The 144,179-nt window shown below is 45.8% G+C and overlaps 2 protein-coding genes across 19 annotated transcripts in view; both read right to left on the reverse strand.

Annotated features, from left to right (window-relative positions):
- Positions 1-15,989: 15,989 nt before the first annotated feature.
- On the reverse strand, positions 15,990-84,453 carry LOC139235161 (cGMP-dependent protein kinase 2-like). The gene is given in 19 exon segments (XM_070866380.1): positions 15,990-16,169; positions 17,340-17,406; positions 19,766-19,828; positions 23,675-23,797; positions 25,643-25,806; positions 28,104-28,245; positions 31,221-31,310; positions 43,860-43,996; positions 45,543-45,693; positions 52,245-52,343; positions 54,706-54,774; positions 56,760-56,854; positions 57,000-57,077; positions 58,270-58,333; positions 58,877-58,982; positions 59,720-59,833; positions 61,808-61,974; positions 69,551-70,175; positions 84,318-84,453. Coding segments are annotated over 19 exon segments (2,586 nt in total). The 3' UTR covers positions 15,990-16,073.
- A 20,541-nt stretch (positions 84,454-104,994) lies between these two features.
- Positions 104,995-144,179, reverse strand: part of col13a1 (collagen, type XIII, alpha 1) — a 116,859-nt gene continuing 77,674 nt past the window's right edge. For 12 of the 18 annotated variants that reach the window (XM_070865531.1, XM_070865535.1, XM_070865538.1 and 9 more), the window contains 15 exons: positions 143,735-143,779; positions 142,683-142,727; positions 142,413-142,547; positions 138,475-138,573; positions 135,459-135,485; positions 134,164-134,214; positions 132,827-132,853; positions 132,066-132,128; positions 129,811-129,846; positions 126,640-126,675; positions 120,278-120,331; positions 118,823-118,858; positions 116,854-116,940; positions 110,924-110,962; positions 104,995-107,352 (listed from right to left, as the gene is read on the reverse strand). In XM_070865531.1, coding sequence (XP_070721632.1) covers positions 107,320-107,352; positions 110,924-110,962; positions 116,854-116,940; positions 118,823-118,858; positions 120,278-120,331; positions 126,640-126,675; positions 129,811-129,846; positions 132,066-132,128; positions 132,827-132,853; positions 134,164-134,214; positions 135,459-135,485; positions 138,475-138,573; positions 142,413-142,547; positions 142,683-142,727; positions 143,735-143,779 — 813 coding nt within the window. In that variant the 3' untranslated portion in view covers positions 104,995-107,319. Of the gene's footprint in view, positions 107,353-108,871; positions 109,514-110,923; positions 110,963-116,853; positions 116,941-118,822; positions 118,859-120,277; positions 120,332-126,639; positions 126,676-129,810; positions 129,847-132,065; positions 132,129-132,826; positions 132,854-134,163; positions 134,215-135,458; positions 135,486-138,474; positions 138,574-142,412; positions 142,548-142,682; positions 142,728-143,734; positions 143,780-144,179 lie in introns of those variants that run through there. The other 6 variants (XM_070865532.1, XM_070865542.1, XM_070865541.1 and 3 more) reach the window with 6 other exon arrangements.

Raw genomic sequence — 144,179 nt, forward strand, 5'->3', positions numbered from 1 at the left:
GATTCCATCATTTTACCCACTACCGATGTCAGGCTGACCGGTCTATAATTCCCTGTTTTCTCTCTCCCTCCTTTTTTAAAAAGTGGGGTTACATTGGCTACCCTCCACTCGATAGGAACTGATCCAGAGTCTATGGAATGTTGGAAAATGACTGTCAATGCATCCGCTATTTCCAAGGCCACCTCCTTAAGTACTCTGGGATGCAGACCATCAGGCCCTGGGGATTTATCGGCCTTCAATCCCATCAATTTCCCCAACACAATTTCCCGACTAATAAGAATTTCCCTCAGTTCCTCCTTCTTACTAGATCCTCTGACCCCTTTTATATCCGGAAGGTTGCTTGTGTCCTCCTTAGTGAATACCGAACCAAAGTACTTGTTCAATTGGTCTGCCATTTCTTTGTTCCCAGTTATGACTTCCCCTGATTCTGACTGCAGGGGACCTATGTTTGTCTTTACTAACCTTTTTCTCTTTACATATCTATAGAAGCTCTGGCAGTCCATTTTAATGTTCCTTGCAAGCTTCCTCTCGTACTCTATTTTCCCTGCCCTAATCAAACCCTTTGTCCTCCTTTGCTGAGTTCTAAATTTCTCCCAGTCTCCGGGTTCACTGCTATTTCTGGCCAATTTGTAAGCCACTTCCTTGGCTTTAATACTATCCCTGATTTCGCTTGATAGCCACGGTTGAGCCACCTTCCCTTTTTTATTTTTACGCCAGACAGGGATGTACAATTGTTGTAGTTCATGCATGCGGTCTCTAAATGTCTGCCATTGCCCATCCACAGTCAACCCCTTAAGTATCATTCGCCAATCTATCCTACCCAATTCACGCCTCATACCTTCAAAGTTACCCTTCTTTAAGTTCTGGACCATGGTCTCTGACTTAACTGTTTCATTCTCCATCCTAATGTAGAATTCCATCATATTATGGTCACTCTTCCCCAAGGGGCCTCGCACAACGAGATTGCTAATTAATCCTCTCTCATTACACAACACCCAGTCTAAGATGGCCTCCCCCCTAGTTGGTTCCTCGACATATTGGTCTAGAAAACCATCTCTTATGCACTCCAGGAAATCCTCCTCCACCGTATTGTTTCCAGTTTGGTTAGCCCAATCTATATGCATATTAAAGTCACCCATGATAACTGCTGCACCTTTATTGCATGCACCCCTAATTTCCTGTTTGATGCCCTCCCCAAGATCACTACTACTGTTTGGATGTCTGTACACAACTCCCACTAGCGTTTTCTGCCCTTTGGTATTCTGTAGCTCCACCCATACCGATTCCACATCATCCAAGCTAATGTCTTTCCTTCCAATTGCATTAATTTCCTCTTTAACCAGCAACGCCAACCCACCTCCTTTTCCTTTCTGTCTATCCTTCCTAAATGTTGAATACCCTTGGATGTTGGGTAGTAATAGTAGGGGATTTTAACTATCTAAATATTGATTGGGACAAATTTAGTGTGAATTGTATAGAGGGTGCGGAATTCTTGAAATGCATACAAGAGAACTTTTTTAGTCAGTCTGTAGCAAGCCCAACACGAGAGGGGGCGGTCTTGGATTTAGGGGAATGAAGCTGGGCAGGTTGAAGGGGTATTAGTGGGAGAGCACTTGGATGCCAGTAACCATAATTCAGTCAGATTCAAGTTGGTTATGGATAAGGACAAGAATAGGCCTGGAATAAAAGTTCCGAATTGGGGAAAAGCTAATTTTGCTAAGTTAAGGAGTGATTTGACCATGGTGGACTGGAAACAGTTCCTTGTGGATAAATCAGTGTCAGAACAGTGGGAGGCATTCAAGGAGGAGATCCGGAAGACTCAGGCCAAACATGTGCCCTTAAAGAAAAAGGCTGGGAAAAATAATTCTAGAGCCCCCTGGATGTCTAGGGACTTACAGGGGAGGATTAAGAAAAAAAGGGATGCTTATGTCATATACCAACGGCTAAATACTCTAGAATCTTCAGAGGAATATAGAAAGTTAAGAGGCAAAATTAAAAAGGATATTAGGAATGCTAAGAGAGAGTACGAGAAATTCTTGGCCAGTAAAATTAAGGAATAACATAAGATGTTCTATAAATATATTAAGAGTAAGAGGGTAACTAAAGAAAGGGTAGGGCCTATTAGAGAGACCATGAGGGTAATCTTTGTGAGGAAGTGGAAGATGTTGATAAGGTTCTTAACGAATACTTTGCATCTGTTTTCACAAAGGAAAGGGGCAATGCAGATACTGCTATAGAGGAGGGGTGTTATATTCTGGATGAAATAAATATAGTGAGAGAGGAAGTATTCAAGGGTTTAGCAGCTTTGAAAGTAGATAAGTCCCCAGGCCCGGATGAAATGCATCCCAGGCTGTTGAGCGAAGTAAAAGAGGAAATAGCAGAGGCCTTAACCATTATTTTCCAGTCCTCTTTGGATCTGGGCATGGTGCCAGAGGATTGGAAGACTGCTAATGTTGTATCCTTGTTTAAGAATGGAGAAAGGGATAGGCCGAGTAATTACAGGCCTGTCAGCCTAACCTCAGTGATGGGAAAAGTTTGGAAAAAATCCTGAAAGACAGGATAAATCTACATTTAGAAAGGCAAGGATTAATTAGGGACAGTCAGCATGGATTTGTTAAGGGAAGATCATGTTTGACTAACCTGATTTAATTTTTTGAGGAGGTACATAGAGGGTCGATGAGGGTACTGCGTACGATGTAGTATATATGGACTTTAGTAGCAAGGCTTTTGATAAGTCCCACATGGTAGACTGGTCATGAAGGTTAAAGCCCATGGGATCCAGGGCAAAGTGGCAAGTTGGATCCAAAATTGGCTCTCAGAGGCAGGAAGCAAAGGGTAATGGTTGAGGGATGTTTTTGTGACTGGAAGGATGTTTTCAATGGGGTTCCGCAGGGCTCAGTACTGGGTCCCTTGCTTTTTGTGGTATATATCAACGATTTAGATTTGAATATAGGAAGTATGATTAAGAAGTTTGCAGACGACACTAAAATTGGCAGTGTGGTTGATAATGAAGAGGGAAGTCATGGGCTGCAGGAGGATATCAATATACTGGTCAGGTGGGCAGAGCAGTGGCAAATGGAATTTAATTCAGAGAAGTGTGAGGTGATGCACTTTTGGAGGGCTAATAAGGAAAGGGTATACACATTAAGCGGTAGGCCACTTAATAGTGTAGATGAACACAGAGTCCTTGGAGTGCTTGTCCATAGATCCCTGAAAGTAGCAGGCCAGGTTAACTACGGAATGCTTGCCTTTATTGGCCGAGGTATAGAATATAAGAGTAGGGAGGTTATGCTTAAATTGTATAATACTTTGGTTAGGCCACAGCTGGAGTACTGCGTGCAGTTCTGGTCACCGTATTATAGGAAGGACGTGATTGCACTCGAGAGGGTGCAGAGGAGATTTACTAGGATGCTGCCTGGAATGAAAAATCTTAGTTATGAGGACAGATTGGATAGGTTGGGTTTGTTCTCATTGGAACGGAGGAGGTTGAGAGGAGACCTCATTGAGGTGTACAAAATATTGAGGGCCTGGACATAGTGGATAGTAAGGGTCTATTTCCATTGGTGGAGGGGTCTATTATGAGGGGACATAGTTTTAAGGTGGTTGGTGGAAGGTTTAGAGGGGATTTGAGGGGGTTCTTTATGCAGAGGATTGTGGGGATCTGGAACTCGCTGCCTGGAAGAATGGAGGATGCAGAAACCCTCACCACTTTTAAGAGATGGTTGGATGGGCACTTAAAGTGCAGTAACCTGCAGGGTTACAGACCTAGAGCTGGTAATTGGAATTAGACTGGGTGACCTTTTGTTAGACGGCGCAGATATAATGGTAAGTACTGCAGGGAATAGAATACGGCCAGGGTGATCTCCTGGGCTAGTGTCGATCGCCTGGATGGATCGGAGAGGAATTTTCCCAGATTTTTTCTCCCTAAATTAGCCCGGGTTTTTGCCTCTCCCAGGAGATCACATGGCTCCGGTTGGGGTGGAGTGTAGAATGTTTCAGTATAAGGGGTGTCGCAGTTGTGTGAGGCGGACTGGTTGGGCTGGGTGCTCTTTGCCTTTCCGTCATTGTTCATAGGTTTATATGTAACCTTCAGGGCTGCTGACCGAGGGCCGTGCGGCTCTTTGTCGGCCGGCGTGGACACGATGGGCCGGAATGGCCTCCTTCTGCGCTGTAAATTTCTATGTTTCTATATTTCTATGTTCCCTTCTGCTGACTCTGAAATCAATCGTTTCAATGCCTCATTTCATTCCGCCCCGATCATTTTAAATCGCTAGGACCCGCTTCGCAGATTTCCAGTTAACACCCCGACTGAAATGTAACTTAAGTTACATTGTTCCGCCTAATTCTACTCAATTCCTGATCTTGACAATCCAAGGGGAGCGAAAGGAAGTATCAGAGACGGCCGAGGGTTTCAAAACTGCTGCAAAAATGATTACAATTTTCAACATGAAGAAATGACAGGAGGTAAGATGAAAGGGAGCTGAGAACTATTGTGTTTTTAGTTTTTAGAGCTCCCTCTGCCCCTCTCCTTCACACCAGAATGTCCTGTGACTGGAAGGGTGACCCATTCACAGATCGCTGTCCAACCGACTCTTTCCTCACCTGCTCTGACTGAAGTAAGGACAGCTCTGGGGTGTCTCTCCCTCTGACCTCCGGGAACAGTCTGGCCTTCACTCTGAATGTTCTCTACACCAACACGAATGGCTAAAATTGACATTTCAATTAACTCCATAATCTTCAGCTCATCCAAAACTCTGCTGCTCCGTGTCCTAACTTGCACGAAGTCCCATTCACCCATCACCCTCTGTGCTCGCTGCCCCGTGTCCTAACTCACACTGAGTCCCGCTCGCCCATCACCTCCTGTGCTCACTGCCCGGTGTCCTAATTCGCACCGAGTCCCGCTCGCCCATCACTCCCTGTGCTCACTGCCCCGTGTCCTAACTCACACCAAGAACTGCTCACCCATCTCACTGACCTACATCGGCTCCCGATCCGGCAATGCCTTGATTTCAAAATTCTCATCCAATTCTTTTCCAATCCCTCCCTGATCCCACTCCCTCCTTACTCTGGAATCTCCTCCAACCCTGCAAACCCTCCTGGGTCTCTGCCATTTGGAATTTTGTTGAGTTTTTAAGGTTTCAGAGAGTTCAGGAATGGCTGAGGATGATGCTCCGATTGTGTGAGCCCCACAGAGCTGAGCTGAAGACTGGGGAAAGAGATTTAACATGGACCACAATATAATCTTGCAGATGATGAGAATCATGGCTTTTGTGGCTGAGTGTTTGACTTGTTATGTCGTTATGTTGATTAATTGTCCATTTTTTAATTTAAAAAGCAGTTAGTTAAAGGAGGATTGAATTCTGGGGATTGTACGTTTTATAATAAAAAAATACAGCTGTAAAGATCTTGACTAACATTGTAAATAAATACCAAGTATTTACTGGCTATGACCTCTAGAGAGGAATCACACAGAATTACATAGAATGCACAGCACAGAATTGGGGAAATCTTGGTGTGGTCTGCACACTTCCTGCCAACGTCACACTTACTTCCTGCAACACCTTCCCTGTCACACTTTGTGAACAACACCCGATTGTTACAACTCCGTGTATCCTGTGACTCACCGCATGTAGCGCCCGGGGTAAGAGGGAAATATTTGTGTCTATAGCTTCCCGCAGGCTCTGTGCACCACATGAACATAGATGGCCCAGACTGTTCGACTGTCTGTGTGTGCTGTGGGATCACTTACTGCGCTCTATATAAAATCTTGTGTGTTTTATGATATAACGCTCCCGTATAAAACAATGTATCCTCCAGCGCTCTGTGAACAACAGAATGAATTAGTTATATTAATGGTGACTCAACTCAGCACTCTCGCCTCTGAGTCAGAAGGTTGTGGGTTCGAGTCCCTCTCCAAGAACTTGAGCACATAATCTAGGCTGACACTCCAGTGCAGTGCTGAGGGAGTACTGCACTGCTGGAGGTACCATCTTTCCGGTGAGACATTAAACCGAGGCCCCGTCTGCTCTTCAGGTGGGTGTAAAAGATATCACGGCACTAATCTGGAAGAAGAGCAGGGGAGTTATCCCCGGTGTCCTGGCCAATATTTATCCCTCAATCAATATCACTAAAACAGATGATCTTGTCATTATCTCATTATTGTGTGTGGGAGCTTGCTGTGCACATATTGGTGGCCGCCTTTCCCACATTACAATAGTGACTGCACTTTAATTGGCTGTGAGGTGCCCTGGGACCTCCTGAGGCTGTGACAGCTGCTATAGAAATGTAAGTCTTTCTTTAAAAGGGAAGGCTGTCATCACTATTTATTTCACGTTTGTTAATTTACAGTAACATGAAAACCAATCACACCAGAAATGCACTTTAAATTCACCTGTTATGAATTATGCATTTTATGCAAACACTGGTTGTTAATCTTTACTTTGGATTAAAACAAGCTAACTGATTATAATGTGAAAATCTAACAATGGGGAAAGGTTGAAGTCTCCCCCCTGTGGCTGAATGGAGCAGTGCTGCTAGTTCTTGCAGGTTGGCATTTGTTGGTGATGTGTCTGTGTGACATTCTGCTGCCTGCTGTTTTAACACAGGCACTAACTCATTTGAGATAAATGCCTGCGTATATTCACACTTGGAGTACTGTGTACAGTTCTACTCTCCATAATATAAAAAGGATATAGAGGCACTGGAGAAAGTGCAAAAAATATTTACTAGGATAATACTAGAACTGCGAGGTTAGACCCATTAGGAAAAGATGAACAGGCCGGGGCTCATTTCTCTTGACCTAACAAAAATCTGTAACATTATGGAAGGGTTCGATAGGGTAGATGTAGAGAAGATGTTTCAACTTGTAGGGGACTTGAGAACTAAGGGGCCATCAATATAAGACAGTCACTAATAAATCCAATGGGGAATTCAGGAGAAACTTCTTTACCCAGAGAGTGGTGAGAATGTGGAACTTGCTGCCACAGGGAGTGGTTGAGGTGAATAGTATCGATGTATTTAAGGGGACAAACATGAGCGAGAAAGGAATAGAGGGTTCTGGTGATAGGGTGAGATGGAGAGGGGTGGGAGGGGGCTGGTATGGAGCATAAACATGGAGCTGTTGGGCCGAATGGCCTGTTTCCGTGCTGTGGGCTGGACCAGGGCCATTGCAGCCTGGTCCTTTCCCAGTGTTGCCGAATTCAGTGATTGCAAAATGAGCGAGAATCCAGTGCCGGGATGGCAAGGTGTGGTGTGAAGAGCAGTGGTGTCCTCCTGCTGCTGTACATTCCAATTCTGTTACAGCATATTTCTCATTTTCACATAAAAATGAGTCCGTAGTTATCACGAGGATTGTAAAGGTCATGGAGTCTGGCATCGTTCCCAAATCATCCCACTCCGGCATTCTTCGAGCAGGTGGAATTCCAAACCATCCCACCTCGGGAGGAGGTCACAGCCCAAACTAGGAAATACACAACATTTAGATCACGCTGTCCATGAATAGAATTACATGGAAGTTACAGCACAGAAAGAGGCCATTCGGCCCAATCGCTCCGTGCCGGTGTTTATGCTCCACACCAGCCCCCTCCCACCCCTCGTTATCTCACCCCATCACCAGATCCTTCCAGGGCAGCCCATGTTCCATCCCATGTCACGAATCGCGGTGCTGATATAATTTACTTTTGCTAATACAATTATGAATAAGGCAGTGATTTATTTTAACTCTTTCACTGCTGGCAGTTCCAAGGTAATTTCTCAAACCCTGGACTAGTCATTTTTCACAGCTCACACACTGCGACACTGAAATAAACACTAAACTCACACCAAGACTCACTCTCCCATTACCTACTGTGCTTGCTGATCTACATTGGTTCCTGGTCCAATAACACCTCCAAATTAAAGTGTTCCGATCCTCCATGGCCTTGCCCCGCCTTTTGTTACTGTAACACAATAACAACTTACGTTTATATAGCGCCTTTAATGTAGTAAATCACCCAAGGCGCTTTCACAGGAGTGTTATCAAATAAATTTGACACTGAGCCACATAAGGAGATGTTAGCACAGAGGTAGGTTTTAAGGAGAGTCTCTAAGGAGGAGAGAGAGGTGGAGAGGTTTATGGAGGGAATTCCAAAGCTTAGGGCTCAGGCAACAGAAGGCACGGCCACGGATGATGGGGCGAAGGGAGTGGAGAATGCTCAAGAGGCTACAATTTGAGGAGCACAGAGATCTCGGAGGGTTGTGGGGCTGGAGGAGGTGACAGAGATAGGGAGGGGCGAGGCCATGGAGGGATTTGATCAGCTATATACTTGGAATAAATAGCCATGGCCTGGCGTTTATGTTACAGCAAAAATAGTTGAAAAACATGCTTCTAACTGTCGCTGTCAGTGATCTTTATACACAGTGACACTCCCACTGTACTTTGTTGAGTAATTTATCCTTGCGCTCAAAACGGCGGGATGAAAAAAATGTGCTTTTATTAAAGAGGCTCCATCACAAGGCGTTGTGGTGGAGGGTCCGATGTGAAAGGTTAACCTACCTGTTGCTTTCTGATGCTGACTGACTGATGGATCAACATTTTCTGCTGTTGATGCCAGCGTGCAGAGCCGCGGGTCAACAGCAGGTGGCGCTCACAACTCAGGGACAAGCAGCAACTTCCTATTTTTAGATCAAAAGGGAAGTTTTGTAAACCTGTTTGGCTCCTCTTGATTTAAAAAAAAAACATCTTGTGAAAGCAATCACTGAGTAAAAGTATTGCAGCACTTGAAACAGCTTTTCCTTTAATCTTCAACAAACAAAAACTTCCGATTGAACTGCTGAGCATTGGTGGGAGTATTAAGGCAAGAGCCAGTCACTGTGCACATGAAATGAAGGGATTATAACATCAAATTCAACCATTTTACTTTGTGGACCTGGGCAGATACCCGAAAGAAGATCGTTGGAAGTTGTACGAGGCTGAATTAAAATTCCCTTCGCTCCCCTCTCTTTCGGTCAGTCCTGTTAACCAGCGACTAGTGACTGCTGTGGTTAACCACTTCATTTTTGAGTATTTGAGATTAAGGGAGCTTGCAGTGCGCCAGTGCAGCCTTCGGTTGCCTGAGGAAAAGTGTGTTTGAAGACCAGGCCCTTAAATCTACCACCAAGCTCATGGTCTACAGGGCTGTAGTAATACCTGCCCTCCTGTATGGCTCAGAGACATGGACCATGTACAGTAGACACCTCAAGTCGCTGGAGAAATACCACCAATGATGTCTCCACAAGATCCTACAAATCCCCTGGGAGGACAGACGCACCAACATTAGTGTCCTCGATCAGGCCAACATCCCCAGCATTGAAGCACTGACCACTCTTGATCAGCGCCGCATAGTCTGCATGCCAGACACGAGACTCCCAAAGCAAGTGCTCTACTTGGATCTCCTTCACGGCAAGCGAGCCCCAGGTGGGCAGAGGAAACGTTAAAAGGACACCCTCAAAGCCTCCCTGATAAAGTGCAACATCCCCACCGACACCTGGGAGTCCCTGGCCAAAGACCAGTCCGCCCTCAGTGGAGGAGGTGCATCCGGGAGGGCGCTGAGCACCTCGAGTCTCATCGCCGAGAGAATGCAGAAACCAAGCGCAGACAGCGGAAAGAGCGTGCGGCAAACCAATCCCACCCACCCCTTCCCTCAACAACTATCTGCCCCACCTGTGACAGGGACTGTGGTTCTCGTATTGGACTGTACAGCCATCCAAGGACACATTTTAAGAGTGGAAGCAAGTCTTCCTCGATTCCGAGGGACTGCCTATGATGATGACAACAGTGACTACTCTTCAAAAAGTGCTTCATTGGCTGTAAAACACTTTGGGACATCCTGAGGCCGTGAAAGGTGCTATATAAATGCAAGTCTTTCTCTTCTTTGATGGGAGACACCTGAGATATGACCTTATGGATGGGCGCACAATAGTAAATGGTTTGGAAAGAGGAAGTATAAAAAAATATTTTAAATGAAGTTGAGAGCAGGACAAACTGGAGCGGGACTTGGTTTGGTGACTAAAGTAGTTGCTAGGGTGGATCGAGAAAACAATTTCCTCCAGTAGGAGAGGGCAGAGCAAGGGGGCATAACCTTAAAATTACAGCTAGGTTGTTCAACAACAACAACTTGCATTTATATAGCACCTTTAACATAGAAAAACGTCCCAAGGTGCTTCACAGGAGCGATTAACAAAACAACAATTGACACCAAGCCACATAAGGAGATATTCGGGCAGACGACCAAAAACTTGTTCATAGAGGTAGAGTTAAAGGAAGGTTTTCACGGAGGAGAGGTGGAGAGGTTTAGGGAGGGAATTCCAGAGCTTGGGGCCCAGGCAGCAGAAGGCATGGCCACCAATGGTGGAGTGATTAAAATCGAGGATGCACAAGAGGGCAGGATTGGAGGTTCAGGGACGAGGGGCAACAGGTTTAAACCAAGATTGGCATCAGGAAATTGATCTCGACACAGAGTCACTGGTGGAATGGTTGCCCAGACAGAGTGCTGGAGGACAAATCCCTGGAATCATTTCAAAACCAACAAGGAGACTTCAGGGATATTCAGGATCGGCGAGTTAAGATGGGTCAAATGGCCTTCGTCAACAATAATGACCTTGAGTATTTGTGGGACATTAGCAAAAGCTATTGCTTCCGGCTTGTGCTGTGGTTTGCTATATTTGCCCTCATTTTATTTCCCCAATGTCCCCTCCCAATGCTGAACACATCGCTGCATCAGCACCAAGTCACTCATGTATTCTGAGCGAGCCAATCCATGGTTGCTGCTTCCCGGAGGATCGGTGCCCCTGACCCAGAACAGCAGCATTGTGGAGTCACTTCTCGCTTGCCTTTCCAGCTCCAAAATTAGAAATGGGATGACAAGACTAACGTTTTAAAAAATTCATTCTGGGGATGTGGGCATCGCTGGCAAGGCCGGAATTTATTGCCCGTCCCCGATTGCCCTGGAGAAGCTCTCCCAATTTTGGTACAAGTCCCCAGATGTTGGTGAGGAGCACTTTGCCAGGACTGGGCTGGATGTGCCGTTGTCATGTCTGAAGCCAGTGCCGAGTTCGATGCCGGGTGGTGCGTCCAGTTTTATTCTTATTATTGTTTCTCGTAGCGGTTTGTTACAACAGAGTGTCTCACTGGGCCATTTCAGAGGACAGTGAAGAGTCAACCACAGTGCTGTGGGTCTGGAGTCACATATAGGCCAGACCAAGTAAGGGCAGCAGATTTCCTTCCCTAAAGGACATCAGTGAACCAGTTGGGTTTTTATGAAAATCCAACAGCTTCATGGTCACTTTCACTAGTGCCAACTTTTTATTTCCAGATTAAAAAAAAAAACAGAATTCAAATTCTTAACCTGGGATTTGAACTGGGATTATTGGTCCAGCAACATAATGACTACCCCACCGTCACTCTGAAACCTCGAACTGCTAACTGGACACAAGCTCACTGCGACGCCCCAGCACCTGGGGGCTTCCAGAGCGAGGCAAAGGTTCCACACCTCCCACACATGTGCCGGAGCAGACCCTGTTGGTTAGACTTTATCCCTCACCCTTCAGCTCGAATATAATTTGTGCCATAACCTGCGGGGAGAGCGAGCTGATATGGAGCGGCGAGGGACTCAGTGAGCGACGGGACTAACAGTCTATCTCCTTCATCAGCGAGAAAGAAACAGAGGAATGATGGGGCTGGAATTAGAGTCAAATCAGGTAGAGAAAGAGAGAGCGAGAGAGAGAGAGAGAGAGCCCGGGGATCAGACAGAGAAAGAGAGAGAGAGAGAGAGAGCCCGGGGATCAGAGAGAGAGAGAGAGAGAAAGAGAGAAATAAGAGACAGAAAGGGAAAAAAAAACAAATAATTAAAAAAAAAAAAATCTCTAAGAACAATTTACTACCTGCAGGAGTGAGACTCCATGATTTAAATAGTTTGTTTTCTGGGCCGGAGAGGTTGAGTGGCATTGCAGGAACAATTATCAGGTCATTAAAGGGGTACTTACGCTCTTAATTACCAGCTCTGTCTTTCTGCGATGAGTTTAATTCGGGTTTAATGTGCAAATCCAGCGAGTTCTCAAATGCAACAGGGGGTTTGAGGGGGAGCTGGTGTTTCTGGGAGACTGGCAGCGATTCACGGGGATCTGCTCCCTCACCACTGGCCGCTGCACGATTCACTCGGTGATAACGGAGAACGCCACTTTTGCAGCGAATTCTGCGCCAATGCTGTTCCTGGGAACTGATTACAGCAAATTAATTCCAAAACCCTCGCGCTGATATGACATTTTCCTTTGAGCTCAATGGAAAGTCTTCAATTATGATGCTGTTGCCATAGCACCAGCACACATTGCCTCTTGTCGATTTCTCTGTCAATAACATGTTGCTATGGAAACAGTCATCTAGTTTCTGAGTACACCCCATTTTACCACTGAATATGGAAAATTCATCGTTTATATTGTTCAAATGACACAATCAGCTCAGCCAATTCTGCACAAAATAATGAAACAAATGATAATTTAATTCAGCTATTTTTATCTTTAGTCCTCTTGCTCGCACTCTCTCCCTCTCCCTTTCTCCCTTTCTTTCTCACTCTCTCTCCTTTTCTCTCTCAATCTCTTTCTCTATTGCTCTCTCTTTCTGTCGCTCTCTCTCAATCTCTTTCTCTATTGCTCCCTCTTTCTCACTCTCTCTCTCTCTCTCAATCTCTCACTGTCTCTTGCTCTGTCTCTCTCTCTCTATTTATCCTTGCTGAGCAGGCTGGTTTTTGCTGGGATTTTGCTCTGGATGATGTCCAGGCTGTCTGTCATTATCCCCCAATGGGTCAGTGTAAGGTGGGCCTGTTCGTAACAGTAGCATAGACCTGCTACTAGTCATAGGTTGGGCCTGGCAATGTTGGTCCTCTGAGGAGAGATTGAGTAGATTGGCCTTATACTCTGGAGTTTAGAAGAATGAGAGATAATCTCATTGAGACATACAATATTCTGAGGGAGATTGACAGGGTAGACGCAGGGAGGATGTTTCCCCGGGCTGGGGAGTCTAGAACCAGGGGTCACAGTCTCAGGCTAAGGGTCGGCCATTTAGGACTGAGATGAGGAGAAATTTCTTCACTCAGAGGTGGTGAATCTTTGGAATTCTCTGCCCCAGAGGGCTGTGGATGCTCAGTCATTGAGTGTATTCATGTTATGTATGTAAACTTTACTAGTGTGTAAGACTTGCCATCAGGGAGCGCACCTGTTGGAGACCCAAGGGTCACTTGCACACCCTGGGTAAACAGGTATAAAAGGCAGTCTACCATGCTGCTTCCTCGCTCTGGAGTTACATTAAAGAGACCAAGGTCACAACAGTTTGAGCTTACAGCATACAGTCTTGTGGAGTTATTCTGAACATAACAATTCATTGCTGAGATCGATAGATTTTTGGATTCTGGGGGAATCAAGGGATATGGGGATCGGGCGGGAAAGTGGAGTTGAGGTAGAAATCAGCCATTAAATGGTGGAGCAGGCTCAAGGGGCCGTTTGGCCGACTCCTGCTCCCAATTATGATGTTTTTACGTGTAGTGTGATTTTGGTTCTGTGGGTGGCCTGGGCCTGACTCCATCAGTTGTGTATTTGGCAAACTACAATGTTTTTTCTAACTATTTGTTTTATAAACTTGGTGCTAATGTGCAGGACATCAATGCCAGATTGCCCAGAGGCAGAGTGATAGTGCCAATGTTAGTGAAGGAACATTTTCTGCTTATTAAATAAGTGAGGTAGATTCCATGATAGTGTCAGCTGTGGCTCAGTGGGCAGCACTCTCTCTCGTCTCTGAGTCAAGCCCCACTCCAGGGACTTGAGCACAAAAATCTAGGCTGACACTCCCAGTGCAGTGTTGAGGGAGTGCTGTCTGTTCTCTCAGGTAGACGTAGAAGAATCCCATGGAACTATTTCAAAAAAGAGCAGGAGAATTATCCCAATCTCTGGCCAATATTCATCTCACAACCAACAATTCAAAACAGATTATCTGATCATTATCATAGTGCTGCTTGTGGAGCTTGCTGTGTGCAAATTGGCTGCTGCGTTTCCTACATTACAACAGTGACTACACTCCAAAAGTACTTCATTGGCTGTAAAGCGCTTTGGGACATCCCAAGGTGGTGAAAGGCGTTATATAAATCCAAGTCTTTTTCTTTTTCGATGGACTGTGGAAGATGCAGGTTTGATGGTCCAGGTGTTGCTAAACCAATAAATGAACCTGCGTTGCAATGTCACGAGTTGATCATTGTGTTGTAGAGCAATAGGCCTCACAGTTTGTCTCTGTGGAGAGAATCCGCTTTACTCTTCTTTTACCCAGGTCAATGTGTTTATCGTCGGTGACCATGGCAATAAATAAAAACTGCGTCAGAAAGAGCAGAGTAATCGGAGAATCAAATTCTGGAATCAAACCCAAGCTCATATTTCTCAGCAAAACACCATCATCCAACGGCTCAACTATTTCATAGCCTCACATGACACCAGAACCAGCCCTCAGCAGCACGTGAAACCACAAAACTACAGCTCCAGGCTGTGGCCCCAGGGTGTAGGGCCCAGGGTGTAGTGCCCAGGGTGTCGGGCCCAGGGTGTAGTGCCCAGGGTGTCGGGCCCAGGGTGTCGGGCCCAGGGTGTAGGGCCCAGGCTGTGGCCCCAGGGTGTAGGGCCCAGGGTGTCGGGCCCAGGGTGTAGTGCCCAGGGTGTCGGGCCCAGGGTGTAGGGCCCAGGGTGTAGTGCCCAGGGTGTAGGGCCCCAGGGTGTAGGGCTCCAGGGTGTCGGGCCCAGGGTGTAGGGCCCCAGGGTGTCGGGCTCCAGGGTATAGGGCCCAGGGTGTCGGGCTCCAGGGTGTAGGGCCCAGGCTGTGGCCCCAGGGTGTAGGGCCCAGGGTGTAGGGCCCAGGCTACACCACAACCATGTGCAATGTTCATACTCCATGCCAACCCAGTCCCAACAGTCAGCACAGCTCTGTGATCACACAAAAATGAGAGATCCTTAATTTGTTTAACCTTTATTTGTTTCTAACAATACTTTAAACATTGAAACAACTTGAATCCCATTGCCATTAAATAAGTAAATAAATAACACAACAGCTAGGCCCTGATCGGACTGAGGCCACAGCGTTTCTTCCGCTGATTACAATCAGTGTCCTTTTTTCATGATCTGCAACATATCCCAATATTCCTAATAACCAACACCTTTGAGTAAATCTGCTGCTTTATTTAATGAAATACATGTGAACTATGAACAGAACACAAAAAAAAAACAATTATTATGAGAAAAATTCATTGGGAACTCTCTCTTCCTAAAAGCTGTTGGGGCTGGGGGTCAATTATAAATGTAAAAACCGAGACTGATGGATTTTTGTTGGGCCGGGGTACTGAGGGCTACTGAACCAAGGCGGATAGATGGAGTTAAGATACAGATCAGCCCTGATTTAACTGAATGGTGGAAGAGGCTCGAGGGGCCAAATGGCCGCCTCCTACTGCTATGTTCTATCCATTCAGTTCTAGCTCAGTAAATTAGATTTGTCGTTCTCACAGAATAAATACTGGGCTGGCACCTTATCCTCTGAGCTCCATTCTGCCTCTCTATATGCGAGTAAAGGTCTTTTGGCAAAGCAATGAATTTTGAGCATTTCCTACAGGGTTCCAGTCACTAAACTGCTGCAGAGTTAATAAAGTTCATAATGTTTACCAGCACCTGCTCCACGCCCAGCGATAGTTCCTCCTGTTCCTTTCCTGTTAACAGTCTGTCTGAAAGATGCAGTAAATAACACTGGTGGTTTTCCCATCAGCTGGGGCAACTCACGCATCAACTGCAGACGCCTGGAGTCTAACATAGGAGCCCACCGCTTCCCATCGTTCGGTAAACCCCCGAGCCCAGGGACCGAGCTCACTCACTGGCACACCAGGGCTGCCGACATACACCGTGGTGCTTCAGCCCGTCCAATCAGATCGTCCAATGAGTTGGGTTTTTAAACTGATCATCAACCGTTATCTTATTCTCTCTCCTTGAAGATTCCTGAAGTGTTCGGCCTCCATCCCAGAAATGTCCCAGGTGGGGAGCATTGCTCAAAAGCCCTCGTCCCAGCCGGAGAACTCGTCTGCCGGCTCATCGTTCTCCGGGGAGAAGCTGTCGAAGCGACTGTGATCCGTGGGTCCGTTCAGCTGAAGGCAAGGAGTCAGCCACAGGTTACGGAGGAGCAATTGGGGTCATTTGTGGCTCCCCATGAAGGACATTGTAACCGTGCGCGGCGCCACTAACAACGCTTGCTAAATTCGGCGGGCATTTAGTGACAGTGCGACAGTGTGCGCCCTGATCTCGTGACATCATCGCCGTGCGCAGCACCCCGGACCCGAATATTGGGCATCACCCCCTAACACTGCACGGGGCGCGTACCAGGCGGGCGGCCGCTTGCTCGTGGGGCCAAAGTTAAAGGGGAGGGGGCTGGCTGCTTGTCAAAAAACATGTCGGTTTTATTTTCCCCCGCCGCTGTGGCTTTGACCGCGGGGTCGGTGCCACAATCGCTCAGTCTGGCGCTCTGCTCGAGAGCCGGGCTGGTCACGCGGCAACCCTGCTCCCCGGTGCTCCAGGTCGCCGGGTTCACAATCGGCAGATTCGGCAGCTGGGGCCCTTTCCCCTCAATTCAGTACACGGCAGCACTCCCTGCTGCTCCCGGTGCGGAACGCCGCTGAGCCGTGCGCCCTGCCCCCACCCCAGGAAGGAAGTGGAGTCCTGGATTTAACGATCCACACCGTTCCCGGGGCGGTAAGCACAGTTTCCTGTGGGAAGCGAGACTTCGGAGTCTGGCGCAAAGTCTCGGCCTCGCGAGTGTCACCGCCCCAAACAAGCCTGTCAGAGGAACGATACCGGGGCTCAAAGGGTTAAATTACAGGGACAGGTTGCACAGAATATTCTATTAAGTATAAAAGTTTATGGGGTAATATAAAGCTCTGCTTCGATGACAGCTGGAGTCACTGCCTTCAGTCCTGGGCCCCGCCCATGAGGAGGGATATATCGGAGGGGGAGCAGCGCAGATTCACCAGAATGGGGCTCAAAGGGTTAAATCACAGACTAGGCTTGCGTTCCAAGTGCAGAAGATGAAGGAGCAATCTAACTGAGACGTTCGGAGGTTGAGAAAGGCGCTGGAGAAATGAAAGGCTTTATTTTTTCTTCCTCCCATTTAATTGACATTGTCTCTCCTCAATCTTCCTGCGGCCCCGCGGATTGGCTCGCTGAGACGTGTGGGGATATCGGGATCGCTGCTTATTTCACAAACTTCAAAAACAGTATTGAGAAGGTGCCCATCCCCCGCGCCATTGTAAAGCCACACTTACCTCTCTTTGAAGAACGGACTTCATTTTCCGAGTTCTGAGCCCCTCCCAGTCAAAGCCTTGAAACCATCTGAAGCAAAGTGAGAAAGAACACAATGAATCTGCACCGTGATTATAAGAGACAAAGGTAATTTATTCCGTTTATAGCAGCGAGGGAGCAACTATCAATTAGAGGCTACAGCCCAAGTGTGCTCAGAGCAGCGGGTACAGCACCACAATGACTTTTATTCAACTGAATATCAAAGCTTTAATATTTTCATAAAAGAATACTGGAAAGTAATTGGATTTCACCTTGATCTTTCCTGCTCCTCGCTCATCCAAATATCGCTTCACATCATTCCCTACTTTTGAGGGTGCAGTGACTGATGTCCATTGTGTTCGGAACTCTGAGTTCAGTATCTTTGTTACTTTCAAAAGCAGCCACATCTGAATTAAGGCAATCTTACAGCATTCACATTCCCCTCCTCCCTAACCCCGTGGTAGGTGTTAGCAAATTAATGCCATTTTGACAGTCCTCTAACATCAGCCACACTTTTCTCTCAATGTCAGTCGTGGCTCAGTGGGCAGCATTCTTGTTTCTGAGTCAGAAGGTTGTGGGTTCAAATCCCACTCCAGGGACTTGAGCACATAAATCCAGGCTGACACTCCCAGTGCAGTGCTGAGGGAGTGCCACACTGTTGGAGGTGCCGTCTTTTGGATGAGACGTTAAACTGAGGCCCCGCCTGCTCTCTCGGGTGGACGTAAAAGATCCCACGGCACTATTTCGAAGAAGAGCAGGGGAGTTCTTCCCCGGTGTCCTGGGGCCAATATTTATCCCTCAATCAACATCACAAAAAACAGATTATCTGGGTCATTATCACATTGCTGTTTGTGGGAGCTTGCTGTGCACAAATTGGCTGCCGTGTTTCCTACATTACAACAGTGACTACACTCCAAAAGTACTTAATTGGCTGTAAAGCGCTTTGAGAAGTCCGGTGGTTGTGAAAGTTGCTATAGAAATGCAAGTTTTTCTTTCTTATAAACTTCTTTATTTTTACACCTGTTGTGTCTGTCTTTTTCCTGGACATTGTGTGTGGCCCAGGTGTGATGTCACTGAAAGGGTTTGCTTGTTGGTCTTGGGGCAGGATATAGTTATTTCTGTCATTCACCCAGAATGTCTGGTAACCTCCCCATGAGTCCCATAATTACATAGAATATACGGCACAGACACAGGCCATTCGGCCCAACAAGTCCGTGCCGGTGTTTATGCTCCCCACCAGCCCCCTCCCACCCCTCTCCATCTCACCACATCACCATATCCTTCTATTCCTTTCTCCTCTATGCAGTTATAATGCATCTATGATACTCGCCTAAACCACTCTCTGGGTGAAGAAGTTTCTCCCAAATTCCTGCTTGAATTTATTAGTATCTTATGTTGATGGCCCCTCCACAGTTATTTTGTCTTTTTACGGTGAATTCCCGTGCTTGTCGAGGTGAAGCCCAGGGGCAGTGGAGTTGAAGATTTTGTTCTCACTTGTTCCCAGCCCAGGTTTAGCAGGGTCTCGGTAAAGGGGTCATTTTACCGAGTCTGTTGCCAGTGACAGCCTCGCTCGCTGGCCATGCAGAGCGGAAATCCAGCCACTCCCTGCCTCGGGATTTCCTGACCATCAGATGGGAATGTTGCCGGCTGTGTATGTCCCGCGTACTGAAGGGCCGATGGTGGGGGAGGCTCGCTCTGGGCACATGCTGACCTCAGGCTCCCAGTGAAGCCAGCTCTTCACTGACTAGACCTGTGTTGTGTTGTGTACGTAAGTAAACAGACTAACTGCAACAGGAGTAATGTAACTAATTGTGTCCTTTATAGCAACTCCCAAAATGGTGTCCCAGAACCAGCGTGAACCAGCATGTTTACAGCAGTGTGTGAATAGCTCCCGCAGGGTCCTAATGCCTGCCTAGTATCCGGTAACAAACAAATAGGGTATGAACACAACATGGTGTTCACCCTCAAACCCATTCATAGGAACAGAAGGAGGCCATACGTTTATAGGTAACCTTCGGGGCTGCTGACCGAGAGCCGTGTGGCTCTTTGTTGGCCGGCGAGGACAGATTTGTATGTTTCTATTCAGCCCCTCGAGCCTGCTCCGCCATTCAATCAGATCATGGTGGATCTGTATCGTAACTCCATCTACCCGCCTTGGTTCCGTAACCCTTAATACCCTAGCCCTAAAAATCAATCCAGCTCAGTTTTGACATTTTCAATTGACCCTCAGCTTCAAAAGGTTTTGGGGGAAGAGTTCCAGATTCCCACACCCCTTTGTGTGAAGAAGTGCTTCCTGACATCACTCCTGAACGGCCTGGCTCTAATTTTAAGGTTCTGCCCCCAGGTCCCACCGGCACCCAATATCATAGCTCCTTTCCCCACTTGGCCCTTGAGTTGTCAGCTCACTTACTTGTGTTTCCGAATATCGTTTATTCCATTCTTCTTGTTTCCTAATCTCTCTGTTGGATTAATTCTGCACAATTATTAAACAGCCACATTAAAATAGGAACACTATTCATCAACCAGGTTCAAGCCTGTAATTCATTCAGCAAATACATTAAAATCTGGCAACATTCAAATCGCAATTGTTGCCTCTTTGAAACATAAGAAAAAGAAAATTCCATTAAAAACAAACCGCTGGAAATAACCAGCAAGTCATTCAGCCTTTGGTGTTTCAGGTGAACAACCGACCCTTCATCACAAGATTTACACATTCGCTGGGCTGAGGTACAGCTGACATCTCACTCCCAGCGGCCAGTTTCATGGGGCCGGCACAGGTCAGGAATCTGGGGGTGAGGTTGGGAGCACTGGATCATAACATCTACCCCAAGTGAGCAAACCTTGGAGCCAAATCCATTGGGAAAACGCAGCAGAAGAGGGAATGCATTTGAGTCTAGTTGAAGATTTGAGGCAGAAACCTTAATCGCTATGTTGTGAGGTTATAGAATCAGTGAAATTTACAACACGGCAGGAGGCCATTTTGGCCCATCGTGTCTGTGCTGTCCGACCAACAGCTACCCAGCCTAATCCCACTTTCCAGCTCTCGGTCCGTAGCCCTGTAGGTTACGGCACTTCAAGTGCACATCCAAGCACTTTTTAAATGTGATGAGGGTTTCTGCGTCTACCATCCTTTCAGGCAGTGAGTTCCAGACCCCCACCACACTCTTCCCTTCATATCTCCTCTACACTTCCCCCCAATTACTTTAAATCTATGTCCCTGGTTGTTGACCTCGCTGCCAAGGGAAGCAGGTCCTTCCTATCCACTCTATCCAGGCTCCTCATAATTTTATACACCTCAATCAGGTATCCCCTCAGCCTCCTCTGTTCCAATGAAAACAAATCCAGCATCTCCAATCTTTCCTCATAGCCAAAATTCTCCAATCCAGGCAATATTCTTGTAAATCTCCTCTGCACCCTTTCCAGTGCAATCACATCTTTCCTGTAATGTGGTGACCAGAACTTCACACATACAGTTCAAGCATAAGCCCCCTGCTCTTGTATTCCATGCCTCGACTAATAAAGGCAAGTATTTCATATGCCTTCTTAACCACCTTATCTATCTGGCCTGCTCCCTTTAGGGATCTGTGGACCTGCACTCCAAGGTCCCATTGTTTCTCTACACTTTTCAGTGTCGTACCATTTAATGTGTATTCCCTTGCCTTGTTAGCCCTCTCCAAATGCATTACCTCACACTTCTCTGGATTGAACTCCATTTGCCACTGTTCTGCCCACCTGATATCTGACTGCAGTCCGCAGTTTTCTTCTTCATTATCAACCACACAGCTTATTTTACTGTCATCTGCAAACTTCATAATCATACCCCCAACATTCAAGTCCAAGTCATTGATATATACTACAAAAAGCAAGGGACCCAGCACGGAGCCCTGCGGAACCCCACTGGATACAGCCTTCCAGTCACAAAAACACCCATCGACCATCACCCTTTGCTTCCTGCCTCTGAGACAATTTTGGATCCAACTTGCCACTTTGCCCTGATCCCATGGGCTTTTACTTTTGTGACCAGTCTGCCACGTGGGACCTTATCAAAAGCTTTGCTACAATCCATATACACTACATCATACGCACTGCCCTCATCGACCCTCCTGGTTACCTCCTCAAAAAACTCAATTGTTAGTCAGACACGATCTTCCCTTAATAAATCCATGCTGACTGTCCTTGATTAATCCGTGCCTTTCCAAATGAAGATTTATTCTGTTCCTCAGGATTTTTTCTAATAATTTCCCACCACTGAGGTTAGGCTGACTGTCCTGTAATTACTCGGTCTATCCCTTTCTCCCTTTTTTAAACAAAGTTACCACATTAGCAGTCCTCCAGTCCTCTGGCACCACACAGTAGTCAGAGAGGATTGGAAAATGATGTTCAAAGCCTCTGCTATTTCCTCTTTTGCTTTTCTTAACAGCCTGGGATACATTTCATCCAGGCCTGGGGAGTTATCCACTTTCAAAGCTGCTAAGCCCCTTAATACTTGGTCTCTCACTATGTTTATCTCGTCTAATGTATTACACTCCTCCTCCCTCATTGCAAAGTCTGCATTGCCCCTCTCTTTTGTGAAAACAGATGCAAAGTATTCATTAAGACTCATACCCACATCTTCTGCCTCCATAAACAGATTTCCTTTGTGGTCTCTAATAGGCCCCACCCTTTCTCTAGTTATCCTCTTGCTCTTAATGTTTTTATAAAACATATTTGAGTTTTCCATGATTTTACTTGCCATCATTCTTTCATGCTCTCTCTTTGCTTTCCTGATATCTTTTTTAATTGCATCCCTGCACTTCTTATGATCCTCTAGAGTCTCTGCAGTATTGAGTTCTCGAAATCTGTCATAAGCTTCCCCTTTTTTATTATCTTACCCTGTATGTCCCTTGACATCCAGGGGGCTCTAGATTTGTTAATCCCACCCATTTTTTTTTAAGGGAACATACTTGCTCTGTACCCTCAGGATCACCTCCTTGAATGCCTTCCACTGATTTACCATCAAGTAGCCGTTTCCAGTCTACTTTGGCCAAATCCCATCTCAGCTCAGAAAAATTGGCTTTATCCCAATTGAGAACTTTTTTTTCTGGTCCACCTTTGCCCTTTTTCATAACTACCCTAAATCTTCCTGAATTATGGTCACGAGCACCAAAATGCTCTCCTGCTGATACCCCTTCCACCTGCCCCTCTTCATTCCCCCAAACCAAGTCCAGAACCGCCCCCTCCCTTGTTGGGCTTGTTATATACTGGCTAAAGAAGTTCTCCTAAATCCATTTTAGGAATTCCGTACCCTCTGTACCATTCACACTATTTTTTTCCCAGTTAATATTCGGGTAGTTGAAATCCCCCATTATTACAGCCCTATAGTTTTTGCTCTTCGCAGCAATTTGCCCACATATTTGTTCTTCTATCTCCCTCTGACTGTTTGGGGTCTATAGTACACTCCCAGTAGTGTGATTGCCCCTTTTTTGTTCTTCAATTCAACCTATATGGCTTTGTTTGATGACCCCTCTAACATATCATCCCTTCTCACAGCTGTAATTGTTTCTTTAATCAATACTGCGACCCCCCTCCTTTTAACCCCCCTCTCTATCCCGTCTAAAAATCCTGTAACCAGGAATGTTCAGTTGACATACTCGCCCTTCTTGCAGCCATGTCTCAGTAATGGCTATAATATCGTACTGCCAAGTGTCTATCTGTGCTCTCAGCTCACCTGCCTTATTCCCTATACTCCTTGCATTGAATTATACACCATTTAATGGTGCCAAACTCCCTTGTTGTCTATTTTCCAGCTCTTGTTTCCTCTGTCTTCCAAATTCACTTTCTACTTTTCTGCTGCCCAATTCCAGCTTTGCTTCTCTCCCCACTGAATCTATTCTCCGGTTTCCATAGAGGTTAGAGGGAACCTAATGCAACAAGCAGAAATACTTCATAAGACAAGAATAATGAGGATTGGGATTTAATGCAAGCAGTTGAAGATGGCTGAAGAAAGAATTCAAAAAAAAAAGGGGGTAATTTGGAGCCAAATTGGAGAGAGCAGTCGGAGGGAGCAAAGACTATAAAAACAGTCGCAACATTAAAGGCTGGCAATTGAGGGATAGATTCAGTAAATCTTTCACAAAGGATGAATATGGACAATACCCAGATACAAGAACTGTGGCTAAGACTTGTAGAAATGAAGATAGCATGCTGCACCGAAATATGAAGGGTTGAAATGCTCCTGGGCCAGATTGGAAGGTCTCTTGAGGAGTAGCCAAGCTCCGGTTGCTGTTTTTAGCCATCACGTTTCAATAAAGGCTCATGATTGCAAATAACATTTTCTTACTTGCACAGCCTCCTGATCAGATCCTCCGGCCGCTTGGGGATTCGCTTGGGGAAATCCACTTTCTCCATCCCTCTCAAAATCATGTTGTAAATTTTAATTGGATCGGGTCCTGTGAAGGGAGGGCTGGAGAGACAGAAAGACAGAATCACAAATCAACTTGGGCCTGTGTGTGTCTGTAATCCAAGCATCCTTTAGTGACACAGCTTCATAACTGGGCGAGGGGTTCAACGTGGACACATCTAGTCTCACAGGAGGCGCCAATAAAGTTCAACGTAAATACAGACTAGGAAGTCAGGCCAGCTGTAGGGATAGTTCATAAAGTAAAACGGGAAAACTGGAAGTATTGGAAAGACCCAGATCTGAAGGAGAGGAGACAAGAGGGAGTTTCAGGTACAGCTTCAGAATAGTTGGAATGCTGCTCATTATCCTTCAAAGGAAGTATGTCTGCACTAGCATCATTTCCCCTCTGGTTGCCATGGAAATGTGGGGTAGAATGTCAGGGGTCAGGGTTGGAATTAAGGGTGTGGGAGAAGACTTTCTGTGCAACAAAACCATCAACACAACCTTTCATTGTGCAGAGCAGACGGAGAATTCCTTTCTCAATACTTCTGTTGGATATACACCACTGCTTGGCCCACATATGGACATTGGTCATCGGGTCAGAAGGTTGCAAGTTTTTGTGAATTCTTCCTGTGGTGTTAGTTACTACATTGAGAGCAATGCTGATCCAAACTATTGTACCCTGAATAGGAATCAGAGTGAAGAATTACTCATTACAGCTCCAAGGACCAGAGTAATCGTCAATTCTTACAGACATAAGAATAATGGCCCAACATAACCAGAGTGTCCAATACCCCAGAGTGATCTCCTTAACGCCCAGCCTCAATGTTTGGAAACCCAGTAATACCACAAGGGAGAGAGGAACAGGTTTCCAAAAATGAATATGCTAATTGTCCACCTCATTAAAATATGGAGAGTTAATTATCATTCGTATCACTTGCTGAAGGCGCTTTTGAAAAGGAGCTCCTTAGCCCGAATTTATTCTGTCCCCAGATTTATCAACAAAAGCCACATCTGTATCTCCTTGTTAGCCGGTGATTTCCATGGGAAAGCCTGTTTATGAATAACCATGCATTTCACAAACAGAATCTGTTTTTGAGCTACCAGCGGGATGATGAGAACTTGTCCACAGGGACACGATCCTCACAAAACTATCTTTGGCAATCCCTGAAGTTTGGTCAGATGACAAACTCGTGATCCAGTGACATCAATTCTGTTGGAACGAATCACCTGATGGGTCGTCTCCTGCAAATGGAAGGTGATGGGAAGGTTCGGGCTGTTCTCCTCGGAACAGAGAAGGTGAAGAGGTGACCTAATAGAAGGTCTTCAAGATGATGAGAGGTTTTGACAGAGTAAATGGGCCTAATATTCTGGCAAGTGGGTCAATAGCAAGACGTCATAGATTGAGGTGAGATTTTCTCACTCAGAGTTTGGGATCTGGAATGTACGACCTGAAAAGATGGTGGAAGCTGATTGCATCAATAATTTGAAAAGGGAGTTGGACAGGTGCTGGAGGATGAGAAACTTACAGGGTTACAGACTTAAAGCGGGTGTGCGACTAAACAAGACTGCACTTTCATAGAGCCAGCACCAACACGACGGGCCGAATGGCCTCTGTCTGTGCTGTAAGATGCTATGATTCTCAATGGTGCTGTGAGAAGAAAGATGTATTTTATAACAAAAGCAAAATATTGCAGATGCTGGAAATCATCTCAGTGGGTCAGGCAGCAATTGTGGAGAAAGAGACAGAGTTAATATTTCAGGTCTGTGACCCTTCATCAGAACTGGAAAAAGTTTGAGTTGAAACAGATTGTTAAGGAAGTGCAGAGACAGGGAAAGGGGGAAGAGTGTGTGCTGTGAGTGTCCTGAACCAACACTGGGATATAAACGCTCTGCCCCAATACTCACTTTCCAGTCAGCAGCTCGAAGACCAGGATCCCCAGCGACCAATAATCGGCCCCAAAGTCATGTCCCTTGTTCATGATGATCTCCGGAGCAACGTACTCAGGGGTCCCGCAGAACGTCCAGGTCTTCTTGCCCAGACCGATCCGCTTCGCAAAACCAAAATCAGCCTGCGGCAGAGAGTGGGAGGGATAGAGAGGGAGAGGGCGGGAGTGAGGGGGAGAGAGAGGGAGAAGGAAGGAAGAAGGAGTGAGAGAGGGAGAGAATGAAAGAGGGAGAGACAGAAAGTGAGGGAGAGAGAGCGGGAGGGAGGGAGGGAGGGAGAAGGAGAAACGTATTAAAACCAAGCAGCTTGTTATTGACCTATTGGGAGAAGGAGACACTGGCATTGACTGACTCCCCTTCAGCACTTGTCAACGTGACATTCACAAACCTGATTTACATCAGAAATTATACAAAAATGGTGTGGGCCCAAGTATTTATCCAATTCCCGTTTGAAAGTTATTACAGAATCTGCTCCCACCGCCCTTTCAGGCAGCGCGTTCCCGATCACAACAACTTGCTGCGTAAAAACATTCTCCTCATTTTCCCTCTGCTTCGTTTGCCAATTATCTTCAATCTGTGTCCTCTGGTTCGTGACCCTCCTGCCCCTGGAAACAGTTTCTCTTTATTTACGCCATCAAAAACCGTCATAATTTAGAAACAAAAGCTCATTGGGGATTAGACAGAATTTTTGCACCGTATGCAGTTTGAAAATTCACTTGTTGTATTGTCTGGGCAATGAAAGGTTCTGTGTTCTATTTATAATGAGGATTTTAAGGACTTTTATTGAAAAAAAAAGCTCTGGTGAGCTGACTGCCCACAGAACTGGTCAGTGTGGAGTTTTGAGTTGATTGTTCTGGGATCAATGGGTCTCCAAAGTACCGGGTGAACACAGAATAAAAACTGAAACCTCTGCAAATTTGACTTTGCTTCTGGATTTTAAAGTGCCGCCGCTGCGATTCTGTAGCTGGGTCCCATCGGGCTCACGAGGGGAGCTGAGCGGGACCTCCTGGATCAGGCACTCGCACATCACTTGGGTTTGGCACTGCACCGAGTTCAAAAAAGAAAGACTTGCCTTTCTATAGCATCTTTCACAACCTCAGCTTCTCCCAAAGCACTTTACAACCAATGAAGTACTTCTGGAGTGTAGTCACTGTTGTAATGTAAGAAACGCGGCAGGCAATTTGTGCACAGCAAAGCTCCCACAAACATCAATGTGATAATGACCAGATTTTTTTGAGTGATGGTGATTGAGGGATAAATATTGGCCAGGACACTGGGGAAAACTCCCCTGTTCTTCGATATGGTGCCATGGGATTTTTTACATCTGTAATGTCTGCCCCTGTGAGTATGCTCACGGGTTTGTAGAGCTGTGTTGCATTGTGAGTGGCTTAGCCAGTCACATGATGCTCACAAGACTCAATAAAACTCCAGCCAGTTGCATCTCGGTCATCCACAATGAGGTATGCAGTTGTGAGCCTAGTAGATGAACTGGTGATTATTAAAACTTTGTGAATAAACCAACTAATTCTTAATAGAAATGTGTTGCTATGAATTCTTAAGCAAAGAACCCATGAAGCAAATACATTATAATGTCCACCTGAGAAAGCAAATGGGGCCTCGGTTTAATGTCTCATCTGAAAGACGGCACCTCTGACAGTGCAGCACTCCCTGAGTACTGCACTGGGAATGTCAGCCTAGACTTTTGCACTCAACTCTCTGGAGTGGGACTTGAACCCACAACCTTCTGACTCAGAGGCGAGGGTGCTGCCCACTGAGCCATGGCTGACACCAGTAGAAACCTGACACAGAGTCACATCGTGCACACCAAATGATCAGAGACCCTGGACACATTTCAAACTTAGACAAGAGATATTTTGAGGTATTGTAAAGGCAAGTGTTCAGCAATGCCTGCGGAGTGAATGGAAGCTATGATTGGTTATTACATATATAGCTGAACACTGAATTTCTCTCATTGGTGTAAATTTGAACTATTGGGAGAAATTTGCTCACATCTGAAAATACAGTGGTTGCCAACCCTCCTGGATTGGCCTGGAGTCTCCGGGAATGAAAGTTAATCTCCGGGATACAACTGCCAGCAAATCGCAGGATAAAATCATAGGGGCAGTAAAATAATGCCCATTTCCTTTGAATACTTCCCCTATTAAAATGTCGGAGATGGGGAAGAATGGCTGTTTGACCGAGTGGGACATTGGAGGTGGGAGTTCATGCGATGATGCCTCCAGGAATACAACCAACCAGAGTTGGCAACCCCAGTTTCAACTGACTTTTACCCCGAAGTGTTTGTTTCACCAAAGATCCCTCCAGATGTTCGTGCCTGAAGGAGGCTGAATCTGGTAAGCGAGGGTGAATGGAATGCCCAGACACAGGGTGGGAGGTGGAGGTCTATTGGGGCAACCCATACCATTTTCACATATCCGTCTGTGTCCAGCAGCAAGTTCTCTGGCTTGAGATCTCTGTAAATGATTCCTCGGTTGTGCAGATAATCAAAGGCCTCGACAACACATCCGACACAAAATCTGGCCGTAGAATCATCGAAGAAACACCTGCAAAAAACACACACAAAGTCAGCTCTTGTGGGGGAACAGGGAGTCTGGTCTCCTTTTGTCTGGTATTGCTCCTGGGACTGTTTACTATGTTAAAAGCGCTTTATAAATGCAAGACGTTGTTGGAGTGGTTTTGTGTGCATCTGTCATCGTCCGTGGGCCTATCAGTCTCCGGTGCTCAAAGACGGAGTGCCCGTTATGCCAGAATGGTTCTGGCAGCTCGCTCAGTCGAGGAGAAAGGTCCACGTTAGATCGGTGTGGGAGCAGTGTTGTCTTTGTGTCCTGTTTCCGGTGTGAAAGCCTGTGTTTGTGTTTAGCCCAGGCACACACACAGGATGCAAAGGCAGCCCCCATCAATCGGGACCTGCGCAGCAGAGCGACTGGGATTTCATCCAACAATCAGTTTCGAGGATCCCCATAATTCATGGAACTCTCAATCCAAAGCCCAAAGGTCGGGAAAGGTGAACTGACGGCCCCGTTTACTGGGGAGGTCAGTGATTCGCCTCAAAAATGTGAACACTGAACAGCAGTAGTAAATATTGAACTGGGCCCAACCTTTGTGAAGCAACAATTCAGCCCAATTGATCCTTCAACCAACATCGCTAAAACAGATTATGTAGTCATTATCTCACTGCTGTTAGTGTCAGCTTGATGCACACAAATTGGCTGTCATGCTTCCTACAATCAAACTTCTTTCTTTCTCTCTTTCTCTCTTTGTTTCCCAACCCTGACAGTGAAGGGTTTGGTGATATTTTGCTCTCTAAGTGTATGTTGCTGTTATTGGTGATCTGTCTGCTCCCTTACACCGGCCGAATTGTCACTGTGGAGGCAGCACTGGGTCTGGAAGACGAGGCCACGCTGCTGGATCCTTGCACTTATTCATCTTGGGATCCTTGAAGGTCAAGACTGACCTGTCGGGAAAAATAACTAAAATCCTGAACGCAATATAATGAACTGGTGTGTTCTGTAACTATAAAATATGTTGGATATAAATCCTACCAGAACAGAAAACAGATGCATAGTATATCCTTTATTAATGGCTAAATGTGTGTCAGCTTGTGAACATTAAGGGTTATATCTCCATGGAAGTCCTCCCGATCATCGATCTTAACTTTGGCAGAAGATCTGTGAAAACCCGAAACGGACTTGACACTGGTTCACCGGAGTTTCTGTGGACATTCTGCTGAGATTACGGGAGAGGATCAGGAAAAGCCCACCTTGGAACTCGCCTCCGTTATACTTTACATGTACTGAGAAACACAGTTCATTTCGACCTTGATATTTGTATCGAGACACGTGCCAGAATTTGCACTGGTTTTGCCATCACCAAAAGAATCCATGGTGTAAAATGATGCCACTCCCTCCTCCACAGGTACTGAGGCCTCTGGGTCCCTGCACTGCTCCCACTAATCTGGCAATAGAATATGATCTTCTCCCCGGAAATCTTCACAACATTCCATTATAGTTATTGTCAGAGGCATGGCCAATAGCTCAGCAACTCAACGCCATCCAGGACAAAGCAGCCTGCTCGATTGGCTCCCCATCCACCACCTTCAACATTCACTCCCTCCACCACCGGCGCACCGTGGCTACAGTGTGTACCATCTACAAGATGCACTGCAGCAACTCGCCAAGGCTTCTTCGGCAGCACCTCCCAAACCCGCGACCTCTACCACCTAGAAGGACAAGGGCAGCAGGCGCATGGGAACACCACCACCTCCACGTTCCCCTCCCAGTCACACACCATCCTGACTTGGAAATATATCGGCCGTTCCTTCATCGTCGCTGGGTCACAATCCTGGAACTCCCTCCCTAACAGCACTGTGGGAGCACCTTCACCACACGGACTGCAGCGGTTCAAGAAGGCAGCTCACCACCACCTTCTCAAGGAGCAATTAGGGACGGGCAATAAATGCCGGCCTTGCCAGCGACACCCACATCCCAGGAACAAATAAATGTAAAAAAGTCTCTCCTCAGGCAGTTCTACGAGCTGAAGATTTTTGTAGGTCCACAGTTTTGCCTCAATGCCTGTTCCGTAAATCTTGGCTTCCTCGATCCCACAGGTAGCGATTTGGCTCCAGGGGTGGGGGTCTACTTTGTGGGACCTCTGTGCGCTCTGTATCGGGCCTCGAAATTGACCATTGTATCCACTCCGTGTCCCTGAATAGCCCGAGACCCTGTTCAACAGCAAGGTCCTAACGCTCTCCCTGGTGTGCTCAATATTACTGCTGCTTGTAATTGTACGGCGTGTGAGACTTAATGTCCCCCCAACGACCAGGCTTTGATTCAAAGACTTAAAATGCATCAAAAATTCAACCCCATTTATCCGCCTTTGATCCATATCCCTCGATACTCTTACCTAAGAAAAACCTATCGACCTTGGTCTTGAAAGCTCCAATTCACCCCCAGCACCCTCAACTTTTTGGGGAAGAGAGTTCCAGATCTCCACTACCCTTTGTGTGAAGAAGTGTTTCCTAATTTCACTCCTGAATAGCCAAGCTATAATTTTAAGATTCTGTCCCCTTGTTCTGGATTCCCCCACCAAGGGAAATAGTTCCTCTCTATCTGCCCTATCGAATCCTTTGAACAATTAGATCACCCCTCAATCTTCCAAATTCGAAAGGGAATGCATGCCACATTTATACAACCTTTCCTCATAATCTAATTTTAGCCCCGGTATCACTATGGTGAATCTGCGCTGTCCCCACTCCGAGGCCGATATATCCTTCCCAAGGGGTAGTGCCCAGAACTGAATGCAGTGACTCCAGATGGCATCTGACCAAGACTGTGCACAACTGAACATTAACATCCTCCCCTTTGTATTCCACCCCGTTTCTGCCCTTAGTTCCGCCTATTACACAGGTGCGACTTCACACTGATCCATGTTATTTGTGTTGATATACAAGGCATTGAGACAGGCGGAAAGTGTTGAGTGTGCAATAAAACACGGGATCATGAAGATGACATACACTCACATGTCACGTAGGATGCTCCACAGCTCCCCACCCAGACACACCTCCATCAGCATGTACACGTACTTCGAGTCTCGAAACGTTCGGTACAATCTGTAAGACAGCAGGTTCCCAGATTCCGGTCAGACTTTTTGCACACGCCTCACAACAAAGCCCCTTCTTCCCTCGGCAAGTGAGAATAATGCACATTTTTGTTGTTGTCGTGTCTCAGAGATGGCAGAGGGATGGGAACCAATGCAGGGAGACAGAGGGAAACAAAAAGGACACAAAAGCAAAAGACAGAAAGGAGATGAGTAAAAGTGGAGGGCAGAGAAACCCAAGGCAAAAACCAAAAAGGGCCACTGTACAGCAAAATTCTAAAGGGTCAAAGTGTAATAAAAAGGCAAGCCTGAAAGCTCGGTGCCTCAATGCAAGGAGTATTCGGAACCCAGGAGAGGGCTCTGAGCTAGTTAGAATGGGTGAGAGCTCAGATGAACAGGATCCCAAGAAAGAATGCAAAAGGCAGGAGGCAACAGAGCAGAGTAGCACTGGGGTAAGTGTAAACCACAAGGTGATAGGAAGGGACAATATGTATGAATATAAAGGGGCTGCAGGAGGGGTCAAAACTAAAAATCATGGTTTAAAAACTAGTATTAAAACACTCTACCTAAACGCACGCAGCATTCGAAATAAAGTAAATGAGTTGACGGCACAAATCATTACAAACGTGGTTGCAGGGTGGCCAAGACTGGGAATTAAACATACAGGGGTATCTGACAATTCGGAAAGATAGACAAGAAGGGAAAGGAGGTGGGGTAGCTCTGTTAATAAAGGATGATATCAGGGCAGTTGTGAGAGATGATATTGGCTCTAATGAACAAAATGTTGAATCATTGTGGGTGGAGATTAGAGATGGTAAGGGGAAAAAGTCACTGGTGGACGTAGTTTATAGGCCCCCAAATAATAACTTCATGGTGGGGCGGGCAATAATCAAGGGAATAATGAAGGCATGTGAAAAAGGAACGGCAGTAATCATGGGGGATTTTAACCTACATATCGATTGGTCAAATCAAATCGCACAGGGTAGCCTTGAGGAGGAATTCATAGAATGCATATGGGATTGTTTCTTAGAACAGTATGTTACAGAACCTACAAGGGAGCAAGCGATCTTAGATCTGGTCCTGTGTAATGAGACAGGAATAATAAACGATCTCCTAGTAAAAGATCCTCTCGGAATGAGTGATCACAGTATGTTTGAATTTGTAATACAGATTGAGGGTGAGGAAGTAGTGTCTCAAACGAGCGTACTATGCTTAAACAAAGGGGACTACAGTGGGATGAGGGCAGAGTTGGCTAAAGTAGATTGGGAACACAGACTAAATGGTGGCACAATTGAGGAACAGTGGAGGACTTTTAAGGAGCTCTTTCATAGTGCTCAACAAAAATATATTCCAGTGAAAAAGAAGGGCGGTAAGAGAAGGGATAACCAGCCGTGGATAACCAAGGAAATAAAGGAGAGTATCAAATTAAAAACCAATGCGTATAAGGTGGCCAAGGTTAGTGGGAAACTAGAAGATTGGGAAAATTTTAAACGACAGCAAAGAATGACTAACAAAGCAATAAAGGAAAGATAGATTACGAAAGTAAACTTGCGCAAAACATAAAAACAGATAGTAAAAACTTTTACAGATATATAAAATGGAAGAGCGTGACTAAAGTAAATGTTGGTCCCTTAGAAGATGAGAAGGGGGATTTAATAATGGGAAATGTGGAAATAGCTGAGACCTTAAACAATTATTTTGCTTCGATCTTCACAGTGGAAGACACAAAAACCATGCCAAAAATTTCTGGTCACAGGAATGTGGGAAGGGAGGACCTCGAGACAATCACTATCACTAGGGGGGGTAGTGCTGGACAGGCTAATGGGACTCAAGGTAGACAAGTCCCCTGGTCCTGATGAAATGCATCCCAGGGTATTAAAAGAGATGGCAGAAGTTATAGCAGATGCATTGGTTTTATCTACCAAAATTCTCTGGAATCTGGGGAGGTACCAGCAGATTGGAAAGCAGCTAATGTAACGCCTCTGTTTAAAAAAGGGGGCAGACAAAAGGCAGGTAACTATAGGCCAGTTAGTTTAACATCTGTAATGGGGAAAATGCTTGAAGCTATCATTAAGAAAAAAATAGCGGGACATCTAGATAGGAATAGTGCAATCAAGCAGACGCAATATGGATTCATGAAGGGGAAATCATGTTTAACTAATTTACTGGAATTCTTTGAGGATATAACGAGCATGGTGGATAGAGGTGTACCGATGGATGTGGTGTATTTAGATTTCCAAAAGGCATTCGATAAGGTGCCACACAAAAGGTTACTGCAGAAGATAAAGGGACGCGAAGTCAGAGGAAATGTATTAGCATGGATCGAGAATTGGCTGGCTAACAGAAAGCAGAGAGTCGGGATAAATGGGTCCTTTTCGCGTTGGAAATCGGTGGTTAGTGGTGTGCCACAGGGATCGGTGCTGGGACCACAACTGTTTACAATATACATAGATGACCTGGAAGAGGGGACAGAGTGTAGTGTAACAAAATTTGCAGATGACACTAAGATTAATGGGAAAGCGGGTTTTGTAGAGGACACAGAGTGGCTGCAAAGAGATTTAGATAGGTTAAGTGAATGGGCTAAGGTTTGGCAGATGGAATACAATGCCGGAAAATGTGAGGTCATCCACCTTGGGAAAAAAAAACAGTAAAAGGGAATATTATTTGAATGGGGAGAAATTGCAACATGCTGCGGTGCAGAGGGACCTGGGGGTCCTTGTGCATGAAACTCTTTTTGGAGTTCACCTGCAAAACATAAAACATTAAACTGTGCCACCCGACCTGGGTGACACACCAGACATTTACAAGGCCCTTTTTTTCCTTTTTTTTTGGTTTTTCTTTTGTGTTTTTTTTTTTTTTTGGCACTAAAATCACAATTTCTCTGGTGCCCCCTATAAAAGGGAAGGGGACACTAAAAACACCGGCAATTAAAACAAATTAAACTTTAAAACGTAAAATCAAATTAAAATTTGGTTGCCGGGCGTGATGATGCACTCCAGTCCCTCCGGTGCCCACCTCTCGCGGAAGGCCGCGAGCGTACCGGTGGACACCGCGTGCTCCATCTCCAAGGATCCTTGTGCATGAATCCCAAAAAAAAGTCAGTTTGCAGGTGCAATAGGTAATCAGGAAGGCGAATGGAATGTTGGCCTTCATTGCGAGAGGGATGGAGTACAAAAGCAGGGAGGTCCTGCTGCAACTGTACAGGTTATTGGTGAGGCCGCACCTGGAGTACTGCGTGCAGTTTTGGTCACCTTACTTAAGGAAGGATATACTAGCTTTGGAGGGGGTACAGAGACGATTCACTAGGCTGATTCCGGAGATGAGGGGGTTACCTTATGATGATGGATTGAGTAGACTGGGTCTTTACTCGTTGGAGTTCAGAAGGATGAGGGGTGATCCTATAGAAACATTTAAGATAATGAAAGGGATAGACAAGATAGAGGCAGAGAGGTTGTTTCCACTGGTCGGGGAGACTCGAACTAGTGGGCACAGCCTCAAAATACGGGGGCAGCCAATTTAAAACTGAGTTGAGAAGGAATTTCTTCTCCCAGAGGGTTGTGAACCTGTGGAATTCTCTGCCCAAGGAAGCAGTTGAGGCTAGCTCATTGAATGTATTCAAGTCACAGATAGATAGATTTTTAACCAATAAGGGAATTAAGGGTTACGGGGAGCGGGCGGGTAAGTGGAGCTGAGTCCACGACCAGATCAGCCATGATCTTGTTGAATGGCGGAGCAGGCTCGAGGGGCTAGATGGCCTACTCCTGTTTCTAATTCTTATGTTCTTATGTTCTTATGATGTTGGATTCTGACAGACCAGCCTCTCAGAGTGGGGGAGGGGCCGCCGTTTCTGTGATATATTCTTACTGGCCCTGAAATTCCGGTCGGCGGCTGCTTTCGGACGAATGCCTCCAACCGGAGAATTTTTCCGAAAGTACCTGGTGGTCCTGGAGACGGTGCGGTCACGTGTGACTGCTCAGCCAATCGGGTACAGTATTCTCAATTAATAGCAATGGGAACTCCGTATCTACCAGTTCTCATTGCTATTAATTGAGAAAAACAAACACAATAACACCAAATAAAAAATAAAAAACACATCTCACATAATTAAAATTAATTGAAATGAAAGTTAATCAATATCTTAGAGAAAAACATTTTTTCCGATTTTCTAAATAGTTTTTAAAATTATGGTTTAAAATAAATGTAATGTAGTGGGCAGGTTTTTTTCTAATTTTTTCACAAGGACTGAAGAAGGCCCACTGCCTTGTTCGAGCATCGAGGGACGGGCAATAACATGCCAGCCTTGTCAGAAACAGCCACATCCCGATAATGAATTAAAAAAAAATGAACATAGATATGGCGGGAGACCATAAAATGAGTGAATGTTGCCAGACCTGGTCAAAAGCTTCATAGATATCAACAACAACAACATATTCGAGGCAGTGATGGAGGGTTCATTATACGGCAGAGGATCTGAGCGGCGCAACAAACGCAGCAAGATCACGATTGGATCAACCACCTCAGAAATGATGCTGAGAGGCCAAACTTTGAAGGCGATGGACACCGAGTTAATCGCAGTCCCGCTATAAAGACAATCGCTTGGAAGGATATGACGGGTCATTGTTCTTCACAGCGCGATGAACAAGATTGAAGATTGAAGATTGGCCTGTATGGAGTGAATTCAAAAGCTGTGGGTGTTGGAAGAGATACCAACACGACCCGAGGTCCTACTGAAGTTCAGGGATCAGAGATTCCAACTCACTAGGTGGGATTAACCTCGATTGTGGTTATAATGGTCAACAATGAGCAAACAATGGAGATTCTTTGCCCAGTTCATAACTGAAGGAAAAACACCAGCCAAAAAGAGCCAGCCTTTGCTGAACGAACCTAACTGGGTAAACTTGTCTGGTTGTATTCGTAAGAACAGCATTCTTACCCCAAATGCATCTGCTTTGTTTTCTGGTTTACTAATCCAGCGTTTCTCCCTCCCGAGGTTAATTATTTTTGAGCAATATCCAGTTTCAGCCCAGGTGAGAGATGAAATGATTCATATAAAGCAGACACAGTGAGTTTGCTTCTGATTTGCATTGTCCCTCAGCAGTGGTGGGGTAAAGATACATGATGTACAAAGGGTGGGGGGCGGGGGAGAGACAATTTAATAGAAAAGGTACAGGAAAACAGATAGGTTTAGGAAATATCAGGGTTAAAAATATATGAAAGACTGCTTAATAACTTACAATCACTACAACAGTCTTAGAGTGTTCCCCCTTTAGTATAGGCTGTGACTTTATCCTCTGTCCATGTGAGTTAATTAAGAGTTTTATTCTGGCTCCTTTTGTCTCTCCAATGCCCTCCCTCCCAATCCCCACAGTCACATCCAGAATAGACATTAAACTCGTGGGCTCTGACTGACAAAATACACAGTTGGCAGCTTTAGCACGCTTTCGTACGGTGCAAAGGTCAATCCCACTACAATCACGAGGGGGGGGGGGGGGTGCTCTCTGAAGACAGCCCAACAATTTTGTCCTTGTTCTCAAGTTTCTTCCCGCTCTCCCCCTCGTCTCCCCCTGTACCCCAGACACTTCCACAGATTCTCAAAGCTCTCCAAACGGCTACCCTCTAATGTGTGAGCTTTGACAGTGAGTATCCAGAATATTGGGCTGCGGAAAGCACCAGGACTGAGACCGAACTTGTCCCCATCTGACAGCTGCAAACGTATCTCCCAGCCACATCACCGAGAGCGCAATCAAACCCAGGAACCCGATTAGTTCTCTCTGATCCTGTAGCTAAGCTGGGTTGAAATCACGCCATCCAATAATAGTAACAAACATGTTAATGTGTTCAAAGGAAATTTCTTTGTTCAATTTTTGAACAAAACTATCGGCTTTTAGCATTTTCATTAAAATAGTAGACAAATTAATTTAAAGGTGCTTGTTACTATTATTGCACAGTTCAATTTCTCAGTGTTAAATTATGGTTGATAATAGCTCCTGTGAAGCACCTCGAGACATTTTACTACATTAAAGGCGCTGTATATATGCTAGCTGTTGTTGTAAGGTTCACCTGAGCTCAAAGGTCTTGCAGAAGAACATGGTTTTGGCGAGAGAGGGAGAGAGAAAAAGAAATGAGAGATAAAGATTGTCACGGACCGAACAAGGAGCTTGGATAGACACCAAGACCCCCAGTCAGAACAATACGATACCCAGGTGAACTCGGGCTTTAGAATAATTACATTGCTGTGATTAACTGTGGACTTTGCCAAAGATGTAATGCAATCTGGGAAGTCGAATTCTCCTCTGATATAATGTAATCACGCTGGTGCTGGGAGATTGTAATACTGAATGATCACATTTATTACTTTGATCGTGATGACTTAGATTCCATTTATTTGTGCCGAGGATCATGATCCCTTTAAGCTGCATTATAATCACAGGCAGTGAGTCTTACCATGCTGATGACTATAATGTTGCAGATGGACTTGTACAACATTCAGTCCTGTATCAATTCAAAGAGTGTTAAGAGCTTATAAATCTTTGAATTACTACACAATGTTCACATTAACCATTAGCTGATTCTAGAGCTACTCAGAGCATCTCTGCACTGTTCCCGAGATATCAACTGTAAATTATGATCCATTCTTCTTACTTTCTGTTAGCTAAATACTTGAAAATGGCAAGCACATTGTACTGAGGGAGCGCCACACTGTCGCAGGGGCAGTACTGAGGGAGTGCTGCACTGTCGGAGGGGCAGTACTGAGGGAGCACCTCACTGTCGGAGGGGCAGTACTGAGGGAGTGCTGCACTGTCGGAGGGGCAGTACTGAGGGAGCACCTCACTGTCGGAGGGGCAGTACTGAGGGAGCGCTGCACTGTCGGAGGGGCAGTACTGAGGGAGCGCCACACTGTCGCAGGGGCAGTACTGAGGGAGTGCTGCACTGTCGGAGGGGCAGTACTGAGGGAGCACCTCACTGTCGGAGGGGCAGTACTGAGGGAGTGCTGCACTGTCGGAGGGGCAGTACTGAGGGAGCACCTCACTGTCGGAGGGGCAGTACTGAGGGAGTGCTGCACTGTCGGAGGGGCAGTACTGAGGGAGCGCTGCAGTGTCAGAGGGGCAGTACTGAGGGAGTGCAGTACTGTCGGAGGGGCAGTACTGAAGGAGCACTGCACTGTCGGAGGGGCAGTACTGAGGGAGTCTTGGACCCCTTGCCACTGGACTAAGACCTCGCTCAGCTAAGCCCGTGTGGTTACCGGTGTGCAGCGGCCACCCCACGTTAAAAGAACTCATGCACAGACATCTTCCACTTCGCTAATATGAAGTTTGGGACCTGGAACGTCAGGACCTTCATGGACAACTCCAACAGCAATAGGATGGAACGCTGCACCGCCATAGTTGCTCGGGAACTTAGACGTTTTGACATTGACATCGCCACCCTAAGCGAGACCCGGCGGGCAGGGGAAGGCCAGCTCAAGGAACAGGGTGGAGGTTACACCTTTTTCTGTAAACGAAAACCAGAGGAAGAATGCCGCCTTCACGGAGTCGGCTTCGTCCTCAAAAACGAGCTGGTCGACCGCTTCAGAGACTCCCCCTGAGGGGTTAACGAACGCCTCATGACTCTCCGACTCACCCTATCCTGGAACCAATGCGCCACAGTCATCAGTGCGTACGCCCCAACACTCGATGCAATGGATGAGGCTAAAGAGGGATTTTATTCCAACCTCGAAACATCCCTGTCTTGCGTCCCCGCGGGCGACAAATTGATCCTCCTGGGTGATTTTAATGCCAGGGTCAACAAAGACACAGCCCTCTGGGGAGGTGTGATTGGCAGAGAGGGGGTAGGGAAAGTCAACTCCACTGTACCCTACACCTGACAAAATGTCGAGAACACAAACTCCTCATCACCAACACCCTGTTCCACCAGAAGGACAAATACAAGGCATCGTGGCAACACCCTCGCTCCAAACACTGGCACCTGCTCAACTATGTCATCGCCCGAGCCAGGGATCGCAAGGAGGTGTGCATCACCCGCTTCATGACAGGAGCTGATGACTGCTGGATGGACCACCGCCTAATCCGATCCATCATAAATATAAACATAGCCCCAAAGCAGAGGGCACAGCAGAAGCAGTGCCGCAAAAAAGTTAATGCCGGGGCACTTAAAGACCCAGCTAAGAGAGCCCTATACAGTCAGCATCTCACAGCTAATCTGGCGTGCCTTGATGACCCTGAGATGCTGAAGGCCCACAGCGCTTGGTCTGCCCTCCAGACCTCCATAACCAGTGCCTGTGAAGAGACAATTGTTTACTCAACCAGAAAACACCAGGACTGGTCTGATGAAAATGATCAGGAGATCCAAGAGCTAATAGATCGTAAGCGCAGCGCATTTCTAAGCCTCAAGCAACAACCCAACTCGGCAGCTGCAAAGCAATGTTACAGACGGCTCAAGGCTGAGGTCCAACAAAAAAATCAGGGACCTAAAGAACAGGTGGTGGATGGAGAAAGCACAGGAGATACAACAACTGGCCGACAGCCACGATATGCGAGGATTCTTCATTGCAGTCAAGGCCACCTACGGTCCAAACTCCTAAGGACCCACCCCACTCCTGGCCAAGAACAGGGAAACACTCATCAAGGATACCGAGGCTGTCAGGGCCTGCTGGAAGGAGCACTTTGAAGATCACCTCAACCGAGACTCTGCCTTTGACTCGAGTGTTCGCGACTCCATCCCGCAGCATGCTACTCACCACCACCTCAGTGAAACCCCAACACTGCACGAGGCAGGCAAAGCCATAAAGCAGCTCAAGAATAACAAGGCTACGAGTGCGGATGGAATTCCCGCTGAGGCGCTAAAGTATGGTGGAGAGGCGCTGTTGGCGCGGATACATGACCTCATCTCTCTCATTTGGAGGGAGGAGAGTATGCCGGGTGATCTCAGAGATGCAGTGATCGTAACCATCTTTAAAAAGGGAGACAAGTCTGACTGCAGGGGAATCTCCCTGCTATCAGCCACTGGGAAGGTTGTTGCTAGAGTTTTCCTCAACCATGTTTTCCCTGTGGTTGAGGAGCTCCTCCCGGAGTCACAGTGCGGATTTTGTCCCCTACAGGGCACAACGGACATGATCTATGCAGCGCGACAGCTGCAGGAAAAATGCAGGGAGCAGCGCCAGCCCTTATACATGGCCTTCTTCGATATTACAAAGGCCTTTGACACTGTCGACTGTGAGGGCTTATGGAGCATCCTCCTCTGTTTTGGATGCCCCCAAATGTTTGTCAACATCCTTCGCCTACTCCACGACAACATGCAGGCCGTGATCCTTACCAGCGGATCCATCACAGACCCAATCCATGTCTTGACCGGGGTCAAACAGGGCTGCGTCATCGCTCCAACCCTCTTCTCAATCTTCCTCGCTGCCGTGCTCCACCTCACAGTCAACAAGCTCCCCGCTGGAGTGGAACTAAACTACAGAACCAGTGGGAAGTTGTTTAACATATGCCGTCTCCAGGCCTGGTCCAAGATCACCCTAACCTCTGTCGTTGAGCTACAGTACACGGACGACACCTGCGTCTGCGCACATTCTGAGGCTGAACTCCAGGATATAGTCGATGTATTCACTGAGGCATATGAAAGCATGGGCTTTACGCTTGACATCCGTAAGACAAAGATCCTCCACCAGCCTGTCCTCACCGCACAGCACTGCCCCCCAGTCATCCAGATTCATGGCGCGGCCCTGGACAACGTGGACCATTTCCCAAACCTCGGGAGCCTTTTATCAACAAAGGCGGACATTGATGCGGAGATTCAGCATCGCCTCCAGTGCGCCAGTGCAGCCCTCGGCCGTCTGAGGAAAAGTGTTCGACGACTAGGCCCTCAAATCTACCACCAAGCTCGTGGTCTACAGGGCTGTAGTAATACCCCCACCCTCCTGTATGGATCAGAGGCATGGACAATGTACAGAATACACCTCAAGTCGCTGGAGATATATCACCAACGAGGTCTCCGCAAGATCCTGCAAATCCCCTGGGAGGACAGGCGCACCAAATATCAGTGTCCTCGCCCAGGCTAACATCCCCAGCATTGAAGCACTGACCACACTCGATCAGCTTCGCTGAGCAGGCCACATGGTTCACATGCCAGACACAAGGCTCCCTAAGCAATTGCTCTATGTGGAGCTCCTTCACGGCAAACAAGCCAAAGGTGGGCAGCGGAAACGTTACAAGGACACCCTCAAAGCCTCCCTGGTAAAGTGCGACATCACCACTGACACCTGGGAGTCCCTGGGTGAAGACCGCCCGAGCTGGAGAAAGTGCTTCCGGGAGGGCGCTGACCTCTTCGAATCTCAACGTCGCGAGTGTGAAGAGGTCAGGCGCAGGCAGCAGAAGGAGCGTGCGGCAAATCAGTCCCAGCTCCCCCTTCCCCTGACGAATGTCTGTCCCACCTGTGACAGGGTCTGTGGCTCTCACATTGGACTGTTCAGCCATCAAAGGACTCACTTTAGGAGTGGAAGCAAGTCTTCCTTGATTCTGAGGGACTGCCTATGATGACTGAGGGAGTGCTGCACTGTCGGAGGTACCGTATTTCAGGTGAGACGTTAAACCGAGGCCCCGTCTGCTCCCTCAGGTGGACCCAAAGGATCCCGTGGCATTATTTGAAGAGCAGGGGAGTGCTCCCCGGTGTCCAGGTCAATATCTATCCCTCAACCTTCAACTAAAAACAGATTACCTGGTCATGATCGCATTGCTGTTAGTGGGACCTTGCTGTGCGCAAATTGGCTGTGGTATTTCCGACATGACTACAGTGGGGAAAAAAGTACTTAATTGGCTGTAAAGTGCTTTGGGACATCCTGAAGTTATGAAAGGTGCTATACAAATGCAAGTCTTTCTTTCTTGTTTCTTTGATCTGATTCAAAGGCATAACATGCAGTACAATTGGTAATATGTAGCTTAAAATAAATCAACATGAAATGTTTGTCTTTCCATAATAATAGGTATTTATGCCACGCTTTGTAGCATAATCTTTTATTTTTAAATTATTCTAAAATATTCTATGATAAAAGACTCCCTGTTCTCTGAAACACGAGGCTGCAACAGAAGGTTTTATCATCTTTGTCACACAGCCCATTGAGAATCAATTCATTATGCTGTGCCAGCTATACACACAATTCATTTTAATCATAAATCTTTGGATTTTTTGGGTGACATCTGAATATGACAAGCGCTCCATATTGCATTGAAGTCTGATTGCATCAGCAGCAGGTAGCTGAGTGTGGAAGTGTCAGAATCAGAATGCAGTAGTGACTGCGACCATTTTAATCGCTGGAAGTGATGGCCCATTAATCAGGGTGAGATTGATTTATTGCGGGAGGGGGAGACCTAAAGTGTGGGTTGGAAGAGGAGGTGGGGGAGAAAACTTGCTACTTGTTAACGCATTGTATTTAGGCTGGAAACAATTAGACGCAATGAACCAGAACTTAGGACAATGTTTCTGCCAAATCCCCAGCTGCAGTTTCCTGGTCGAGCCAAACACAGAGTGTGGTCACACCACTCGGGATTACTCAGTAACGGGCATCATTAAACAGCACGCCACTCGGGATTACTCAGTAACGGGCATCATTAAACAGCACGCCACTCGGGATTACAGCACACCACTCGGGATTACTCAGTAACGGGCATCGTTAAACAGCACGCCGCTCGGGATTACAGCACGCCACTCGGGATTACTCAGTAACGGGCATCGTTAAACAGCACGCCGCTCGGGATTACTCAGTAACGGGCATCGTTAAACAGCACGCCACTCGGGATTACTCAGTAATGGGCATCGTTAAACAGGACTGAAGCATCGATGCAAAGTTGGTTATCAGAAAATGTGCTGACGCAGTGCGATTGATTCTCACACCTCTGATTAGCGACAAAATAGTAATCAAACCGCTCAGTGCAGTCTGGGTAAGACTGGGTCTTAGTCACTAACGTAACGTGGCCACAGCTGGAACACTGGATACAAATTGAAATAGATTTGCACACACACACCCCTCTACACATGCACACACACCCCTAAACACACCCCTCTACACATGCACACACACCCCTAAACACATACCTCTACACATGCACACACACCCCTAAACACACCTCTCTACACATGCACACACACCCCTAAACACACCCCTCTACATATGCACACACACCCCTAAACACACCCCTCTACACATGCACAAACACCCCTCTACACATGCGCACACACCCCTAAACACACACCTCTACACATGCACACACACCCCTAAACACACCCCTCTACACATGCACACACATCCCTAAACACACCCCTCTACACATGCACACACACCCCTAAGCACACCCCTCTACACATGCACACACACCCCTCTACACATGCACACACACCCCTAAACACACCCCTCTACACACTACACATGCGCACACACACACCAATATACACAGACCCATGCCTACACACACTCACTTCAATTGGTAAATAGTCTTGAGTATAATGGCAAGGCGCATGCAGCTAATTGCTAATCATCTCTCCCCCCTGCGGAGAATGGAGATTCCCTTACCGCACAATGAACTGGGATTTGGTCTGAAGCAAGATGTTCTTCTCCGAGTAGACATGTTCTTGCTGCCGCGTCTCCACAATGTGTTTCTTTTTGATACATTTCAGGGCAAAGGTGACATCCTCATCCTTCAGTTTGACCTGGTGTACCAAAGCATTTTTCAACAGATTTTAAAAGCCGTTGTTGTAACTGACAGGAAGCGATGGCTGATGTCTTATGTCCAATTGTTCAAAAGCTGCACAACACGATACAGAATATCCCACAGATAACCGGACTATGGGGCAAACCCCAGATGGAATGGCTTACATTTTAAACCAACAGCATCTGAACACACAGCAAGGAGTTTGAAAGTCCAACAATTTGTCCCATGGAACATCAGTTACTGAGAAACAGTTTTGGTAAATAAGAAACATTTTTAAATGTTCATGTTATTGCTTAACTCCGAAACAAAACCAGACTGATTGTATTAAACCAATGCCGTCACATCTGGGCATGGATTTAAAACCAAAACGACAGAGTGGTTAATCATCTCCTTCCCCTTACAGTTAATAACGATCCTAAAGAAAGAAAAGAAAGACTTGCATTTGTATAGCACCTTTCACGACCACCGGGCCTCTCAAAGTGATTTACAGCCAATACTTTTGGAGTGTAGTCACTGTTGTGATGTGGGAAACGCAGCAGCCAATCTGCGCACAGCAAGCTCCCACAAACAGCAATGTGATAATGACCAGATAATCTGTTCTAGTAATGTTGATTGAGGGATAAATATCGGCCAGGACACCGGGAATACTCCCCTGCTCTTCTTCAAAATAGTGCCATGGAATCTTTTACATCCACCTGAGAGGGCAGACAGGGCCTCAGTTTAACATCCCATCTGAAAGACAGCACCTCCAACAGTGCAGCACTTCCTCAGCACTCAGCGTCAGCCTGGATTTTTGTGCTCAAGTCCCTGGAGTGGGACTTGAACCCACAACCTTCTGACTCAGAGGCAAGTGTGCTGCCCACTGAACCACAGCTGACACTGCTGACAAAGCTGAGAACTGGGTGGGTGGCTAATGTACAAGAACAAAACACAAAGTCACATGGTTTTGTCTTGATTATAAACTTGTGTTAATGGTGGAAACCTCTCCCATTAGATTGATAATTGGTGCTCTCACAAACCCATGTCAATCCTTATCAAATAACTCAAAACTGCCTGAACTGGCACCAGGATCTGGTTGAATAGCATTAATGACATCATGAAACAACGATCCCTCAATTATTCCATCACTTCATAAGAAATAGGAGCAGGAGTCGGCCACCTGGCCCCTCGAGCCTGCTCGGCCATTTAATGGCTGATCTGATCATGGACTCAGCTCCACTTCCCTGCCCGCTCCCCATAACCCTTTATTCCCTTATCGCTCAAAAATCTATCTCCGCCTGAAGTATATTCAATGACCCAGCCTCCACAGCTCTCTGGGGCAGAGAATTCCATGGATTTACAACCCTCAGAGAAGAAATTCCTCCTCATCTCGGTTTTAAATGGGTGGCCCCTTATTCTAAGACTATGTCCCCCAGTTTTAGTTTCCCCTATGAATGGAAATATCCTCGCTGCATCCACCTTGTCGAACCCCCTCATTATCTTATACGTTTCGATAAAATTACCTCTCGTTCTTCTGAACACCAATGAGTTCCCATCACACTTACCAGCTCCACTCGCCCAAAGCCTCCCATGCCCAGGGTGGCGATCATGTCAAAGTGTTTGAAAGGGCAGGAGACCGAAAACTTGGCGACCTTCTGCCTGAGCCGCACGATCTCACTGCACTCTGAGGAAGTGTAGACGGCAAACGCCAGTGGCCTTGGAGTATAAAAAGAATCATTTACACTTGGTGACAGTGAGTGAGGGGAAGAAAAACAACAGGGCTTGTGATCCCTGGAATACAAAGCAATCAAAGGCAAGCATTACATCAAATATCTGACAGCATCTGCAACGAGCTGTCTGTGTAAACCCACAACCAACAGAAGGTGTAAAGGGGTTATTATGTCGGCAGGTCAGAATATGAATATATTTTTCCCCAATTCTCTTGGCATTATGAATTTCTAATTTACCAGTTTACTTGGAGTGACTGATCAGGAATCAATGAGCACTTCCATTGTACAATTTACTTCCATCCATCCATTATTGCATTTACAAGGAATTAAATCAACGCTACGTCATGACTACGTTTAGTAAAATAACAAATGTTTATTTTACCATGTTTAGGTTCAATGTTCAGCCTGTTATTTAAACCACAACTTTTACTGTTTGTGTGGGAATTTTTTGCTGGTTTAGGTGATCAGTTTTAGCCCATGGCATTCTCCGTCATCTCCTGTTCTACAGGCTTTGGTGTTCATCTGGGTCTATCACAGTAAAGGTCCGTATCGTTCTCCATTTATGTTCTGACCCAGTTGGTCGGGTTAGCCAGCACTATCCTTGCACCTTCTCTCTCTCTCTCTCTGGGAGTGAGTATAGAAACATAGAAACATAGAAACATAGAAAATAGGTGCAGGAGTAGGCCATTCGGCCCTTCTAGCCTGCACCGCCATTCAATGAGTTCATGGCTGAACATGCAACTTCAGTACCCCATTCCTGCTTTCTCGCCATACCCCTTGATCCCACTAGTAGTAAGGACTTCATCTAACTCCTTTTTGAATATATTTAGTGAATTGGCCTCAACAACTTTCTGTGGTAGAGAATTCCACAGGTTCACCACTCTCTGGATGAAGAAGTTTCTCCTCATCTCGGTCCTAAATGGCTTACCCCTTATCCTTAGATTGTGACCCCTGGTTCTGGACTTCCCCAACATCTCGTCTTCGCTGAACGCCCACCCAAAAAAACTTGCCGATGGTCAGGGACTCAGCATCGGGGGGATCCCAGTGTTTCCCCCACATTACTGCCAAAGATCCACTTTCTAAACTCCACCGCTACACACGGGTTTGGATTTCTTCAATTCTTGCTGATGTTTAAGGTACCCAAAGGAATCAACAGAAAAACAAGTGAAGTCACTGTTGTAATATGTATGAATATAAAGAGGCTGCAGGAGGGTCAAAACTAAAAATCATGGTTTAAAAACTAGTACTAAAACACTCTACCTAAACGCACGCAGCATTCGAAATAAAGTAAATGAGTTGATGGCACAAATCATTACAAATGGGTATGATTTGGTGACCATTACAGAAACGTGGTTGCAGGGTGGCCAAGACTAGGAATTAAACATACAGGGGTATCTGACAATTCGGAAAGATAGACAAGAAGGGAAAGGAGGTGGGGTAGCTCTGTTAATAAAGGATGATATCAGGGCAATTTTGAGAGACGATATTAGCTCTAATAAACAACATGTTGAATCATTGTGGGTGGAGATTAGAGATAGTAAGGGGAAAAAGTCACTGGTGGGCGTAGTTTATAGGCCCCCAAATAATAACTTCATGGTGGGGCGGACAATAATCAAGGGAATAATGGAGGCATGTGAAAAAGGAACAGCAGTAATCATGGGGGATTTTAACCTACATATCGATTGGTCAAATCAAATTGCACGGGGTAGCCTTGAGGAGGAATTCATAGAATGCATATGGGATTGTTTCTTAGAACAGTATGCTACAGAACCTACAAGGGAGCAAGCGATTTTAGATCTGGTCCTGTGTAATGAGGCAGGAATAATAAACGATTTCCTAGTAAAAGATCCTCTCGGAATGAGTGATCACAGTATGGTTAAATTTGTAATACAGATTGAGGGTGAGGAAGTAGTATCTCAAAAGAGCGTAGTATGCTTAAACAAAGGGGACTACAGTGGGATGAGGGCAGAGTTGGCTAAAGTAGACTGGAAACACAGACTAAACGGTGGCACAATTGAGGAACAGTGGAGGACTTTTAAGGAGCTCTTTCATAGTGCTCAACAAAAATATATTCCAGTGAAAAAGAAGGGCAGTAAGAGAAGGGATAACCAGCCGTGGATAACCAAGGAAATAAATGAGAGTATCAAATTAAAAACCAATGTGTATAAGGTGGCCAAGGTTAGTGGGAAACTAGAAGATTGGGAAAATTTTAAACGACAGCAAAGAATGACTAAAAAAGCAATAAAGGAAAGATAGATTACGAAAGTAAACTTGCGCAAAACATAAAAACAGATAGTAAAAGCTTTTACCGATATAGAAAACGGAAAAGAGTGACTAAAGTAAATGTTGGTCCCTTAGAAGATGAGAAGGGGGATTTAATAATGGGAAATGTGGAGATGGCTGAGACTTAAAACAATTATTTTACTTTGGTCTTCACAGTGGAAGACACAAAAACCATGCCAAAAATTGCTGGTCAAGGAAATGTGGGGAGGTCCTTGAGATAATCACTATCACTAAGGGGGTAGTGCTGGACAGGCTAATGGGACTCAAGGTAGACAAGTCCCCTGGTCCGGATGAAATGCATCCCAGGGTAATAAAAGAGATGGCGTAAGTTATAGCAGATGCATTCGTTATAATCTACCAAAAGTCTCTGGACTCTGGGGAGGTACCATCGGATTGGAAAACAGCTAATGTAATGCCTCTGTTTAAAAAAGAGGGCAGACAAAAGGCAGGTAACTATAGGCCGGTTAGTTTAACATTTGTAGTGGGGAACATGCTTGAAGCTATCATTAAGGAAGAAATAGCGGGACATCTAGATAGGAATAGTGCAATCAAGCAGACGCAACATGGATTCATGAAGGGGAAATCATGTTTAACTAATTTACTGGAATTCTTTGAGGATATAACGAGCATGGTGGATAGAGGTGTACCGATGGATATGGTGTATTTAGATTTCCAAAAGGCATTCGATAAGGTGCCACACAAAAGGTTACTGCAGAAGATAAAGGTACGCTGAGTCAGAGGAAATGTATTAGCATGGATAGAGAATTGGCTGGCGAACAGAAAGCAGAGAGTCGGGATAAATGGGTCCTTTTCGGGTTGGAAATCGGTGGTTAGTGGTGTGCCACAGGGATCGGTGCTGGGACCACAACTGTTTACAATATACATAGATGACCTGGAAGAGGGGACAGAATGTAGTGTAACAAAATTTGCAGATGACACAAAGATTAGTGGGAAAGTGGGTTGTGTAGAGGCCACAGAGAGGCTGCAAAGAGATTTAGATAGGTTAAGCAAATGGGCTAAGGTTTGGCAGATGGAATACAATGTCGGAAAATGTGAGGTCATCCATCTTGGGAAAAATAAACAGTAAAAGGGAATATTATTTGAATGGAGAGAAATTACAACATGCTGCGGTGCAGAGGGACCTGGGGGTCCTTGTATATGAAACTCTTTTAGAGAATCCCAAAAAGTTAGTTTGCAGGTGCAGCAGGTAATCAGGAAGGCGAATGGAATGTTGGCCTTCATTGCGAGAGGGATGGAGTACAAAAGCAGGGAGGTCCTGCTGCAACTGTACAGGGTATTGGTGAGGCCACACCTGGAGTACTGCGTGCAGTTTTGGTCACCTTACTTAAGGAAGGATATACTAGCTTTGGAAGGGGTACAGAGACGATTTACTAGGCTGATTGCGGAGATGAGGGGGGTACCTTATGATGATAGATTGAGTAGACTGGGTCTTTACTCGTTGGAGTTCAGAAGGATGAGGGGTGATCTTATAGAAACATTTAAAATAATGAAAGGGATAGACAAGATAGAGGCAGAGAGGTTGTTTCCACTGGTCGGGGAGACTAGAACTAGGGGGCACAGCCTCAAAATACGGGGGAGCCAATTTAAAACCGAGTTGAGAAGGAATTTCTGCTCCCAGTTGTGAACCTGTGGAATTCTCTGCCCAGGGAAGCAGTTGAGGCTAGCTCATTGAATGTATTCAAATCACAGATAGATAGATTTTTAACCAATAAGGGAATTAAGGGTTACGGGGAGCGGGCGGGTAAGTGGAGCTGAGTCCACAGCCAGATCAGCCATGATCTTGTTGAATGGCGGAGCAGGCTCGAGGGGCTGGATGGCCTACTCCTGTTCCTAATTCTTATGTTCTTATGTTCTTATGAAATGCAGCAGCCAATTTGCGCACAGCAAGCTCCCATAAACAGCAATGTGATAATGACCAGATCATCTGTTTTTGTTATGTTGATTGAGGGATAAATTTTGGCCCCAAGACACCAGGGAGAACTCCCCTGCTCTTCTTCGAAATATTGTTATTTTACATCCACCTGAGAGAGCAGACGGGGCCTCGGTTTAACGTCTCATCCGAAAGACGGCATCTCCGACAGTGCAGTCAGCACTGCACTGGAGTGTCAGCCTAGATTTTTGTGGACTTGAACCCACAATCTTCGGACTCAGAGGTGAGTGTGTTACCCACTGAGCCACAGCTGACAAAAGAAGTAGAGATGGAGCAGTCAAAGAGTGCATGCAGAGCCCCGCTAAACGGTTTCTATTTTACGGGATATGCAACGGGGCCCCAACCGGACCCTGGAAGGGAAGTGAGGTGAGATCCGCTGGATTTGGGTTTGACAGCACAGGCAGTATAACTCCAATCTGAAACATCAACATTCCAGTGTCTGGGAGCGGTGCTGTGTGGAAGCCTTGAGGTTATCCTATAAACAAAGTCTATGATCTGCAAATTGCAGTGGTGACTGGAGAGCAATTAGGATATTTCAGAGAGAGAGAGGGAGGGGAGGGGAGTAGAGTTATTGAGTTTTAGCACAGTTACCAGTCATTATTAAACACTCTGATTTTAACAACACTCTGGGACTATCAGCACACAGAACGGATGAGGAAAGGTCGAGCGGCCTCTGTACTTTGTGAGATCTTTGGTGATATTAAATGACTGTAATTGTATAACAACTTACACCTGGGGCACAAGAACTTCCTGAGTAAATACAGAAAGTTAGTGATTGTTCCAGCTTCACTTTCCATGATAATTTGGCTGGGAATTTTAGCATGTAATTTCTCACCTGGAGCAGTCACTCAGATACGAACATACGAATAATGACGGACAGGTAAAGACCCTCTGGTCCAGCGAGCCTGTCCCACACAATCCCGATACCTAGTGTATCACAACATATACACTCCATCCCACCCGAAACCATGCGATGCCCTGAGAGAGGCAAAAACATAGTTAAAAAACCCAGGCCAATTTGGGAGGAAAAAAAAAATCTGGGAAATTCCAGTACTGACCTTCTGTAAGAGGCGATCTCTGCCGCAGCTAGATGTGGAAAATCCCAGCCCAGTTCTCAGGGTGAGGCTCAACACCCACAGATTCATTACAGAAATGATCTTTGGAACTTCACTCGAATCTTTCCCAAATGATCATTCCCAATGAGTGTACATGCCTCATTAACATTTTCTGTTATGTTAAACATTAATTATTCAGAAAGGTACACACCTGTATTCATAATTACAAATAATTTAACAAAACAATAAATGACTTACCTCACCGGCCTGAAATCTTTATGCGTTTCTTTAAAACCAAAAAACATTCATTCAGTTGAAAAATGTGTGTGAACTTCTTTCCTTTGTGGTTGCAAACACATCATTTGCAATTATAGTACTCTCCTCAGTGGGTAGCACACTTGCTTCTGGGTCAAGTGACTCGAGCACAAAAATCTAGGCTGACACTCCAGTGCACTGCCGAGGGAGCACTGCACTGTCGGAGGTGCCGTCTTTCGGATGAGACCTTAAACCGAGGCCCCGTCTGCTCTCTCAAGTGGATGTAAAAGATTATTTATCTCTCAATCAACATAAAAAAACAGATTATCTGGTCATTATCACATTGCTGTTTGTGGGAGCTTGCTGTGTGCAAATTAGCTGCCGCGTTTCCCACATTACAACAGTGACTACTTCGAAAAGTACTTCATTGACTGTAAAGCACTTTGGGATGTGCGGTGGTTGTGAAAGGCGCTATATAAATCCAAGTCTTTCTTTTCTTTTCCTTGTGTATCAGCTGAGTGTTTGCATTGGGGGCGGAACGAAAGACATGGTGACAGGGATATGTTTTAGGAAGGCTTTTGAAAAGAAACCTTGTATTATGGGGGGAACATTCTAAGGGGACAAGGCTAGGTGCTGGGAAATCTCCCCTGCTTTTCCTCAAATAGTGCTGTGGGATCTTTTATATCCACCCGAGAGGGCAGACGGGCCTTGGTTTAATGCCTCAGCCACAAGACGGCACCTCCGACAGCGCAGCACTCCCTCAGCACTGCACTTGGAGTATCAGTGTACAATTTGTGCTCAAATCTCCGGAATGGGACTTGAACCCACGGAGCCACAGCTGTCATCTACACCTGGACTGTAAATGCACAGTGTCTGCATTGGTGAGTTCACTGGAAAACCAATACGGGTCCACCAAATCAGCAAAGTTCTGTCCCAACCTGGCTGCTACAGATATACAGTTGGAAGTGATTGCCACATTTCGGGGATACTGACATTGCATTTCTCTTCTCATCGTTGCGCGACAGTTGTTCCACATATTCCTTCAGGTACGTCTGTAACTCCTCGTAGGTGCCAACCATCTGGTTAAAGATGCTGGGGACACATTTTAAAACACATTTAGATATAAACTCAAACATTTAAAAAACACTTCGATCTGGTCATGTTCACAAGACTCAATAAAACCCCAGCCCGTTGGGTTCGGGGAACCCGCGATGAGGCAGATGGTTGTGAGCCTGGTGGATGAACTGTAATGTGTCGTGTGATTGTTAAACCTTTTGCTAGTAAACCAATTAGTTCAAAATGGCAATGTGTTGCTATGAATTCTTTATTAAGAAATCACAACAAAACTTCATAGCAAGGCTAATTATCCAGTTGAAGAATACAATAGTATTTCTGCGCAGAAAAAAATGTTCTTCTTGAAATGCTGTTGCCAGACTTGTGAGCTACATTCTCGCACATCGGAGTGTTAAAGATAAGGGCCCAATATTTGCTGTCAAAGTAACGGTGAGGTGTAGGGAGATCGCTGCTATTTATGCAAAAATGCCACACCAGCGAGGGGCAGATTTACGATTAAACGCAGAAATCCAAGCATGGCTGTCCAATTTACACCGCTCCGCTTCACGAGAACAGCGTCTAGCTGTCTGGTTCACCATGTGAACCGCATGAGTTGCTGTAATTGCGCGTGTAATGTATTTGCTTCATGGGTTCTTTGCTTAAGAATTGATAGCAACACATTGCTATTAAGAACAAGTTGGTTTATCAACAAAGGTTTAACAATCACACTACACATTACCAGTTCATCCACCAGGCTCACAACCACCTGCCTCATCGTGGATCCCCCGAACCCAACTGGCTGGGGTTTTATTGAGTCTTGTGACCATCACATTACACTGTGCTAGATACGGACTAAACGCACCACAGAAAGTGATGTCAAGTCTAACTGCCCCTTCAACAAGGTGATAATTGTTGATTACTGATTAAGAGGAGGGGGGGAGGGAAGGTTTCACAAAGTTTAAGCATAAAAATATAAAACAATTGAAATTAGTTACATTTTATTTTGTTGAATAAAAGCAAATTTTAGCCTTCAATTTGGCAAATTAAATTAAAAAAATGTTTTTTATTTGTTCACGGGATGTGGGCGTTGCCGGCAAGGCCGGCATTTATTGCCCATCCCTAATTGCCCCTTGAGAAGGTGGTGGTGAGCCGCCTTCTTGAACCGCTGCAGTCCGTGTGGTGAAGGTGCTCCCACAGTGCTGTTAGGGAGGAAGTTCCAGGATTGTGACCCAGCGACGATGAAGGAACGGCCGATATATTTCCTAGTCAGGATGGTGTGTGACTGGGACGTGGATGTGGTGGTGTTCCCATGCGCCTGCTGCCCTTGTGCTTCGAGGGCTCCTTGGTGCCACACTCAGTCAAATGCTGCCTCAAGGGCAGTCATTCTCACCTCACCCTCTGAAGTTAGGATGGGAAAGCAGTGCCCTTATTTACAGACAGTTTTTAACACATCTTTCTTCAATGTTAACAGCTGATTAGTTTTACTGGACTCACTGTCACTCAAAGAGCCGAGATTCAAACCTTTGTTGTTATCAAGCTCAATTCCAGTTGATGCGCAAGTTTTGCCAGCTCTTCGATGGGTCAAAGGATTGATCACATAGCATCATTTACAGTAACCATGAAGAATTCTGGTGCTCGGACCATCATGGCCTGTTGGTGGAAGGAGTTCCATTGGCACTGGAACTCTGACACCAGAGATACCGGGGTCCTGAGCATTGCCCGCCACCAATCTGTAACACCCATAACTCTCCATTCATTCACCATTGGGGTCTTCACCAATGCGGATGGTGAATAATGAATCACTGTCACAGCGCCTGTGAGATTAAACACTTTGAAATGAAACTGGGATTGTTCGCTTCACAGTGGAGAAGGTTAAGGGGAGACTTACTAGAGGTGCTCAAAATGTTGCGAGGTTTTGATAGAGTAAATAAGGAGAAACTGTTTCCACTGGCAGGGGGGTCAATAAGCAGAGGACATAGATTTAAGGTCATTGGCAAAAGGACCAGAGGGGCGATGAGGAGAATGCTTTTACGCAGTTGTTGTGATCGGTAACGCGCTGCCTGAAAGAGCGGTGGGAGCAGATTCAATAGTAACTTTCAAAAAGGAATTGGATAAAGACTTGAAGGGAAAAAGTGTGCAGGGCTCTGGGGGAAACGAGCAGGAGGCGTGGGACCAAGTGGGATTAGGCTGGATAGCTTTTTCGGCCGGCACAGACACGATGGGCCGAATGGCCGCCTTCTGGGCTGCATCATTTCCTGATTCTATGTAAGATAATCTGAAAATCAGGAATCTTGTCGGTTTGTAAAACATATATTATTCTCGCCAATATTAAAAAGAGTATCCGAAACTCCACTACAAAAGCGCTCATGTTGGAGGAAAGCTCACGCTAAGCAAGACTTACTCGCGATCTATTACCAGGCACTGGGTATCGTCATCATCTGCAATGATGTTTGCAGAGCGAAGGTCCTCACTGTGTGAGCAAAGGAGAAAGAGGTAGGGAATTCCAGAGTGAAATCACATCAGGGCTGAACCATTCTCTGATGCGACTGTTAAATCAGTGCGTCCTCGCTGCCAGAGTTAAAATGTTACTGTTTTCCCATTAAAATAAACTCGTTAAACTTGACAAGTCAATAGAGTTTTAAAATATTATTTCAAACATATACTTGCATGGCAGTTACAAAACTAGCAGCAATACAGACTCAATACCTAAAGCTGATAAAGTTATCACGTCACATCCAAACTGTTTGCTTCTGAGAACAAAACAACATAAAGAACAGGAACAGGAGAAAGCCATTCAGCCCTTCGAGTCTCCTCCGTCATTCAGTAAGGTCTAGGGGTCACAGTCTTAGAATAAGGGGTCAGTCATTTAGGACTGAGACGAGGAGAAATGGCTGATCTTCTACCACAACGACATCTTCCCGCACTGATTCCCTTAGTGCCCAAAAATCTATTGATCTCAGCCTTGAACATACTCAACGACTGAGCATCCATAGATCTCTGGGGCAGAGAATTCCAAAGATTCACCACCCTCTGAGTGAAGAAATTTCGCCTCATCTCAGTCCCAAATGGCCGACCCCTTATCCTGAGACTGTGACCTCTGGTTCTAGACAATGTTGCACGCACCTGATAAGATATAAAAACTATACGAATGAGAACTCTGACAGACTCGACTTATCTATGATGCAGTCTCAGGAAATGTTTAACGCTGCCCCATTTAATTAGATTTGATTCAAGAATTACTTTCTTGTTAGTGAAAAAAATAAACTCTTTAGATTTTCATCGGTAGCTATTGAAATATTGAACCCTGGAATACAAAATAACTCAGGTTTTAATTGTCCTTATTTTGGTGATGCAAAGGTGAAGGACCCAAAGAGAAAGAGGGAGGGAAGATAGTGGAGGCACAGTCAGCGGGAGGAGTTGGGGAGGATCAATGGGGTCAGTGACACACTGCACATGTTGTCTTCACCGTCAGTGTAAAGACCTCTCAGCAAAACCCCTCAACCGTCCAGCGGGCAAATCACAGGCAGACTCCATAAAAATATCAGCGGTAGATGGGTCAAATCAGGAAACATTTGTTTCGTATCTCAGTGGTGCTGCTGAAAACTCTGGCTGATTTATTCCTGGAGTTCACTGGGGCTCCTCACAACAACCCCACACCAGCAGGTGAAGAACCGTTTCCCAGGCAGTGCCCAAGCAGAGAGCAGCACCCACGGGTCCTGGGAGAGGGAGAGCTGTCGTGGAAGAGTGGGCAAATCGTGTGGTTAGAATCGGAGCTATCTGTGATTGGAAAGTCGTGACGAGTGAGAGAACTGCCTCGTGCTATTGAGCATCAAAGGGTGACAGAGCCAGATGTTAGACTGTGGGTTTACTTTTGTTGTGACCTCTTGTCTTTTTCTGGTTCTTCAACTTTAAATTTATTTTCATGTTGTTATACTTCTTCCAGACTAAGGTGCTTTGTGAAATGTTTCCTGTAATAACCAGAAGTTGTGTGTGACAACCCCTAACATAACAGGACATCAGATAACGCAAGACACTGACTAGCGGCATGACTAGAACAGAACCTACACATTCTTGCTGTATCTTGTTTTTGTATCTCCACGCTCTTCCCTTGGCGAATAGTATGTGGAGAAAGTAGTGGAAAATTGGGGGCTGGTTACCAGTGTGACAGGCCGCGATGTGGAACTCCCTCCATGGTGTTAACCATCTCTATACCAGCCGATACAACAGGAGGAGTTTATGAGGCTTCCACAAGCCATACGGTGAGGGAAGAGCTCAATGGTTTACAGATGTTCCATAATCCCAGCACAGACATGATGGGCCGAATGGTCTCATTCGGCACTGTATCGTTTGATGAAGGCTTTGCTCTGCAACAGAGGTCCTTGCAAGCACCATTGACATTTGTTCCCTTTTCATTTGGCCCACAATAGATTGATGTCATTTCATGCACTCCTCTACCTGATTAGAGCTTTCTCCCCAAAGTATTCTCCGGCTCCTAATGTCTTGATTTCTTGTGGGTCTTCATCTCCCTCTCTTGTCTGTGTCACACGGACCTGCACAAGATCGATACAACTGTTTGACTGCTTTTAATATTCACACATGGTGAAAAAACTTGCATTTTATATCGCAACTGATCACATCCCAGGAATGAATAAAAAAAACATTCCAGAATTAGATTTATAAACGTGATCTTCTTACCTTTCCTTTAGCGATAATGAAGAAGGTGTTGCCTTGCTCTCCTTCACGGATTATATAATCTCCTTTATCATAATAATCCTATCAGATATGGAAAAATTGCATCCTGGGATCAAACATTGAAAACAGACTTCAAAAAGTAATAGCCCAATAATTAGGATAAATAAACTTGCGACTGATGAACTGGAAGTCTATGTTGAATCAATGACCGAGATGCAGTTTTCTTTGCATTGTTTTCTATTGTACTGGTCTTTCCCACATCATTGCAACCTCCGACTGTGAGTACAACAGGGAGTGGATGTCTGCTGCCCTTTGTTGCTGGCGCTGGAGAGGGAGGCTCACGGACGGCTAAGCTCCTACTGCCCGAGCGCCACGCGGGCACCACCTCCCGGGAACATCAGTCGCGGCTCAGTGGTGGCGCTAACAGTTTGCGCTGTGCACTCCAGTGCCACCCACCGGGTGACGGAGATGCACTGCAATGCCCCGTGAGCGCCATGGTGGCGAACCTCACTGGTTCCGCCGGGCTTAGCGCCGGGCGCTAATGGCGACAGGGAAAGCCAGCGTCCCCCAAACTCCCGCGGCGACGAGGAGACGGCTGAGTGGGTGGGTGGCCATAAATTGCGATTTTTGAATTTCCATGTAGTTATTGTGCACTTATCTCACCTTGATCGGTGGGTAACAGTCTGCAAAGATCTATTATTCCCCAGTCTCCAGGTCGCCCATTCGGACCTCCCCTCTAGACACTCGGATGCCAGTTTTCTCGCGCCAAACCTTCTGGTGTGATGTCGTGCTGCCGGCCCAGGAATCGGGGTTAGCACTGTAAGGGGAGTGGGTCACGCTTCCCTGAGCGCCCTACTCCCATCTTGGGGCACTAAAATTGAATATCCCGGTTAGAGGCGGTGAACATGGCCCGGCGCTAACGTTAGTGACCAGGCGGTGTCACCGCCTCAAAGCAGCCGATGCCGAATCTCCACCTCGTTCTCAGAGTTAGGAAAAGTCCGTTGAGAGGAAAGCCAACACGGAATTTCCTCCCTCGACATTACATTTACATTTCTCTCTTATGATATCCTTCTTCTTTACAATAAAGATGGTACTTTGCCTGTTTAAAACTCAGATCGCTGACTTGTCGCCACGCTATCCCTGGACACACACAATGTTCAATAGGAGGGAAAGTTTAATCTACAGGAAATACACCTGCACTGCCTTCTGTATGAAATGAAATTAGTTCCTAGATTTTGTTTGTTTAGAGAATGATGAACCCACTGGTACTCACAACTTCCAGGCAGTCCACAATCTTGCACAATTTCGCTTCGGGTAAACCCTTCAGCAGAGAAACGCTGAATGGAAAACAAAACATACAATATTTTTTTTAACTGCTCCGTCACATCAAGAACCAGTGCATGAGTCTCCAGTACCAACATCCTAAAAATAAGCTCCGGATCACTTCAGCTCTTTGTATGAGCACCACACGTGAAATACAACATTTACTCTCTATTCCGAGACCTTGATTGTCGTCCGATGAATGAGATCACAGTAGGGTGGAAAACAAGAATCAAAATGGATATTTTTGAGTAGACATTGGGAAAGCTGTTGGGGCTGGTTTGTAAACCAGTCTTGGAGTAGATTCCCTCGGTCGTCTGCCTTCAGTTTATTGAATTACGATGCCACCCGTTTCTGAAGATACCCATTTTTTCCCATTTCAAATGTTTCAACACAATATCTACGGGATAGGAACTGCTCTGCATTGCGCCTGTGTTTTGGGCGTAAAATGGGCGCAGCATATAGCAATTTAACAGTGCGATGACCTGCGCCCAATCTGAGCAGACGCTGGTCCCACGGAACCATGGATTCCCGGGCGGACAGTGGCTTGTGGTTCTCACCTGTTGAGGAAGTTGAAATATTTCTTGTTCCTGGCCTGTGCTGTCTCCATCATGATGCTCTGGAAAACCTGTCGATCAAGGACCCAAATCCAAGACTCTGTCACAGCTGGAAAAAACACAGCACTGGACTCATTAACACTTTCAATGTTAAAGATAAACCTACAAGGTTATGACTTCATTTTTGTGCTGTTCATATCTTACGGTCATGGTCTTCAGTGAGAAAACTGTGAAACGAGTAGCCATACATCTCACTGCTTACCTCCCACCGCCATCCCGAGGCAACTTGTCCAGCTGTCTAAAGGATGTTAGATTGAAAGACACATACAAGGCCTGTTCACTCAGTCGTTCCGCCAAAGTGAGATGGAGTAATCCTCTACCACTCAATGCTCCATCCAGGATTCTGCTCAAGAACAGGCAGAACTCTCTCAATGAAGGCCATCGAGGTGGCGTTGAAACTCATGACCTTGTTTCGGAGAGTTCAGCTGCTAAGCTGTTGGGAAAGTTTGGTGCGACAATGGATTATTGTGGTTTGCTGCTAACGAAGAGTTAACGCTGTGTATGTACGGGGATATTTAAATGAACATGCAGGAGTCTTTAGCAACACCATTACACACACTCACACAATCGCACACACAACACACACACGACATGAGCTGTTGAGGTCGGGATAGTTCTCCAGCTTCACAAACTATTCCAGTTTGGATTTTTCGTGCTGGATTTGAAGTTGACAGCTAAAGAAGCTGAGTTCCAGCTCGCCAATGTTCAGTACAAGATTACTGGGCAATCAGGTACCTACAGCCAGAGAGGCAAATGGAGTGACAGAGAGGCAGACACTCAGATTACCTTTAACCGTCGCAGTCCGTTTACAGTTGTAGAGGATTGCAAGCTCCCCGAATGCTGTCCCAGGATGCATCTGTCCCAGTAGTTTGCCGTTCTGCATAACTTCCAAAACCCCATCTTTCAAAGTAAAGTTAAAATTTATTTGCAACAACAAACGATGGTTACTTCACTGACACACTATACTGGGCCCCTAAGCCACATGATTGGAGGAGTATTTCCGTTTGCCTTTAGTGTTTTGTATCCACATCTCCGCATTCTGACAGTATTCCAAAGTTGTTATTCTGATCAAAAAATATTGATATAATGAGTAACGACACAATGAGGCTCTTACATATTATTCACAGCACAGAAACAGACCATTGGGCCCAACCGCTCCATGCCAGTGTTTATGCTCCACACCAGCTCCCTCCCATCCCTCTCCATCTCACCCCATCACCATATCCTTCTATTCCTTTCTCCCTCATGTGTTTATCCAGCTTCCCCTTAATTATATCCATGCTATGCCCCTCAACCACTCCCTGTGGGAGTGAGTTCCACATTCTCACCACTCTCTGGGTAAAGAGGTTTCTCCTGAATTCCCGATTGGATTTATTAGTGACTTTATCTTATATTTGTGGCCCCTATTTTTGTCTCCCCCACAAGTGGAAATATCTTCTCTACGTTTACCCTATCGAACCCTTTCATAATCGTAAAGCCCTCTATCAGGTCAACCTTTAGGCTTCTCTTTCCCCGAGAAAAGAGTCCAAAATATTTTTCCGCACAGATGCATTCCTGCTGTAACATTCAGGCGTAACATTGGGGTAAAAGCAAGGTGTAGGTTAAAGGGATCATGTGGCCACCTTCACACTGTGTCTTCTCAGATGTACATTCAGCAAGCAGTGTGCTCAGTAAGATAAGGGGAGTGTAGAACCAGGATCCTTTACTCCAGAACAAGGGGACATCATCTTAAAATTAGAGCCAGGCCGTTCAGGAGCGAAATTCTTCACACACAGAGGCGGGGAAATCTGCAACTTTCATTGCCCAAAAGGCTGGGGGTCAATTGCAACATTCAAGACTTTATTAGGCAAGGGTATGAAGGAATATTGAGATAAGAGGCCAGACTTTCCATAAAGGCCCTCAACGCCCGATTGCCCGCTGAGAAGGATCGCTAATACTGGCGAAAAAAATGGCGAGAATTTCCATTTTGAGGGTAAAGGTGTGTGGAGCTGAGCGCCCGGTGAAAAAAGTCCGTGTTGCACACTCATTCTCGGCGGTCTCTCGGCGGGTAAGTGGAAAGTTAGCCAAATGGGCAGTCACTACCGGAATGGACAGTAAGTGCAAAGGTTTAGGCCGAGGCTGTGGTTGGGCCTACGGAGAGGGAAAACCTAAAGAAAAAAGTATTATAAAAAAACCCACATCCATAGCGTTCCCGACGGTTTTAACCCCAATCGCTGCGGTAACATTTTACATAAATAATTAAATAACCTTTCACTTACCTTTCTTTGCAGGTTCCCCCCTTACCGCACTGTAAAAGCAGCTTTTACAGGGCGGGTCTCTCGCCGATCTGGACCTGGCGGATGAGCCCAAACTTACTCCCTGGCAGTTATTCTCGCCGTTGCACATGGGCGGTCTGGTCCCGGCGGGCGACTTCTGATGTGGGCGATACAAGGAAAAAACTTGCGTGCAAACTCCCGCCGGGCAAAAAAACAGCTGTAACCCCGAGAAAATCGCTGACAATGAAGCTGAAAGTCTGGCCCAAGATGATGACATGCAGATCAGCCAGATCAAGGGGGAAGGGGCAGTGTATTTCAGGGTTAGGATGGGTTACCATAATAGAGGGACAAAACCAAAGGGGTTAACGAAAATGACTGGAACCTAAAAAATTACAAGATACTTTGGACTGTCATAAAAGGGAATTTCTGTCTCCTTTTCCCTGACGTTGCTCTATGCCCTCCTGACTGAACTGTGTGCTGCTGTTTATGGAGAAACGCTGATATTCATCACTTGAACTGTGCCCCTGAGCATCAGAAGCCAGGCCTGGCCCAGCCCGGCCCGTTACTGAGTACCAGACGCTGTTACTAACCGGCCAGTCGCCAATACAGTCGGACCCACCTGCTAGGACATAGAGATGGTTTCCTGGTCCTCCTTCCTGGATGACCAGCTCGGTTTTCTGATAGCTCCTCTCGTACATGCACTCCACAATCTCCCGCACCTGCTGCCACTCCAGCTTCTTCAGAAAATCGTTGTGCATTATGGCGTCTGTGATCAATTTCTTTAAGCTGCCAAATATATCATGATTCTGATTATCGGCAACACTTCTGGTCCAATCCATCACAGCTTATACCACATTGCTCAAACACTCAGTCTGCATCGTTGGGTTGTGTTGGCACTTAGCTTCCAACACTGTTCTTCCAGCTTGGCGGGGTGGGGGGGGGGTCATTAATTTAATTTCCCCCTTTTCCATCCTCGACTCACTTTCCCAGCTAAAAGACAAAGTGTAAAACTTTTCCCCAGGTCTCCACGAAGATCGTGACTTGCCCTCTGATCAACCTCTGTCCTCTGGTACAGTGTGAGCTGTACCTTCCGTTCTAACTCAATCCAACGGGAGTCATGGTGTAAACCTTCGTATCATTCAGCCCCGTCGTGCCCATGTGCCACATGCTTGAAATGAATGAACCCATGTAGTGAATGATGGCTATTCGCTATGGAGGGTATCACATAAGCTTTGGCACATCCTGAGGACTGAAAGGTGCGATAGAAAGACCAGTTCTGGAGTTTTCTTTTCTATCGCACCTTTCACAACCACAGGACATCCCAAAAAATTTCCAGCCAATGATATGCTTTTTGAAGTGCACTCACTGTTGTAATGTAGGAAAAGCAGCAGCCAATTTGTGCACAGCAAGCTCCCACAAACAGCAATGTGATAATGACCAGACAATCTGTTTTAGTGATGTTTTGTTGAGGGATAAATATTGGCCCCAGGACACTAGGGAGAACTTCCCGCTGTAAGACATCAATGAGCTGACAACTGACACAGAAACCCTGACAACCGATTAAAGGGACAATGTTGTTTGGGGAGGGGGAGAAACAGACGGTATAGCCTCTCTGCGGCACCACGGATTTAGTTTAATGACATTTATGTCATTGAATCTGTGTTTGTAAATAGATGAAGAATAATTTGCCAGACACTTTTATTAAAATGCTGCCCTTCAGCTCTTTAATGAGATGATTAGCAAAGCAGAATTGGAGTATCTGGGAGTTATTGCAGAGCAATAATCTAATCGAGATAAACAGAACGAGAAACTTGAGCAATTTCTGACCACATTCAGGACTCTGAGATTAGATTACAGCCTTTAAATCACGCCCAGTATCTGTTATGAATTTCCACATCTACAGTTTCGATTTGATACAGGGCTTTCCTTCTATTTTTGCTCAGTTTTTTTTATATTTCAGCAGCAGCTGTTGGAATGGAGACCAACTGTCAGCACATTTCCGGTCCTCGATGTAAGATGATTAGCAATTCTGAGATCATTACTGCGATCATTACCGCCACAAACTTCCTTCGCCAGCCACTGACTCCATCCCTCTTCCCAACTTCTGCGAGGCTGAACCATGCTGTTCGCAACCTTGGTGTCATATTTGACCCTGAAATGAGCTTTCGACCACATATCCACGAAATAACTAAGACCGCCTATTTCCACCTCCGTAACATCACCCGTCTCTGCCCTCTGCCTCAGCTCATCCGCTGCTGAAGTCCTCATCCATTCCTTTGTTACCTCTAGACTTGACTATTCCAATGCACTTCTGGCTGGCCTCCCACATGCTACCCTACGTAAATTAGAGGTGATCCAAAACTCAGCTGCCCGTGTCCTAACTCGCACCAAGTCCTACTCACCCATCACCCTCTGTGCTCGCTGGCCTACATTGGCTCCTGGTTAAGCAACACCTCGATTTCAAAATTCTCATCCTTATTTTCAAATCCCTCCATGGCCTCGCTGCTCCCTTTCTCTGTAATCTCTTCCACTTGCAGTAGACATCTCAAAGTACTGGAGAAGTACCACCAACGCTGCCTCCGCAAGATCCTGCAAATCCACTGGGAAGATAGACACACCAATGTCAGTGTTCTCACTCAGGCCAACATCCCCAGCATCGAAGCACTGACCACACTTGACCAGCTCCGTTGGGAGGGCCACATTGTCCGCATGCCCGACACGAGACTCCCAAAGCAGGCGCTCTACTCGGAACTCCTACTTGGCAAGCGAGCCCCAGGTGGGCAGAGGAAACGTTTCAAGGATACCCTCAGATAAAGTGCAACATCCCCACCGGTACCTGGGAATCCCTGGCCCAAGACCGCCCAAAATGGAGGAAGAGCATCTGGGAGAGCGCTGTGCACCTCATGTCTCATCACCGAGAGCAAGCAGAAATCAAGCGCAGGCAGCGGAAGGAGCGTGCGGCCAACCAGACTCTCCACCCTTTCCTTCAACCACTGTCTATCCCACCTGTGACAGACACTGTAAATCCCGCATTGGACTGTACAGCCACCTGAAAACTCACTTAGAGTGGAAGCAAATCTTCCTTGATTCCAAAGGACTATGATGAATCTCCTCCAGCCCCACAACTTCCACCCACCCCCCCTCCCCGCCACCCTGAGATGTCTGCGCTCCTCTAATTCTGCCCTCTTGATCATTCCTGATTATAATCGCTCAACCATTGGTGGCCGTGCCTTCTGTTGCCTGGGCCCCAAGCTCTGGAACTCCCTGCCTAAACCTCTCCGCCTCTCTACCTCTCTGTCCTCCTTCAAGACGCTTCTTAAAACCAACCACTTTGACCAATCTTTTGGTCATCTGCCCTAATTTCTTCTTATGTGGCTCGGTGTCAAATTTTTATCTCATAATACTCCTGTGAAGTGCCTTGGGAGGTTTTACTACGTTATAGGTGCTATAAAACAAGTTGTTGTGTAATTAATTGGCAGGTGATTACCAGGGAAACCCTAGGTTCTGCCGACATTACAACAGAATTATACACTTGCATTATGCTCTGTAGTTCGGGTTAGATTTAAGGGCAGAATGTGGAATGAGCCGCATTGTGGAAACCTCCCGTGATGAAAGACAACTATCTATTGGCTGTACGTGTTTGATGTAATGAGCTTGAACTCTGGCCCTCCAACTCTGAGCCCCCATTGGACGAACCTGCCTATAATTAGTATAAATTGGCTGTGTCACTCTGAGAGGCAATATGGTTAGCTGGTGTGTATAAAGAAAGTATTCATACGAGGGACATACATTGTCCTCTGGGGTTGAGGTTAGGAGGACTGACAGATGCGACCCAGATATCTGCTGTACCAACACGACACAGCCAAAGTGGAAGAAATGTCACCAGCACTGACTACATTCATCATGGTGAACAAAATCATAACAAATGCTCAGAATTCAGCACCCCGGATGGTTAGCGGTTAAACATAGAAACATAGAAACATAGAAAATAGGTACAGGAGTAGGCCATTCGGCCCTTTGAGCCTGCACCGCCATTCAATAAGATCATGGCTGATCATTCCCTCAGTATCCCTTTCCTGCTTTCTCTCTATACCCCTTGATTCCCTTAACCGTAAGGGCCATATCTAACTCCCTCTTGAATATATCCAATGAACTGGCATCAACAACTCTCTGCGGCAGGGAATTCCACAGGTCAACAACTCTCTGAGTGAAGAAGTTTCTCCTCATCTCAGTCCTAAATGGCCTACCCCTTATCCTAAGACTATGTCCCCTGGTTCTGGACTTCCCCAACATAAGAACATAAGAATTAGGAACAGGAGTAGGCCATCTAGCCCCTCGAGCCTGCTCCGCCATTCAACAAGATCATGGCTGATCTGGCCGTGGACTCAGCTCCACTTACCCGCCCGCTCCCCGTAACCCTTAATTCCCTTATTGGTTAAAAATCTATCTATCTGTGATTTGAATACATTCAATGAGCTAGCCTCAACTGCTTCCTTGGGCAGAGAATTCCACAGATTCACAACCCTCTGGGAGAAAAAATTCCTTCTCAACTCGGTTTTAAATTGGCTCCCCCATATTTTGAGGCTGTGCCCCCTAGTTCTAGTCTCCCCGACCAGTGGAAACAACCACTCTGCCTCTATCTTGTCTATCCCTTTCATTATCTTAAATGTTTCTATAAGATCACCCCTCATCCTTCTGAACTTCAACGAGTAAAGTTCCAGTCTACTCGATCTATCATCATAAGGTAACCCCCTCATCTCCGGAATCAGCCTCGTGAATCGTCTCTGTACCCCTTCCAAAGCTAGTATATCCTTCCTTAAGTAAGGTGACCAAAACTGCACGCAGTACTCCAGGTGCGGCCTCACCAATACCCTATACAGTTGCAGCAAGACCTCCCTGCTTTTGTACTCCATCCCTCTCGCAATGAAGGCCAACATTCCATTCGCCTTCCTGATTACCTGCTGCACCTGCAAACTAACTTTTTGGGATTCATGCACAAGGACCCCCAGGTCCCTCTGCACCGCAGCATGTTGTAACTTCTCCCCATTCAAATAATATTCCCTTTTACTGTTTTTTTCCCCAAGGTGGATGACCTCACACTTTCCGACATTGTATTCCATCTGCCAAACCTTAGCCCATTCGCTTAACCTATCTAAATCTCTTTGCAGCCTTTCTGTGTCCTCTACACAACCCGCTTTCCCACTAATCTTTGTGTCATCTGCAAATTTTGTTACACTACACTCTGTCCCCTCTTCCAGGTCATCTATGTATATTGTAAACAGTTGTGGTCCCAGCACCGATCCCTGTGGCACACCACTAACCACCGATTTCAAACCCGAAAAGGACCCATTTACCCCGATTCTCTGCTTTCTGTTCGCCAGCCAATTCTCTATTCATGCTAATACATTTCCTCTGACTCCGCGTACCCTTATCTTCTGCAGTAACCTTTTGTGTGGCACCTTATCGAATGCCTTTTGAAAATCTAAATACACCACATCCATCGGTACACCTCTATCCACCATGCTCGTTATATCCTCAAAGAATTCCAGTAAATTAGTTAAACATGATTTCCCCTTCATGAATCCATGCTGCTTCTGCTTGATTGCACTATTCCTATCTAGATGTCCCGCTATTTCTTCCTTAATGATAGTTTCAAGCATTTTCCCCACTACAGATGTTAAACTAACCAGCCTATAGTTACCTGCCTTTTGTCTGCCCCCTTTTTTAAACAGAGGCGTTACATTAGCTGCTTTCTAATCTGCTGGTACCTCCCCAGAGTCCAGAGACTTTTGGTAGATTATAACGAATGCATCTGCTATAACTTCCGCCATCTCTTTTAATACCCTGGGATGCATTTCATCAGGACCAGGGGATTTCATCAGGACCAGGGGATCATCATCATGATAGGCAGTCTCTCGGAATCGAGGAAGACTTACTTCCACTCCCAAAGTGAGTTCTTTGGTGGCTGAACAGTCCAATACAAGAGCCATGGACCCTGTTACAGGTGGAACAGACATTCGTCGAGGGAAGGGGTGGGTGGGGTTAGTTTGCCGCGCGCTCCTTCCGCTGTCTGCACTTGACCTCTTCATGCTCTTTGCGTTGAGACTCGAAGAGCTTGTCTGAGGAAAAGAGTGTTTGAAGACCGGGCCATCAAATCTACCACGAAGCTCATGGTCTACAGGGCTGTAGTAATACCCGCCCTCCTGTATGGGTCTGAGGCATGGACCATATGCAGAAGGCACCTCAAGTCGCTGGAGAAATATCACCAACGATGTCTCCGCAAGATCCTGCAAATCCCTGGGAGGACAGGCTCATCAACATCAGTGTCCTCGCCCAGGCCAACATCCCCAGTATTGAAGCACTGATCACACTTGATCAGCTTCGCTGGGCAGGCCACATAGTTCGCATGCCAGATTCGAGACTCCCAAAGCAAGTGCTCTACTCGGAGCTCCTTCATGGCAAACGAGCCAAAGGTGAGCAGCAGAATCATTACAAGGACACCCTCAAAGCCTCCCTTGTGACATCCCCACTGACACCTGGGAGACCCTAGCCAAAGACCGCCCTAAGTGGAGTGGTTAAATACATCGCAGGTGACGCATAGAGCTGTGGCTAACACCGGCTAACAAGTGACACAACGTACAACACAGAAACAGGCCATTTGGCCCAACCGGTCCGTGCCGGGGTTTATGCTCCAGACCAGCCTCCTCCCACCCTCTTCATCTCACCCCATCACCATAACCTTCTATTCCCTTCTCCCTCATGTGTTTATCTAACTTCCCCTTAAATGCATCGATACTATTCACCTCAACCACTCCCTGTGGCAGCGAGTTCCACATTCTCAGCACTCTCTCCGTAAAGAAGTTTCTCCTGAATTCTTTAACGAATTTATTAGTGACTGTCTTATATTGATGGCCCCTAGTTTTGGACTCTCCTACAAGTGGAAACATCTTCTCTACATCTAACCTATCGAACCCCCTTCATAAATTTAAATACACGCACACCAAGACACTGAGCCAAAGAGATCAGGAAGATGCAATGCCAACCTGTGGCCAAGGTTCGGTTCATTGACCTCAGACATGGCAGGGATGAGGACCTCTGTCACTGAACTCAGTGTCTATGGCTGGGATAGAGGGAGGGGGGAACAAACGGCCAGGATTGACACCTATTCCCACTCTCCAGGTATCTGTGTGCTGATGTTTGCTGAGGATCAGAGCTGTGATGCCCCCAAAGTTGAATGTCTTGGCTTGTGTTAAAACTCTTCGTTTAGATTCTTTGCAAAAGTGATAATAGTTGACTCTAGTTACTGGCTATAGACAGACGAGAAACACCCAATTTAACCTCGAGCCACAGTGGGCGAGGGTCAAAGCAAAGTCAAATAATGTTCTGTAAATGCAGTAAGGCCCAGAGAACGAATTCTGGGGAACATAGATGCGTTTGTGTTATTTTAGGAATGTGTATTTTCCCGTGTAAAACTTTAACTATCCCCATGAGTTCCTGGAAGTGAAATATTGGCGTGGAAATTCCGACGTCCCGGGCCCGTACGAAGTTTCCAAGGACCCGGGAAGGCGCATGCGCTGAAAGCTGTTTTTTCCGATCTGTCAAGGTTGTAGCCAGATTGGGAGCGAGGACATTTGTACGGGCAAGATTGGGCTATTTACGCATATCTTGCCCAGCAAGTGTCCTCAAAAATCTTGCGCCTGAAAAAGCAGGTGCATAGCCGACTATTACAGGCGCAAGTGTTTTAAAACACACAAAAACAATTGTAAAATAAAATTATAAACACACAATTCATTGTTAAAAACCGTCCTCACTACGGTAAGTTTATTATTAACCATAATTTTAAAAACTTTTTAAAAATCGGGAAAATATTTTATTTCTATAAGACATACTTAAAATTAATTGAAATTAAAGTTATTATGTGTGGTCTGTTTTTTATTTATTATTTTGTGTGGTTGTTTCTGTTCCCATTAACACAAGGAACTGGTAGAGAGGCGAGTCTCAGTGCTATTAATGGGAACCTGTGAAGTACCTACCTGATTGGCTGAGCAGTCGCACGTGACTGCACCTTCTGCGTCGGAAGCCTCTGGGCGGGAGCGCGCGGGAGGAGAAGGCCTCCCCAACCACCAGGTAAATTGGTAAAAAATCTCCAGGGAGGAGGCAATTGCCCGCGGGAAGACCCCCAGAGGGATTTCTGCCCCGTTATTATGGTGGAGCGGATAACATATTTGACAGGTTTTACACATCATGCTCTAAAGCCCCTGTAATAAAGCCGGGGTTTGTGAGCGGGGAGGGTTGTGTCTCCCCTGCACTGTTGTGGGGAACGAGTGACCCTTTGATCCCCTGGGGCAGCGAGGTTTCTTACCTGGAGTCCTTCCGCACACGGACCTGCTCGATGGAGAACTTCTGAAGATTGTGGCAGTAATAGTTCCACGAGGTTGGTTCCGCCGACACTCCCTCTTTGGCCTTGAAGCGGCGGTGGATCTCAGTCGCTACCTGTGCAAATCGCTTTGGCCTTTCGTTTATGACACTGACCAATTTCTTGTGCCGGCTGATGGAGGGAGACACGGGGGCAGTGTTGTATCCAATAGCATCCTGCAGCTTGTCTATCTGAGACAGTTTGCCCTTCAGATCGTTCTCCAGGAATTTTATTTTCTCTGACTTTTGCTTCAGTTCATCCTTCTTCTTCTTCAATTCTTCCTCCAGGCTCTGAATCTTCGTCCTGAGCTTCTCGAGGATCTCCAAGGAAGGATCCGCCGGGCTCGGGGTAGAGTTGGCCTCAGGCCCTGCTGCTCGTACAGAACCGTTTCCCATTGCAGCGATATAAATCATCCCAAATGCCTCTCAGCACTCTCCTGGCCAGTCGGCTGCTGAAATGGAAAGCATCCAGGCAGCAGGAATATCAGTGAAGGCACAGGTTGCCAAGCGACTGCTTTTTGAATCACTGACACTGACCAGAAACAATAATTTCCTCTTTGCATGAATTCTACCTGCGTAAAGAATGAGAGTTAAAAACAGGTGTGAAGTGTTGCCTTAAACCGTTGCCCAATATCGGCAGACTGAGTGGGATGAGGGGATGTGTGTCCCACTCCATTCTCCTCACGAGCTGGGTTGCAGTGGGAAACGTGGTAACCAATTTGTGTACAGCAAGCTCCAACAAACAATAATGTGATAATGACCAGATCATCTGTTTTTAGTTGCTGTTGGTTGAGAGGTAAATTTTGGGCAGGACACCGAGGAGAACTCTTCATCAAAATCGTGCTGTGGGATCTTTTATTTCCATCACAGAGGGCAGCCGGGGCCTCAGTTTAACGGCACATCCAAAAGACGGCACCTCCGACAGTGCAGCACTCCCTCAGCACTGCACTGGGAATGTCAGCCTAGATTATGGGCTCACATGTCTAGAGTGGGGCTTGAACCCACAACCCTGCAATTCAGAGCCAAGAGAGCAACTCCTGAACCACCGCTGACACCACTAGCCCTTGAGCTATGAAATAGAAAGTCATCATTTAAACCTAAAGAAAAAAATGATTGAATCACACAAACCGCCTCAAAGTGGTTAATTTGCACAACGATTATCCACAAATTATTTTGTTGATAATTGATCCAAACCTAATGTCATGAATCAGGCAGATGGCCAGAACTTCAAAATGATTCCGGTCCAATTATCTCTTGACTTTGTTTTTATTTTACAATTTTATTATTTTATCAGTCAGAACAATAAGGAAACTGGAGGCATCCAACAAATAAATTATTTCTGTACATCATGAACTGTCAAGCATTGAGAGGTGGCATTTACCTTCACTGAAGAAACGTGCAATAAAACCTGTGTTTATTGTTTAGGTAAGTAAAGTTATATTTAATTATTCACACGCTGAGTTTATTTTGCAATGTGTGGTAGTTTCAGCTCTCAGTATTGTGTTTTGTTTGAAGGTAAATCAACCGTACAAAGGAGGAAGCTCATTGAAGAAGCAACTGAAGATGGTTGGGCCTAGGACACTGCCCTGAGGAACTCCTGCAGCGATGTCCTGGGGCTGGGATGATTGACCTCCAACAACCACAACCATCTTCCTTTGTGCTGGGTATGACTCCAGCCAGTGGAGAGTTTTCCTCCTGATTCCCATTGACTTCAATTTTACTAGGGCTCCTTGAAGCCATACTCGGTCAAATGATGTCGAGGGCATTCACTCTCACCTCACCTCTGTAATTCAGCTCATTTGTCATGTTTGGACCAAGGTTGTAATGAGGTCTGGAGCCGAGTGGTCCTGGTGGAACTCAAACTGAGCATCAGTGAGCAGGTTATTGGTGAGTATAGCACTGTCGACAACACTTTCAATCACTTTGCTGATGATTGAGAGTAGACTGATGGGGCAGTAATTGGCTGGATTGGATTTGTCCTGTTTTTGTGGACAGGACATACCTGGGCAGTTTTCCACATTGTCAGATAGATGCCAGTGTTGCAGCTGTACTGGAACAGCTTGGCTAGAGGCACGGCTAGTTCTGGAGCACAAGTCCATTTAAAGAATAGGGCATAATGTGACCAAAAATGACAGTGATTTATTTTCTTCCTCCTCTCCACCTTTCTAAGTTTTGGCTCCCCTTTTCTGAAGACACTGACGAATGTTCCACAGACATCGAGCCAGCCTCTGGAGCTCATTCCTTACGTGAGGCAAGGGCCTAGGTGTTGAGCGACTATTCAACAAAAAGGCCACTACAGCCAAAGCCGATTCATTCCGCATCACAGGTCCATGCTTACTTTGCAACAATGGTCACTGGGTAGCAATCAGGAGCAGCAATCTTGGTTTTTATTATCTCCTTTCCGACTATCTCAGCATAGATAGGAACTAGTTTCTTTGGCTCGGTACTGCTGTGGACTTTACGAACATAAGAAATAGGAGCAGGAGTAGGCCATTTGGCCCTTCGAGCCTGCTCCACCATTCAATAAGATCATGACTGATTTTCTACCTTAACTCCACCTTCCCACCCGATCTCAATATCGCTTGGTTCCCTCAGTTAACAAAAATCTATCGATCTCAGTCTTGAATATATTCAACGACTGAGCCTCATCAGCTCTCTGGGGGAGAGAATTCCAAAGATTCACAACTCTTTGAGTGAAGAAATTTCTCTGTCACGACTGAGCTATCAGGGGATAGCTCAAAGAGTTCAAGGTAAGTCACAGGGTGATAACCTCTATAACTGAGGGGCACTTCATATTCAAGACATTTTGATGTTAAAGGGATTTATGCATTTTGCAAAAAGAACACTGCAGCTTCTTACACACAATACACAACAAAGGGTATCTCTTGTTTTCAACCTATTGTTTGATAACTGACTCCATCTTCATGAATTGACAAGGCTACTTTTAGACCATAATTTTCCCAAATTCGCCTCACATCAGTTGGGGGACAACTACTGGACACCACGGTAAGGGATAACATTGCTGGACACTTTGAAAGCTCGGGCTAATCAGAGAAAGTCATCATGGCTTTATAAATGACCAGTGTGTTTGACCGATTTAACGAGACTCTTCAAGGCAATTACCTAGTGTATGGGCAAAGGGGATATGATTGATATGATATATGAACTCTCAGTAAAACAAAGACTTGCATTTATATAGCGCCTTTCACGACCACTGGATGTCTCCAATGAAGTACTGTTTACAGCCAATGAAGTACTGTTGCAATGTGGGAAACGCGGCAATCAATGTGTGCACAGCAAGCTCCCACAAACAGCAATGTGATAATAACCAAATAATCCGTTTTTTTGCTATGTTGATTGAGGGATAAATATTGTCCAGGACACTGGGGATAACTCCCCTGCTCTTCTTCGAAATAATGCCATGGGATCTTTTACATCCATTTGAGAGAGCAGACAGGGTCTCGGTTTAACATCTCATCCGAAAGGCACCACCTCCGACAGTGCAGCACTGCACTGGGAATATCAGCCTAGATTTTTGTGCTCAAGTTCCTGGAGTGGGATTTAACAGACAACCTTCCGACTCAGCAGCGAGAGTGCTACCCACTGAGCCACGGCTGACAATGACGGGTATCTTCATGATGAGACTTAGATAGCAAAGTATTCAAATGAGGAGCAAAAGTTGAGAAGGGTGGAAGAGAAGTTTGCATAAAAGGGTTTTAGCGGATAAACGATGAAAGGTTGCATCAGTAACAAGGCAGAATAAATCAGTGCAAGAAGCATAAAGGGGGCAGTTTGAAGGACATGTTTCAGACAAAGGGTCATTGGAACAGGACTCCCATTACCACAAGTGGCTATTGCAGCTGAGACAATCGCAGCATTTAAAGGGGAGCTAGATAAATATTTGAAGACGGAAAATATTAACTAGAGTGGGGAAACAGTAGCAAAATGGGATTAGAGAGGGGGAGTTAGCACAGAGTTAGACACCATTAGCCTAATTATTCAAACACCTAACACAATAAATAGGCCACACCAAAACTCATCAACCTATCATCCGCACCCAATAGGATGGTGATGAAAATCACACTGAGCTCTCCTCAATCCAGAAGGTGCTGACTGGTCGTGAAAACATGTCTTCCACAAACTCCAAACTGGTACCTCCCATTCTGCACTGCCAGAGGGCATTTCTAGTATGGAGTTATACTGCACTTGGTGCAAGGTCAAACTGAGCTCCCAGAGGGGAGAGGGGTGTCTCCAGGTTAGGGTGCAACTGGCTGGTTCCTGAGTTAGACTGACAATTTCTGCTTTGATGTGTGGCCAACACCGTCTGTGTTGATGGAAAGTGGTGATATAGTAACACTTAAAAAAGTAACACTTAAAAAAGCAACATCTGGCTTGAGACCACTATCGAGGCTACAACGCAGAAACTGGCCATTCAGCCCAACCAGTCCATGCCGGCAATTATGCCCCACTTGAGCCTGCTTGTGTTTTAATGGAGGAGGGGGAGATTGGAGGGAAGAGAGGAGGATGGAAGGAAGAGAGGAGGATGGAGGGAGAGGAGTGAGGATGGAGGGGAGGAGGAAAATGATGATGGAGGGTCTGTGGAGAAGTATGGGGGGGAGAGGGGAGGAAGAGGCAAGGATGGAGGGGTGATGGGGAGGATGGAGGGGAGGATGGAGGGGAGGTTGGGAGTTTGGGGGAGGGAGGGAGATGTGGAGGTTGGAAGGGAGAAGGCGTGGAGGGGACCGGAGGGACCCCGGATGTTCAGGGCACCAGGAATCCTCAGTCTGACTCGGAGCAGCTTTGTTCTAGTCCATGGACAGCCTGGAGGCTGCAGAATTCAAAAAAGGGGATCGGATATGAGAGAGAGCGCGAGGGAAAGGAGTAGGGGATGGGATTCGTGAACTAAAATGAAGAATACATTAGTTGCTACTCTGATTTTTTTCAATTAGTTAAACTATAATCACAGAGAAAGGCCTTTTGTGTCACAGACTGCAAGGTGTGGTCAGCGAGAGCACAGGAGGGAATACTTGCGGCTAAATATTGTTCCTTTGAATGATGACACTCGACACCTGGGGAATATTATGGCAAACCCCTTTACAAACTCTGTAACTGTGGCGCAGATATTAATCTCTCAGTTTAGCCCCTGTAGACCTTGTCATTTTTTCGGAGCAAAGAGATGGAATCAAATATTTGCAGTAACCGGTCAAATCTTCAGCGACTCTGTAAACTTGTCGCTGACAAGTGGGAGAGGGAGAATGGGCACTTTCACCAGAAATGACAACACGGAGGAGGGAATTCCAACAGCGACTGACGAGAAGTTGAAAAGAGCATTTCGCCGATTAAATTCAAATGGTTGATAAACTGTGATTTTAGAACATTGTTCTTCAATAGGAAACTGCTTAAGGAACACGTTTTCTGCCCCTTTACACACACGATGCAACGCACAATCCTGTCAGTTTCTTATAATGAAATTGACTAACACAAACCATCACAAAGGCAAAATACCGCGGATGCTGCAATCTGAAATAAAATGCTGGAAATCTCAGCGGGTCAGGCAGCATCTGTGGAGAGAAACAGAGTATCGCCCTGAAACATTAACTCTGTTTCTCTCTCTGTTTTTATATTATTGACAAACGTCACACCAGTGAAGGTTACCTCCCTCCCCCACAGCGAAAATTAACAGATCTGATCCAAGCACTATTATAAGCAGCAATGGACCGAAGGAGATAAATGTACATAATAATAAAAAGCAGAATCTCAATTCCACGGAAACATTCAGCGTTACCATTTTAGCTTTTAAAGTGGAAACTCACCGATGTGATGCTGCCCGGCTCCAGTGTGGTGAATGTTCACTCGCCTACATTCATTCCTCAAAGCTGCAGTTGTGTGAATCTGGCAGTGAGCAGCCCGGCAGGGTGCACAGACCTTGGCCTCCCATTGCAGCAGCAACAGGCTGAGTCCCTCCGCCCCCGGGCTCTGACACTGACTGAAGTTCGATCTCCGAGTGATGGAAGCTGAGAGTGACTGATGGTCAGAGCTCCCGGGGTATCCCACAGCCCGGGGGCGACTCTGATCATCTCACCGCCTCCCTCTAGAGGACAAGGACCAAGATGTGAAATAAATAACTGCGCCGAGAAACAAGGCTGCCCAATTCGCGAAGGCAATGTCCACATTTCAGATCCAGTCTTATAACCAGCAAAGTATAGATCTTCAAATCCGGAGAAAATGGAGTGGCGTGCAGAGAGCTGTGATTATCTGCTACACTGAGTGGCAATGGGAGCAGGGGGGGGGTGGGGGGGGGAGATGTGCCGAGGGGGGAGAAAGTGTGTGTTTGGGGGGCGGGGGGGAGGAGGTGCTAAGTGCTTTAAACCAAGGGGCAACAGTAAACATAAATAATCTGAGTCATTAATTAGATCTAAAGGGATTTTTAAAGCAAAACGATGCGTCGCTGAGGCCCATTGCCTGCAATTGCTGTGGGAACTCCAGGAAGTTTCATGTGTCCTGGACAACCGTCACCATAGACAGTCCCTCGGAATCGAGGAAGATTTGCTTCCACTCGAAAAGTGAGTTCTCAGGTGACTGAACAGTCCAATACGGGAATTACAGTCTCTGTCACAGGTGGGGTGGACAGTGATTGAAGGAAAGGGTGGGTGGGGAGTCTGGTTTGCCGCACGCTCCTTCCGCTGTCTGCGCTTGGTTTCTGCACGCTCTCAGCAATGAGACTCGAGGTGCTCAGCGCCCTCCCAAATGCTCTTCCTCCACTTAGGGTGGTCTTTGGGCCAGGGATTCGCAGGTGTCGGTGGCGATGTAGCACTTTATCAAGGAGGCTTTGAGGCTGGACAGGTGTGCAGAAGTTTCTGAGCTTGAGGAGAGGCTGGAATTATTGCTGGGCATCTGGGAGGTTGAGAATGCGTGCTCCGGGAGGTGGTCACCCCGCAGCTACAGAGAGTTCAGGAGGTGAGTAAATGGGTGGCTATCCGGCAGGGTAGGAAGGGACAGGCAGTGCAGGAGTCCTCAGGGAGTGTGGTTCTCTCAAACTGGTTTCCAGTGCTGAATACCTGTGACGGTGAGGATACCTCAGGGAGTGCAGTCAAGAACACATCCGTGGCACGGTGGAGCAAATAACTGGACAGGGGGGCACAACAAAGTGTAGAAATGCAGCGGTTATAGGCGATTCGATAGTCAGAGGGATAGACAGGCTTTTCTGCAACTGCTGAAAGGAGGCCCGCATGGTGTGGTGCCTCCCTGGCGCCAGGGTAAAGGACATCAGTGAACGGCTGCAGAACAATCTGCGAGGAGAAGGGGAACAGCCAGAGCCATGGTCCATGTAGGAACCAATGACAAAGGAAGGAAGAGAGTTGAGGTCCTGCAGTCAGTGTTTCAGGAACTAGGGAGGAAGATAAAAAGCAGGACCTCCGAGGTAGTAATCACTGGATTACTCCCAGTGCCTCATGCTAGTGAGTATAGGAATTGTAGGATAAAACAAATTAATGCATTGCTGGAGAAAAGGTGCAGGAGGGAGGGTTTCAGATTCCTGGGGCAATGGGACCTTTCAGCAGAACATAAGAAATAGGAGCAGGAGTCGGCCATTTGGCCCCTCGAGCCTGCTCTGCCATTCAATAAGATCATGGCTGATCTGATCATGGACTCAGCTCCACTTCCCTGCCCGCTCCCCGTAACCCTTTATTCCCTTATCGCTCAAAAATCTGTCTATCTCCGCCTTAAATATATTCAATGACCCAGCCTCCACAGCTCTCTGGGGCAGAGAATTTCACAAATTTACAACCCTCAGAGAAGAAATTCCTCCTCATCTCAGTTTTAAATAAGCGGCCCCTTATTCTAAGACTATGTCCCCTAGTTTTAATTTCCCCTATGAGTGGAAACATCCTCTCTGCATCCACCTCGTCCAGCCCCTCATTATCTTATATGTTTCAATAAGGTCACCTCTCATTCTTCTGAACTCCAATGAGTATAGGCCCAACCTATTCAACCTTTCTTCATAAGTCAATCCTCTCATCTCTGTATGCCCTGTCTCACCAAAACTGTATGCAGTACTCCAGGTGTGGCTTCACCAATACCCTGTACAGTTGTAGCAGGACTTCTCTGCTTTTATACTCTATTCCCCCTTGCAATAAAGGCCAACATTCCATTTGCCTTCCTGATTACTTGCTGTACCTGCATACTAACTTATTGTGTTTCATGCACAAAGACTCTCAAGTCTCTCTGTATTGCAGTATTTTGTAATCTCTCTCCATTTAAATAATAATTTGCTTTTCTATTTTTTCTGCCAAAGTGGATAACCTCACATTTTCCCACATTATACTCCATCTACCAAATTTTTGCCCACTCATTTAGCCTGTCTATTTACCTTTGTAGATTTTGTGTCCTCCTCACAATTTGCTTTCCCACCCATCTTTGTATCATCAGCAAACTTGGCTACATTACACTCGGTCCCATCATCCAAGTCATCAATAAAGATTGTAAATAGTTGAGACCCCAGCACCGATCCCTGTGGCACCCCACTAGTTACTGTTTGCCAACCAGAAAATAACCCATTTATCCTGACTCTGTTTTCTGTTAGTTAGCCAATCCTCTAACCATGCTAATATATTACCCCAAACCCCATGAAATTTTATCTTGTGCAGTAACCTTTTATGTGGCACCTTATCGAATGCCTTCTGGAAATCCAAATACACCACATCCACTGGTTCCCCTTATCCACCCTGCTCATTACATCCTCAAAGAACTCCAGCAGGTTTGTCAAACACGATCTCCCTTTCATAAAATCATGCTGACTCTGCTTGATTTAATCATGCTTTTTCATATGTCCTGCTACTGCTTCCTTAATAATGGACTCCAGCATTTTCCCAACAACAGATGTTAGGCTAACTGGTCTATACTTTCCTGCTTTCTGTCTGCCTCCTTTTTTAAATAGGGGCGTTACATTTGCGTTTTTCCAATCCATTGGGACCTCCCCGGAGTCCAGGGAATTTTATTAGGTTACAACCAATGCATCCACTATCTCTGTAGCCACTTCTTGTAAGACCCTAGGATGAAAGCCATCAGGTCCAGGGGATTTGTCCGCCTTTAGTCCTATTATTTTACTGAGTACTACTTCTTTATTGATTGTATTAAGTTCCTCTCTCCCTATAGCCCCTTGATTATCCACTATTGGGATGATTTTAGTGTCTTCTACCGTGAAGACCGATACAAAATATTGGTTCAATGTCTCTGCCATTTCCCTGTTCCCCATTATTAATTCCCCAGTCTCATCCTCCAGGGGACCAACATTTACTTTAGCCACTCGTTTCCTTTTTATGTACCTGTAGAAACTCTTACTATCTGGTTTTATATTTTGTGCTAGTTTACTTTCATAATCTATCTTCCCTCTCTTTATTATTTTTTTAGTCATTCTTTGCTGGCATTTAAAAGATTTCCAATCCTCTGGCCTCCCATTAGTTTTGGCCACATTGTATACCCTTGTTTTCAATTTGATTCCATCCCTTATTTCCATAGTTAGCCACAAATGGTTATCCCTTCCCTTAGTCTTACCTTCTCGTTGGGATATACTTTTGCTGAGTTATGAAATATCTCCTTAAATGTCTGCCACTGCTCATCAACCGTCCCACACTTTCATCTATGCTTAATTTATGTTCAAGGTTGACGGGTTGCACCTAAACAGAGCTGGGACCAATAACCTTGCGGGCAGGTTAACTCATCATCATAGGCAGTCCCTCGGAGTCGAGGGTGACTTGCTTCCACTCTAAAAGTGAGTTCTCAGGTGATTGAGGAGTCCAATGCGGGACCTACCATCTCTGTCACAGGTGGGGCAGACAGTGGTTGTAGGAAAGGGTGGTTGAGGAGCCTGGTTTGACGCACGCTCCTTCCACTGTCCATGCTTGGTTTCTGCTTGTTCTTGGCGATGGGACTCGAGGTGCTTAGCACCCAGACGCTCTTCCTCCATTTTTGGCGGTCTTGGACCAGGGATTCCCAGGAGCTGTGGAGATGTTGCGGTTTGTCAAGGAGGCATTGAGGGTGTCCCTGAAGCGTTTTCTCTGCCCACCTGGGGCTCGCTTGCTGTGTTGAAGCTCCACGTAGAGTGCTTGCTTTGGCAGTCTCGTTTCAGGCATGCAGACGATGTGGCTCACCCAATGGAGCTGATCGAGCGTAGTCAATGTTTCAATGCTGGTGATGTTGGCCTGATCGAGAACAGTGACATGCGTGGATTCTTCAGTGCAGTCAAGACCACCTACGGTCCAAGCACCCAAGGCCCTACCCCACTGCTAGCCAAGAACCGTGAGGTGCTGATCAAGGACAGAGAGGCAGTAAGTACCCATTGGAAGAAGCACTGTGAAGATCTCCATAATCAAGACTCTGTCTTCGACCGAGTGTCCTCGACTCCATCCCGCAGCATGCTACCCACCACCATCTCAGCACAACCCCAACCCGGCACGAGGTAGAAAAGGCCATCCGTCAGCTGAAGAATAACAAGGCAACAGGAGCAGATGGAATTCCCGCCGAAGAACTAAAGCATGGCGGAGAAGCACTTTCGGCACAAATACATGACCTAATTTCTCTTATCTAAAAGGAGGAGAGCATGCCAGGAGACCTCAGGGATGCCGTAATATTCTATACATTCTACACAGTTTGATCAACAGGAAGCATTTAGGTAAAATGCAATCTTCTCAACAGCGTCATTCCAATTATAAAACTCAACGGAGGCACTGAAATAAATATCATATTTTAGGAAAAGGGATCAGTTAATATCAGAGTTATTATTGTGAGGGGAAGTTAATACAAGAACCAACACATTTACGGAATATTCCTATTTCAGTTTACTAACTTTATGATGTGTGCTTCATGGAGCAAAGTGATGATAGATGTCGCCACTGTAGATTGTCAGGCTCCTATAAGAGGAATTTCTTCACTCAGAGGGTTGTGAATCTTTCGAATTCTCTTTCCCAGAGGGATGTGGATGCTCAGTCGTTGAGTATATTCAAGGCTGAAATTGATCGATTTTTGGACTTGAAGGGAATCAAGGGATATGGGGATTGGGTGGGAAAGTGGAGTTGATCAGCTGTGATCTTATTGAATGGTGGAGCAGGCTCGAGGGGCTGTGTGGCCGACTCCTGCTCCTATTTCTTATGAATAATCTCAATCTTATAATAAAAGGAAATTGCAGTTTTGTGAGCAGTGCTCCTCCAGGGGGCAGTAATGTGCCAGACCTGACTGCCGGAGGCACATCTCCAGGGAAAATCTGCTCAATAATTTCAAAGCATCTTAGAAATAATTAAAATGTCCCATGCAAGATTTTTTCAAACTAATTGGATCATGTTCGAAGCAGATTATTTGAAATGTGTTTATGATAAATATTTACAGCCTGAACATGTTTCATTAGCCTTATCCATCTTAGACTAAGAAAACAGCTTTTTACTTTAAAGTCTGTTCTCAATAAACAGGAGTTATAATTTGATTTTAGTAGAGTTTCTAGTTGACTTGGGTTCAAAGCATAAAATGATGATGAATTTGGCAACCAATCACTGTCTGTCATGGTCCATTGCTCATAGCTTAACTCTAAACAAAGATGTTTTTGATTCCATATAACCACTATGTAAACAAAATACCCAGTTTGATATTTCTATTTTCTATCTCAAGCCAATTCTAAATACTTATCATCTTAATTCCCAGTAATGATCCAATCATTGGAGACCAATTCCACTGCAGTTAAACCCACTTAAAGATCATAGCACTCTGCAAAACATCAAATCCACTGCAAGTCCTGTCTAATAGAACCAAACCATATAGGAACAGGAGGTCAGTCAGCCTCCCCGCCGTTCAATTAAATTATGGCTGATCTGCACCTCAACTCCATTTACCTGCCTTAGTACCATATCCCTCGATACCCTTAGCTAACAAAATCTATCGACCTCAGTCTTGAAAGCTCCAGTTGGTCCCCACCATCCACAACCTTTTGGTGGAGAGAGTTTCAAAATTCTACTGTCCTTTGTTTGAAAAAGTGCTTCCTGATTTCAATGGAATGGCTCGAATACTAAAGTGATGTCCCCTCTTCCTTGATCCCACCACCAGAGGAAATCAGTTCCCCGTACCTGCCCTATCGAATCCTTTCAACAACTGTATCTGCACTGCAACCCCTCCCAGGCCAATATATCCAGCCTGAGGAGCGGTGCCCAGAACTGAACGCAGTTACTCGAGATTCAGTATGATCAAGGCACTTTACAACTGAAGCAGAACTTCCTCCCCTGTGTATTCCAACCCTCAGATAAGGGCCCGACTGCTGGCAATAATATAAAGTAGTCGAAGAAACACAGTTCCAGTGTTTGTTTTCACCAGACTTCTCACAGATTGGCGAGAGAGAAAGGCAAGGGTGTAAATTCCATGTGGTGTGAGGACCACGATGTAAGTTGATTAGGATGTTGTCAGCTTGTGAGAGTTTGATTGTACTCTCAGAGTGTTTATTGCTATCAGCTCCTCCATCTGTTGTGGTTTGAACACGTGGCTGGTGAATGGGAATCAGGGGGAAAACGCTCCACAAACTGGAGTCATACCCAGCACAAAGGAAGATGTTTGTGGTGGTTGGAGGTCAATCATCACAGACCCAGGACATCACTGCAGAAGTTCCTCAGGGCAGTGTCCTAGGCCCAACCAACTTCAGTTGCTTCATCTATGACCTTCCCTCCATCATAAGGTGAGAAGTGGGGATGTTCACTGATGACTGCAGTGTTCAGTGCCATGCGTAACTCCTCTGATAATGGAGCAGTCCGTGCCGCATACAGCAAGATATTCAGGCTTGGGCTAAAAAGTGGCAAGTAACATTTGCGCCACACAAGTGTCAGGCAATGACCATCTCCAACAAGCGAGAGGCTAACCACCGCCCCTTGACATTCAACGGCATTACCATCGCTGAATCCCCACCACCCCCCCCCCTCCCCGCCTCCCCACCAACTTAACTGGACCAGCCACATAAATACTGTGGCAACAAGAGCGGGTCAGAGGCTGGGTATTCTGCAGCGACTGTCTCACCTCCTGACTCCCCAAAGCCTTTCATAGAAACATAGAAAATAGGTGCAGGAGTAGGCCATTCGGCCCTTCGAGCCTGCACCGCCATTCAATGAGTTCATGGCTGAACATGCAACTTCAGTACCCCATTCCTGCTTTCTCGCCATACCCCTTGATTCCCCTAGTAGTAAGGACTTCATCTAACTCCTTTTTGAATATATTTAGTGAATTGGCCTCAACAACTTTCTGTGGTAGAGAATTCCACAGGTTCACCACTCTCTGGGTGAAGAAGTTTCTCCTCATCTTGGTCCTAAATGGCTTACCCCTTATCCTTAGACCTCTGGTTCTGGACTTCCCCAACATTGGGAACATTCTTCCTGCATCTAACCTGTCTGAACCCATCAGAATTTTAAACGTTTCTGAGGTCCCGTCTCATTCTTCTGAACTCCAGTGAATACAAGCCCAGTTGATCCAGTCTTTCTTGATAGGTCAGTCCCGCCATCCCGGGAATCAGTCTGGTGAACCTTTGCTGCACTCCCTCAATAGCAAGAATGTCCTTCCTCAAGTTAGGAGACCAAAACTGTACACAATACTCCAGGTGTGGCCTCACCAAGGCCCTGTACAACTGTAGTAACACCTCCCTGCCCCTGTACTCAAATCCCCTCGCTATGAAGGCTAACATGCCATTTGCTTTCTTAACCGCCTGCTGTACCTGCATGCCAACCTTCAATGACTGACGTACCATGACACCCAGGTCTCGTTGCACCTCCCCTTTTCCTAATCTGTCACCATTCAGATAATAGTCTGTCTCTCTGTTTTTACCACCAAAGTGGATAACCACCATCTACAAGGCACAAGTCAGGAGTGTGATGGAATACTCTCCACTTGCCTGGATGAGTGCAGCTCCAACAACACTTAAGAAGCTCGACACCATCCAGGACAAAGCAGCTCACTTGATCAGCACCCCATCCGCCACCTTCAACATTCACTCCCTCCACCACCGGCGCACCGTGGCTGCAGTGTGTACCATCTACAAGATGCACTGCAGCAACTCACCAAGGCTTCTTCGGCTGCACCTCTCAAACCTGCTACCTCTACCGCCTAGAAGGACAAGAGCAGCAGGCGCATGGGAACACCACCACCTCCAAGTCACACACCATTCTTGGAAATATATCGGCCGTTCCTTCATCGTCGCTGGGTCAATATCCTGGAACTCCCTCCCTAACAGCACTGTGGAGCACCTTCACCACACGGACTGCAGCAGTTCAAGGCGGCGGCTCAAGGGCTTCTCAAAGGCAATTAGGGATGGGCAATAAATGCTGGCCGTGCCCTTGACACCCCCATCCCACGAACGAATACAAAAAACAATCCTCCTGGCAATAACCGTTAGTGGGGGCGCTACGGGGCAGGGGGGGATTTGGCATGCGGCGATGGATTCGCCTCGCCCCGATGATAATATTCCTAGTGTCCCGTTAGTACCATCTACTGGTGCTAACAGGAGCTGTTAAGGTACCGAAATTTTGCCCTGTAACATCTGTTGCATGAGGGACAAGATGAGAGGATAGTGACAGTGCTTACAAGGAACTTGTACTGTGGTTCCTTGCATGTCTAATTTACTGTGCCATTTGTAAAATGTTTCTAGTTAGCTTCTGAATCAACATCAAGAAGAACATAAGCTTGAGCCACTGCAAGCAAACTTTGGGAAATCTGCTGCTCAATGAGGAAATAGGCATCAGCAAGGACGCTAGTGAACTCCTCTCTGCTCCCTCTGTCTGCACTCAACACAGCAGCCAGTGTGCAGTCCGTGCTGTGAACGCTCAGCAGCTTGGTCATTATAAGATGACACTGATCACCTCCATTGCTGCCAATTGTAGAATAATACAGTACAGGAGGCCATTCGGCCCATCATGTCTGTGCCAGCTCTTTGAAAGATCCATCCAATTAGTCCCACTCCCTCTGACCTATCCCCGTCGCCCTGCAAAATGTTCCCCTTCCAGTATTTACCCAATTCCCTGTCTGAAAGTCACGATTGAATCTGCTCCCACCGCCCTTTCAGGCAGCGCGTTCCCAATCACAACTCGCTTCGTGTAAAGCAATTCTCTTTATCAGAATCTTTGTGAATTAACAACATAGCTGCAACTGTAGAAACCTTGCTGCAATAAAACATGAAATGATTAACGAGAACTAATTGCTTTCAGAATTGGCCCTACTTATTCAGTGAGAACAATATCAGGAAGTTAATACAGCCAAGCCTGTGGCAGCATCCTGTGACTGTAAACACAGCACTGAACTCCCTGCTCCCTCTCCTGGAAAGTGCACCCACTGCTCTTCAGTATTGGTTATTTGAAGAGAAACATGACAAAACTCAACAGTTGAACTTTCGAGAGTTAACATCCTTCTAACCAGCTTCTACTCTAAGGATGTATAAAATATTTTTAGGACAGTAGGTGTCATATTAAATACCCATTATGGAACTCAAGTTTCCTCAATCTCTTTTAAGTCTGAACACATCAGGCCTTTTCACATTCATCTTCATTTTCCTGACAATTCTACAGCTTCCTTCCTCCACTCCGAGAGACAGACTCGAAGGGATTGCTGGGCGCTGCGGAGAGGGAGTATCGGACATATGTTTAAATGAATTGGAGTTTTAGATTTACTGATAAGACACACCCTGTCAGTGCATCGTGAGTAATGCGTTGACAATGGTGGGGTCTCATTCCCGCATTGTAACCACTACTGGCTCGGAGATTTAGCCAAGAAAATCTGACCTTTTCTAAGACACAGGCCTGAAAAACATCTGGTCTTTGTCATGTATTCAACTGTCATTGTAACCCATGTATAAGCTGACCGAAGCTGTACACCGTGAGAACACTGACCACTAGGTGGTGAACTTGTGGGAGACACTCCTAACCTGGACTTTCAGGTATAAAAGGGGAAGCTCCACCCACCTTCATCACTTCAGTGCTGGACTAAATGTTACAGGTCACAGAGTGACCTTCTCTCAAGTATGGGCCTCGTGTGCATTTGTACTGTATAGTAAGGACATATCATTGGCGATGAGAAACTGGGATTGAAACCACACTAGCAGCACAGATGAAAGATACTGTGTTGGTGATGATTGCTGTAGTCTCTCAATAAAATCGTCCCAAAGTTTTGTCACTAAGGAATGGCCGCGACAGGATTCGGCCGACAAACGCAGGGCTCATCTCCTGACGGTTTGTGGATCCAGGACGTACTCCCTGATGAAGGACCTTCTAGCGCCAGAGAAGCCAGCGGACAAGACTTTTGAAGAGCTCAGTAAGTTCATCGGGGAACACCTTAAACCGGCGAGCAGCATGCACATGGCGAGACACTGGTTTTACATGCATCAGCGGCGAGAAGGGCAAAGCGTTCCAGACTTCGTGGCAGATCTCCGGCGACTGGCGAGCCTATGTAAGTTCCCAGATGCATGCAGAGCGGAAATGCTGCAAGACTTTTTTATTGAGGGCATCGGGCATGCTGGGGTTTTCAGGAAACTGATTGAGACCAAAGACTTGACCTTGGAAACAGCGGCTTTGATGGCCCAGACATTCATCTCAGGGGAGGAAGAGACCAGAATGATGTTTGACAAAAATCTTGGTTTAAATGCAGCAAATGGACAGGGAGTCAACATTGTTAACGCAGCTCACAGTTCTCCAGGCAGACAAGGGCAATCGGACATGCCCGAGCATGTAGTCGAACCCAAAGGGGGAATTCAACAGAGACAATGGCTAGCTGAATGGCGATTCATGCCACAGCAATGGACAATGCGGCCAGTAATGGGGCCATCAACACCTGTCAATGGTGCGTTTAAGGACAGTTACAGAGACAGTCAGAGACAATCGACTGGTAATGGACCTTTTGTTTCCAACAAGGCTCATGTTGGAGGTGTGGAGGCAAACACACAGCCAGAGCTTGCAGGTATCAGCAATATACCTGCAGAAATTGCAACGTCAGCGGTCACTTGGCGGTTATGTGCAGGAAGCCTGTAGCCAGGTTGATGTCTGAGGAGGACGGGCCCGATGTAAGCCCTACGAGGCCAAATGGACACTGGGGGAAATCGCTGGAAGCTGAAGTTCAGCGAGTTCATGTGGAGCACATATACAGTTCATACACCAGGACGCCACCGATAATGATGAAAGTGCTCCTCAATGGCACCCCAGTATCAATAGAGCTAGACATGGGGGCCAGCCAGTCCCTGATGAGTATCAAACAGTTCAACAAGTTGTGGGCGTCCAAGGCCAGGAGGCCAAAATTATTGCCGATTGACGCACTGCTACGGACATATACAAAGGAGATCATTCCGGTGCTAGGCAGTGCCACGGTATTCGTGACCCACAAAGATTCGGAGAACAGGTTGCCACTCTGGATTGTCCCGGGGGATGGTCCCGCACTGCTGGGGAGGAGTTGGCTTGCTGTCATGAACTGGAAATGGGGCGATGTCAATGCAATTTCTTCTGTGGAGCGAATATCATGCTCACAGGTCCTGGACAAATTTGACTCACTATTTCAACCTGGCATTGGCACTTTCATGGGGACCAAGGTAGTGATTCACATAAACCCGGACGCCAGGCCAGTACGCCACAAGGCCAGAGCGGTGCCGTACGTGATGCGGGAAAAGATAGAAGGCGAATTGGACCGCCTGCTGAGGGAAGGCATCATCTCGCCAGTCGAATTCAGTGACTGGGCGAGCCCGATTGTGCCGGTGCTCAAGGCGGATGGGTCGGTCAGGGTATGTGGCGATTATAATGCCACCATCAATCGGGTGTCACTCCAAAACCAGTACCCGCTACCGAGAGCGGAGAACCTCTTTGTGACGCTATCCGGTGGCAAACTTTTTTCAAAATTGGACCTGACCTCAGCTTACATGACCCAGGAGCTGGCGAGTGAGTCAAAGAAGCTGACCACCATCACGATATGCAAGGGGTTGTTTGACTACAACAGATGTCCATTTGGGATTCGCTCGGCCGCCGCGATCTTTCAACGAAACATGGAAAGTCTCCTCAAGTCGATTCCAAGGACGGTGGTTTTTCAAGACGACATCCTCATCACGGGTTGCGATACTGAAGAACACCTCCACAACTGGAGGAGGTGCTACGCAGACTGGACCGGGTAGGTCTGCGACTGAAAAAGGCGAAGTGCGTCTTCCTAGCTCCAGAGGTAGAATTCCTGGGGATGAGGGTAGCAGCAGACAGGATCAGACCTACTGCGTCCAAAACGGAAGCGATCCAGAGAGCACCCAGACCCCGTAACACGACGGAGCTGCGTTCGTTCCTGGGGCTCCTGATCTATTTTGGTAACTTTCTTCCCAAATTGAGCATGCCGTTAGAGCCGCTACACATGCTCCTACACAAAAGTCGCGAATGGGTCTGGGGGGACAGCCAGGAAAGGGCTTTTGATAGAGCACGTAATTTGTTATGCTCCAACAATCTGTTAACGCTATATGACCCGTGTAAGAAACTTGTTTTAACGTGCGATGCGTTGTCCTATGAGGTCGGGTGTGAGTTGCAGCATGTTAATGCCAAGGGTCAGTTGCAGCCGGTAGCTTACGCCTCCAGAAGTCTGTCCAGGCAGAAAAGGGCTACGGGATGATAGAAAAGGAAGCACTTGCATGTGAATATGCAATAAAAAAAATGCACCAGTACCTGTTTGGCAGGAAATTTGAGCTGGAGACAGACCATAAACCCCTTACGTCCCTTTTGGCCGACAACAAGGCAACATGCAAATGTGTCGGCCCGCATACAGAGATGGGCACTCACGTTAGCCACCTATGACTATACAATTCGGCACAGACCGGGCACTGAAAACTGCGCCGATGCACTCAGCAGGCTTCCACTAGCCACCACTGAGGGGGCTACCGAGCATGCCACTGAAATGGTCATGGCTGTTGAAGCTTTCGAAAACGAAGGCTCACCCGTGACAGCCCGTCAGATCAAAGTCTGGACTAATAGAGACCTGCTACTGTCTTTAGTCAAGAAATGTGTCCTGAATGGGGACTGGGCAGCCACGTACGGGGCATACTCTGAGGAATTTAAACCATTTCACAGGCGCAAGGATGAACTCTCAATTCAGGCCGGTTGCCTACTGTGGGGAAATCGAGTACTCATGCCCCAGATGGGCAGAGAGGTGTTCATCCGAGAACTCCACAAGGAGCACCCGGGCATTATCATGATGAAGGCAATTGCCAGGTCACACGTTTGGCGACCAGGGGTAGATGCAGACCTGGAACTTTGTGTTCGCAGGTGCAACACATGTGCCCAACTGGGCAATGCGGCCAGGGAAGCCCCCCTTAGCCCCTGGTCCTGGTCCGCCAAGCCATGGTAATGCATCCATGTGGAATATGCAGGTCCCTTCATGGGAAAAATGTTTTTGGTTGTCGTCGAAGCCTACTCCAAATGGATCGAGTGTGACATTCTCAATTCAAGCACATCCTCTGCCACAGTAGAAAGTCTACGGGCAATGTTCGCCACCCATGGTCTACCGGACGTCTTGGTCAGCGACAATGGCCCATGCTTTGAATTCCAGGACTTCATGGCAGGAAATGGTATCAACCATGTCAGAATGACACTGTTCAAGCCGGTCTCAAACGGCCAGGCGGAACGAGCAGTGCAGATAATCAAACAGGGGATGCTCAGAATCCAAGGGGGTTCCCTACAAAGCCACTTATCACGCCTCCTGTTGGCCAATCGATCCCGACCACACTCACTCACAGGGGTTCCACCCGCAGAGCTGCTAATGAAAAGGACACTCAAAACCATGAGCGTCCTTTTTGGTGGGGTGTAAAATCCCTTTTACACACCATGAAAGAAATTGTTGAGAGCAGGCGCTGGTCACAATATGACTACCATGACAGGAATGCGAGGGCGCGATGTATTGATGTCAATGACCCTGTCTTTGTCCTCAACTACGCTGCAGGGCCCAAATGGCTCGCAGGCACTGTGATTGCCAAAGAGGGGAATATGATTCTGGTAGTTAAACTTATCAATGGACAAATCTGCCTCAAACACGTGGATCAAACAAAAAGGAGGTTGAACAACCCCAGAGAAGAAGCAGAGGAAGAATACGATGTAGAGTTCACTCCACCACAGGTGACCAAACACCGGAACCAAGTGGAGGAGAGCCCAGTCACTGTGGGCAGTCCGGACAGGCCTGAGGCACCGCAAACAGCAGACACTCAGGTCAGCGCCCAACAACCGGAACCCCAACTCAGGCGCTCTACAAGGGAGCGTAAACCATCAGAGAGACTTAACCTGTGATCCCAATAAGACTTTGGGGGGGGGGGGGGGAGGTGATGTCATGTATTCAACTGTCATTGTAATCCATGTATAAACTGACCTAAGTTGTACACCGTGAGATCACTGACCACTCGGTGGTGAGCTTGTGGGAGACACTCCTAACCTGAACTTTCAGGTATAAAAGGGGAAGCTCCACCCACCTTCATCACTTCAGTGCTGGAATAAAGGTTACTGGTCACAGTGACCTTCTCTCAAGTATGGGCCTTGCGTGCATTTGTACATAAGGACATATCAGTCTTCATGAAGCTCGATGCCTCCGAAGTTAACCATTTAAGAATGAATATTGAGAAACCGAGGTGAAGATAGTGCAGTGTAATCGGCAAAGTTACAATCCAGCGGAACAACGCTCAGGGTTTAAAGGGGAAGCGAGGACAGAGGGAAGGTTTGAGGTCCTGGGAGAGAATGAGTTCGAATGGGAGAGGGACCGGTGGCTGCATTGCCATCCACTGATGCATCTTGATTTTGAGACAGTGAGGAGCGGAGGGAGGAGGAATATTAACTTGATGCAATGCCATTTGATTACTGCCCTATGTTCAGTCATTTCCTTTGATGCTGCCAATGATGATGCAAAATAAATTGAGTACATTGTAATGTTGTTTCGGATTTATAGGTGGGGAAGTTGTGATTGTAAATCTCCATCGGCCATTTATCCCTCAATCTGCAGCTGCTGCTTGGGAGCAGGGTCAGTTTGTTCTCCGACAAACCGCACAGAGTCTTCTGGGGGAAATTCTGAGCGTAAAACACCAGCCAGACTGGGCTTGGAACTCCGATTCCCAGACAGGCGTCCATCACTGGAACTCCACCTTGCAATAGGCAGCTGCTTGCTCTAGTTACAAAGGTGCTGGAACAGGAGATTGTCCAATGTTGTAAGGTCGCCTCCAAACCTCACACACACTGTCTGCCATCGATTTTAAGAACATAAGAAATAGGAGCAGGACTCAGCCAGTTGGCCCCTGGAGCCTGCTCCGCCATTCAGTAAGATCCTGGCCTCAACTCTACTTCCCTGCCTGTTCCTCAGAACCCATCATTCCCTTATCGTTCAAAAATCTATCTCCACCTTAAATATATTCAATGACCCAGCCTCCACAGCTCCCAAAGGGTCGTGAATCTTTGGAATTCTCTACCCCAGAGAAGAAATTCTTCCTCATCTCCGTTTTAAATGGGCGACCTCTTATTTTGAAACTATGGTCAGCCAAGCTGCCCCTCACTTTACAGTCGTATTAAACGGACTGAAGTCACACAGCTCTTACGCACAGTACAAGGCCTCGTGGAGTTATTCGATGGTAATTGCAGACATAATAACTGGCGATGAGTTACAGATCACAAACTTTTACGCAGTCATGGCTGCCATTGGTGTTTTAGAAAAATATGCAGAGGGTGAAGATTGGGAAGCCTTTATCGAGCGGCTTGACCAGTACTTCGTGGCCAACAACCTGGATGGCGAGGTAATGGAAGGAAATCGCAGGGCGATTCTTTTGACCAGCTGCGGTTCCACGGTCTACGGCCTCATCAGGGGTCTGCTTGCACAAGTGAAACCAACGGAGAAGTCATACGCAGAGCTGCACACGCTGATTCGGGAATACCTCAAACCAACGGAGAGCATCTTAACGGCCAGGTTATTCCAAAGAATTCCAAAGATTCACGACCCTTTGAGAGCTGTGGAGGCTGGGTCATTGAATATATTTAAGGTGGAGATAGATTTTTGAACGATAAGGGAATGAAGGATTCTGAGGAACAGGTATCGCTTCGACACACACCGCTGCCCGGTGGGCTAGGGCGTGGCCAAATATATCACCGACTTAAGACGGCTCGCAGGACCATGTAAATTCGCGGGATTTTTGAACGATGCATTGCGAGACGCTTTTGTGATGGGCATAGGCCATGAGGATATCCTTCACAAGCTACTGGCTGCCGAAACCATTGACCTGAAGAATGCCACCACCATAAACCAGGCGTTCATGTCCTTGAGTCGCACTACCATACAGATAACTTCCTACCAGAATCGGAGCTCACTGGCAAGTACTGTATTTAAAATTATGCCGATTGCAGGCAGAACTGTTGAACTAATAAGAACTGTACAGAGCAGAGCCTACATGCCTACTGCTGCTAGGCCACCAAGGGGTGTAAATGCGAAATCATTAACACAATGTTGACGTTGCGGGGGGTAATCATGGGGCCCATCAATGTCGATTTAAAGACTTTGCGTGCAAAAGCTGCAGAACAAGGGGCCACCTCCAGCGAATGTGCAAACATACTGCGACTCACCGTGTGGCAGTGGAGTCGGCAGAAGAGTCCTGATTCAGCATGGATCACAAAGGACAAGCTACAGAGGCAACTCAGCCCAAGAAAGCAGTGGGCGGGGTGCACACCTTCTCCACAAAAAGTCCTCCCAAGATGATAAAAGTCAAATTAAATGGCGTTCCTGTATCCATGGAGCTGGACACGGGGGCGAGTCAGTTAATTGTGAGCCAGAAGGCATTTGAAAGGCTGTGGGGCAACAACAAAGACCCAAGCTGAGCCCGATTCAGATAAATCTGCGCACTTACACCAAGGAACTGATACCAGTTATTGGCAGTGTGAACGTAAAAGTATCCTATGATGGAGAGGCACACGAGCTGCCACTGTGGGTTGTACCAGGTGACGGGCCAACGCTGCCTGGCAGAAGCTGGATGGGGAAGATTCGGTGGAACTGGGAAGTCAAAGTATTATCGTCAGTAGACAATGCTTCCTGTGCTCAAGTGCTGAGCAAGTTCCCATCTTTATTTGAACCAGGCATCAGCAACCTCACAGGCGCCAAAGTACAGATCCACTTGGTCCCCGAGTTACGGCCCATTCATCACAAGGCTCGAGTGGTCCCCTACATGATGAGGGAGAAAGTGTAGATTGAATTGGACAGACTTCAATGCGAGGGAATCATAGCGCAAGTCGAGTTCAACGAGTGGGCCAGCCCGATTGTTCTGGTACTAAAGAGCGATGGCATGGAATCTGCGGCGACTACAAGGTAACGATCCACCGAGTCTCGTTACAGGACCAGTACCCACTACCCAAAGCCGATGACCTTTTCGCGACATTAGCAGGGGGAAAGGCGTTCACCAAGCTGGATCTAACCTCTGCTTACATGACCCAGGAGCCGGTTGAGCCGTCGAAAAAATTAACATGCATTAACACACACAAAGGACTGTTCGTGTACCACAGGTGCCCGTTCAGGATTCGCTCGGCTGCAGCCATATTAAAAAAAAACATGGAAAACCTGTTGAAATCGGTTCCACACACCGTCATATTTCAGGATGACATCCTAAATCGCTGGCCGCGACACCTCCGAACACCTGCACAACCTGGAAGAAGTTTTAAGTCGACTAAACAGAGTTGGACTCCAGTTGAAATGATCCAAATGTGTCTTCCTGGCGCCAGAAGTAGAATTCCTGGGGAGGGTGATTGCGGCAGACGGCATCAGACTCACGGACTCAAAGACAGAGGCCATCAGGAATGCTCCCTCACCACAAAATGTAACGGAGCTGTGCTCGTTCCTGGAACTCAACTATTTCGGTAACTTTTTTTCAGAGCTGCTGGAACTGTTGCACAAGCTGTTAGTAAGGGAAATGACTGGGCTTGGGGTAAAAATCAAGAGGCCGCCTGTGAGAAGGCCAGAAACCTGCTGTGTTCGAATAAGTTGCTGGTATTATGTAAACGTCTAGTTTTAGCATGTGATGCGTCGTCGTATGGTGTCGGGTGTGTTTTGCAGCAAGCCAATGCATTGGTAAGCTCTAACCAGTTGGATATGCATCCAGAAGCCTATCAAAGGCCGAAAGAGGCTACAGCCTGGTCGAAAAGGAGGCTTTAGCCTGTGTTTATGGTGTAAAAATAGATGCACCAATATTTGTTTGGACTCAGATTCAAGTTAGAGACGGACCACAAGCCCCTAATCTCACTGTTTTCGGAAAACAAAGGCATAAACACCAATGCTTCGTCTCGAATCCAAAGATGGGCACTAAGACTGTTGGCCTACGACTATGTGATCCGCCACAGGTCAGGCACTGAAAACTGCGCCGATGCTCTCAGCCGACTACTGTTGCCCACCACCGGGGTAGAAACAGCGCAGTCGGTAGACCTGCTACTAGCCATGGATACCTTTGATAGTGAAGGGTCACCCATAACGGCCCGCCAAATTAAGACCTGTACCAGCCAAGATCCTCTGCTATCCCTTGTAAAAAGTTGTGTTCTCAATGGGAGCTGGTCAGCTGTTCCTAGAGACTTGCAAGACCAGATCCAGCCGTTTCACTGTCGTAACGACGAAATGTCGATCCATTCAGATTGCCTCTTATGGGGCAACCACGTTACCTTGCCAAAGACAGGCAGGGAAACCTTCATACGTGACCTACACAGGACCCACCTGGCATAGTCATGATGAAGGCTATCGCCAGGTCCCACGTCTGGTGGCCCGGCATTGACTCGGACCTGAAGTCGTGCGTGCACCATTGTAACACATGCTCACAACTGAGTAATGCTCCCAGGGAGGCTCCACTTAGTCTCTGGCCCTGACCCTCAAAACCATGGTCCAGGATCCATGTGGATTATGTGGGCCCCTTTCTGGGAAAGATGTTCCTGGTTGTTGTGGACGCCTACTCCAAATGGATTGAATGTGTAATAATGGCATCCAGCACGTCTGTAGCCACCATTGAAAGCCTCAGGACCATGTTTGCCACTCATGGCTGACCCGATATTCTTGTCAGCAGCAATGGTCCGTGCTTCACCAGCTCGGAATTCAATGAAGTCATGACCCGTAATGGCATCAAGCATGTCAGATCAGCCCCGTTCAAGCCGGCAGTCCAAACCATAAAGCAGAGCTTGAAACGTTCATGGAAGGCTCCTTACAAACTCGCCTGTCCCGGGTACTGCTCAGCTACAGGAGCAGAGTCAGCGGCGACCGATAAAAGGCCCACACTCGAGCAATTCATGGAATCGGAGAGGCGTGAGTCCAGGGAGCAGAGTCGGAGAGGCCAGCCGGTGCAGCTGCAGCAGGGTGAGAAGGCAAAAAAGTAGAAAGAAATTGAAAGGTGACATCACAGCCAAGGGGATAAGTGATTGATAAGTAGCTTTTCTTATTTCTTTTCTTGATCATTAAGTAACCTTTAGCATTGTTGTTGCCAAATTAGGGGTTAAGTCATGGCAGGACAGCTCGGACACGTGTTATGCTCCTCCTGTAATATGTAGGAAGTCAGGGACGCTTCCGGTGTCCCTGACGACGACGTGTGCGGGAAGTGTGTCCGCCTCCAGCTCCTGACGGACCGCATTGCGGCACTGGAGCTGCGGGTGGATTCACTCTGGAGCATCTAGGATGCTGAGAATGACGTGAATAGCACGTTTAGCGAGTTGGTCTTACTGTAGGTAAAGGGTACACAGCCAGATAGGGGATGGGTGACCAACAGGAAGAGCAGTGCAAGGAAGGTAGTGCAGGAGTCCCCTGCGATCATCCCCCGACAAAACAGATACACCGCTTTGGGTACTGTTGAGGGGGATGACTCATCAGGGGAGAGCAGCAACAGCCAAGTTCATGGCACCGTGGGTGGCTCTGCTGCACAGGAGAGCAGGAAAAAGAGTGGGAGAGCTATAGCGATAGGGGATTCGATTGTAAGGGGAATAGATAGGTGTTTCTGCAGCCGCAACCGAGACTCCAGGATGGTATGTTGCCTCCCTGGTGCAAGGGTCAAGGATGTCTCAGAGCGGGTGCAGGACATTCTGAAAAGGGAGGGTGAACAGCCAGATGTCGTGGTGCACATTGGTACCAATGATATAGGTAAAAAACGAGATGAGGTCCTACCAAACGAATTTAGGGAGCTAGGAGCTAAATTAAAAAGTAGGACCTCAAAAGTAGTAATCTCAGAATTGCTACCAGTGCCACGTGCTAGTCGGAGTAGGAATCGCAGGATAGCTCAAATGAATACGTGGCTTGAGGAGTGGTGCACAAGGGAGGGATTCAAATTCCTGGGACATTGGAACCTGTTCTGGGGGAGGTGGGATCAGTACAAACCGGACGGTCTGCACCTGGGCAGGACCGGAACCAATGTCCTAGAGAGAGTGTTTGCTAGTGCTGTTGGGGAAGAGTTAAACTAATATGGCAGGGGATGGGAACCTATGCAGAGGGAAATAAAATGGAGGCAGAAGCAAAAGATAGAAAGGAGAATAGTAAAAGTGGAGGGCAGAGAAACCCAAAGCAAAAAACAAAAAGGGCAACATTACAGCAAAATTCTAAAGGGGCAAAGTGTGTTAAAAAGACAAGCCTGAAGACTCTGTGCCCTAATGCGAGGAGTATTCGGAATAAAGTGGACGAATTAACTGAGCAGACAGCAGTTAATGGATATGATGTAATTGGCATCACGGAGACATGGCTCCAGGGTGACCAAGGCTGGGAACTCAACATCCAGGGGTATTCAACATTTAGGAAGGATAGACAGAGAGGAAAAGGAGGCGGGGTGGCCTTGCTGGTTAAAGAGGAAATTAATGCAATAGTAAGGAGGGACATTAGCCTGGATGATGTGGAATTGGAATGGGTGGAGCTACGGAATACCAAAGGGCAGAAAACGCTAGTGGGAGTTGTGTACAGGCCACCAAACAGTAGTAGTGAGGTTGGGGACAGCATCAAAGAAGAAATAAGGGATGTGTGCAATAAAGGTACAGCAGTTATCATGGGCGACTTTAATCTACATATTGATTGGGCTAACCAAACTGGTAGCAATGCGGTGGAGGAGGATTTCCTGGAGTGTATTAGGGATGGTTTTCGAGACCAATATGTCGAGGAACCAACTAGAGAGCTGGCCATCCTAGACTGGGTGATGTGTAATGAGAAAGGACTAATTAGCAATCTTGTTGTGCGAGGTCCTTTGGGGAAGAGTGACCATAATATGGTAGAATTCTTTATTAAGGTGGAGAGTGACAGTTAATTCGGAAACTAGGGTCCTGAACTTAAGGAAAGGTAACTTCGACGGTATGAGGCGTGAATTGGCTAGAATAGGCTGGCAAAGGATACTTAAAGGGTTGATGGTGGATAAGCAATGGCAAACATTTAAAGATCACATCCCTGTCTGGAGTAAAAATAAAAAAACGCGGAAGGTGGCTCAACTGTGGCTAACAAGGGAAATTAAGGATCGTGTTAAAACCAAGGAAGAGGCATATAAATTGGCTAGAAAAAGCAACAAGCCTGAGGACTGGGAGAAATTTATAATTCAGAGGAGGACAAAGGGTCTAATTAAGAGGGGGAAAATAGAGTACGAGAGGAAGCTTGCAGGGAACATAAAAACTGCAAAAGCTTCGATAAATATGTGAAGAGAAAAAGATTAGTGAAGACAAACGTAGGTCCCTTGTAGTCGGATTCAGGTGAATTCATAATGGGGAACAAAGAAATGGCAGACCAACTGAACAAATTCTTCGGTTCTGTCTTCACGAAGGAAGACACAAATAACCTTCCAAATGTACTAGGGGACAATGGGTCTAGTGAGGAGGAACTGAAGGATATCCTTACTAGGCGGGAAATTGTGTTAGGGAAATTGATGGGATCAAAGGCTGATAAATCCCCGGGGCCTTATAGTCTGCATCCCAGAGGACTTAAGGAAATGGCCCTAGAAATAGCGGATGCATTGGTGATCATTTTCCAACAGTCTATCAATTCTAGCTCAGTTCCTATGGACTGGAGAGTAGCTAATGTAACACCACTTTTTAAAAAAGGAGAGAAAATTGGTAATTATAGACTGGTTAGCCTGACATCAGTAGTGAGGAAAATGTTGGAATCAATCATTAAGGATGAAATAGCAGCGCATTTGGAAAGCAGTGACAGGATCGGTCCAAGTCAGCATGGATTTATGAAAGAGAAATCATGCTTGGCGAATCTTCTGGAATTTTTTGAGGATGTAACTAGCAGAGTGGACAAGGGAGAACCAGTGGATGTGGTGTATTTGGATTTTCAAAAGGCTTTTGACAAGGTCCCGCACAAGAGATTGGTGTGCAAAATCAAAGCGCATGGTATTGGGGGTAATGTACTGACGTAGATAGAGAACTGGTTGGCAGACAGGAAGCAGAGAGTCAGGATCAATGGGTCCTTTTCAGAATGGCAGGCAGTGACTAGTGGAGTGTCGCAGGGCTCAGTGCTGGGACCCCAGCTCTTTACAATATACATTAACGATTTAGATGAAGGAATTGAGTGTAATATATCCAAGTTTGCAGGTGACACTAAACTGGGTGGCGGTGTGAGCTGTGAGGAGGACACTAAGAGGCTGCAGGGTGACTTGGACAGGTTAGGTGAGTGGGCAAATGCATGGCAGATGCAGTATAATGTGGATAAATATGAGGTTATCCACTTTGGGGGCAAAACCACAAAGGCAGAATATTATCTGAATGGCGGCAGATTAGGAAAAGGGGAGGTGCAACAAGACCTGGGTGTCATGGTTCATCAGTCACTGAAAGTTGGCATGCAGGTACAGCAGGCGGTGAAGAAGGCAAATGGTATGTTGGCCTTCATAGCTAGGGGATTTGAGTACAGGAGCAGGGAGGTCTTACTGCAGTTGTGCAGGGCCTTAATGAGGCCTCACCTGGAATATTGTGTTCAGTTTTGGTCTCCTAATCTGAGGAAGGACCTTCTTGCTATTGAGGGAGTGCAGCGAAGGTTCACTAGTCTAATTTCAGGGATGGCTGGACTGACAATGAGGAGAGACTGGATCAACTGGGCCTTTATTCACTGGAGTTTAGAAGGATGAGAGGGGATCTCATAGAAACGTATAAGATTCTGACGGGACTGGACAGGTTAGATGCGGGAAGAATGTTCCTGATGTTGGGGAAGTCCAGAACCAGGGGACATAGTCTTAGGATAAGGGGTAGGCCATTTAGGACTGAGATGAGGAGAAACTTCTTCACTCAGAGAGTTGTTAACCTGTGGAATTCCCTGCCGCAGAGATGCCAGTTCATTGGATATATTCAAGAGGGAGTTAGATATGGCCCTTACGGCTAAGGGGATCAAGGGGTATGGAGAGAAAGCAGGAAAGGGGTACTGAGGGAATGATCAGCCATGATCTTATTGAGTGGCGGTGCAGGCTCGAAGGGCTGAATGGCCTGCTCCTGCACCTATTTTCTATGTTTCTGGGATACGACCCCTTACGTTCCCCCTGCAGAATTACTAATGAAACGAGCACTCAAAATCAGGCTCTCCTTAGAACATCCTGACCTCATTGATCAGGTGGAAACCAGGCGTTGTCAGCAAAACATGTACCATGATCGCACGGCTGTATCACGTGACATCACTGTAAATGACCCTGTGTTTGTGCTGAATTATAGTCAGGGCCCCAAATGTGTCGCCGGCACTGTATTAGCCGACGAGAGGAATAGTGTTTGTTGTAAAACTGCTTAACGGCCAAATGTGCAGAAAACATTTGGACCAAACCAAATTATGATACACAGATAACCAGGAACCACCGGAAGAGAATCTCATCTTCTGAGACCCACCGACACACGCCCAGTTGACAACAGACCTCGCTGCTAACCACGAAGATAATCCCACCATCCCCAACAGTCCAGCCCAACCAGTCACGCTGCAAGACAGCAGTGGCCCAACCAACTCACCCAGGCCAGAAGCGACACTCAGACGGTCAACCAGGAAGTGCAGGGCTCTGGGTCGCCTTAACCTGTAATCAACTCTCATCGAAGACTTTGGGGGGGAATTATGTCATGTATGCAAATTCTTTGTATTCACTATGTAACTATGTACAATGTACCACCTGAGGGCGCTGCTGTTGGAAGCTGTCATGTATCTTACATTATTATATATAATTGTATCCTAACATGCTATATGTGACTGTAATAAGATATGACCTGTAACCACCAGCATACCTTACCACCAGGGGTGCACTTGCAAGAGACAGGTATACAAGGACAGGTCTCAGGCAAGTGCAGCATTCCAGAGCTGTGAAATAAAGGTGCAGGTCCAGAGTGACCTTGACTTCACTACATGCCTCGTGTGAATCTGTACTGAGGGGACAGGACTTTACAGTGGCGACGAGTTACGGGATTACAGAATCCACAGAATGGCGAACAACGGATCAGATGAAAAGTACAATGCTGGAGACAATTGGGAGGACTTTATAGAAAGGCTCCAGCAAAGCTTTGTAACCAAAGACTGGTTAGGCGACGATAAGGCAGACAAGAGAAGAGCCCATCTCTTGACCAGCTGTGGCTTGAAAACATACGCTTTAATAAAGGATCTGCTGGCACCCGAGAAACCAGCAAGCAAGTTGTTTGAAGAAATGAGCACACTGGTAAGAGACCACCTGAAGCCAGCGAGCAGCCTACATATGGCCAGACACAGGTTCTACAATTACAGACTCTGTGTGGGCCAGAGCATACCCAACTTCGTGGCGGAACTTCGGAGGTTGGCTAGTTTATGTGAGTTCTCCGATGAACTGAGGAGAGAAATGCCGAGAGATTTTTTCATTGAAGGAATAAGCCACGCAGGCATATTCCGAAAGCCCATAGAGACCAAGAACCTGACCTTAGAGGCAGCAGCACTGGTTGCACAGACATTCTTGGCAGGGGAAGAAGAAACGAGGTTGATTTACAATGCAGGTACGACAACGAACGAAATATCGGAACAAGAAGTTCACAGCGTGAAACAAGCTGCTACCACCACACACAAACAAAACCGGGAGAACAGGCCCTCGACAGCAGGCAGTGGCGCCAGAAGCCATCAAGGGCCACAGGAACGGCCGCTCACACCTCATCAACCCACCATGCGAGCAATCAACTACAGACTGAGAAAAGCTCAAGGGAGATCAGCCAGACGCAGCTCATTCTTTGGAAACAATGGAAACGGTCTGTGCTGGAGGTGTGGGGGTGGGCACTCATCAAGGGAATGTTGATTTCAGCAGGCTGTTTGCAGGAACTGTGAATATACAGGGCATCTGGCCCGCATGTGCAAAGAAACAGCAGCTCGGCTGGTATACGAATTGGATGGGTCGGAAAGCAGATCAGAAGACGGTGGGGACAGTACCCGGGACACCGATGTACAGCGGGTCAACACGATCAATGGCCGCTGCTCCTACAACAAGACGCCTCCTATAATGATGAGGGTCCTACTCAACGGGATACCTGTCAACATGGAACTGGATACGGGAGCGAGTCAATCTCTCATGGGCGCTCAACAATTTGAACAACTGGGTGGCCGCATAAAAGAGACAGACCAAAACTCACAAGGATCGACACCAAACTAAGGACCGACACCAAAGAAATTGTACCAGTCCTCGGCAGCGCCATGCCCTCTGTCACACACAAAGGGACAGTGAACCGACTTCCCCTGTGGATTGTCCCCGGAGACCCCCCAGCACTGCTGGGGAGAAGCTGGCTGGCAAAACTAAACTGGAAATGGGATGATGTTCATGCCATGTCATTAGAGGAACGGACCTCCTGCTCAACAGTTATAAAGCGATTTGAACATCTCTTTCAGCCAGGTGTGGGCACTTTCAAAGGGGCCAAAGTCAAAATCTACATCACACAGGATGCTAGACCGATCCATCACAAGGCCAGAGCTGTACCCTATGTGATGAGGGGAAAGATTGAACACGAACTAGACAGGCTTCTGCAGGAAGGCATTATATCACCTGTGGAATTTAGTGACTGGGCAAGTCCCATCGTCCCAGTCATGAAGCCTGATGGATGCTTACGAATCTGTGGGGACTACAAATCTACCATAAACAGAGTCTCCCTACAGGACCAATACCCGCTGCCCAGAGCGGAGGACTTATTTGCCACATTGGCTGGAGGTAAACTTCTCAAAACTAGACCTCACATCTGCGTATATGATGCAAGAATTGACCGAGGAGTCCAAGCTACTCACCACCATCAACACACATCGAGGCCTTTTCATGTACAATCGATGCCCATTCGGCATCAGATCGGCAGCTGCCATATTCCAGCGCAACATGGAGAGTCTGCTCAAGTCCATCCTGGGGATGGTTGTATTTCAAGACAGCATACTTAACATAGGCAGGGACACCGACTCCCATCTCCGTAATTTGGAGGAAGTACTAAAGCATTTGGATCGGGTAGTTAAGAAATCCAAGTGCCTGTTTCTCGCACCAGAGGTTGAATTTTTGGGCAGAAGGATTGCCGCTGATGGAATCCGCCCAACAGAGTCCAAAACAGAAGCAATTCTCCTGGCACCCGGAATGTCTCGGAACTGCGCGCCTTTCTCGGGCTACTCAATTACTTTGGGAACTTTATGCAGAACTTAAGCATGCTGCTGGAGCCTCTCCACGTGCTACTCAGGAAGGGGTGCGATTGGTTTTGGGGGGACGCCCAGGAACGCGCCTTCAATAAGGCACGCAACTTTCTGTGTTCCAACAGTGTTTTGACTTTCTTTGATCCAGGTAAAAAGCTAGTTCTCACATGCGATGCGTCAGCGTATGGGGTCGGGTATGTTTTACAACATGTCAATAGTGCGGGCAAATTACAACCCATAGCTTATGCCTCCAGGTCACTTTCATGGGCGGAGCGCGGGTACGGAATGGTAGAGAAGGAGGCGCTCGCGTGCGTGTACGGTGTCAAAAAGATGCACCAATACCTTTTCGGGGCCAAGTTCAGGTTAGAAACCGACCACAAGCCCCTCACGTCCCTCCTATCCGAGAACAAGGCAATAAACGCCAACGCCTCGCCGCAAATTCAACGGTGGGCACTCATGCTGGCGTCCTACGACTATACCATAAGACACAGACCAGGCACAAACAACTGTGCCGACGCGCTCAGCAGGCTACGCCTGGTGACCACGGAAGGGTCTGACGAACAGGACTGTGAGATAGTCATGGCAATCAATGCCTTTGAGTCCACAGGTTCGCCCATGACGGCTCGCCAAATCAGAGCCTGGACGGCCAGCGACCCCACGTTATCCTTAGTAAAAAGATGTGTTCGAACCGGTGACTGGGCAGAGGCTCACGATGCCTGCCCCGAGGAATTAAAACCCTTTCACAGGCGCATGCATGAGCTATCACTACAAGCAGACTGCCTGATGTGGGGCAGCCGAGTAGTTATGCACCCGGGGATCGTTCTCATGAAGGCCATAGCCAGATCCCATGTCTGGTGGCCTGGTATTGATGCGGACTTGGAGCTCTGCGTCCGAAGGTGCACCATTTGTGCCCAACTCAGCAATGCCCCCAGGGAGGCTCCCCTGAGTCCCTGGCCCTGGCCTACCAAACCGTGGTCGCGGGTGCACATAGACTATGCGGGCCCATTCATGGGCAAAATGTTCCTTGTAGTTGTAGATGCATTTTCAAAGTGGATCAAAGTGCACCATTTTAAACTCGAGCACAACCTCCACCACTGTGGAGAGCCTTGCAACCATGTTTGCAACGCACGGAATCCCTGACATATTGGTCAGTGACAATGGTCCATGCTTCACCAGCGCAGGATTCCAAGATTTTATAATTGACCACGGCATAAATCACGTCAAGACAGCACCGTTCAAGCTGGCCTCCAACGGCCAGGCAGAGAGAGCAGTGCAAATCATTAAACAAGGCATGCTTAAACTCCAAGGTCCCACACTGCAGGGTCGCCTATCGCGACTGCTGCTGGCATACAGATCTCGTCTGCACTCATTGACTGGGATTCCCCCCGCGCAACTGTTGATGAAAAGGACTTTAAAAACAAGGCTCTCATTAATCCTCCCAGACATGCACGAAATCGTTGAGGCAAAGCGCCGTATGCTGACTGAGTACCATGACAGAAATTCCAGGGGGAGATGGAATGAGATAGAGGACAAAGTGTTTGTACTAAACTATTGCAGGGGTCCCAAATGGCTTGCAGGGACAGTAACGGGCAAGGAAGGAAACAGGCTACTGGTAGTACAAATGGACAATGTCAAAACCTGCCGGAGGCATGTAGACCAAGTCAAAAGCAGATTTACCAACAACACTGCGGAACCAGAGGCAGACTACAATGTGGAACTCGCACCACGCCTGGTGGACAGACAGAGGGAACAACCTGAGGAAAGGGCAATCCCAACAGACTGCCCAGGCGAGTCAACAATCACACCAATCGAAACAGACAGCCCAGGCGAGATACCAGCAACCACACCCAAAGAAAAACAGACACCAAGGCAAACAACTGAACCACAACTCAGACGCTCCACGCGAGAGCGTAGACCACCTGAGAGACTGAACCTATAAAGACTATAAGACCTTGGGGGAGGGTGATGTCATGTATCTTACATTATTATATATAACTGTATCCTAACATGCTATACATGACTGTAATAAGATATGACCTGTAACCACCAGCATACCTTACCACCAGGGGTGCACTTGCAGGAGACACTGGATATCTGTCCCAGACAGGTATATAAGGACAGGTCTCAGGCAAGTGCAGCATTCCAGAGCTGTGAAATAAAGGTGCAGGTCCAGAGTGACCTTGACTTCACTACATGCCTCGTGTGAATCTGTACTGAGGGGACAGGACTTTACAGAAGCCCCAGGGGTTTCCTGCCCAGGGGCATATAAAAGGCAGTCAGCCATGCTGCCCCTCACTTTATAGTTGTATTAAATGGACTGAAGTCACACAGCTCTTACTCACAGTACAAGGCCTCGTGGAGTTATTCGAGGGTAATTGCAGACATAATAGAGCCCCCTCAATATCTCATATGTTTCAATAAGATCACCTCTCATTCTTCCAAACTCCAATGAGTATAGGTCCAAACTGTTCAACCTTTCTTCATACCCCTTCATCTCAGGAATCAACCGAGTGAACCTTCTCTGAACTCCAATTTTGTAAGGCTTTCAACCTACTGGTGTCTGTGGGCCTCACTTTGATGTTTTGGAGGCCACAGCCAAATCTTTCCTTGTGGATGTGTTGATTTTTTAAGTCCATTACTCCAAAGTAGGTGACATTTTAAACCAAAATCTGAGAGTCCCACTCCCAGCGAGGGAAAGGTGGGAGGTTGTGACATCATACTTGCAATGTCAACAAGAGGCTGACACAATTCAGCTGCCGCATCTCAGTTTATTATCATCAATAAAGAAACCACAAAGTAGTGTTTCACTTTGAAAATTTTATATTCTATACAGCAGATATGATATAACAGACACAAAGCAGACAAGCCAAATTTTGTCTTAAGTCACAGATTATCCATCGCAGAAGCAAAAGTCCTTTACAGTCTCGCAAGGGAAAATAAATGGTGCTGTCAGATCAGCCAGGGTCCCACACACAGCGGGAGCGTTACCGGCACAAAAGGTGCAGGCACGCCCAGCTTACTGCAGACCAAACGCTATCAGTTCTTTTGAAAAATAGATTTCTTAAAAAGGTGAGGATCTATACAATCCAAGATGCTGCATGCCATTAGTAAAGGTGACCATTCTGCAAATTGAATCAGTCAGTAAACAGTATTAACATTCGGACCTCTAATGCTTCACAAAAATTAAACTGGAAATTGGAGTCACATTTACTGATCTCCTTCAATACGCTTCACATAATAAACTCAAAAAATATAATACAAGTTCATTTACAAGTATTTTTATAGTATCATACATCTTATGCTACAAAAGCGAATCTCAATATAAAATTTTTGTAAATGTCTTTCCTTGAAATTGATAATGCTAAGGTATACAATTCAACAAATGTTTTTAATTAAATCAATAGCTTTAAAAAATAAATTAGGCATCATAAATGTAAAATGATATGTTGCAATTAAAACGGGCCACTAAAAAATGAATGCATAGCCCAGATTATTTCTGCAGCTATTGTGATGATTCTATCCCCAATTCTAAAAAAAAAAGTGACTCCTGTAACAATAAAAGTTCTTGTTTTAGGAGCTCCCAAAGATACTTGGAGCAAAAGCAGAAGATAAAAAAATGACAAGTCCCCAAGTCTTTTCAGAATGTGAAAGCATTCCGCAAAGACAAGAGCATGTTGGATCGAGAAGGTACATTTTCAGAAGTCACAACTCGTTGCATTTATTTAGAAAAGCTGAAATAATAATTTTTACAACAATTTAAACGTTTTTTTCTTAGTTTTCAAGTGCAGTAAAACATATAAATAATAAAACCTTGCAAATTCAACCAACCAATGCACTGGAACGACTGCAGTGGAAAGGTGTATTGAGAGAGCTCACACTACAGCGCTAGTTGTTGAAGTGTTTGGTGGGTAGAAGTTTTGCTGATTCGCTCCACCAGAGCCTGCACAGGCCCTATGGGCCAAATGACCTCCTTCTGTGCTATATCATTCTATGAATTACATGGAATTACTGCAAAATGGAATTTAATTATCTTGCATAACACTGCAATGATTTACAAAAGCTAAAATTATCACTTAAATAGGAATGAGTGGATGCATCACACAGCCATATCATAAAGGCATGTGCCATATAGATCATATCTGTTAAAAATAGCTAAAGTCAGAATTATCAAGCATGCAGTAGTGGATTTAAAATGTTCTTCATAGGCCATAAAAAATATTTCTGCTCGGCAGACCAACTGCGATTTGTTTAACGTACTGATGATTGTTTCCATTGGGCGGTTAGTATGAGCCCCTCAGAAAGGGATGTTTGCATTGATTAATGAGCCCTGCATACATCGAAAATCAAACAGTGGGGTGAGCCTGATGGACACAGCTCTTGATTGACATACCTGTATAAAGTTAAAACAAACCTGACGCTTTAAAAAAATCTAAATGCAATTGTCTGAAAAATATTATGGCGCCTTTTACAAAACTAAACACTTGGGTGGGTCGGAAGTCATTCCCTCCAAAAAAACTCATTGAAAAATACAGGGAAAACAACACACCAGGTTTTGATGCAAAGAAAGGCGATGATATCAATTATTTATTTAAATGAACTATACAAAGTCACTGATAAATCACCATTAAAAAAATTATTAAAGCCGCCAGCAGTTCTGGTCAGTTCCCTAAAAGTACATCTGTTAAAAGGAATCATTTGATTCTTGGCAGTGTGTTTATCTGATACTTTCTCAGAAGAAAGGAAAAAAACCCACAGTGATGGTGGCCTTTCCGTTAAAGGCCTACCAAAAATATAGAAAAACTGCTCAACAGATCGTTCCTGGCCGGACTGAAAGAGCGAGCTCCATCCGAATAAAGACGGAGCCTTCAGTCCCACAGTCAAAATGCACACACACATTTCGCTGCTCCTCACGCCCCACCCGGGAGCGTGGTGAAGAAAGTGGCTCAGTCCACAGATCTCAGCGAGCACAGCACATAACCCACGCTGTACAGCGGAGGCCATCTTCCCAAACTCTCAACTTCCAGCACTCCGTTCCTCCATTATTTCCGTGTCAAGCTATTTTTTTTGTGACGAGGAGTCGGGGAAGGTTTCTCTGCAGCCATTTCAAATCATTCCAGTTTTTGGCCAACTTCGTTACTTTTTAGCATTAAGCCATGGTGTCTGGCCCTGGCAGTAGTAAATACATCACTTCAGAAATTCATCGCTTTAATGTGGCAGTCATGAGCAAAGTCCGCACACAACACATGCGGAACCAGGCACAGAAACATGCACACTTTTCACTGGAGCAAATAGGAGCTGAGGTTAGACAATACCCGCTTACAAATCCGCGGTCCTGACTGCTGCACTTTGCTGAATTGTGTACTTTATGTAAAAAAGTGTAAAATTTCAGCTTTCTGCTGACCCAATCGTGTGGAGCGCCAGGTGTGTACTGTATTTATAGGACACGAATTACGACTAAACTTACAGACAATGCTGTTTCGCAGAAGGCACTGAAGGGATCTGGGATCAGATAATGTGGAAAAGCAAATATGAGCTTTAGACGGGAGTACTCCAAAACTAAACATGAGCCTGGAAACTGCTGTTCTGCATATTAACAGATTAACACTTTACACATTTATGTAACATTCCCTTGTCTACAGTTTTGCTACAGGCATTAACCGGTTTGAAATAAATTTCAAATAAACTGGCTAATATTTGTGATAAGATTGTAAAGGAATGCAATACAAATATAGTAATTATTTGCTAATACCACCAACGGTAATTTCTAAAGAAAAAAAGTTACTAAGAAAAGCATTTGGGATCCTGCACAGATTAATCGAGCACAGAGTACAAAAACAAGGAAGTTATGCTGAAGTATATAAATCTCTGGTTAGGCCCCAGCTGCATAATTGTGTCCAATTCTGGGCAGCACACTTTAGGAAGGATGTTAGGGCCTGGGAGAGGGAGCAGAGGAGATTTACTATGATGGTACCGGGGATAAGGGACTTCAGTTATGTGGGGAGACTGGAGAAGCTGGGATTGTTCTCCTTAGAGCAGAGAAGGCGAAGAGGAGATTTGATAGAGGTGTTCAAAATCATGAACGGTTTTGATAGAGTAAATAAGGAGAAACTGTTTCCAGCGGCAGAAGGATCAGTGACCAGAGGCACGATTGGCTGAGTGCCCTCCTTCTGTGCTGTGTCGTTCTATGATTCTATGAAAGCTGAAATAAAATAGGTTTCATATTACCGACTCCGTGGCCTAGAAATTGCCGGGCCTGATGTAAAGTGAGCACGAAAGCATCCAATATGGCGGGCAGATTCCGTGCTGGAAGTGCGTCATCATCTTGGTAAAAGGTACACGTCTTGTAAACCAGATTTATGCTAATTCTAAAAAGCTGCCAGTAGTGTTAGTGACATTTCTCTGCATCGTTTAATTATAATTGAAAACAAACAGAAAGTCTCAATTTTGTTGAACCTGTCAGAGGATAAAAATCTTCATTGGTGTCTGCTACTAGCCCTACTGTTAAACATCGACTTCAGAGAGAGAGAGAAAGAGGCTATTGTTTATCCGGGGTCGTATCGCGCGGCACTTTCACCACCTGACACCTCACCATGCAACTCTTACCGGGTGTTGCCGTACCTAAGGATTTAATGCTTAGGTTAATGCCCAATGCTATTATGTTCTTGCTCATTAACCATACCGAGTGTGAAAATGCTGGGACAACAGCGTGACATTTTTTATTGTTACTCCTGGACACAATCTGTGATTATTTGATACAGGCTCAGATATTTTGCATCAACACATGGTTAAGAATTTAACAAGTTAAAATAAATCTCTCTGTACTTTTTTGGCTTAAAAATATAAAATCGAATGCACCTGTCCCTGATCAATTTCCTCTGTTAAAAGTAATTGAATTATTTTGCTTGCACTGAAGGCACTGGCATTTCCGCACACTTGTGCAACAAGTATTATATAAGCAAGACACAAATACAGCCCTGGCAGGAACACATACATTTTGCAATTGGTGGCCTGGGGAATTGACTTCAAATAACCAGGTCTGCTATTAAGTGCAGCCCAATCGATATAATACAATAAGTTATAATGCAACAGAGGCTCTTTATATTATGCACAAATATCATGCAAATAATACTGCTGTATAATGCAACAAAATGAGTGGATGAATACACAGGTACAAGGACAGTGGCAGACAACACAGGATTTAATACAATCTATACAAAATGGGAATTTATTAAAATATGCAAAAGTTAACTTTTATAATTGCAAAAAAAACTGTATAAAAATAAATATTCTATGTACACACTCCATTCATGAGGTTAGGTCATCATCACTGCAAAAAGAAAAAAAGTAAACCTATGTTAGTTCAAACCTCAGCACTTCAAACCAAGCCATTGCGGAACACATCATCAATCAATTAAAGGGGAACAGAATTCGGCCAGTGTCACATTCCCGAACTTGGAGGAAAAGGAGGCCAGTGTTACACATTAATCACTTTTATTATTTGCTATTAAAGCTGATTTAATTTGATCCTTTTTTATATATGTACTTCTCCCTTTTATGTCCTGAACATTATCTCTTCCTATCGCTTGGTTAAACACAACCATTGGCTCCTCTCTGCTTACCAAAGCAACATTCTCCACTTCCCAGTCTAATCCAAACAAATTCTAAGCATTATTTTCAGTTTATCTTATCCAGGAGTCTCAGCCCAAGAAGCTTACGAATTATTATGCTATATAATTCTTATATTGTGGTTATAGGACATCCATTTGCCCATTGTAATGAACACGTTAAAATCAATGGGTTAATATGTCCATTAACTGCGTCATTTCACAGAAATGTGTTAAACATTTGAACGTGAATGAATGTAGTATAATTTCTCGGCTCAGACCTTAAGTTTATATGACAGAGCATTCTCATGCTGAAAATAAAGCTGATAAATAGCAAATTCTGTATAATGGATCAATTACAAGCAATTCATTTTTTTTTAAATCAAGTGGTTCAGTTTCAGTGAGTAAGCCCCATTAACACTTTAAAACGGTCATTGTTAAGATTGCATTTTTTGTACAGTGATTTGATGATGTTTTAGAGTAGTAACTTCAACTTGTGTAATCCTGATTAAAGCATAATTTGCCAATAAATGTATTTTGTTCTGCTGGGTGTTGACCCAGATTATACACCCCACATTGTAAGTGTGCAATATTAAATCAACTGCATGTATGTTAAGGTGCAGTTTTTAAATATAAAACTGTTGTTCATATTTCTCAGTCATTGCAATTGGCTATTCCAGATTCAATGCTGGTAGGTTCCAGGTCCGGTGTGCATTTAACAATTCATAAGCACTTCTACAAGTATGTAAACTCAATTTTAATTAGGGAGAATTTTACAGCCCAAACTCGTCATTGAGTGATGGAGTAATTTATATAAGGTCCCAGAGGTTGTAACAATCAAATTACCACTGCTAAAGCGAGCAAATTGTTTATGATTAGTAATTAATAAGTTGGCAATAAAGGAAACCTTGAAGAAATCAAACATCTAAAGGAATCCTACAGTAAATTGCTGCCAATACTAGACTTACCCTGCAGCATTTGATTGCAGCGTCAGGTATCTACGCTAGGAGCAGGCTTAGCAACGACCATGCTGCAGACACTAGTGGCTTCCAGTCAGTTCGAAGACATGTTACATGCCACACATGAACATGCTTAAATTGTTCAGTATTTCAAATCATTTCAATGTTACTTACTTTATTCCAGCAGCCCTGTACAGGTAAACCATCTTCACCCTACAATTTGAAGCAGAGAGAATATTGATATATTTAGCCACTTTTTTGATCCATTTCTATCAAGTTATCTTCCCCTCATTCACATGACCTTCTATTTCTCCTGCTCCCTCCCACGTTCATCACTTCTTCCCCATAAATACATTAACTGCGAGCAAAACGTTCCTTACAGGAGCGGCAGGAAACATGACCCAGCTCCAATGGAGATGTAAATGCGATTGCAACACTGAGGTGTTGTAGCTACTCTACTGCCACAGTTTTATATTTTAGACGATGCTGAGGATAAACCCAGAAGATTTTACTCATACAGAAGCATTTGCTTCTAATTTTAGTAGCCAGTAGTACAAAGTAAGGCAAAACAAAATGTACCAAACTGACGGGTGGAAGATGTTACTGGTGCCTTGTTCATAGAGTTTCCCTTTTCCCAAATTTAGTTCCTTGAAAACATCCCCGATTTTCTTCGCACCACCATTGGTGGCTGTGACTTCAGCTGCTTAAGCCCCAAGCTCTGGAATTCCCTCCCTCAACCTCACTCACCTCCTTTAAAACCCATCTCCCTGTTCTAGTATCTCATTAGGTGGCTCTGTCAAATTTTGTTTGATAACATTCCTGTGAAGCGCGTTAAGATGTTTCATGTACTGCAGTGACATCAGTCCAATATTTACATCACAGTTTTGGATAAAAATAAATTGTTTATTTAGCATTGAGGCAGGAAACACAGTTCACACTCGCGGAAATGCAGCGTGATATTTGGGGCGGGCCATTTTCTGCCTGAACACGTCAATATGTGAAGATCTTTAATGAAAGCTCACTCTTTTTTCCTCTGAAACTTTTATCCATCTTCTTGAACGAGGTGAAACTTTAAAAATAAATCTTGAAAATTCACCTTGATTGGTGAAGGCAACAAGTTGAAAATGCCACCATGGTAAATCTAACCTTATAATCTGCACTAATCCTGACTGATTGATATCATAGAATCATAGGAATTTACAGCACGGAAGGAGGCCATTTCAGTCCATTGTGTCCGCGCCCCTCCACTTTCTGCACTGCTCTAGAGTTTCTGCAGGATTGAGCCCTTGGTATCTCTCAAGCCTCCCTTTTTTTCTTTATCATACCCTGTATGTCCCTTGACATCCCCAAGGGGCTCTAGATTTGTTAGTCCCATCCTTTTTCTTTAAGGGAACATACTTGCTCTGAACCCTCAGGAACTCCTCCTTGAATGTCTCCCACTGCTCTGACACTGATTTGCCTTCAAGTAGCTGTTTCCAGTCCACTTTGGCGAAATCACCTCTCAGCTTAACAAAATTGGCTTTTCCCCAATTGAGAACTTTTATTCCTGGTCTATCTTTGTCCTTTTCCATAACTATCCTAAATCTAACTGAATTATGATCACTAGCACCAAAATACTCTCCCATATCCCTAGATTAAATCACAATGGTGCCAAGTTTTGCCAACATGGGACAAGTGTGGTTTGTTTTTCAGTTAAATACTTATTTCTCAAATCTTTGATCCCTTTCATGACAATATATGTGTCCAATTCTTTTTTTTTTAATAAAGAGTAAACAAATAGATATCAGATTGATTTAATGGGAGCCTATTTTATTATTCTGCAAGGAGAACAAAAATCTCCAGCCTTGGTTAAAGCTTGCCAATAATGTACTCAGGCCTTTAATGAAATAATGTGATAACGTCCACAATCTCCGTGCCCCTCAGCATTTTAAGGACTTGGATTAAGTTGCAGCACAAGTTTTTTACTTCCAACGAAAACATGTTTTATTACCTCGGCCTCTTCTCAAAGCTTTCTAATTTGATTCCTGGAATCACCCCTCACCCTCCTTCAACCAAACTGTCCGTTTCTGCCCCTCTAGCTCTCAACTTCAGAGACTTAAAAAAAACTGCTATTATTTGAAATCCTCGTTAATGTGATTGATTTTCTGGTTTTGAACTTTCATGATGCCTTTTTTTTCAAAAAGTAATGCTGACCTCAAGTGACAGGGCTGTTAACAATGGAAAATTCTAGAAATCTGAAGCCACCGCAAGGATTTCTATCTGTAACCCATTGTTGACTGTGGACACGGGTCTACATTTTTGGATTTGTGTATATTCAAATTCATGAACTTCAAAGTCACATCTGACTTGGTAAACAGACTATCGATATGGAAAATTCTACACCACTACACAACAGTAGAATAATCTGTAGCCGTTAATATTTATGCATGGCTTTAGTGTAGCTAGTTAGATGGCCTTCTCTATGTTACGGGCAAGACTGCTGATCTTGAGGCTTTCAAACAGGGAGTAGCAAACTCAACGGCGGGTAAGGGGATGATGAACTCCCAAAGCCCTTTCTGCTGTTTTTCCCTTGGAATTTACCCACACAAGCCGCAATAAATCCCAACCCCTACCCCGAAAAAAACCAACAAAACCAACTTAATTTCTATTTCAAACCTCAGCCTAGAACGATGAGGTAGTCACTGCTAGTTTAGAAATTGCAGTTGGTGATATGAGTAGGTGGATGCTTAGCATTTTCCTATAACATACCTCTATCTGCTATTTTAGTGTGGGTATTAACCCATGTATTCAAAATAGTCTAACATCAGGGCTGAGAAGCAGAGCGAGGAATGCGATTCAGTGCTCCATTGTTGATATTGCCAACAGTATACATCTAACATTCACACAACAAAATCATTATGCTGGCAAAGTTGGTGCAAGCTTTCTCTCAATACTATAACCAATCAACAGCATCAGCCCTTCACACAGCACGCCAGATACTGTGAAGAATGACTGTGGCATTGAAATGAGAGGCCTTCCCTCAAACACTCAGAGCTCCGGCCAGGAATCTTGCACCCACAGTTTTATATGCTTTGCCAATTTCCTGAGAGACAGTTAGTGGATTACCCCAGGATCAATGTTTCCTTTAAGCTGCGTGGCCATGCAGTAATGAGAACGGTTCCGGGCAGCGGCTTCTTCGTTGTAAATAACGCGCATGCGCAGAAATTTAAAGGGACCGCGCTTTAAAAGAAACCGGCTGCACGGTCAAAGCGCAGCTCACGGGGAACATTGCCCAGGATGCTGCCTATTCTTCAATCATGTGAAGAAGGATTATTGTACCCTCAAACACCAATAAAAAGTACATTTATTTATGACTTGACAGTTGTATGCAACATGCTTTTAAAAAAATATACTTTCCAAACACAAGAACTATAAGCAAGCTTTAAAAAGTTCCTCATGCATTGAGCTACTACTAGTAGAAATGGTTCAGTAAAACATGTTTGCAATTAATATAATAATATTAAAATAACAGGATCGGTACACTTAAATAAAACATTTACTACATAAAATGTTATATATTACAGATAGGATTCCTAGCTCACTCTTCACTCTTACAAGAATCTCACATTAAGCAGAATTTGATTTCTCACGGATGCACTATAAAAATGAGAGATTTATTTAGCCATAAATCTGGTATTAAGACAATTAATATTGACCCATTGGTACTCTGTCGGAATGCATTCAGGGCAGGGTTTAGGAAAGTGGCAGAGAGGGGAGGGTAGGAAAGAAGTGAGGGAATGTTAATTCTTAATTGGTTTTGAAAAGGAAATCAGGAGCATCAATATGATAAATAAGGGAGGAGTCTGCACGGGAATCTACTGGAGCAGCAGAATAAGTAAGGGAGGTTTGATGGGAATGCCTGGTGTTTGATACAGCAAGGGAAGTCAAAGCCACTCAAATGAAAATATCAACTCTCCTAAGATTTGGGTTAGCATTGTTTAACTGTGGTAGAAAGAGAATAAATTGTATTTTTATAGTGCCGGCCACACCCTCAGGATGGCCTAAAGCTTTTTACAACCAATGAAATACTTTTGGAGTGTAGTCACTGTTGTAATGTAGGAAATGCAGCAGCCAATTTGCGCACAGCAAGCTTCCATAAACAGCAATGAGATAATGACCCGATAAACTGTTTCTTTAGGTATTGGTTGAAGGTTAAATGTAGCCCAGGATGTCTGTGTGTGACTGATCTCATGGAAAATCTACCGTCCAAATCAATTGATTTTTGTATATATTGAATTTAACTCAGTGAAGCCAAAATGTGTGTGAGATAAATAAATGTTTTTTTGTTGCAGAAATGCCAAGGTTCAACAGCAAAAGGCACAAAAAATGGGGAGATGGAGAGTGATGTGGTAGTGCCTATAGATTCACCTTCGCCATCACACAGCACTACAGTCACTGCTAATTGATAACCTGTGATATTGCACAGCTGTATTACAAAAGTGAAGGGTTATGGGGAGTGGGCTGGGAAGTGGAGCTGAGCCCAGGATCAGATATGATCTTACTGAATGGCGGAGCAAACTCGAGGGGCCATGGCCCCTGCTCCTATTTCTTATGTTCTTATTGTTATATACGTGGACTTGTATTTACTCTGTACAGCCACCAGAGGGCTCATCCCCTGGAATCCCAAGGGATCTCATAATCCCTTGGGAGCACAGGTATTTAAGGAGGCTTCACAGGTTGGAGAGGCACTCTGGAGACCTGCAATAAAAGACTAGGGTCACACTTTACTTTGAGCTTACAGTGTTCAGTCTGACTCTTTCTCCATACACAACACTTACGTAAGCTTCTCATTGCAGCTATCCAATAGGAGTTTTATAATAAATGTTTTCAAGAGCAAACATGTAGAAATGTTGCACTTTGCATCTGACGTCATTGACAGGACGATTTCATGGGCATGGATTAGAAATGTGTGTTTTCAAGTGTGAAGTACAGGAATCTCAACCAGTGAATATTACTACCGAGTAATCTCTGGAAGTCAACTTTATATTAGTTGCTTCTTATATAAGTTAGTCTGTTTTTATTGGTACGTATTTTGTCTACAATTTGTGCTTCTGAGCAGCTCTGGTTGTGTGTCACTCGGTAAAGGATTCTGTGATTTATGTTGTTCAAAAAATGTCTAAATTGCCATTTGTAAAGTGAGCAGTACTTTATATTTCTGCACATGTAGCAACATTTATAATTGCAATGGACAACTACATCAGGAATATCAGATGAGGTTAATAAGCGTATTTGCCACTGGTTGTTAAGGAGTGTCGATGGCTCTGTGGGAATAGAGCACTTTATCCAGATTGCACTGAGTGGTTAGTGCACTACATGCATGAAAGTGGATTACAATGATTAACATGCAGGAAGGGAAGGGCGATAACACCATACCAATGGGCAAGGGGCGTCAAGCCCATCCAGGCCGGGTAAGCCCGGTTCACCTTTCTCTCCTTTAAAGCCTCGGAATCCCTGTTTACAAAATGAACTGACTTGGTTAATACAAATATATCTTGAATCGACTTTCACATAGATGGAGAAAGGAGGGAGGACTTCGAAACAGGCAAGTCAACATGCAACAGGGCGACACCTCATTAGAAAGTGGCCTGGTCCAAGGGATGGTTTATTTTCTCTGATGTCCATTGAGCATCTCAAATGAAACTCACACGCTCAGAGTCAGACCCTCAGTGGACGCAGTGACAGGTGCAAAGATTGCACAGGCTCTTTGGTGACCTTTGGGAATTGAGATGCACAGCTAAGGCAGGCAAAGAAATTCCAACTAATTTTGGTCACTGGAGAGCAAGCCAACCTCGGTAAGTGAAGGCTCGGAACTCCTCCAGAACCACACTTTGCATTTGTCTGCACAGCTCTTGTGGCAAGGTGGAATTACAGAGTGTTGCCACATTGCTGAAGGGCAGAGGCTGGATCCAATGAAGGGAAGGTGGTTCCACATCACTTGTGCTAAAGCAGTCTTCAGGCCTGCTGGGACAGTTTATTTGAGTGGAACCCTTGGGCTGATATTCTTGCTCCTCCCTTATTTTTCCATTACAATACCGGACATTTTCGATCACATCACGAGAACATACCAATGGACAAGGTGCATCTAATCCGGGAACTCCTTGGTCTCCCTTATCCCCTTTAGGCCCTTTAGCACCTCTCTTTCCCTTCTCCCCCTGCAAACAATATTTTTATTAGTTAAGGAACAAATTGTGATAGCAAAAATGGGTGGGGGGGGGGGGGGGGCGGGGGAAGAGTTGAAGTAACATTTTCCAATTTTTACTCAACTGCATATATAAATAAAACACATTTTTACTGTGCTGGACTGAATAAATAGTTAGGAAAGTTAAGTTGTAAACTTAAGACTGTAAACTCCAGTAGCATCTAAGTTTTTGATCAGAATGATACTGAAGATGTGCCTGCACTCACACTAGAGATTTTTTATACTGACAAACTGGCTGTGTAAACAAGCACAGTGGCTACAAAAGGTTTATATTATACAGAGTGCTTCATTGTTTGAAAACATGAGCCTGCTTTTTATTTTTTTTTTAAGATCCAATTGTTCATGTTTCTTTACAAAATATATTTTTAAGCAAATATAATGTTTCTGTAAAAAAGGTATATGGATCTGAGTATACAATTAAAAAAGATTCAATTCACTGCCCTAAATTAATCTGACATTAATTTTTGTTTTTTACAGTGGTTACTTCATTAATGGTTACAGTCTCTTTACAAACATCAAAGTGAATTGCAAAATGAATTAAAGTCCAGAATCAGAATAAATATTAAAGGCGGAGGCGGGGTGGAGGAGGGAACGCAGATTGAGGAGAAGGAATAGCTCACACATTAGGATCATTGTCAGGAAGAGAAGGAAATGCTGTTGAGGGAGGAGCAAGGAGGATAATCTGGGATTAATGCAGAACAGAAGGAAGGGATGAAGGGGGTAAGGCAGACCTGTTGGAAGGAATAAGAGCACAGGAGATAAAGCAAAGAAACAGAACAGCATCATTTAAACATCTATAAAGATAACACAGGTCTAAACTAGCAATATTTTCATCTGTATTTCTGTGTGAATTAAATGAGGTTACTTTTTATAGTGCACTTCAAAAATCAATGGATTCAAGTCTACAATTTGAACCAAAAACATTTTTGTTTAAATCATCTGGATACTTTACAAAGTTAAATCTATCTTTTAATTAAAGTGCAAGTTGTACCTCTAGATTACTCGTGAGCCAAATTTAAGCATTATACATTCTTATTACTTGCCATCAATTATTGTACTGAATGCTACAATAAAACCGATTGAAATCATCAGCGAATCACTGCTGGGTAATTTATCTCACAACAGACTGAGGGCCATATTTTCCTCTTTTAAAAAAAATTAAAAGCATGACGTGCCTTTTGCCAAAGACATTAAAACCTGCATTCCAAGTGGCACATGTGTGTAACCCTGCAGTGGCCGATTCCGTGCCACTATTTCATTAGTAGAAATGGCCCATCAGGAAACGCATGTGATAATGTTCCCTTTAACACTCCACAAACAGCTAATGCCCCAAAATCTGTGTATGTAGCATGACTCAGAGACACGGAGAATAGGGCCTGGCTGGATAGCAGTGAGGCTCAGACAATCCCAGCGACAGTGTCACCACTTAGTTCCCATGTAGCACGGCCCTGGTGCAGGAGCACAGCCCCTCCGAGCTCGCCTTTTATGGCACGTCAGTGTGACCCATGAATGTTAGTGATCAGAATCTCCCAGAGCTCAAGACTCACTATTCAAGGAAACACCAGCCCACCGAGCTGCTTCCTGATTGGCCTTTAACCTGATTGAGAAGCCCGAGCATGTAAATAGTTTCTCTCCCAATGATTTCCCTTGAAGATATTTTAGCGTGAAGCAGATGGAATGGCCGTCACTGCTTGCTAGATGTCCTGCTCCTCTTTTACACATTTCTGCTTTTTGTCAAAAAGTAACAGAGGAAAATATGGCCCCTACAAATATCTTTACTTCAACATAGCATGCAAATTAAAAGCGAGATCATACAAAGGGCCGATCGTCCTTACCCGGCCTCCCTTTTCACCCTTTGGTCCGAATGAACCCTGCAAAAGACATGGTTTTCCAGTTGGGTTTACATGATCCAATTTCATTGCTCTCAGTAAAACAAAAACTGCAGGATAAAGTCACTGATCACATCACCAGTGGACAGCTGTACTTGGAAGGGACCATAGGTTAGAGAGAGATACACAACACGGCACGGCCAATTCTTCTACCCCTGCTCCCTTCGAGCGCAGATCCTGGCTGGGAATGAGGTATCGATGACCTTACCCCTACATTAACGATGGAACCAACCCATTTATGTGAACCCAGTAGATTTGGATTCAATTTGAGTCATTAGTATTGTGGAGAATTGTGAATATCTGTCTCGGTTGCACAGAGGGGACTAAGAGGGGATTTGATGGCGATGAGCTATATTTGTGCAATTGAACACACAGCCTCACGGGTATATGTGGATTGCCACTGTGACACCAAGCTCTATGTTGTGCTTTGTGGGCTGATTGTGCCAGTGTGGCATTGGCTATCCAGTGACACAGGGTGTGAGACACCCGCCAATCAAATCACAGGGTGTGAGACACTGGCCAATCAAATCACAGGATGCGAAACACCGGCCAATCAAACCACAGGCTATGAGACACCAGCCAATCAGACCACCACAGATATCAGATCACCTTTCCAGAAGGTCTCTTTCTGCACTGTTGCAAAACTTGAACACCGAATGCTTTGTGTGAGTGCAGCTAAAGGGATAATTTCCTGATTTCAACTCCCTTCGGGGAGCATTGCCCGTCGGAAGTCGATATGAAAAGTGAGAGTGAGCACTGTACATGGTTTTGCAACCATTTCAATGCAGTGTGCTCCAATCCCAGGGGGGCTGGTTGGGAAAGGTGCTGAATGGAGGCAAGACTGTTCTTCAGGGAGGGCAGATTGGAGATGTCCCTCCGAATGGCCATGTCAAGTACCACAGATAGTCAGGGGAATGGGGCACCTCCTGTGCTCTTTGGTATTATGACAGGGAACAAAGGAGGATAGAACATAATGTACAGTCTGGGATAAAATAAATGAGTATCAGAACCAGAAAAAAAATGTCTTCAACTCTCTGAATAAGTTAAACCAGGACATCAAACAGCTTTCAGTCTGGTTTCACATCTTGGCCACTGAGTCAGACCTATTTACTAATTGGCCACTAATTGGTCAAAAATCACAGCTACTTCCCTTGATTACTTTACCATAAGGTAGAATAAAGAGCAGCACTTCCAACACATGGGAAGAGCTGAACCCAATGTTAAACTCAACAAACCCGGCAACAATGGGGAGTGTTCGGGTTGGAATCCCGATTTACACCCCGTCGATTTTAGACTCAACGGAGTGACCTCGTTGGGCCTGAACCAGCCCCAATCACGCCGCTGTGTCAGGTTAAAATCGGGACTTGTTTCACAACACAAAATATTAACTAGCTTCCTTACAGGTAATCCCCGTGGTCCAATTGATCCTGTAAATCCAAGGTCGCCTTTATCGCCCTAAAACAAATAGTAAGACAGTTATTTAAATGTTGCCGACATACTGTACATACAATGTAAATGATAATTCTACTCACTACATTACTGGTGCTAACGTTGTCCATTAAAGTCACAAGAAATTAAAAATGCCAATGTCTCTGCTGCTTCATTTGGAAAGACACTAGATGAATTTACTTCTGCAGTTCAGCATTCAACACATGGATTGCAAGTACGCTCATCATTATGCTATAGGAACGTAAGAGATTGAGCAGGTGTAAGCCATTTGGCCCCTCGAGCCTGCTCCGCCATTTAATAAGATCTCATCTTGGGCTCAGCTCCACTTCCCTGCCCTTCACTCTTCATAACCCTTCACTCCCTTATCGTTCAAAAATCTGTCTATCTCCACCTTAAACATATTCAATGACCCAGCCTCCACAGCTCTCTGGGGCAGATAATTCCACAGATTTACGACCTTCTGAGAGAAGAAATTCCTCCTCATCTCAGTTCTAAATGGGTGACCCCTTATTCTTAAACTATGTTCCCTGGTTCTAGATTCCCCCACGAGTGTTTATCTTTAAATAAGATCATCTCTCATTCTTCTAAACTCCCATGAGTATGGGCCCAACCTGCTCAACCTTTCTTCATATAAGTCAACCCCGTCATCTCAGGAATTAACCTAGTGAACCTTCTCTGAACTACCTTCAATGCAAGTCTCGTCGCCGAGAGCATGCAGAAAGCAAGCGCAGGCAGCGGAAGGAGCGTGCGGCAAACCAGTCCTCCCACCTATCCTTTCCTTCAACCACTGTCTGTCCCACCTGTGACAGAGACTGCAATTCCAGTATTGTACCTAAGAATTCACTTTTAGCGAGGAAGCAAGTCTTCCTCGATTTCGAGGGACTGCCTATGATGATCCCTCCTTAAATAAGGAGTTCAAAACTGTACGCAGTACTCAAGGTGTGGTCTCACCACTCTGTATAGTTGTAGCAGGACTTCCCTGCTTTTATACTCCATCCCCCTTGCAATAAAGACCAACATTCCATTTGCCTTCCTGATTACTTGCTGTACCTGTATACTAACTTTTTGTGTTTCATGTACAAGGACCCCCTCTGTACTGAGGTATTTCGTATTCTCTCCATTTAAATAATAATTTGCTTTTTTATTTTTCCTGCCAAAGTGGATAACCTCACACTTTCCCACATTATACTCCATCTGCCAAATGTTTGCCCACTCACTGAGCCTGTCTATATCCCTTTGCAGATTCCATGTGTCCTCCTCACAACTTGCTTTCCCACCCATCTTTGTATCATTTGGCTACATTACACTCAGTCCCTTCATCCAAGTCATTAATCTAGATTGTAAATATTTGAGGCCCCAGCACTGATCCCTGCGGCACCCCACTAGTTACCATTTGCCAACCAAAAAATGACTCATTTATCCCGACTCTGTTTTCTGTTAATTAGCCAATCCTCTATCCATGTTAATATATTACCCCCAACGCCGTGAGTTCTTATCTTGTGCGGTAACCTTTTATGTGGCACCTGATCGAATGCCTTCTGGAAATCCAAATACACCACATCCACTGGTTCCCCCTTATCCACCCTGCTTTCACTCTCCACTGAAGTCAATATTGGGCAAGGTGTAAAACTGGCAGTCCCCCCCGATCCCAGTGAGTTGGGTTACAATGACCCCATTGTCACAGCTCATGTGAAGGATGATCACTGGGGCCAGGGACAGGAGGGTGGAACCATGTCCCAGCTCGAGTCTGCACCCTCAGAGAGAGGAAAGATGGGGAGAGTGCAGAGCAGTAATTGCACAAAAGCAGGTGTTTTGAAAAAATATATATTGTAGCATTGGAACACATAAAAATCACTTTAACCAGTTGTATCCAAATGTAGCCACTTTCAGCAAAAGTTCAGAATTTCTTAAACTTTAATTATATCTTTCATAACTATCACAATGGTGCTTAAAAAAAATAGGCACTGTGGGGAAGGCGATGCCGGGTATTAAACAAAATGCTGACCCGATTTGAATTTCCACAGAGCTTTACAACAAAAGTTCCTTTGGCATGTTTTACATGTCGGGTTAGTTGGCAATTTCATGGCAGTCGAGTCTGAACACAGTGAGATAGGCAACTTTCTTCTGTCCTTGGTAACTGTTTACAGTCCTGAAATGACACCAAGGGATAAATTCCACCCTCACCCTCTTCCTCCATGAAACCTACCACCAGCTTCTTGCACCCATTTTATCAACTCAATTCCTGACTCCAGTCTGGACCCAGAGCTCAGCGGCTCTCCCCCTTCAGGTACCGTCATCCCACCCCCAAAATCATAGTAATCACCCTGTTCCTTAAAAAGCCTGACTGCTGCCCCTCATGTCCTCTCTGACTGCTGCCCCTATCTACCACCTCCCTTGCTCTGTAAGATTCTGGGATGGGTCATTTCTTTCACCCCTCAAAGCTTGAATCTCTTCAATTTGGTTTCCACCCTGTGGTCATCATTATTCGGTGTAACTATGACTAGAGTGCACAATCCCCCCTCATTCTCGCTTTGGCTTTAGGTACAGTTGACTATATCCCCCCACCGCCTCTCCCCCACCTCCAACATTTCTCCTCTCGGCTCCACCTACATACAACTGACTGCCACTCCCAGTGGGACAGGATGGCTTCTTTCCCAATCCACACACTTCAGTGTGTGTCAAGGTTCCACTGTAGTGGGCTCTCCTATTTTCTGTATGCACCATGGTAACATTATACAAAGCCATACGTATGCCAATGATAATCAGCTTTACACCACCACCCTTGCTTCAAGGCTGGGATTGTGCTGTCTGACATCTTATCTGAGATCCAATCATGTATGAGCCAGTGGATCTAATGCTCAATATTAACAAGACTGAAGCTATGTTGTTCATCTCCAAACAGAACCCATGCACCTGAAATTCAACCCCAGAGTACACAACCAGAAGCTGGGCTTCAAACCCCAAATCTAGTCCAGCACCAAACCTACCTACTTCTACCTCCAAAATATTCTTGCACCCATCACCCACTCTCACTGCTGCTGAAATGCTCAGTGCGGCCTCTGCTATCCCAACAAGAGCCACACAGGAAAAGGTTTAATGACTTCACAAGAGCAACCAAGGTAAGTGAAAGCTCTGGTGCAGATATACATCTGCTGCCACTCACACAGCTTCAGTCACCTCCTTGCCCATCATACTCTCTCTAGCATCTGCAGGGGGGCAGATAACCTCTCCACACATTCAAGCAACTTTTTTTTTTTAAAGAACTCAGAAGCATTCCCGATTCAAGTCACAAAGTCTTCGAGGATACATCGACCTGGAGTTTCCACTAGTTTGTATTGATTTTTCCAGCCCAATTTGCCTGAAATCGGCCGAACCAGCGTAAAAGATCAAGGATGTTTAAACGCAAATCACTTAAAAGCGCAAATCAAGTTTCTTTTTCGCTACATTGCGCGGGAAGCTGGCCCAGCCCACAAAACTAGCCCCGCCCTCACATCAACATCGTCACCATGGTGAGCTTCCGTTGTTTGCGGCCCTTCAAGGAGGCTCTTCAAATTGAGCATTTTTTTTTAAAGGTGCAAAGGCACTAAGTGACACGGCTAACAGGTTTTAAATATTAAAAAAGAATTGACTAAGAAACGGACCAGTGTCCACCAATAAAACTAGTAAATGGTTCAGTCGTGTTTTTAGTCATTTTCAGCTGTATTAATAAAATTGCACTAGGTTACCATGCTTAAATATTCCAATGAATATTTTTTGTGGCCCAAGTACGCCAAAAATAAGTGTTTAAGTTTCCCTGCGGATCTCTTCATTTTAGCATAGCCTAACCCGAGGGGGATGGAGCCTTGATCTGCACCCAAAAGATCAGACTGCCATGGTAACCAGGGACACAATTCGAGCTGAGGCTGCAAAGGGAAGCATGCAGCCACCTCCCAAAGAATTGAAAAACACATAGCACCACCTTACCTCCAACCCTGCCGAAGACTGTCCTGTCACATTCTCCGTCGCCGGTTCGGCTCTCTCTCTCTCTCTCTCACTCTCTCTTTCTCTCTCCTGTGAACCGAGGACTGAGAATGAGACCAGACAGCCTTTGGGCGGGGTTGGAGGTAAGTCGCTGCTATGTGTTTTTCAATTCTTTCAGGGTGTCCAGGCATCTGCTGCGCCGTTTTCCTTGCCTCTAGGGAAGGTTTTTCAGGACAGGCCACATACGCCGGCCCAATCAGAACTGGAGTAACTCTCAGCTGGCCAAAATTCCCTAAATGACCAGAGTGGTGTAGGTGGCTGGTTATGCCCACTTTGGCTGAAAAAAAAACTGACTTAAAAAATTCGTAACTAACTGAGTTACGCTGGTGCAAATTGATTGGGGAAACTGGGGATTTTTCAGTTAGGCCAGAAAATGCAGCCTGCTCCAAAAAGCTGTGGAGAAAATCGAGCCCGATGTTAGGAGGCAGAGCAAGTTGTGGAGGTGGGTGCAGGAAGTTGCAAAATGACAGAGACAGATTCAGAGAGAGGACAAAACTAGAACAGGTGGAGTTCCATGTGGAGCAGTGAGAGGTCATCCACTTCGGATCCAAGAAAAACACATCTAAATATTCTCTTAATGGCGAGAGACGAGGAACCGTGGAGGTGCAAAGGGATTTGAGTGTCCAGGTACAGAAATTGCTAAAAGCCAGTGCATAAGTACAAAACGTAATCAGAAAGGCTAATGGATTATTGGTCTTTATCTCAAGGGAATACAAAGGGGAGGTCGTGGTGCTTCAGTTGTACAGTGAGTTGGTCAGACCTCAACTGGAAAAAAAATAATTCTGAGAGAGCTAGAAATAAATACAAATAGAAAAAAATATTGAATAGACAGTAAACAAAATTGTTAGAGAAGCAGGGGGACGATAGAGACTGAAACTGAAGGGAAGGGGAGAGAGAGGGAGAGGGGGAGAGAGAGAGAGAGAGAGAGAGAGAGAGAGAGAGAGAGAGAGAGAGAGAGGGAGGGAGAGAGGGAGGGTGAGGGAGAGAGGGAGGGTGAGGGAGAGAGGGAGGGAGGGAAAAAGGATGAGGGAGGGAGGGAGGGGGAGAGAAGTAGTTCGGCAGACTTTTCAGGGCCGGTACGCAGACATAAAGGAATACAAGACACTGAGAATTTGTTGGTGGGGGCCGGTCCACAAAAAGTTTGAGAAGGACCAAGACAGTCAATGATGACCCAACATGTGCAGCGTGGGTCACTAATGAACGAGCTCAGCTGCAGTAATGGCCCACAGAATGGTGAGAAAATGGAACCGAGGTGATGGAGAGAGGGAGAGAGAAAGTGAGAGAGAGGGACAGAGAAGGAAAGAGAGGAGAGAGGGGCGGGTGGGGGTAAGTGAGAGAGAGGGAGAGGGAAAGTGAGAGAGGGAGAGAGAAGGAAAGAGGAGAGAGAGAGGATAGAGAGGAGAGGAGAGGGAGAGAGGAGAGGGAAAGAGAGTGAAGGTGAAAGAGGTGCGAGAGAGACCAACCCAGTATGTCTAGTTGTGCAGGGAGGGCTCTCTCCCTTGCTCCCTCTCTCGCTCCCTCTCTTGCGCTCCCTCCCTCTCTCTTTCGCTCCTCCCCTCCCTCTCTCTCTCTCCCCCCCTCTTTTTCTCTCGCTCCTCCTCTTTTTCTCTCGCTCCTCCTCTCTTTCGCTCCCCCGATGGCTGTAGTGAAAGCAACAACACCGTCAAACTCAACCAGTCTGTCTGAGCCAAGCCTGCAAAGGGCTACAAAGGTTCGAGTGAATGATGCCAGGCCTCAGGCACCAGTCCAGGCCTGTTCCCAGCAATGTCGGTGGCCGTGGGAGGCTGCGGAAGAACCTCAATATCGTTTGATGCTTGTTCCGTTACCAAACCATCTGTGTCAACACAAAAGGGTGCAGGCTACCATATTGAACTGGAGTTCGGATTGCTTCACTGGGCCATATCCAGTGGTTGTGCAGACATTGCTGCATAAGCATCTGTACAGGATTAATGTAGGACTGGAGCTGCAGTGTGCTGATATTCATGGACACGGTAGCGTATCCATGAGACCAATGATCACTATCATATTGCAGAATATGTTAATTTCTATTATTTCCAACTTCACTCATCGTTTAACTTCCCATCTGTTGCCGTGCCGCTCATCGAATCCTGAGGCCTGAGGGTCCGACCGTCACAGTCCCCAACAATTTCATACCTGAAGTCACTTGGAAATAAAATATTGCCTGTCGGCGTTTCATTCGACTAGTTACTGCTATCTGTTTCTAAACAGCATTCGTGTAAGTTTGAAATTGAGATGGACATGGCCCATCGCCCCACATTGCAACTCACTCTTACCCTTTCTCCTTTTGGTCCCGCTGGCCCTGGTACACCCTACGTAGAAATGAATACATTTAAGAACAGCAGACTATCTACTCCTGTTATCTAGCAACAATACCATATACAAAGAAGGCCCAGCGTTAGTGCAGAAGAACACTTTGCTCAATCAGACACAGTGCATGGGCCATTTGCTCAGCCTAGAGAGAATTAAGTAGCGCTATCTTAGTAGGACTGGGGCATTTCTGTTGGCGACAGAACTCTGGGCTTTCTCCAATGGAATCAATCAGAATCAGTGATATAGCTTCTGGAGGTCAATTATCAGCATGGTACACAATTGGAGGCACGAGAAAATGGCCTGAGATACCCTGCCCTCCAATTTTCCTTCGTGGGTCTTCACTCTCCCTGCCTCCCCCAATGATGACACTGTTGAATTTGGGGATCTGTACTAGGAAACTTCCTCCTGCCATTCCGTAGCATGACATACTTCGACAGCATGACACAAAAATAAATCTTAGAATCTGATGCATATTTTCTTTAAAAAGTCTGTGTTTCAGGTGAATGAATAAAAGGAAAATTGCAGACATTCGCAATGAAGGTCATGGCAGTTTAAATGGGAGTTATTTGAGTGGCAATGTCATTTTTTATGGCCCTTGTTTCAATATTAAGTACCTGTGGGAAATTAGATTTGTTTGTCCAGATTCCACTGGTGAATTTAGGCAGAGTCACAGAGCAGCGATGCAAGAGGGCTTTGTCACTGTTTGTGCAGGTACACTAAATAAAACACTCAGATTCTGACAATACAGGCGTATGAACGTTAATGAGTTGCCCTCAGATTCCTCTCGCAACTGTTTCAGCAAAACATCGATGCTTAAAATGATGGGGGTAACTTGCATCCTGCTGCATAACTGCACGGGAAAGCGCTCGGACAGGATACTGGTGTTGGGACGTACGCAAGTCACAATGCAGCATGGGTCCGTAGAACACCGGGGATAGTGCGATCGATACGCTGCTGTAGAGTTGGCCAAGTGCTCAGGGAGATTTTTGTTGCACTGTGTGGAATTTGCAGCTCCCCAGGCAACACGTATGTGTTGGATTTACTATATGATAACAATGGACTGGGTTCAGGGTTCACGATGGAAGCCTCAGAGTATCTGCTGGACTTCTCTCAATGGGCCGGCTTGACCAATAACAACTGCTGAAAATGGGCCATTTGTGTCCGACTCTCCTTTGAGGGGGGCACCTGGGAGGTGCTGGTGTTCCTCTCGAAATCTCAATGTCTTCAAGAGGGACAGAAATGAGAGAAAAACTTAAGAACATTTTAATTTCAGAATTACTCCAGTCAGAGTGCATTGCCAATTAAAGAAAATAGTGAACAGCTGTGTATAGTCCATTTATTTTTTGCTCAACTAAATCATGTATCGTGAGATGAAGATGATCAATTGAAAACATCCATCGTTGTGATATCCATCGTTAAAGTCTAGTGATCCTCAGTAAGGGAGGAACTAACTAAACTGCACAGAGTATCTGTATTTCCGGGTTAACAAAACTTGCTTCTAATGCAATGAACCAAACTCTAATCCAAAGTTATCAATATACAATTTACTCGGACTCCATGTATTGCAAAACCTTCATAACCAGCCTCACTCATTGCCAACTGCTCAAACCAGCATGATGAAGTGCCAGTGAAGTGCCAAGGTGCCTGGCACAGTGCCTCCACTCTGCTAAAGGCAGCTGTCTGTCCGATAGTTGATGAGAGCGCTCAGAATTGGTTCAACAGCTGCTGACGGATGTTGCTGGAGGCTGCGTGCGAGAGACACACACAGACGCACCATGACGGGAGCTGACAGGCAGCTAGCTGCTGCTGAAGGTCCACATCTCCAATTGGTGGTACGACCAGACTACGGGGTATGAAGTGTGTGTCCATAGTGTGGTTACCTGCTGAGTACTGGCGAGGGTTCAAACCCACTCTTGCCAGTTGACTCAACTGCCTTAGTGACTATCCTCCTTCGAAGGAGTGTAGTGGGAGTAGGTGGGGTTTCTTTGGAGTTGAGGTGGCTCCAAGATGATGCACTTTTTGCTGGAAGTTTGAAACCAAGGTGAAGCTCCACAGTAACATGCTCACCTATCACAAGGTACTCAGTACTCTTGGACATTGCTGATGATCAACCAGCTAGCCTTGCTCGAGAGACCGACCAGTTACTGGGAGCTGAGATTCTTCCTGCTCTGATATAAACTAATCTAATGGGTAGGTTAGGCCTAGCTGGACCTGTTCTGGGAAGCTCCACCATTTTAGTTGGTTTACCTCCTCCAGTGCCTCTCTTCACATTTGGGGGTTCCTAATAATTTGGCTCTGCCATCCATTATCTATGCTACCTTCTGCAAGTGGAATGTGCCCCGACAGGGAGAGAATGTGAACTTTGTAATTGGGTAAACAGAGACTGTACAGGTAGGTGTATATACCTAAATATCTTCAATTGGAGATTATTGAGCAAGGCGGTGGGTTTCCACAGATGACACATGCCCAGCAAATAAAAAAACACTTGATGGCAGTGACGCAAAACAAACGATGGTGAATCAGCTGCCCGTTGTACACTCCGGTCTATTATCGCTTCCATTGAATCGGAATTTCACCCCAAAGATTCGATAATCAGTGCAACAAATTAGGCAGCCTGGAGCCGAGTTCCACTGTAATTTCAAGAGTCCGCTTTGGTCAGTATAACTCAGTGAGGTCATAGGCCCAAGTTACACGTCAACATTAAATGCTTCAGACCTACTAAGACAGAATAGTTTTGACTATAAACCACAGATTGCTTTGGTATACGAAAATGTAGGACATTTGAAAATATCAAACATAACCAAAATCTTGTACTGTTCAGTATGACATTTAAAAACAGTAAAGGACTTTAAATTTTGTCCTCCTACATTTGTTAATTTACCAGAATGACAACACTGTGGCTACAATATATGGACCCATTGAACAGTCACATTACTTAAGCAGTTCCTAATACAAATGATTGACCAAAAGGTTAATTAAGCAGTCGCATGCACTGGCATATTTCTCATGCTTCATTTATAATGGAAACGGTGCACTGTACAGGCATGTAATCCAGCTGTATTAGGTTCACAATGCAGTCCAACAGCAGGGGAGCAGGCACGAACTATCTAGGAGAATGGACGTACAGAACTCACCAGTGGCCCAGGCTGTCCATCTAAGCCAGAAGCACCCTGGATGGTGTATGAAATGTTAAAAGTGGAAAGAACAGTGGGGAAGAGATGAGTGTGAAAAGGGACACGTGTTGGCATAACTCAATGAAAGGTGATGACATAACGTTGGAAGAGATGAAGACTTGACATATCTGTCAGCACACAAGACCGTTCTTAGAAAAACAAACTATACGCTTGAGTATTTCAAGCAATGGAAATGTTTAATTCTTCATAGTAAAAATGACAATTCACTGCCATCACAGTGGCAAAGAGCTACCTGGTTTACATATCTGTCTGGCAGCAGGAAAGTTCTGAAACTAGCACAAGTGCTAGCTGGACAAACTGAATGCCAAATCTTCACAATTAGCAAAGAGTGAGTATGACCAGCACGCCATGTGATTGAAAGTGAATTATGATACACGTAAATTGGACCAACAATGAATGATGCCAAAGTTGATGACACAGCACTGTTTTCTATCCATTATATAACTCCTGTAATGCACAGTAAAATATCTAATGTAGGAGGAAAAAGGTTACTGCAACACGTGGGTCTTGACATTATACTGTACCATTTCAGCATTTAATGCTTAGTCCATTCTTGTGAACTTCTCTGCTATTTTAACGGTGGCTTTAAATACTCAAAGTTTAATTTGGGCTTGTATGTTCACCTGCCGAATCCTTAGTTCTGTTGACAGTCTAGTAATGAGGAGGGACCATCTCCACAGTAACTGAGATTGATATTACAAATAAGTTGAGTAGACTAGGCCTATATTCTCTGAAATTTCGAAGAATGAGAGGAGATGTCAATAAATGTATAACATTTTTTTTAGAGGGATTGACAGGGTAGATGCAGGGAGTATATTTCCCCTGGTTGGAGTCCAGGGGTCACAGTCTCAGAATAATGGGTCGGCCATTTGGACTGAGATGAGGAGAAATTTCTTCAATTAGAGGGTGGTGAATCTTTGGAATTTTCTACCCCAGAGGGCTGTGGATGCTCAGTCGTTGAGTATATTCACGACAAAGCGCGATAGATTTTTGGACATTAAGGGAATCAAGGGATATGGGGATCGGGCGGGAAAGTGGAGTTGAGGTTGATAATCAACCATGATCGTATTGAATGGCGGAGCAGGCTCGAGTTGCGTATGGCCAACTCTTGTTTCTAATTCTTACGTTATGAAATTGAAATAACAGTATTATAGATAGCCATGAACAATTAAGGAAAAGACTGTCATTTTAAATTTTGATAGCCCCTCCATCAACAAAAATTTTAACAAATGGAAATTAAGGTAGCTATCAGAAGTTTTTAAGACTTCCAATTTATCCACATAAAAAATAAAATAAACCGTGTCAAAAATTTGGGGAATGCACGGACAGCTGGATTATATTTGGCCCAGTGAAGTGCAGCTGCGCAGCAGTCCTTATATATCTAAAGACCCAGGCCTCTGAGGCGAAGCACATGGAACGTGCAAAAGTTCAAAGTTTGTCCCACTTTGTCCTTGACCATCACTGTTTCTTCTGTCTGCCCCAAACCTGACACAAGTGCCAGCTTCATGTCTATTTATGCTAAGGATGCTAATTCACAAAGGTGCAGCTTGTGTTTACAGTTTCAATGCAGCGTCAGAAAACTCCGAGGTGCCCTCTGGGGGCAGGGATTGGAGCTGGCTGCTTGCTTCTCCCGTGTCAGACCAGGTTTTGTGCCAGTTTCCTCTCATCTCCAAGGCCCGTATCTTCGTGCCCCTCACCCACACTGTGTTCCATTCTCTCTGTGCAAAATGTAGCTTCGTGTAGCTTTGATTTTTCCTGCTTTAGTTTGTCGCGAGGGTAGGTGCCGAGTTCCCCATAGTTTGCACCACTAAAACTGCTCACGGATTGGTGGACGGAGCCATGATTCCGCAGAATAAAAAGGACCGTGTCAGTTTCTCCACAGGGCCTTGGGTTCAAACACGGGGCGGTAAACTGGGAGGGCAGGTGTCCACCTTTGGATCTGGTCACTTTGCCGCACAGGTGGAAAAACAAATGCCTAATCTAATATGATGCTGAGTTACCTAATCTTAGAAACTTAAGCCTGACATACAGTCACACACACATACATTATAGTTAGATGTTTTCTCCACAATTAGGTCTTTCAGGGTTAATCTCATTGAAGAATATGTTAATTACACTCTCATGCCCTGAAATCCCAAATGGCAAGTACATGCCAGAAATGCAGATTAACGGAAGCAGCAGAAATTGTAACTTACAGGCAGTCCCAGGGGACCTCGGTCACCTCGATCGCCTTTGAGACCATCTGACCCGGGGTCACCCTGCATCAATGACAAAATGGCAGCACATTAGATCCTACAATGTCATGCATTTGCTGATGTATATAACTTACTGATTGGGCCAGTAATTTATATGCTAATGTATATAACTTACTGACTGGGCCAGTAATTAACATGCTAATGTATATAACTTACTGACTGGGCCAGTAATTAATACGCTGATGTATATAACTTATTGATTGGACCAGCAATTAACATGCTACTGGAAATAACTTACTGATTTGGCCAGTGATTAACACGTTAATGGCAGCTGATCATTACCCCGCCATTCACAACCTATCCAGATGAATCTTTTCCGAACTCCTGTCATTACCATTTCAATTCGGTCCATCATCCCTTTTGTCTCTCTAATCTCTCCTGCCTTCCACCCCATCACAGACCTTCCCTTTTGTTCTTTCTTCCCCATCCCCTTTCAGTGTTTAAAGAATGTGCCTTTTTCGAACATTCGGCAGTTCTGACGAAGGGTCGTCGACCTGAAACGTTAACTCTGTTTCTCTCTCCACAGATGATGCCTGGCCCGCTGAGATTTCCAGCATTCTCTGTTTTTATTTCACATCCACAGCATTTTGCTTTTGTATCAGAGATAGGGAAAGATGGCAGTGAAGAAAGGCACATGGCAAATCACCTGCAACCTGTGAAATGTGCAATTGTAAAAGTAGTTTGAGTGTGACTGAAATTACCTTTGTTCCTGGAAGGCCGTGCGGTCCCTGGGCAAAACAGATTAGAAACCCAATTTTTAATATAAAACAATATTTCATACAGACAACACTTTTACTTACTTGCATATTCTAATAGGATAATTTCAGATATTTTGGGTTTTAAAAATAAAACTATTTGTAATATTGTGCGGTTTATTTTTGTTATCATTTTGATATAGTCCACATGCCCTTATATTCAAGATATGCTTCACCTGGCAGCACCCTCGGCTTCGAGTCAGAAGGTCGTGGGTTCAAGTCCCACTCCAGGGACCTCTACGCTGACACTCCCAGTGCAGTGCTGAGGGAGCACTGCACTGTTGGAGATGCCGTTTTTGGATGAGACGTTAAACCGAGGCCCCGTCTGCTCTCTCAGGTGGAGGTAAAAAATCCTATAGCACTATTTCAAAGAAGAGCAGGGGAATTATCCCCGGTGTCCTGGGCCAATATATATCCCTTAACATCAAAAAACAGATTATCCGGTCATTATCACATGCTGTTTGTGGGAGCTTGCTGTGTTCAAATTGGCTGCCACGTTTCCTATATTACAACAGTGACTACATTTCAAAAAGTACTTCATTGGCTGTAAAGCGCTTTGAGACATTCTGAGGACATGAAAGGCACTATATAAATGCAAGTCTTTCTTTTTTTTAAAGCAACCTGGCAGATTTATTAAGTGTGGAATGATCCATATGTTTTCCCTAACAGATAGTGACTACGCTGCAAATGTAATTTATTTCTTTGGAATGTCTTGAGTTATTGAAATGCATTATAAAAGTGCAAGTTCTCTCTCTGCACTGAACTGCAAACTGCACCAGTAGTTACAGCATCAACAGAGGCTAGTTTACATCCCCGTATCTATTGCCAGAGCAAACCTGCTACATAAGAACAGAAGAATTAGGAGCAGGAGTCGGCCATTCGGCCCCTCGAGCCTGCTCCGCCATTCAATAAGATCATGGCTGATCATCGACCTCAACTCCACTTTCCTGCCCGATCCCCATATCCCTCGATTCCCCTAGAGTCCAAAAATCTATCGATCTCAACCTTGAATATATTCAGAGTCTCAGCATCTACAGCCCTCTGGGGCAGAGAATTCCAAAGATTCACAACCCTCTGAGGGAAGAAATCCCTCTTCATCTCCTGAATAATCAGTCCCGACCAACTGGAAACCATTCAGATGAAGCTTGTGATGGAGCTGACCCACCAGCTGCCTGCACCTTTCCCCTCGACCTTCCTCGCCTACATGATGGTGGCCAGCCTCCTCCTGGTGGACTCCCATTTAATACTGGTTTCCTGGCAATGTGAAGAGAGTGGATCCTTACCATCGGGCCCGGGGGTCCATCTGGTCCAGGTGGTCCCTGAGGGCCACGAAGCTACAAAAGTAAGAAACACCCCTCAGTATAGACACGAGGCAAACTTTGCAAACCATGCAACACCAACGTGGATCGTGCTGAACACTCACACATCATGGTTTAAGAAATGGCGGCAGATATACTTCAACTTCAAAAGACTTTTAACGTATGATAATTGAATGCGAATCCTACAGAGCATGCAGTGCATCAACTGCATTAAGACAGTTAAAGCTACTAAAGTGCGGATTATTCAGCAATGATTAGAGTTATCCTATAACGTCTTCAGGCTTGCTCAGCTTTTTCGAATAATATGTCTGATACACCTCAGGGTGAAAAAATAGTACATTTGTGACACGTTTCACCCGAATCTGCACTGCACGGTTCCCTGTGATCTTTAATGCACTTCCCGCAGATTCAATAGTAACTTTCAAAAGGGAATTTGATAAATACGTGAAGGGGAAAGATTTGCAGGGCTGTGGTGAAAGTGCAGGGGGAGTGGGACTAACAGAAAGCTCCCTGAAAGAGCCGGAACTGGCACGATGGGCCGAATGGCCTCTCTCTGTGCTGTATCATTCTATAAATTCCAGTGTAAAATCCTAGCTTGTGTGTCTACCTGTTAACTTAGACTTTCAAATTTGTTCCTTTAAAGCCAGCAAGATAATATCAAGAAATCCTTTTGGATTTTAAATGTCAGATGCATTTGTAGGAAATTCTTTGCCTGCTATTTTAATACAATGAGTTAAAATTTGTACTAAAATAGCGGACAAGGGATTTCATGTGAATGCATTGTGTTTATATGCGAATATTCACACTGGGAGAGTTCACTTCCGTTCAGCTTCCTTTCATTTTACCCATTCCATTGTGCGACTTTACGACAATAATTTGAACTTTCCAAAAAAATACACTGGCCATTGCTATGGGCAGGTAATATACTGCAGCTCCCCGACAGCAGAAATGTTTAAGTATTTTGAATCAGCAACATTCCAGTGACTTACAGAAAATTAAAGCACCGAAACCATTTCGAACACTTCATCCCGATAATGTACAAACCTAGAAATGGCTGCTTGTTAGCTTCTGAGTGCTAAATGCAGTTGTACGACTTTTCACCGCCATTGTATCGGAGGCGCTAACCGGTTATTTTAAATGGACAAAGGGCCCGCAACCACGTTCAGCACTCGCACACTAACGTCACAAACAGTAACTTCCCGTTTTGAGCAATTCAGTGCTTAACTTGTACATAGAAAATAAATGTAAACCCCCCTTACCGCATCACCCTTTTCTCCTTTATCCGCCTGAAATCAAAGATAAAAAATTCCAGTCAATCTACATGGAAATTGTCCACAAGGGTGTCCCAGTGCATCAATATGTACCAGGAGGAGGGAAGCCAGTTCTCCAGAGCCAGATTCAGTGAAAGGGGAGTTCACACAACACAGAAATTGCGTTCTTTATTTGTGTCTGCAAGGGAGTCACTTGGCCCTGGTGCCTGTTCGAGCTGCTGGGATTATTCAGAGTCTGGTCTGTGGGATAATCCATCAATTTCATTACTGGGGAACTGACCCCTTTACTTCACTAAATTCGCCCGATGGAGCGCTGCACTACAGTGGGGCACTCTATCTGCCTTTTCAAGAATTGACGGCTACATCCCAAGTCATGAAGGACTCTGGGACTGCCACCTGTATCCGAGCTCTCAGAAGCTTGCGATTGGGCTGCCACTAACCCAAGTCCGAACATTACTGAACTTGAAGGTTTCAGCATTTCTCTGTGGCCGGACGTGTGTTGGCACGGGATTGCTGGCCACACACAATGGAGGACTTTAACTGTTCCACAGCCTGGGAGCACCATCAGTGAAGGTGTTCCCAGGATTGAAGAGGTGCTGGGAAATCGGAGAGGCACTCTACTGTTCTGATTGGGTGACCCGAAGGAGCTAAACAATTGAAAAAAAAACGTGCTTTAGTCCAAAGTAGAAAAATGGAGGCCATTTGAGGTCACTGCTGCCCTCTGGGATCAATGACTATTCCTCAGCTGTTTAAGGCCTTTAAACCTACTTCCCTTGAAATTTGACTTACAGATTCCCTCTCCTGCTGCTAATCTGCTCGTTAGATATTTCTAAGCTTACACCTCAAGTTACGTGAATGGTACGACAGAGGAACATTAGGTGTAAGCAGGTCATTCACATATCAGTCTAAGAACCGTCAACAGCCAGCGTGGCATAAATTATACCAAAAAGAGAAAAATGTAGTCCTGAAGTAACATAGCAGGAAAGATGTTTTTGGATTAGTACAGAACATTAGCGTTCGACTCTGTGCCTCAGTCTGAAGAGATCGCTGACCGGCTGACCTTTAGTACTAATATTCGAACTGGTCATGGGGGGAAATTGGGCTGGGGTGGTAACACAAACAGGGCGCTAGCCAATCAGGAGCCTGCTTTACACCGGCCGATATGATGTACTATTGACTTCAACGGAAAAGAAAATGGGTTGGAACGGCAGGGTGTAAAATGGGCGGGTGTAAAACGGGCGGCCAATTCGCTATCGTCCACTTTGTGCTTCCACTCAACACTGTAATGTATGCACCTGTGAGCAAGCTCACTGGCTTGTGGAACTGTTGCGGGGTGTCAGGACCGCTGTCCAGGTGCTGCCTGTCTTTTACCAGGAACTCATCAGGGTCTGGAACAAAGTCTCCACCAAGCGCTGCTCTCCACCGGCTGGAGTGGCGGCTGTCCTGCAGGAGCCGCTGCTCGGGAATCCGTACCTCCACGACCGAGGTTTTAGGTGGCGGTCGGACGAGAGGGCTGTGGCTGGCGAGGTGACCAGGGTCAGGGACCTGCTCGATGGCGGAGGACCGGGCTGGATGGCGCCAGACATGCTGGCACGGCGCCTAAATTCGGCCGACGTTCGCCGCGCGGCCGATGCCATCGAGTCGCTAAAAACAGCTCTGGGCCCTGACTCCGTTAGGTGAGTCGAGGAGGCTCAAGCACGTGGGGAGATCCCATCCGAACTGACCCCCGTCCGGACGGAATTCCTCATCGGCGCCAAGCCCCGAAATCTCCTTCGGGAGCCGGCGCCACACAACTTGAGCCACCTCGGGGAAATCCCCTCCGTGCCTTTCAGTTTTGCGCGGAGGGGTTTCCTGTACGGGCTGCTCCTGCACACTCTCAACTTTGCCATCCTCGTCTGCCGTCCGGACTCGCCATGGCATACCATCTTGCCGTCCGGAGGAGGCGGGGGTCCCCGATGGAGTGCACTCTACGCGGGAGTCCTCCCATTATGTATCGGGGACTTGGCCTGGAGGGTGGTGCACGGAGCAGTCCCGTGCAATAAATTTTTAAGCCGGTTCACGGGCTCCCAGGCCGCCTGCAATTTCTGCGGTCTGGAACAGTCCGTGTTCCACGTTTTTATTGAATGCGCAAGGTTGCAGCCCCTGTTCCATTACTTAAAGGGGCTGCTCCTTAATTTTTGGTTGCACTTCAGTCCCACACTCCTGATCTTTGGGCACCCTGTGCGGAGGGGAGCAGGTAGGTCCGAGGGCCTCCTTGTAGGACTGCTCCTGGGCATGGCCAAGGGTGCCATCAGCCGGTCCAGGCAGCGGGCGGTCGAGGGGGTCGTTCAGCCTGACTGCCTGCCTCTCTTCCATGCTTACATCCGGGCCAGGGTGTCCTTGGAGATGGAGCACGCGGTGTCCACCGGTACGCTCGCGGCCTTCCGCGAGAGGTGGGCGCCGGAGGGACTGGAGTGCATCATCACCCCCGGCAACCAAATTTTAATTTGATTTTATATGTTTTAAAGTTTAATTTGTTTTAGTTGCCGGGTTTTTAATGTCCCCCTCCCCTTTTATAGGGGGCAATTGTATATATATATCTGTGGTTTTACTGCCCAAAAAAACCCCCCAAAAAAACATAAAAATCACCAAAAAAAAACAAAAAATAAAGAAAGAGCATGTGAAAAGTGTTTGGAGTGTCCCTCAGATCGGGGGGGCACGATTTAATGTTTATTTTTTTCTTCCCAAAAAGAGTTGTGGAACTGTTGCACTGTGAGTAGCTTAGTCAGTCACGTGATGTTCACAAGACTCAATAAAACCCCAGTTAATTGAGTTCAGGTTCTGCACGATGAGGCGTGCAGTTGTGAACCTGGTGGATGAACTGGTAATGTTCAGTTTGATTGTTAAACCTTTGCTAATAAACCAGTTCATTCTTTACAGAGGGCAGCAAATACACTACAAACACCAATTTCACCCCTATGCTGTGAAACAACAGCAGGAACGGAGCGTGGCTGCAAATACTTACCGTTGAGCCAGGAAGACCGACAGGGCCAGGCAATCCGGGTGGGCCTTGCAATCCTGGTTCTCCCCGTTCTCCTTTTTCACCCGTGGGTCCATCTAGACCCTAAATGTTCATCAAAGCCACACAAGGCAAAATAAACTTACTTCATAGTATTTACGGATAATTCAAATACTTTAAGCATTGGCGTATTGGAATGTTTGCAAATGGGGCAGAAATAATCAAAAGCAATTTTAGAATAATTTTGAACAAAGGTACATATGTTTTGATGTGTCTGTTACTTGATGACATAAGATTGGTGCCAGATTTGAGGTCCTGGTCTTCAAACACTCCTTTCCTCAGGTGACCGAAGGCTGCGCTGGTGCACTGGAGGCGGTGTTAGACCTCGTCACCCAACCTTTCCTTCAACCACTGTTTGCCCCACCTGTGGCAGAGACTGTAATTCCAGTATTGGACTTTTCGGTCACCGAGAACTCACTTTTAGAGTGGAAGCAAGTCTTCCTTGATTCCGAGGGATTGCCTATGATGATGATGATGACAACTAGTATCACATGATCAGTTTGATACAGTCACATGATCAGTTTGATACCGTCTAATGCAAGGTTTATAATACAGTTAATACAGTTGCCAGGTAACAGATCAGGCAAAGATCTGGATGGGTGATTACAGCATTGTCATGTGAACACCTGACGGTCTGCACCTGGGCAGGACCGGAACCAATGTTCTAGGGGGAGTGTCTGCTAATGCTGTTGGGGAGGGTTTAAACTAATATGGCAGGGGGATGGGAATCTATGCAGGGAGACAGATGGAAGTAAAATGGGGGCAGAAGCAAAAGGTAGAAAGGAGATAAGGAAAGATGGAGGGCAGAGAAATCAAAGGCAAAAATCAAAAAGGGCCACATTATAAAATAATTCTAAAAGGACAAAGCGTGTTAAAAAAACAAGCCTGAAGGTTCTGTCTCTCAATGCGAGGAACATTCGTAATATAGTGGATGAATTAACTGCGCAGATAGCAGTTAACGGATATGATGTAATTGGGATTACGGAGACATGGTGCCAGCGTGACCAAGGCTGGAAACTCAACATCCAGGGGTATTCAATATTCAGGAAGGATAGACAGAAAGGAAAAGTAGGTGGGGTAGTGTTACTGATTAAAGAGGAGATTAACGCAATAGTAAGGAAGGACATTAGCTTGGATGATGTCGAATCTGTGTGGGTAAGAGCTGCGGAACACCAAAGGGCAGAAAACGCTAGTGGGAGTTGTGACCATCAAACAGTGGTAATGAGATTGGGGATGGCATCAAACAGGAAATTAGGGATGCGTGCAATAAAGGTACAGCAGTTATCATGGGTGACTTTAATCTACATAAAGATTGGGTTAACCAAACTGGTAGCAACATGGTGGAGGAGGATTTCCTGGAGTGTATAAGGGATGGTTTTCTAGACCTATATGTCGTGGAACCAACTCGAGAGCAGGCCATCCTAGACTGGGTCTTGTGTAATGAAAGAGATTAATTAGCAATCTTGTTGTGTGAGGCCCCTTGGGGAAGAGTGACCATAATATGGTAGAATTCTTCATTAAGATGAAGAGTGACAGTTAATTCAGAGACGAGGGTCCTGAACTTAAAGAAAGGTAACTTCGATGGTATGAGATGTGAATTGGTTAGGATAGACTGGCGAATGATACTTAAAGGGTTGACGGTGGATAGGCAATGGCAGACATTTAAGGATCACATGGATGAACTTCAACAATTGTACATCCCTGTCTGGCGTAGAAATAAAACGGGGAAGGTGGCTTAACCGTGGCTAACAAGGGAAATTAGGGATGGTGTTAAGTCCAAGGAAGAGGCATATAAATTGGCCAGAAAAAGCAGCAAACCTGAGGACTGGAGAAATTTAGAATTCAGCAGAGGAGGACAAAGGGTTTAATTAGGAGGGGGAAAATAGAGTATGAGCGGAAGCTTGCAGGGAACATAAAAACTGACTGCAAAAGCTTCTATAGCTATGTGAAGAGAAAATGATTAGTGAAGACAAATGTAGGTCCCTTGCAGTCAGAATCAGGTGAATTTATAATGGGGCACAAAGAAATAGTAGACCAATTGAACAAATACTTTGGTTCTGTCTTCACCGAGGAAGACACAAATAACCTTCCTGAAATACTAGGGGACCGAGGGCCTAGCGAGAAGGAGGAACTGAAGGAAATCCTTATTAGTCAGGAAATTGTGTTAGGGAAATTGATGGGATTGAAGGCCGATAAATCCCCAGAGCCTGATAGTCTGCATCCCAGAGTACTGAAGGAAGTGGCCCTAGAAATAGTGGACGCATTGGTGGTCATTTTCCAACATTCTATAGACTCTGGAGCAGTTCCTATGGATTGGAGGATAGCTAATGTAACCCCACTTTTTAAAAAAGGAGGGAGAGAGAAAACGCGTAATTATAGACCAGGTAGCCAGACATCGGTAGTGGGGAAATGTTGGAATCAATTATTAAAGACGTAATAGCAGCGCATTTGGAAAGCAGTGACAGGATCGGTCCAAGTCAGCATGGATTTATGAAAGGGAAATCATGCTCGACAATTCTTCTAGAATTTTTTGAGGATGTAACTAGTAGAGTGGACAAGGGAGAACCAGTGGATGTGGTGTATTTGGAATTTCAAAAGGCTTTTGACAAGGTCCCACACAAGAGATTGGTGTGCAAAATTAAAGCACATGGTATTGGGGGTAATGTATTGACGTGGAGAGAGAACTGGTTGGCAGACAGGAAGCAAAGAATAGGAATAAACGGGTCCTTTTCAGAATGGCAGGCAGTGACTAGTGGGGTACCGCAGGGTTCAGTGCTGGGCCCCCAGCTATTTACAATATACATTAATGATTTAGATTAAGGAATTGAGTGTAATATCTCCAAGTTTGCAGATGACACTAAGCTGGGTGGCAGTGTGAGCTGTGGGGATGCTAAGAGGCTGCAGGGTGACTTGGACAGGTTAGGTGAGTGGGCAAATGAATGGCAAATGCAATATAATGTGGATAAATGTGAGGTTATCCACTTTGGTGGCAAAAACAGGGAGGCAGAATATTATCTGAATGGTGACAGATTAGGAAAAGGGGAGGTGCAACGAGACCTGGGTGTCATGGTTCATCAGTCATTAAAAGTTGGCATGCAGGTACAGCAGGCGGTGAAGGCGGCAAATGGCATGTTGTCCTTCGTAGCGAGAGGATTTGAGTATAGGAGCAGGGAGGTCTTACTGCAGTTGTACAGGGCCTTGGGGAGGTCACACCTTAAATATTGTGTACAGTTTTGGTCTCCTAATCTGAGGAAGGACATTCTTGCTATTGAGGGAGTGCAGCGAAGGTTCACCAGACTGATTCCCAGGATGGCAGGACTGACATATGAAGAAAGACTGAATCGACTAGGCTTATATTCATTGGAATTTAGAAGAATGAGAGGGTATCTCATAGAAACATATAAAATTCTGACGGGATTGGACAGGTTAGATGCAGGAAAAATGTTCCCGATGTTAAGGAAGTTCAGAACCAGAGATCACAGTCTAAGGATAAGGGGTAAGCCATTTAGGACCGAAATGAGGAGAAACTTCTTCACTCAGAGAATTGTGAACCTGTGGAATTCTCTGCCACAGAAAGTTGTTGAGGTCAGTTCGTTAGATATATTCAAAAGGGAGTTAGATATGGCCCTTACAGCTAAAGGGATCAAGGGGTGTGGAGAGAAAGCAGGAATGGGGTGCTGAAGTTGCATGTTCAGCCATGATCATATTGAATGGCGGTGCAGGCTCGAAGGGCCGAATGGCCTACTCCTGCACCTATTTTCTATGTTTCTATGTTTGTGGATACAACCATGAAAAAATATAAATGGCCAAAATGTGGATATTAATGGTTGGGTTTATGAATCAAAGTGTCTGTTTGAAATCACGTATTGAAGGCTTAAACATACTGAAGGTCCTGCCAGCCCAACATCTCCCTTGTCTCCTTTAGGTCCTGGGAATCCCATAATTCCTGTCTCTCCTTTGGGTCCCGATGGTCCTTCTGGGCCAGAGATTCCGGCATCACCCGTTTTACCACGAGGGCCCTGGAAGAACAAGCCACAGTAGCCAGGAAAATCTTTATGGCCAAGAGAGCAAGGGGGAAACTCTGCTGAGATAATGAAAACTTTGACACATGACAACTGCATTCGCTCTTTAAGTGAAATACAAACTCTAATTACCTTTTCTCCATCAAGTCCGGATACGCCCGGCAAGCCTATTTCACCCTATGAACACATAATAAAGCATCAGTACCGACATTCTACTCGGGCAATGCCAACAATAGAATAATTCTACCCAAGTTTCCATTTTATACTATTTAAGCAATGTCATAGTGTGAAAGACGCACTTGAGTGTTAAACACGCAACTAACCGAACACTGGGCCAGATAACTGCCGGTTTTATTTGCTGTTAGAAATACCTTCACCCCATCCAGAAAGATACGGAGGAACTTTTAAGATTTTGGAGGTGAAATCCGTCTTGGGCCGTCGTGAATCGGGCGCCTTGTTTTCAAGCCCCTTCACACCCTCACCCCTCGGCACCTCTGTAACCCCACCCTCACCCCTCCCCATCTCTGTAACCCCCACCCTACACCCCTCCCCATCTCTGTAACCCCCACCCTCGCCCCTCCCCATCTCTGTAACCCCCACCCCCACCCTACACCCCTCCCCATCTCTGTAACCCCACCCTCGCCCCTCCCCATCTCTGTAACCCCCACCCTACACCCTTCCCTAGCTCTGTAACCCTCACCCCTCCCCATCTCTGTAACGCCCACCCTACACCCCTCCCCATCTCTGTAACCTCCTCCAGCCCCACAACCCCCCCCCCCCGCCCTTCTACCCGAGATCTCTGTGCTGCTCGAATTCTGACCTCTTGCGCATCTCCAATTTTAATCACTCCACCATTGGTGGCCGTGCCTTCAGTTGTCGAGGCCCTAAGCTCTGGAATTCCCTCCCTAAACCTCTCCGCCTCTCTCTCCTCCTTTAAGATACTCCTTAAACCCTACCTCTTTGATAAGCTGTCATCTGTCCTAATATGTGGCTCGGTGTCAAATTTTTGTTTGATAATGCTCCTTTTTCGTGCCGTGGGATATTTTACGACATTAAAGGCACGATATAAATACAAGTTATTGTTTACATCCTGTCAATGGGCGGGATGTGTGGGCGGACAAATTCATTATCACCCAAGATGGATTTCACTTGCTTTGAGTCATCGAACTAGGTGAAGACTTTACCTTCTGTCCTGGTAGTCCTGGCATTCCTGGAACCCCTGGTGGGCCCTAAATATAAACCATACGTGTTACCATCAGCTTCTCGTGGCAATGTGAAGCCTCACAGGAAAGGACAAGAAGATTAGTTTATAGACAAACAGAAACATGCAGAATTAAGTCTAAGGGGAGGTGGGTCTGCTGCGTTCTCCGATTATAAAGTGTTCGTTGGATCCAGCCATAACCATAGCCTATCCGCATTATTAGTTCCTTTAAACACTCAAACCCAACGTTTCTGGTATTATTCTCTGCTGCCAATTGGAGAGAAATCTAATATTGGGATGCTGTTTTCAGCTGATGTCACGTCCCTATGGTGAATTGTTCGATTATAACAGACAAGGAGGATTTAACAGAGAGATAGCCGGATGTTTGACAAGAGCAGCGATTGACAGGCAGGAAAGATATTGAGCTC

The sequence above is a fragment of the Pristiophorus japonicus genome, chromosome 22 (assembly GCF_044704955.1).
Source record: "Pristiophorus japonicus isolate sPriJap1 chromosome 22, sPriJap1.hap1, whole genome shotgun sequence".
Classification (NCBI taxonomy): domain Eukaryota; kingdom Metazoa; phylum Chordata; class Chondrichthyes; family Pristiophoridae; genus Pristiophorus; species Pristiophorus japonicus.